The 144,179-nt window shown below is 39.4% G+C and overlaps 1 long non-coding RNA gene across 14 annotated transcripts; it reads right to left on the minus strand.

Annotated features, from left to right (window-relative positions):
* Positions 1–20,210: 20,210 nt before the first annotated feature.
* LOC119624863 (uncharacterized) lies at positions 20,211–94,057 on the minus strand. Of its 14 annotated transcripts, XR_012093756.1 has the most exons (11): positions 93,761–94,057; positions 80,311–80,460; positions 79,027–79,084; positions 78,480–78,536; positions 70,534–70,623; positions 66,737–66,816; positions 65,050–65,133; positions 64,714–64,813; positions 63,915–64,056; positions 39,052–39,455; positions 25,112–28,218 (listed from the first exon to the last, which is right to left on the minus strand). It is a non-coding gene; the product is annotated as an uncharacterized lncRNA (long non-coding RNA). The 14 variants fall into 14 exon arrangements; XR_012093765.1 differs by lacking the exon at positions 80,311–80,460; XR_012093764.1 differs by lacking the exon at positions 78,480–78,536 and having other exon boundaries at positions 93,761–94,056.
* Between the last annotated feature and the right edge of the window lie 50,122 nt (positions 94,058–144,179).

A 144,179-nucleotide genomic window follows, 5' to 3' on the forward strand; every position in this document is an offset into this window, starting at 1 on the left:
CAGTTGAAAGAGCATTGATCTGGGTCAAAAGACTCTGGTTCCTGTCTCAGCAGTGCTACAATCAACCCAAGTCAAATATCATCTCTGGGACTTAATTTTCTTAATTTAAAATATAAAGAAAAACAAAAACATAACAATTAGACTAAATCAGGATTTGGCAAACCAAAGCCTGCTTACCAAATCTGGCATACCACCTGTTTCTGTCTATACAATTGTATTGAAACTCAGCCACGCTCATTCATTTGCATATTGTCCATGAAAGCTTTTGCACTGCCACAGCAGATCTGAGTAGTGGCAATAGAGATGTTGCAGTGGACCATGTTGCAATATGGTCCAAAATACCCAAAATATTTACTTCTTGTTTTATAGAGATTGCTGACTGGCACCACAGAAATCTATGGTCTAAAATCATCTAAAACTTTAGGCACACATGTGACCACACATTTCGAAATGCTATCTAGAACACAGCACATGAATCAGTAGGTAAACCTATCCATGTCAATTCTCAAATTTGAAATAGATTCTCTTGAAAATATAGCTATTTTTCATGCTTCATATCATATCTGCGTTTGGAATAAAGAAGTGTGAGGGGAGAAAAATTCCCTGAGCATTTTAAATCTAATTTCACCTTTATTATGAGACTACTGAGGCTTTTCTTGAGCGAAGGAGAGAGTGTGAAATAGAATAAGACAAATCAATAGATTAAATTTATTGAAAGGATGAGCAATTGGAGTAATGTTACAGAATATCAAGCAGATTATTTAGATAGTAAATACGTTTCCAGTTTAAGTCAATTCACAGGCCATCAAAAGGTACACAGAAACACAGAGGGTTTAATCCGATAGCCTTCTGCATTAGAATGTAGTAATTTGCTCTCTTTAGCTATTTAATCTCTTCCGCATGTTCAGAGGGAGAAAATAAGTGATGAGAGAGAGAAGTAATAAGATCATACTGCAAATCCTTACATAGATAACAGAAGACTTTTCACACTGGCTAATATTTCATATTGTATTTACAGCTCTTGTCCATGTACAGATTTGGGGTCATTAACAGAGGTGTTGATCAGCAAAGTCTTAGAGTGAGTCTAGGGAAATGGTTGCCAAATATATCTGGGTATCAGAACCATCAATAGAGCCTGCACCCCAGACTTACTGAATCACAGTCTCTGGTGGTGGATTCCAGGTAGTCACAGCTTTAACTGAGTCATTAGGAGATTCACTGTGCAGCCAGCTCGGCAACCACCAGTGAAATCCAACCCCTTCATTGCTTAGTGTTGGAACCGTCACTTGCTGAAGATGTACCACTGTCCCAGCCACTTCACCCCTCATTCCCAGCTCATTTCTCTCAGAGAAAACTGCCAAGTCCCCACGGTGACCTTGCATGGGCCATTTGTAATGTCACCTCTCTGACCTCATCTCCTACTTTCCTTCACCTGCCTGTCTCTAGCTATCACCATGCTCTTTCTCGAACACAGCAAGCACACTCCTGCATCAGAGGCTGTGAATTTTCCATTTCCTGCTTTGTTCCTCCCCGATATTTGCATGAACCACTTTCCCACTTAATCCAATTTTCTGTTCAGAAGTCACTTTCATAGAGAAGTCTTCCTCAGCCACATGTATTTTCTTCTTAGTGCTTACTATTACCTGATATTTTATATATCTATATGTGTGTTTCTTGTTCTTGTTTGTTTCCTACTACATTCGACTGTAAGCTCTGGATGAGAACAGAAAAGCTCTGTTTATTCACTGCTGTATCCCCAGCATCTATATCTAGGACATCATTGATTCTCAACAAAAATTTGTAAATGGATGAATAAATGGCTCTGCTAGATTTTTGTCACCTGGACTGCCAGACCAGTGCAAATAATGGAAAGTGAAGTATTGTAAAGAGCTTTGAAATCAGACAGCTCTGGCTTGCATTCTTCATGCGTGATTTTGAGCAAGTTACTGATTCTTGCTGAGCATCAGTTTTCTATGTGTAAAGTGGGGGCATGGACTCTGGAGCATCATGGTGAGAATTTCATAGAGCAGGCCAATAAGAGCTCCTTAGGGAAAGAAGGCTAAAGTGGGCCTCAGGTTTAGGTTTCCCCCACTGGGAGTTCCAAGGGGCTATGGAGTTGATAGGATTTCACATTTGGGCTGTAGAGGAGCCGGAAACATGCTTTAGTTTCTTAATTCTGAAGGAGTGGGAGATTGTGTAAGCCTCATTGGTGCACTTTTGAACCACATTTCATCAAGATATTGTGAAACAGGGAGCAGCAGGCAGCCTCCTCTGGCCAACATGTATCAGGGCCTCATGCTTAGTAGGATGTGCCCAGAGTAGACAGGGAATCCCTGGCAGCCTTGCATAGTACCTCTAATGCCTTTGCTCTCATGGGGCTGGCTGGAAACAGGCCGGTAAGCCCCATGGAACTACTGGGACAAATTACCAAGCAATCTCCCACGGCCATGTAGAACAGCCATGTAGAACAGGATGCCTCCCAAGGTAAGATTTAAGGTTTGTGGTCTGCAGAAAAGAGAAGGGAGGAAATAAAAAAGCACTGACAATCACATTGAAAGCCCATATTCTAGGTAACTGGCTACTCACTTTCACAACCCAGTAACAATTTTACTTAATCCTATATATCTATAAATAGGATTACTGTCTTCATTTTCCAGATGAGGAAACAAGACTTGGCAAATGTGTAGTGTAGTGTTTGGCAGTATTATGTAGTTGTTCAGCATGCACATGAACTTGCAAGACCTTGCTCTTCCCTAATAATTCTGTCCTTTACTAATTCTGTGATCTTAGAAGCTGTGCCTTATGTATTTGTGTTCTATTTTGTAAAACCTAATGACAACAACAATAATAATACCCACTCATAGAACCATTATTGTGATAAATTAAGCTGTTGAGAGTAAGGCACTCAGCCCAACAACATGCCCATAATGTGTACTCATTAAATGCTTGCTAGTATTTTTAATAATATTGTTAATAAAGTAACCCAGCCAGAGGTAGAACCCAAGATCCTGACACTAGTTGACCTGATTCTAAGCCAACTCTTCTACGGCACCACATGAGCCCATTGATTTAGACAGCATGGAACTCATAGCCCAGGGAATTCACACTCTTAAAGAACTTAAACAGCACAGCTTAATATGGTCCCTTCCAAACATAAGACTCAGTAATTCCAGTAGGAGGGCTGAACAACCTATTCTGAGAGGTCTCCAGGAAAGCAAGCCTGGAGTCTTCCCTGGAAACATGTTCCCTTATGGCACCTCCCTTCTCTTCAGGATGCAAAGGATCTCTGGCTCCATGGACTTCATCCTCCCATACAATTGGTTCCCCTCACAATTAGTTTCTGGCACCGTCATCAAAGTGATCTCTCTCCAAGGACATGGAACAGGATGAAAAACAAATTGTAATTGTAAACTCGAAGTACGATCAGGGCAGGCACAGCAAAGGAGGAAGGTTACGTTGTGGGAATCATGGGTCAACAATAAAAGACAGCCTGCTGCCTGTCCCCACCAGGCAATTTTCAGGGATGTTCATTTCCCCACTTATGCCCCCAAACATTCCCATGACAGCAATGCCTAAGGAAAAGAACCTCTGAAGATTCAGCCTAAAATTAGAATCATTTTTCTCTCTTATTCCAATTCATAGCAGGGAAGTGGACTGGTTCCTGAAATCCAGAAAGCATCAGACTTATCCTATCAAATCATTAGGGCAACTGTGTTTTCCCTCATCTCCTGACAGCATGGATTAGGAGAATGAGCCAAAAGACACAGCCTCTCTCTTCAAATGAATACTCAACTACAAAGAAGAAAGTGACCACTGTTAAGGAGGTGAAGTCATAGCCTCGGCAAACCTTTGAAGCTGGAGGAGAAGATGTAAATTAAGCACAGACAAGCAGGGTATAAAAATAAAATCCTTGAAGGAAAAGCAAAACCGCTTTGCAATGGGTGTGAAAGTAAAGGAAGTTGGCCAAGGCCAGAGGAGGTAAACAGGGTTGCATGATGTAATCACACTAGGAAAAGGCAAACTAGTTGAGAAATATAGAGAAAATACATGGAAGTTGTAAATTGTCTATTTTATCTGAGAACTTGTAAGAATCAAAGTGGAAGCAAGGTCAATTTTCTCAATATTCAGGCCATTATAAACCCTTGTGGGGAATAGGAAACATGCTTTTATTTGCTGTTTCTGCAGTAGTGTTGTTTGGGTATATGACAGGACCATGGAACTCTTATAATCTTGTATAGGGATACATGCCAAGTGCCATTCCTGATTCCTTTGTAGTTTTTTTTTTTTTTTTCTTATGTATCCTATTAGTTGAATAATTCATTTCTGGTTGGTTTATTTATTCATTCATTCAATAAACTGCTTTTGTGCTTACAATATACCAGACACTCTACTAGATGCTGAACAAGCAAAGATGAACATGACCTTGTCCTTACCCTTAAAGAACCATAACTCTATATAAAAACACATTTTATTTGTAAATTAGAGGACAGGATAGTTAGTTTGTGATACAGAAAACCAAATGGTTCCAAAAGAAGACAAAGTATAAAGGTTTGAAAATTATCACCCCAAAATTCACATCTACCTTGAAGTGCAAAATGACAACTTGTTTGGAAATATGGTCTTTGCAGATATAATTAGTTAAGATAAGGTCATAGTAGATTAGGATGTGTTCTAAATCCAATGACTGGTATTCTTAAAAAGGAGAGAGCATGTGCTCAGACACACACAGGGAAAAAATTCATGTGATGACGGAAGCAGAGACTGAAGCCAGGGAAAGACAAGGATTGACAGGAGCCACCAGAAACTAAAAAGAGGCAAGGAAGGATTTTCCCTAGAAGGGAGCATAGCTGACACTGTAATTTCAAATTTCTAGCCTCTAGAACTATAAAACAATAAATTTCTTGGTTTTCTTAAACTGCCCAATTGGTGTTGCTTTGTCATGGCAGCCCTAGGAAGCTAACATACAGGGGAAGGACATTTAAACTACAGTAGTAAGAGATGGGATGTCGTAAGATGTTTCTTTGTTGATATCATGTGATTTTTAATATGGATTTTGCTCTGGAGAACTCTCTCTGTCACTGTCAATCAAGGTACCTTGCTCCACTCATTAAGGGGTGGCCCATATCCAAGCTGGAGCTTTTTGATTCTCTCTTTCTGCACTTTAGATCTTTATGCAGATCATAGCTCCCAGGGGAAAAAAAAAAAATTGGCCATTTTGCTTCCTTGATTCTAGAAGCTGTCCCAGCTCTTGTGCGTCCTACAACTCAGTTCTTTGGCTTTTCCTTCTTTGTTTGCTTAAGTGAACCAAAAATGGCATTTATTGCTTGCAACAAAGAAGTCTAACTGATACAGGCCCCATGATTAATGTTCTGGTTCTTCTTTTGTAGAGAACATGATAGTGTTCTCTAATTTCATCTCTTTTTCTTTTTTCTTTTCTTTTTTTTTTTTTTTTGTTCTGCTGCAAGAACATATCTGCTTGTGGCAACTTGTGGCAATAATGGAAGATTCTAAGATACATTTTTATAAACATGTTTTAGTCCTGGATAAAATAACACCTTGATTCACCATGGTCTCTTCATCTGGAATCCCCTTTCTTTTAACCAATGTCACATATCAAAAATTATTTTTTGACCTCAGAAATGCCTTAAGGAATAAATAGAAGAAATAATACAGTCACTGGAGTTTAACTAAACTGGGCTTTAACTGAGGTGCCTGCAATCAACTGTATATGGTCTAAATTCGGACTTAGCCTTCCTGAGCCACGGGCTTCCCAGGTCATATCTACCAATGGGTCATTCTTAAAATCAAAAAAGTACTATATGGCAAGTACACAGCCCAGTACCCGACATGTAGAGATGCTAAAAATATTGTTTTCCTCTCTTTCTTTCTTCTTCCAATCCTGACCCTCTAAAAGTCATCCTGACTCTTCTCAGAGCCTGTCCTTTTTTTCTGAAGTGGACCTGTAGCTACAGAAAATTGAGAATGATAATTGGATAAATGAGGACAGGTGTCTCTTTAGCCCTGTTGCTCTTTAGCTTGCTAGGGTCTCCTGACTGGATTACTCTCAGCTCAAGTAACCCCTCCCTCAACCTCACAAAGAGAAGATAAGGTTCATTTTTATACAACGTTGTTTGTCAATTCAATCGACTCTCAAAGTATGTTTTGCCTTTTGAAATCTAAATGTTCATGTTTCGTTTTCCAAGGTATCTATATTCGTTTAATGGGGAAAAAACAATACCTGGAATCATTATATGTGTATCAATGTCTTTCTAAATATGCACAATTTACTTGAATATTTCCATGTCCTGCAAGAAATTCTGAAATAGATTTTCATTTGTGTGGCTTCAGGATTCATTTCAATGGCAGCCCAAACATTCTTCCAGCAGAAACCTGCTTAATCTTGTGAATCCATTGATATTTTTACCCTTCCAAAAGCATACACTATTGATTGTGTTTCTCTCTTAATTGCACAGAGGAAAAACTGACTTCTCATGAATACAACTTGATTTCTCACTTGATATCTTCATTTTCACACCAGTGTAACCGACTTATCAATGCTTGCTTGGACCAGACTATTAAAATAGCCACTTGGATAGTATGGGGTTTAAAAAAATCTGGCAAGGGATTTGCCTCATTGTTATCATTTGGAAATTTCTAGAAATATGTCATCTGTAATATCAGTGTACTGGCCCACCAACTGGGTTAGAAGTTTCTTTTTAGTGTTCTTCCCCCAGGACTCCCATCCTATTCTATATTACCTCTAGGGTAGCAATGATCACATTGTCCCAGAACAATGACCATATAACTTTATTATTCAAACTGGGACTTTCAACAGTGCAAGGGGGCATGGTTATTAATTAAGTTAGAAAAAGGGAATAAAATCAGAATGTCCTAAGTAAAACTAGGTCACTCTGATTTTAACCATTAGTTCAGTGCTCTGTCTCTTCCTCTAGACATTAAGCCCCTGACCATATTTAGCTTGTTCTCTGCTCTATCTCTAGCATCTAACAGTACACAGGGAAGGATCTGCACTTCAGTCATGGTCCTGTGTCATGGCAAGAACAGATAAAACAATCCCCCTCAAACTTACAACTCTTTTGTTGTAGTCACTAGAATATATTATATGTTAGTATCACTCAAGGTAGCAATTGACCAATCATCTCTTCTTGTCTGGCTGTTTATCCTTCAAGACACCTGATGTCAACTGCATTGAGGTACATTCTTATATTTGTGTAGCATCCTGTCTTGATATCTTTGTGCTTGATCATGTTCTATTATAATTGTTTCTTTAATAGACAGCTGAGAACTGCTCTGAACTCCATTTTATCTCTATACCAGTATTTAACTCAGAGTCTGTCACAGAATAAGGAAATAATACATGGCAATGGAATGAATGTATGTGTAGATTCATGAATGAAAAAATGAAATATCTAGATTAGACATGAGAATATTCTATTTGCCAACTGCTGTTTGGTTTGCCTGATACTAATTATTTGCCTACTTGGTAATATCTGTATAGCTAGAATCACAGACCCACAGACTACTATAAACTAAGAGACAATTCCAGACATTAGTAAGGTAGAAAAGTATTCTAGGGTATCATAAAATATTAAATCTGATGGTAGCACCACCAATGGCATGATGTATTTGAAGGTGAACATAGGGCTAATGTTCATATACAAATCATCCTGTGATATTTGTTACTGGTTAACATTTTTTTATTCAATTTCATGGGAGAACAAAAGAGTGATTAAGAGCTAGAAAATAGAATTCATGAGAAAAGGTTAGAGGAATTGAAATTACTTAGCCCAGAGGAAATAAGTATATGTAGATATTCAGTGATTCAGTGAAACTTCATTATCCAATATCAATTTATTCAAACGATGGCATAATTTAAATTGACAGCAATGTTTCCAATGAACAAATGACCTACTGTTCCTTAAAAAATAATAAAAAAAAGATAATCAGAAACCATTTAACTTAAATATCTTTTTTTTCTGTCTGATCTAGTCTGTTTTGGATTATAAAGGATTTGTTTTACATGAACTCTTCTGGGTCACACTTTGCAAGGCAGTGGAGGTAGTAGATCAGGTCAAAGTGGGTCATGCCCCATTTTTTTTTTCTTTTGCTCTTAAGTTTTTATTTTTAAAATGCTATTGTGTTTTCATTCATTCAGCAAGTATTTATTGAGGAACTAAGCATGTCAGGGTCCATGCTAAGCACTAGGGACATAGAAGCTATGACATACAAGCTATTTGCATTATTATAAGATGTTTCAGTTAAGTTCCTCCCTTACCGAACTTAAAGGTGTTGGAAAACTCATTAAAAAGCCACACCCCTGACTTTTTAATGATCACCATTCTAACTGGTGTGAGATGATATCTCATTGTGATTTTGATTTTCATTTCTCTAATGACCAGAGACAATGAGCTTTTTTTCATATGTTTTTTGGCCACATAAATATCTTATTTTGAGAAGTGTCTGTTTGTATCACTTTCCCACTTTTTGATGGGTTGTTTTTTTCTTGTAAATTTGTTTAAGATCTTTGTAGATTCTGGATAGTAGCCCTTTATCAGATGGATAAATTGCAAGAATTTTCTCCCGTTCTGTAGGTTGCCTTTACACTCTGATGATAGTTTCTTTTGCTGTGAAGAAGCTCTTTAGTTTAATTAGATCATTAAAATGTCAGGAAACAACCAATGTTGGAAAGGATGTGGAGAAATAGGAACGCTTTTACACTGTTGGTGGGAGTGTAAATTAGTTCAACCACTGTGGAAGACAGTGTGGCAATTCCTCAAGGATCTAGAACCAGAAATACCATCTGACCCAGCAATCCCATTACTGGGTATATACCCAAAGGAATGTAAATCATTCTACTATAAAGACACATGCACATGTATGTTTCTTGCAGCACTGTTCACAATAGCAAAGACTTGGAAGCAGCCCAAATGCCCATCAGTGATAGACGGGCTGAAGAAAATGTGGCACATATATACCATGGAATACTATGCAGCCATAAAAAAGGATGAGTTCATGTCATTCATAGAGACATGGATGAAGCTGGAAACCATCATTCTCGGCAAACTAACACAGGAACAGAAAACAAAACACCACATGTTCTCACTCATAAGTGGGAGCTGAACAATGAGAACACATGGATACAGGGAGGAGAACATCACATACTGGGACATGTCGGGGGGTGGGGGGCTAGGGAAGGGATAGCATTAGGAGAAATACCTAATGTAGATGACGGATTGATGGGTGCAGCAAACCACCATGGCACATGTATACCTATGTAACAAATCTGCACATTCTGTACATGTATCCCAGAACTTAAAAGTATAATAATAATAACAGTAAAGATATCACCCCCCTCCCCCAAAAGTCATACCCCTAGGTTAAGGCATCTCTAAAGTACATATATTCTTATGTTGGGGACAGGGAAGTAGCAAATTAAGCCATTATCTGTATTGTTTATGGATTTATTTTTCAGATGGGTTCCTGTTGAAAAGAAAATGGGATATAGATCAAATGAGCTTTGAAGGATAAGAAAAAAAAAAGAAATGAGCTCTGAAGGATAAAAAAAGGGATTTTTTTTAAAAAAGACAATAATGTTGGGGAAACTGGATATCCATGTACAGAAGAATAATAATAGACTCTTATCTAACCACTTTTACAAAAATCAACTCAAAATGGATGAAAAACTTAAATGTAACACCTGAGTCTATAAAGCTACTAGAAGAAAATATAGGAGAAAAGCTTCATTATATTGGTCTTAGGTATGACTTCCAAAGCACAGGCAGCAAAAGCAAAAATAAAGAAATGGAATTGCATCAAACTAAAAAGCTTCTGCACAGCACAAGAAACAATTACAGAGTGAAGAGATCACCCACAGATTAGGAGAAAATAGTTGCAAATCATATTGCAAATCATAACTGTTAAAGAGCTAATATCCCAAATAGACAAGGAACTCAAAACTATTCAATTACAAGGAAACAACCCAATTTTAAAAATGGGCAAAGAACCTGAATAGGCATCTCTCAAAGAAGAAATACAAATGGCCAACAGCTATATGGAAAAAATGCTCAAAATTTTTAATCATAGAAATGCAAACCAAAACCACAATAAGATATCACCTGTTATATTGACTATTATCAAAACGATGAATGATAACAAGTGTTGGTGAGGGTGTGGAGAAAAGCAAACCCATACACAATGTTGGTGGCATTGTAAATTAGTACAGACATTTTGGAAAGCAGTATGGAGTTACCTCAAAAAACTAAAAATAGAATTACCCACATGATCCAGCAATCCCACAACTGGATATGTACCCAAAGAAACAGAAATCAGTATACCAAAAGAGATACCTGCACTCCCATGTTCATTGCAGCATTATTCACAATAGCCAAGATATGAAAAAAATCTGTGTTCAAAAATGAATGAATGGATTTTTTAAATGCAGTACATCTACACAATGGAATACTATTCTGCCTGAAAAAATAAAACAGGAAATTCTATCATTTACAACAGATACACTTGAAGGATATTATGTTAAGTGAAATAAGCCAGGCACACTTATATGTGGAAGCTAAAAAATGGTACTCACAAAAGTAGAGAGTAGAACTGTGGTTATCAGAGGCAGGTGGGGGCTATGAGGGTAGTTTATGGGGAGATGATGGTCAGCAGGAGATGTTGGTCAACAGGTACAAAGTTATAAGGTTAGGTTTGTGCAAAAGTAATTGCGTTTTTGCCATTAAAAGTAACGGCAAAACACATTTATCCACTTGCTTCAAATCCTAATCGTTAGGAGGAATAAGTTCTAGAGTTCTATTGCAATGCGAGATGACTGTAGTTAATAATATTGTACTGTATATTTCAAAATAGCTAAAAGATATGACTTTCAATGTTCTCATCACAAATAAATGATGAATCTTTGAGGTGATGAATATGTTAATTACCTTGATTTGATTATCTTACTATCTTGCAATGCTTACATGTGTCAAAAATCACATTGTACCTTATATAGTTATCTGTCAACTAAAATTAATGTTTAAAAATATTAAAAAGAAAGGTTAATATTAAAAATAAATATTTTATTATATAAAAGGTTTAAGAGTTTAGGATTAAATTCTTAAAATTTAAAATTTTAATTTAGGATAAAAAAAGTTAGAGCTATGAAGTTCGTAATATTAAGCTGAGTAATATAAAGTTCACAGAAGTCAATTGACAAGTTAACACAATAAGTTCATAATTACTGTGACTATAATTCTGGTCTCAGATATCTTACTATCTAGTACTCTTTTCTTCTTCCAAATTAGTAATTGCATTTATTTACTAATAGTAAGTATTTGTATATGGTTGTGAATAACAGAACCCAACTATGATGGCTTAAACACATAATATTTATCCACCTACATCAAAATCACAGCTAAGCAGTCCATAGCTGCTATAACAGTGCCACAAAGTCATCAGGGACCTAGACTCCTGTCCTTATGCTTTACCCTTTTTGTTATGTAGCTATAATCTTTTTTTCACCCAGGCTGGAGTCCTGTGGCATGATCTCGGCTCATTGCAAGATCTGCCTCCTGGGTTCAGGCCATTCTCCTGCCTCAGCCTCCCAAGCAGCTGGGACTACAGGTGCCCGCCACCACGTCTGGCTAATTGTTTGTATTTTTAATAAAGACAGGGTTTCTATGTTAGTTAGAGACCATGTTAGCCAGGATGGTCTCGATTTCGTGACCTCATGATCCACCCGCTTCGGCCTCCCAGAGTGCTGGGATTACAGGCATGAGCCACCGCACCGGCTTATGTAGCTATAATCTGTAAGGCTACAAGGAGGCTGCTTGAGCTCCAGCTACCACATTGTCTTAAATTAGGTACATTGCTGCTTGACATATATTTGGTTTTGTTGCTAAGCGAAAAAAGTATATATGTATATATTGGGTAGTCAACTTATCTTTACCACATCATTGTTAAGAGACAATTTTCTATGGGTCTCCAGAATTTCTGCACATCTTGCAGACAGAGGCCCTGCCTCTTTTTGTTCTGAAGTGATTTTCCAAGGTTGTGTATAAGCCTAGGAAGCTAGAGATCATGTGTCCCTTCAAAGCAGAGAGAAGTTTCTTTACTGTCCAATATAACAAAGGTAATGTCTCTCTCTCTGGGGCGACGATTAGGCATGTGCATTGCCAATTACAAAAGATTCAAATTTGCTAAACTCAGTATTTCTTTCCTGTAACACTATGCATCACGTGTGCGGGAATCACATGGCCCTATTCATGTCACCCTATGGGAATTGACGCCCAGAGATTGGCTTGAGAAAATGAAGTTACTGGTTATTGTTATTGTTGTAAGTACCCAGGTGTCTTTTGTCTCTGACTCCAAAATCTCATACCATGTGCCAATACCTATGACACTGCAGCAGGCTACCTTGTTAGCTTGCAAGTAAAATAAAGTTTCAGACCCTTCACAGTTCTTGACAGTCATCCCTAACTCGCTTTGTATGCTATAATATCTAAGGTGTCTAACTCCAAGGTGTCTAGAACAGAGTAGGTGACAAATACATACTTAAATAAATAAATAGAAAGTCCCAAAAGGCATTTTAATGAGTCAGACCACTTGACATAAAGTCCCAGATAATACCACTGAGGAGCCTTATTACCTTCCACAAAATCACTTACCCTCTCTAACCTCAGCTTCTTAAATGAGTAGTCTGCATTTTCTCCTTCCCCTTGCTCAACCTTTGTTTATTCCCTAACCTACTGCTAATTGGCTTTGGGCCTCATCCCTTCAGAGAAACTGTTCTTCCAGGGTCTCTAGTGACCCACTAACAGGCACAGCCTCTGCTGACCCTTTTCACTCTGTATTTCTGCTGTTCTGTTGACATTTAACTCCTTAAAACCCTTTTCTTGCCTTCAATGAAACTTTTCTCTCCTGGTTTCTCTTATATCTCCAGAAAACTATTTATCTGTCTCTTCTTCCTTAATTTATTCTTAGATAGTGATATGCCACAAATGCCCACGCTCTCTCTAGCTCTTTTCTCACTCTGTAGAATAAAGTTTATACTTTAAAAAAAAATAAATTGGTTTTACTTACCATGTTTGTGCTTATAACTTTTGAATTTCTGTCCCCAGCCCAGATTTTTCTCCTCAGCTTCAAATCTATATTTTTAGCCCCCAATTCATTACTTCTACCTGGATGTGTTATCGGAACTTCAAATGGAAACATGTTTGAAGTTACACTTATTATTTATTTTCGCACTTCCCAAACCTGGTAGAGCTGGCCTCCGTTTCTCAGTGAATGGTATCACCATTCATGAATTTTTAAAAATATTTTATAAACCTAACAACTCTAAGGGCAGCAGCATTCCCATTCAGTAGCATGGCTGTCTCATCAATACTTCTCAGAACACTTGTCTGTCTTTCCAGTGCCTCCGCATTAATTTAGGCCCTCACGGTCTATTACACTGGTCCCATGTTCAAACCGTGTCTCCAGAATCTGTCCTACTGGATCATAAAAGCCCCCAGAATAAACTTTCAGAACCAAACTCACATACTGCTGCTGCCCTGATTAAAATCTTTCTTTGGCTTTTCTCAGTCAGAAGAATGGGAGAAAGTTCCAACTCTTTAGCATGATACACACAGCCCTCCTTAATCTGAAAGCTGCCTGCCTCTTCAGCTTCACTTCCTATTTCTCTCCATCTCACAGCCTGTGCCCCAGCCGTAATAAACCACTCACAGTTTCCATAACGTGCCCTGTTAATAGAGACCTTGCACCACTAAATAGACTGATTCTTCTACCTACTATTTAACATCACCCCCAAATCCAGTCTAGGGAATCTTTTATCCTTCAAAAGCTAGCTTAACTTTTTCTAGCCCTGGGAAGTTGACCCTTAACTATCAAGCCCTCACTCTGATTACTCCCTACCTGGTGCTTCTCTCTACCTTGAAGGATCTTTTTTATCACATGTATCATTTCTGTACCATACTAACTTGTCTACATACCTGAAACCACTGATAAAATTGTCTTATTTATTGTTATATGTCCAACATAGAGCACAAATCCAGACTCAGAGTGGAGGCTCAATAAAATTATTTAAAGGGTAAGAAAGCTGGAGAATTTGAGTAATGCCGGTAAAAAGGCAGTTACTGAAGTAGAATGAAAGGAAGAAGGCACAGAATTTGCCATCTTCATAGTTTGCCTTAAGTAAACTCTGGAATGTTCTTAGGCAATGATCACCCTCCTGGGCCCCAAAATGAGAAATCAAGTTCACCAGGAAGTAGCCAATTGGGAATTGCACATACAAGGACAGTGTCCTTCACCTCCCAGTCAGTCCAAAGATAAGTCAGTGGGGAAAAGAGCAGCTACAGGGCAATGGTTTGTCTTGAACAACAAACATAAAGAACAAACTGTGACCATTGGGAAACTTTCTAGTTAAGAAGCACACGGTCTGACCCAGACTGAGTTTGTCAGATTAGGAGAGAGAGAGCACTGGGCAGGAGTAAAGGTCAGAAGGCGTGGGTGGAGGTGCCTCTGCTAACCTCACCACTCCTGGGTCCTTGGACGGTTTCTTTCACTTCTCTAAACCTCTGTGTCCCCATATGCAAAATGGAAATGCAAAATACAAATTTTACCGAATTCATGAGTTTGTTAAGTGGATTAAAAAAGAGAATGTATATGGAATGTTTTCAAAGTGCCCAGAACAGGTTAAGTGCTCAATAAACGTTAACTATTGTGTATAATGAAATATATAAAACACTCAAGTAGGACTCATCTCTGTTCCAGCTATTCTTCAAGAGGTTGTGACAACCAAAATGTGTGTAAAATTACTAATTATTTGGCTCAAACACCTTTCCTCTTCAATGTGTAGTGGAGTTCCTTTATAGATTTATTACCAAAAAAATCAGTTTAAACGACTAAACACACCCTGTGGAATGAAAATCACAAACAGTTATTCTGGTAATAAATAGTTACTGTAGGATTAATTGCTAAACAAATTACATAGAGAACAACCCACAGGCACAATGTACCCATAGCAATGCCGTTAAATTCCAGGCCCTCCTTCATGAAATTTCTGTCTGGCCTCCTTTTTAACCTTCCTGCTTTCTTCATGCACATCCTAAAAGTCCACTCCTGTCTTCTATACCCCCAACACTTTCATCTCAGATTGTTTACACTCATGTAGTTGCTTCCTTTATTAGTAGTTTTATTCTAACTGCAATGAGCTCTCAGGTTTTTTTGTAACCATTTTCTTAGAGTTTGTACTTTAGGTGAAGTTTTAATTAATTTTATTATAAATATTCACTTACCTAATTGCTATTTTCACTGGGGTATTCCACAGAAAACTTAAATTTCACAAGTCTCAATTTCAATTCATTTTCTTCTTCACGCAAATTCTTCTCCCATGACTTCTAAGAGCAGATACAAACCTCATACCCAGGATAGTACACACCAAAACCAGATTGTTGGAATTTAACTCCCAGACCTAATGGTCACTTGCTGTATGACCTGGAATAAATTATTAACCCCTCTGTGCCTCCTTTTTCTCATCTGATATTGACACTACTTAACTCATAGGGTCTTTATGAGGGTTAAATGAATTATCATGTGTAAACACTCAGAACAGCTCCAAAAACATGGCAATTCTTACATATGCAAGTAGCAACTCACCAAGAAAAACTAACCTGAAAGTCATCTCTGAACTCTTAAGTCCATTTAGTCGCTTGTTTTTGTTTTGTTTGTTTTGTTTTGTTTTGACAGAGTCTTGCTCTGTCACCCACACTGGAGTGCAGTGGTGTGATCTTGGCTCACTGCAACCTCCGCCTCCCAGGTTCAAGTGATTCTCCTGCCTCAGCCTTCCAAGTAGCTGGGGTTACAGGTGCGTGCCTCCACACCTGGATAATTTGTGTATTTTTAGTAGAGACAGGGCTTCACCATGTTGGCCAGGCTGGTCTTGAACTCCTGACTTCAAGTGATCTGCCCGGTTCAGCCTTCCAAAGTGCTGGGATTACAGGTGTGAGCCACCATGCCCAGCCACTTCTTTTCTAAATATTTTAAATAGATCCATATCAGGGTATCTCTACTTTCATTACCTTTGTTTAAACCCAATCTTCTTTAACCTAAATAGTGTAATAGGCTCTGAAATGGTTCACTCATTTATTCATCCATTATGTAACAGGTAAATATTCACTTCTTACTTTGAACCTGACAGTGGGAAGTATTAATAGATGGGATAGGCATGCTCTCCTCCTTCTGGTCTTGCTTCCCCTAATCCAGAATAATCAGTGTCATTGCCCTGTGATCCCCAGTGCCTTCGTGTCAAAGTCAAAACATTTACTGTGCCATGATCTGACCCTTATTTATTACTCCATCCTCTCTACTTTCCATTCCTTGTTTGAATCTCGACTGTAAGCACTCATCTCTTTGCTTTTCAAAGAAGGTGCCATGTTTCTACTTTCCTCTGGGACTTTGCACCTGTCATCTACTCTGATTTCCTCCCAAACCCACCCTATCCACACACTTTCGAGGAGCTAGTTCCTATTGGCCATTTCAGTAAGATGTCTTCCCTGGTCCCCAGACCTATGTTCTGATAACATGTAGAACTCAGTCCTAACGTGACACAAAATTGCATTGAGTTGCATTTTCTGGTTTATTTTTCATCTGCCCGGCATACTGTAGGTTGTATTTGTTAAGGAAATTCTAACCAAAGGAACAAATAAACTCTGAAACTTCAGTGACTTACTATAGGTCTTATGTATATGTATATATAAAATGTATAAATTATATATTTTATATATGTGTAATATATATTTTAGATATACACTATACAAAAATAGGTTATATAAGATTCTATATTAATATATTATCATATTTATACATTATATATGAGATATACATCTAGAATATGTTATATATATTTATATATAGCATATTACACAAATGGTAGAATATTTTTATCAAATAGAAAATATATATTTATATATAATACATTACATATAATATATATGTAATATATAATTATATATAATACATTATATATAAATATGTATATTTTCTAGATTGATTTATTATAATATGTACATGTGCATGTCCCTTCAGGAGAAGAGAGGTATTTCTGGAAAGGGATTGTCCAAGCAGAGAGGACTTTTCCTAGCCTCCCTGATAATCACATGGAGCCAGGGACTGTGTCTTGCTTATTGTTTATTTTCTCTGCCTAACATAGTACACAGCTCAGAGGAGGTTCTCAATAAATAAGTATGACATAAATCGATACTTTACCTCTCTGGTTGCAGCTTGCCTTTTTGCTAATTACACAGATATGGGAAGGTTGTAGGATTCAAATACATTTTACAATAAGCTGTTTCCTTTTTAAACTTAGACAGCATCTCTCAGGTCTAGGGGCATGTCAGTTTTCCATCAGCTTCCCTGCTATGAACACTTTGTGAATCACCCTAAATTATATCAAAAGAAAAGACATCATGTTCTCTTCTGCTTGGTGGTACAAGAGTGTTTTCCACTGGGAAAAATGCTAAATTTTCTGCTTCCTGTGTGTTACCAGCAAAAACTTTTTTCACAAGTTGCAGCTTTCTGGGTTAGAGTGAATAAGTAACTAACCAATTAGCTTGTTCATTTCCAATTCAAGGACATCAACAGTTCTCTCGTCTGTTGGTGGCAAATTCTTGTCCTATGTGATGTCAACACTTTGTCTATGGCAAGAGTCACTAATTATCCGTACTTACATTTTAGCCCTGTCTGTGGCTTCAGAATAATTTCCAATGCAAACATCCAAATTTTGACCCACAGCTTGTTACATTTGGCATTGGGGTGACTCAGTTCCTCATCTTTAGTGCACTCCTTCATCATTTTTGCAGATACAAAGAAGTTAAAGGAAAGAAAGGTAAAGTAACTCTACAAAGAACATGCAAGATGTTGGTAGCAGAACAAAACCCAAAATTTAGGGATTCTGATCCTCAGCCAGTATTTTTTTTTAACCACTTGGAAATAGACATCTAAAGCAGAAAGAAATGTTCCAGAAGCCTTGGTGTGTGGGGGGTGAGTGGATGTGGCTGTATGCCCTAAAGACAAATTTTAAGTCTCACAACTTGGCTGTGGGCAAGCTCTGGTGTTTAGCAAGGTCTTGTATTTTGGGTTTACAAGATGCTCATTTGTTTCTCAATGGTTCCAACTTGTCCTTTCACCTGGAATGTTGTCAGAAACCTGGGGCCTAGAAACAGTCGATTAAGCACCAGTTGAGATCAGGTTTGAGCCACTGAATGTCCTTGGGCAAGCTGGCATCCTGCTCTGAGCCTCAGTTGCCTACTCAACAAAATATGGTATTTTGAGGTATATTTAGATTAACTTGTGTGAAGCACGAATACAATATATGGTGGGTATTACATCTAGTGTCTTTATGTCCAACCTCAGGTCTCCCTACATGTTGTCAGAAAAAGACATTTGAGCATTTTAAGAGTGAAATCAAAAGTGCACTACCAAGGATTCTAATAGCCCAGTTCTATCCTGGCTTTTCTTCCTGCAATTGTTTTCAGCTTGGGTGAGTCACTTTTCTCTCTGGACCTCCATTTTCTCACCTGTAAAGTAAGGAGATTGGAAAATGATCTTAAGGCCCCTTCATCTTCGAATATCTATGATTCTATGCTCTCTCTATATCTGAGTCCCCAGAATTCTCTTTCTTGGACTATCTCCCTAAGTTGAGAGAAAATTATAAGAAGGGCTGCTTCCCCGGTTTATTTTGGGTGCAGTGGCCAGTCTTCCTTGAACTTGGCATTTGCAACTAATCTCTATAAGCAAAGTGTGCTCCAATTATGACTTCACCCTACTGGCCCAGCAGAGCTATTGGGTACTGCCAGCAGGGATAAAGGAGGGTTCCAGCCATGAGGCAACTATTTTGTTACAATTAATGGACATGGGGTTGAGAGACACGTCCCTCAGGCATTCTCTTGTGCCGCCTTGAAGAGGTCATCCTATGTAAAAGTTCTCTGAAGAGAAATATTGGCAGATACATATGGCAAAACACAGCCTCCAACTCCAGTCAAACCACCACCACAAGCACGGTGAAAAGCAGAAAAGAACTGTTGGGTGTAGTAGGGTGGAGGTGAAGACCTTGGTCCTGTCTTTATGAAGCATACATCACTTTGCACCAAGCATCACGCTTGGTGCTGGACTCAAAGAGATGATGAAGATGCAAAATGCGGTCCTTGTTTTTAAGGAGATCACAGTTTTCTAGGGCAGGCTTACAGTAACTATGGCAGTCAAGATATAAACAATAACATATATCTTGGACATTCACCTAGAGATTAAAATGATGATTCTAGCAAGATAAGTTGTCAGGTACTTTAGATTATAGGTGGGAATAATGAATCTTTCAGAATTACTAAGTGGGGCCTTCCATAGAAGAGTAGAATTCAAGACACATTGGTGTCACCAGTGGTGACCTCCCCTCAAAGGCAGATACAGGGGAGGAGACTTGATAGTGTTAGAGGAAAAGAGAGTCAAAAGCTACGGGAAAGAGCATCACAAGGGAGACAAAGAATTGAATTATTTCTGAGTTGGTAATGTGAAAGTTGCTAGAAATAATCCCTGCTCACGTGCTCTGGGACTAGTTTATGTGCCAGCTGTGTGCACAAAGTGAAAGGATTAATTGCTAGAACTGTATTACTGTTGGCTCTAGTCTGCTAGACCTTCCATCTCCCAAACTATAGCTCCCTGGAGTTTTCTGGAAGTGCTTTTGTATTCCCGGACTTACCTATAGAATACCTTTAAAGGCAAGGGAAGCTTCTTAACTCCTCTTAAATCAGCTAAGCTATGCTGGGGTAATAATAAACGCCTATGTCTCAGGGACTTAACACAGGTTTCTTACCCACATCACAGTCCAGTGAGGGCTTCTTTCCATCCTAAAACTTTCCCCCTGGAACTCAAGTCTCTCCATGTTGCCTTGGAAAGGAAGAAAGAGTTGCAGGGTCAGGTTTTTAAGGGCCATGCTTAGAGTGGCTTACATAATTTCCACCCACATTGCATTGCCCCAAATTCAGTCATATGATCCCAACTTATTGTCACCAAAATGCTACAGATTTGGTCTAGGCCGTGCTACTCACAGCACAGAATGCCAATCAAAGAGACAATGAGTATTGCCATGGAAGAAGGCTTTAATTGGATGTTGTAGCTGAGGAGTTAGGAGATCAGCCTCAAATTTGTCTTTTGAACTAGCTAAAATTAGGGGTTTATATAGCAGGGAAGAAATGTAACCATGTATAAGAAAACAGGAATTAGGGAAGAGTGAGGAAGAGAAGTTGGTTGACAGGAAGTATGTGGAAAGTTAGGCAATCCTGATGGGTGAGGGGTCTGGCATCTCTTTGTCCAGATGCAGTGATCTGGTAAGTTTCAACTCCTTGACACTATCTGGGAGGTGTGATGGTTGGTTTCTTGAGAAAGAAATTCAGATAAGACAAATGTAACTTTCTTGAGTTTTAAGACTGGGGGGATCAATTTGTATGTTTATTCAAAATAAATGATAAACATTAGTTCTGTAGAACACTTGGACCAGTTTCACTCTCCCCTTTCTATTTATCAGTTCCTCAATCATGGGGAATTTGGTCATTGATCTTTCTGGCTGCTTCATGCTGAGGAGGGGCATTACGAGCAGCTCCATACCAAGGGTAATGAATCAAGTGTTAATCTTATACGACAGTCTCCTTCTATGACACAATCTTTCTCCCTCTAGTCCCTCACATCCACCAAAGACAAATCACAGCAGGACTAACCTACCTGCAAAATTAGGTTCAGTCCCATATACTTGGCCCGATTACCCACAGAAAGTACCAAGCATCATCATCCACATAGGGTCTCCTAAATTGGCTTTCCTGGAACCATTCACAAGACCATTTCAGTCAAAGTCCTGGGAAAATAACCAGTTCCTCCAACAGTGTCTCATTATAAAAGAAAACAGGTTATTGTTGAATTTATGTAAGCAACCATATTGCCATAAATTAAGAATATTCACAAATAGTTTACAAATTCTAGTGAAATCAGGCAGAGAGAGAAACGTGCTTCAAATTCTATTTACAAGAGTATACTCTATTCCATTGTTAAAGGTTGTAAATGGCTCAAAAGAAAAAGTGTTCTCCAGACTCTGAAAAACAAAACAAAAAAAATCAGCAATGTTTCAAAGAACCAAAAAAAAAAAAAAAAACCATAAAAATTATTTCTGTCCTCCATTAGCTTAGTCCATGCAATCAGCTCCACCTTTGCTTCATATTGGGTTAGGAATCTTTAAGAACACATCAGCTTTTCAATTAGTGTCCTAGAAGTTTTCTCTCTAGTCCATTATGGCAAAAACTCCAAAGTTATCAGAAATCTGCATTCAAAGATCCTTTTCATGAATTCCCCAAAAGCAGCAAGTTCCAGACTGTAGCTGATGATAGGCCTGTTTTTAAAACAATTAAAGCAAAATAATTATGGATGAGAAAAGGCTCAACAGACACAATTGACAAGAAAATGTGGTTATTTCTGTGATATACAAAAATTTAACATAATCATAATTATTACTGACAACATATATTAAGACATCAGAATTTTAGGAATCTCATGTGTTAATGTTAAAGCTAATTTTAACAAAACCTTATAAACAAATCTAATTTGAATCAGTTTGATTATAAGGTAAGAAGTCTTTTATAACCTTTTACATTTTTTTTATTAAAGATAAAATCATTGCTCTAAGAAAACTGCATTACTCCAGCACAGTGGCCCAGATACTAGTATTGCATCAGTGTGCTTTTGCTATTAACATTTAATTTATAGAAAACCTTGAACTAATTTGTCCCTTAAAATTAGCCCTTACAATCTCACATGCCCACATCTTCCACAATAGTTCCTGGGCCTAGAGGGGTTGAACAGTTGTAATTTCTAGCCCTGTGTCTCATGCAAGTTCTTCATTTTGATTGCCACCTTCTTCTAGGTCTGAAAACAAGGCTTTGACTCTGTCAATATTCAAGATTTGGCAGAAGTCTGTGCCCTTTTTAGACCCAAGAGTCAAAGTCCTAACTTAACAATACAAGGATTAGTTAAGAGGACATTTATGTTGTAGAAAGTCCTGTCATTCTCCCTAACATGTCACAAATTAAAATACTGTGAATTGGTGTCTAGTAGTTAATGCCTGCAGCACTTTAAACCACCATATTAAAGTGGTTAGATTATTCCTTGCATATATCTAATTGCTAACATTGTAGTGACAGAACTGTGACCCAAAGCATCAAAAATGTGATAGGTCCAATGCGAAACTTATCAACATAAGACAATTATCTTTACTCTCCATCATTTAAGAACATGGTAAATGCCAAATATCGGTTTTGGAAATTCAGTATGAAGATAAATAATCTCCTTTTGCTTAAATACTATACAGTGAAACAGGGACAAAGTAAAAACAAGCACAGAATATTTTGTTCTGCTTTTTAAAAGAGCATTATCATACATTTCCAAGATTGGTTTCTAGATACAGTACTGATAACTATTAGGTAAATTTCAACTCTAGAATCTTCAAACCAGAACAACACTAGTATACATTTTGTTTTCAAGTACACACATTAAGACCTAATAGTGATAACAGGTTTGGAATACAAAAAAATCACTGGAAAGCCTGACATTTTTACTGCTACTTAATCCAAGTGAATGTCACTTAATTTTGATACCGGTAAATACAACTAACACAGTCTGAGAGAAATCCCAGTCAATATAATTTCTTTTAAGGAAAAGGCAGGCTAGTCTTTCCTGAACATTAAAACTTTGTACCCATATCACAATTTTTCCTCATTACATAAAGAAAAAGATCTGAAACCAATTCAAATTATTGATTGAATTGAATTTCCTTAGGGGAAAAAAACTCTCTAAACATTCTTTTTATTTTCTTTTTTATTATACTTTAAGTTCTAGGGTACATGTGCACAATGTGCAGGTTTGTTACATATGTATGCATGTGCCATGTTGGTGTGCTACACCCACTAACTCGTCATTTACATTAGGTATATCTCCTAATGCTATCCCTCCCCTCTCCCCCGACTCCACAACAGGCCCCGGTATGTGATGTTCCCCTTCCTGTATCCAAGTGTTCTCATTGTTCAATTTCCACCTATGAGTGAGAACATGCGGTGTTTGGTTTTTTGTCCTTGCAATAGTTTGCTCTCTCTAAACATTTCTACTCGTACCTACTTTTCCAAATAAATAAGTAATGTACTATTTCTGCTCATAACTTATTTTTAAAAACAAAGTTTTTTTGTTTTTTAGGAGTTGCTTTTTGACCCATAGCTTAAAGCTCTTGTAGCTCTCTAGATCATCAGAGGTAAGCAAAACCAATCAAATTTTTAATGGCTGATGTCCCCTATCCATTTTTGCAGGGACAAAGACAGCTTAAGAACTTTAAATAGAGCAAATGAATTGTTGGAAATGCATAGGAAACAAAATGACTATTCATAGAACAAAATACAAGCCTTCCATTAAAAACTAAAAAAAACAATGTTTTTTTACCTATGTATATACACATAAAACCCAAAGGAGAACAAATAGCAAATAATTAAAAATTAAAAGCAAAAACAAACTGGAAACCAATACCCAATTTTTCACCTACTCAGTTTATTTTGAAAGCTACAGTATAATCCAGAGCCTAAAACAAACATATGTTGGGTATTTTGTTCCTAGTATACAAATTAGTGTCTCTAAGTCCAGCAACACCACTATACCTTCTGTGCAATTCAGAAATTTACTTCAAGCACGTGACCAGTAAGTACTTTAGTGTTAGTACTATCTATGCAGAATAGCAAATACAGTATGAAACAAAGCAATGCAAGTGTGTATATAAAATTTGACTCCATGCTAAATCTGTGTTCATGCTTATGTTTAAAAAAAAAAGAGAAAAGAATTGCCAAACGGCCAATATATTTCTTTACAATATTTATTTACCTTCATCAGTACTAAGAGCTTTATGAGCAATGTTAATTAGCCAAATTTCTCCAATTTTGTATCAGATTTTAAAGAGTATTTTACTAATTTACACAAATCATCTAACATGCTTGGACTTTGTTTTTGTCCTAAATTTTCTTTCTTTCTCTGTTTTTGTTTGTCTGTTTTTTGTTTTTTTAATGACCAATTATTTTATTTTAGGACAAAAGTTTACCATAGTCCATAATTTGTATCAACCTTTACATAACTTATGAATTGACAAAATAATTTGTTTTTCTCTGTAAAAACACATCTTCTCTCACACATTTGATATACAGAATAATATATTACAATTCTTATTCTTAGTAACTTTAAATTTTAGTGAAAACCTAGGAAGCAAGACATCCTGAACTAGCTATCAGATATTAACATTTTACAGATGAGAACATTCCACAATTTTAAAAAACATGTTTCCCAACGTCATAACCCTCCTTCTTCCTTCCTTCCTTCCTTCCTCTCTCTCTCTTTTTCACTCTCTCTCTTTCCTTCCTTCCTTTTCTTTTTTTCTTTTTGATGGAGTTTTGCTCTTGTCACTCAGGCTGGAATGCAATGGCATGGTCTTGGCTCACTGCAACCTCTGCCTCCTGGGTTCAAGTGATTCTCCTGCCTCAGCCTCCCAAGTAGCTGAGATTACAGGCATCCACCACCATGCCCAGCTAATTTTTGTATTTTTAGCAGAGATGGGGTTTCACCATGTTGGCCAGGCTGAACTCCTGATCTCAGGTCTTGAACTCCTGATCTCAGGTGATCTGCCTGCCTTGGCCTCCCAAAGTGCTGGGATTATAGGCCTGAGCCACCACACCTGGCCCCATAATCCTTTCTTAATTGGAAGTGACCCAGATGGCCAAAAATAACTTCTATTATTCAATCCAAAATAACTTCACCATTTCCAATTACATTAAAAAGTGCAGCTGTGTCCAGAATTGGTGGGTTCTTGGTCTCGCTGACTTCAAGAATGAAGTCGTGAACCCTCGCGGTGAGTGTTACAGTTCTTAAAGGTGGTGTGTCTGGAGCTTCTTCCTTCTGGTGGGTTCGTGGTCTCGCAGGCCTCAGGAGTGAAGCTGCAGACCTTCGCAGTTTTATAGCTCTTAAAGGTGGGGCCTCTGGAGTTATTCATTCTTCCCAGTGGGTTTGTGGTCTCGTTGGCTTCAGGAGTGAAGCTGTAGACCTTTGTGGTGAGTGTTACAGCTCATAAAGGCAGTGTGGACCCAAAGAGTGAGCAGCCGCATGATTTATTCCAAAGAGTGAAAGAACAAAGCTTCCACAGTGTGCATCCTGACGCCAGCAAGTTGCCGCTGGCTGGCTGGGGCAACCTGCTTTTATTCCTTTATCTGACCCCACCCACATCCTGCTGACTGGTCCATTTTACAGAGAGCTGATTGGTCTGTTTTGACAGAGTGCTGATTGGTGCATTTACAATCCTCTAGCTAGACACAGAGTGCTAGACAGAAAAGTTCTCCAAGTCCCCACTAGGTTAGCTAGATGCAGAATACTGATTGGTGTATTTACAAACCCTGAGCTAGACACAGAGTGCTGATTGGTGTATTTACAATCCCTTAACTAGACATAAAGGTTCTCCAAGTCCCCACTAGACTCAAGAGCCCAGTTGGCTTCACCTAGTGGATACCCCAACCCTGGGCAGGCAGAGCTGCCTGCCAGTCCTGGGCCATGCACCCGTACTCCTCAGCCCCTGGGCGGTTGATGGGACCCAGTGCCACAGAGCAGGGGGCGACCCTCCTCGGGGAGGCTCAGGCCATGCTGGAGCCCACCGCTGGGGTGGGAGGTTCGGGCATGGTGGGCTGCAGGTCCCAAGCTCTGCCCCAAGGGAAGTGGCTGAGGCCCAGCTAGAGCTCCAGCGCAGCACCAGCAGGCTGCTGGAGAACCCGGCATACCCACTGCAGCTGCTGGCCCAGATGCTAATCCCCCACTGCTCTGGGCTGGGGCGCTGGCCCACCACTCCGAGTGTGGGGCCCGCCAAGCCCATGCCCATGCCTGTGGGAACTCGTGCTGGCCTGTGAGTGTGGCAGGCAGCCCCGGTTCCCACCTGCGCCTCTCCCTCCACACTACCTGCAGCAGAGGGAGCCAGCTCCGGCCTCGGCCAGCCCAGAGAGGGGCTCCCACAGTGCAGTGGTGGGTTGAAGGGCTCCTCAAGTGCTGCCAGAGTGGAGGCGGAGGCTGAGGAGGTGCTGAAAGTGCGGGCTGCTAGCACATTGTCACCTCTCACAGCTACAAGCATTTATCTAATTTACATGTACACGATTCTTTCATTTTTTCAAACAATTTATCTAGATTACTTCTGAAAATTGAAATATTAGACAAAGCTAGTCATCATTTCAAGTTATTTCCTCATTAACCTTTTTTATAGCCTGTGAAGATTAGATGTTCACCTAAATAAGAACCTTTTAAAAGTTAAATACATGGGTATTTTGTCAACAATTCAGAAAATTCAGCTATCTTCATTAAACTAACATTAAATTGGTCTTATCAAAAAAAGTCAAACAAAGACTATGTAGTTTTGGCTGGGTATATTGTTTTATAACCTTTTGTGCTAAACCCTGACACCTCACATATCTAGCAGAGACAAATATAAAACCCAGACAAAAATGTATGCTGGCAATTCCAAAGACGTTTCTATTTTTACCTTACCAATAATTTTAAAGCCAGTTTTTTTAAATTAACAATTTACTTAATCATATGAATTTTTAAAATTCTTGGACTTATATACTTAATTTATGAGCATTCTTTTGCTTATAAGCAAACTTGGTAGACACAACATATAGTAAATGTACATACACATAAACACATCTAAATATGTACACACACACACACACACACAAGCAAAGATCCAATAGTGTTTACCTCAGAACTTTAGCTATGAAATAGCAATACAAACTCACCAGTTTACAAACAGGTTCACATGGCTAAACTATTTTTGCCCTGATACGTAATCCAATGAAGGCTGTGAACCAAAATTGGGGGTAAAGCAGTTCTCATGGCAGTTTGCTTTTCAAAGGCCATAAATTCCCACACGCCAAAGAGCACTAGGTCCAGAGAGCACCACATAAAAACATCGTCTGTAACCTACTAATCAGGCCCAACTCTGCTTAGAACAGCAGCGTAAGAGCTTGACTACATGGAATTTCATCTTGCCTTCCCATTCAACAGCAAACTCCAGATCCCAGAGAATAATGGGACCAGGTCAAGTGCAGTGGCTAACACCTGCAGTGCCAGCACTTTGAGAGGCTGATGTAGGAGGATCACTTGAGTCCAAGAGTTTCAGACCAGCCTGGGCAACATGATGAGACTTTATCTCTCCAAAAATAAATTTAAAAAAAAAAAGCTAGGCATGATGGCCTGTGCCTATACTCCTAGCTACTTGGGAGGCTAAGCTGGGAGGATCCCTTGAGCCCAGAAGTTCCAGGCTACAGTGAGCCATGGTGACACTATTGCACTCCAACCTGGACAACAGAGTAAGATAGTGTCTTTAAAAAAAAAAAGGAATATTGAGGTCAAACAGCATTACAGAAGAATATCAGTTATATCAGTTTATCAAACTGTAAATTCCCATGACTATATCAACACACACAACCTCCAAAATATAAACCAACTGCTGTAACAACAAGCTCTAAGAGTATCCAAACTGAGAGAAGGTGCTTCCCTCTCTCAGTTGGGCTTGTTCAACCTGTAAATGGAAATTCTTTAAAAAATTTCCTGGCCGAGCACAGTGGCTCACATCTGTAATCCCAGCACTTTGGGAGGTCAAGGTGGGTGGATCATGAGGTCAGGAGATCGAGACCATCCTGGTTAACACGCTCTACTAAAAATACAAAAAAATTAGCAGGCATGGTGGCGGGCGCCTGTAGTCCCAGCTACTTGGGAGGCTGAGGCAAGAGTATGGTGTGAACCCAGGAGGTGGAGCTTGCAGTGAGCCAAGATTGCACCACGGCACTCCAGCCTGGACAACAGAGTGAGACCGTCTCAAAAAAAAAAAAAAAAGATTCTCAAATTGAGAGGAGCAGATACTGCCTAGGCCCACAAAGGACACTTACCTATCCAGATGCAGATGTCAAATTTCTAAGGCTGTTTTTCCTAGGTAATCAGTAACATGGTTGGGGCCAGCAGGGGTGGGGCTAGACAGAGAGAGAAACTGAGACTCACCTCTGGCCAAAAAAGGGTCTGGCAGCTGCTTAGGAGGGCTTCCAAAACTTTTTCAGCCTGTGGAAACAAACCCACAAGCAATGTGTTACTGGTCAGGGAACTAAAAATCTGTTACCTAAATGCCAGAGGTTTATTCTAGGTTCTGCTGCTTGCAGCACAGAAAGCCAGTCACTGAAACAGTGAATATTGCCAGAGAAGGCTTTAATTAAGTGCTACAGTCAAGGAGATGAAAGATCAGTTTCAAATCCATCTCCGCGAGCAACCAAAATTAGGGGTTTACATAGTAGGAAAGAAATGTACACATGTAGAGGAAAATAGGAACTAGGAGGGGCAAGAAACAGAAGTTGGTCAACAGGAAGCAGGTGGTTGGTTAGGCAATCCTGATGAGTGAGGGGGTCTCTCATGTTTCATTGTTGAGATGCAGTGATCTGCTAAGTTTCAGCTCCTTGATACTATCAGAAAGGCCTGATGGTTGGTTTCCTGAGAAAGGAACTCAGATAATACAACTTTCTTGAGTTTTAAGACTGGAGGGTCAATTTTTATGTTTATTGCAAAGAAACCATACACATTAGTTCCCTGAGACAACTGGGACAATTTCATAACCTGCATTAGAGGTTGGGAAATGTCTTCCTGCATTTCCAAGATGAGAAAACAGTGTGGGGGCCAAAAGGTCCATACTCCCCTGTAATGTACGCTTTTCTCAAACATTTTCCAAATTCACTGCTGCAATGCTCTGAACCCTTTCTATTTCCTGCAGATGCAACTTTAATGATGTATATTCCTGATATGATATGAAACAAACACCACCACCACATTTTCCCGGATATTGTTTTGCCAAGGCTTTGGTCTACCATGTTCTAGTAAACGTTCTCTCCACTTGGCTCCTGATCTTATTGTAATTTCTGAGTGTAGGGGCTTTTCATTCAGAGCACATTACAGTATTCCAGCATGCCCATCATCCGTCTGTCCCAGGAGTGTATCTTGAGGGCTTAAATGCTCAGTGTGGTGGAGGAAAGGTTAGCACTAGTTGCCTTCCGTAAGGGAATAATTTGCTTATCAAATATTAAACAGAAATGTTTTAGCAGGTTACTTGTTCCTCTGCAGAATGGAACACTGCATAGTATTTCATTACCAGCTAATTTCTTCTGCAAATGAATGACTACTTTCTGAATTTCATTCAACTATGTAAACATTATTGTGAGGAGTCTGCTGCAACAGACCCGTGCTCTACTAGGAGATACAAAAATGAGTAACTCATAGTCTTTGCCTTTGAGACCTCTCAATTCATTTGAGTAAAGTCAGTAAGTGAGTAGCATTCCACGGATGGGTGTTCTAATAAAGGCGTTTTTGTTCACCCTAGATGTCATTGAAGAATATTAGCAAGTCCTAAATTAGCTGATTTTTAAATAATAGAGTCTTTTACATATGTAGCTATTTTTCATGCACTGCATGTAACTTTGTTTGGTATCTATATGGAAATGCCTCAAGTTAGCTTTGATACTGGTCACAGTTCTTTCCTGAGGACAGAATGGCATATAACTATTAATAATAATGCCAGCATTTGTTGGGTATTTATTATGTGCCAGATGTTAGAGCTCTTCTAGTCGAGAGTCTTTGCCCAGTGAATGTCGTGTACTAATGTGGAGCTTTATTCTCCAAGCAACACAGATGATAAATACAGCTATTACTCCAATTTTGCAGATAAAGAAACTGAGACTCAGAAAGCTTATTAACATGCCCAAAGTCACACAAAGAGAACTGTGGATCCGTTTGACTTTTTCTAAGCTTACTTTTAAACTTTATTTAAAGACTAATCCAGAGATGTTAGTTTTGCATCCCTTTGAGTGTCTTCTTTCTGGCATCTGTAACAAAATCCTTGAACGTTCAGCAAGTTCTCTATCCTGTAGGTGGCATAAACTCAACCAATTCCCCAGGTCAGTGTGAGCCCTGCCAGTTTTTCAGCTTAGGGATTCCTGATAATTCTTCTTTCCATAAAGTTGTTCCTTGCCCAGCCTCATGGAATTTGGAGCAGTTTATCTTGTCTGGTACTTTGCTCCACAAATTTGAGCTACCTCTACTTCTGCCCCTACTGGTGTCTTCATCCTCAACTCAGATTGCCAAGCTGTTTTGATCTTTGTTGTATGCCCCACAGTTCATAGATTGTCTCTAGGCAAAAAGCCAGAATAATTGTGGGGTTTGCCTCATTTGCTTCTCTTCTTTGGGGGTCTCATTCATGCTCTGTCTGCTGTCCTGTACCAGAAAATTGTTGTCAAATATTTAATTACATTTTCTAGTCATTTGTGATAAGAAAGTATTCTGCTAGCAGCAGACATTCTCCCAAGATGTAACAATGTTCATGGTGTTTTAAGTGGAAAGAAAAATTCACACTTCAGTGGAACAGATACAGTTAATGCTTATTATGGAAAAATATATTAATATTCTATTGAATGGATCTAAAAATACATAAAATGTTTGAGGTGCATGATATCCCAATTACCATGATTTGATCACTACACATTATATATATATATTAAAATATCACATGTACTCCATAATATGTACAACTATTATTTATCAATTTAAAAATGTCAATAGCAGTTTCTGGGTGGGTAAGATTGTTGCCACTTTTTTCTTTTTGTTTCTGATAGGAAACCTACATTGCTTAGATAACACGAAAATGAAAGCTTCAGGAAAAATTAAATGAAAAAATATATAGTCCTTAAAAGCAGAATTATAGCTAAAATATAGCATCTGTATTCATCATTAGAGTTGAGTGATGTCAATCAGAATCAGAGCTATCCTCATAGAAAACTTAATGGTACTATATAAACATTCGAAGATCAATCACTGCTATTTTACTTAACTCCAATTTCTCTCTATCTCAGACTAAAAAAAAATGTATCCAAGGTGTTTCTTAATTGTTCCCAATAATTTCCCCAAATTGTAGCAATGCCTTCACTTTAAAAAGGGTTTCTGCTTAAAGTTTTTCTTAACACCTTTGCCCCTCTGAGCTGTGTTAGTAATTTGTTTAAAAATTGCTCTTTTATTTTTCTCTCACTCTGGTCTGTTTTATCCTGAGAGGAAGAAGGAAGTTGACATTTACCACTATGGATCCAGCACTGTGTTCTCATTCATATACTTGATTTTATTTTATTTTCAAAATAATCCTGCGAAGTATTTTGAATTCACTTTAGGTTGATAAGTGGGGAAATAGTCTTAAAAGACAAAAGCACTTGCCCAAGATTATAAAACTAGTAAGCAACAAATCTAGAATTGAACTCTGGAATCTAGATGTATTTTCCAATTTCTTGAAAGACTATTATTTAGGAATAAAGGGAGGAAATCACCCTTCCTTTATGTCCTCTCCTCAATTTCCATCAAAGTTTTATAATATGCAAGTTAGTTCTCAAAAAAATGTGGCTCTGTCTTCTTCCAACCATGTGCCTGGGCACAACTCTGCATAGTATATATACCAAAACAGTCTCTGAGCATATATATGCAGATTTGTGAGGTCATTTTCATTTCAATGATCATCTTCTCTCTACTTCCATAACACTCAGTTAATTCATTTATATATTCGTTCTTTTAACTGATATGCCTGGGACCCAGGTTATGTAGTAATAAGTAAGACTCGATTTCTACTTTCAAGGTGCTCAGAGTCTAACATGAACACACATGCACATAGTGTAGTAAGTATAATGTTAGAAGTAGCCATGGAGTCCTATAGATGCATAAAGAAAGGGTTTTTATTTAATTTGGAGAGGAGAGGAGATCAGTAATGGCTTCTTGGAGAATATCATAACTGAGTCAAATATTGAAAGTTATGTAAAAGACAGGTGGGTAACATAGGAAAGAGGATTCAGGTGTTGGGAATTTTACACAAAAATTACTTGTAAGCATGGAAGAGCACAGTGTAAGTGAAAACTCATGAACATTTAAAGCTAGCTGAAGAACAAGAAAGATGGTGGAATGGTGAGAAGGAGGATGGAGACTTGGACACAATTCAGATCTTAGGATGGAAAGTTTACATCTTAAACTAAAGATTGAGTCATCATTGAAGATTTTCAGGAAACATGATGTAATCAGATCTCCTCTTAGTGAAATTATGTAGGATACCAATATAAAGAGTATTCACATATTTTACTAGAAGTATTCCAAAAGATAAAGAGGGAATACTTCTTAAATCATTCTATAAAGCCAGTATCACCCTAATAACAAAACCAGGAAAGGATATAACAAAAATGGAAAACTACAGATCAGTATCTCTGATGAACATAGATGCAAAAATCCTCAACAAAGTGCTAGCTGACTGAGTCCAACAGCATATCAAAAAGCCAACACACCATGATCAAGTGGGTTTCATACCAAGAATGCAGGGATGGTCAAACATTTGCAAGTCAATAAATGCGATATATCACATAAACAGAATTAAAAGCAAAATTCATCTTAATAGATACATAAAAAGGGATTTGACAAAATTTAATATACCTTTATAATTAAAACCCTCAGCAAAATCAGCATAGAAGGGACATGCCTTAAGATAATAAAAGCCATCTATGACAAACCCACAGCCAACATTAAACTGAACAGGAAAAAGGTGAAAGCATTCCCCCTGAGAACTGGAACAAGACAAGAATACCCACTTTCACCACTTCTTTTTAACATAGTACTAGAAGTCCTAGCCAGAGAAATTAGATAAGAGAAAGAAATAAAGGGCATCCAAATCAGTAAAAAGGAAGTCAAACTGCTGCTGTTCACTGATGAAATGAATGATATGATCATATACCTAGAAAACCCTAAAGACTCATCTACAAAGCTCCTAGATTTGTTAAATGGATTCAGCAAAGTTCCAGGATACAAACATCAATGTACACATATCAGTAGCACTGCTATATGCCAACAACCAAGCTGAGAATAAAATCAAGTACTCGACCCTTTTTATAACAGCTGCAAAACAATAAAATAAAATATTTAGGAATATACTTTACCAAGGATGAGAAAGAGCTCTGCAAGGAAAACTACAAAACGCTGCTGAAATAAATTATCAGTGACACAAACAAATGGAAACACATCCCATGCTCATGGATGGGTAGAATCAAAATTGTGAAAATGACCATACTGCCAAAAACAGTCTATAAATTCAATGCAATTCCCATCAAAATACCATCATCATTCTTCACAGAACTAGAAAAAAAAATACTAAAATTCATATGGAACCAACACATAGCCAAAGCCTGACTAAGCAAAAATAACAAATCTGAAGGCATCACATTAACTGACTTCGAACTATACTACAAGGCTATTGTTACCAGAAGAGCATGGTACTAGTATAAAAATAAGCAGGTAAACCAATGGAATAGATTAGAAAACCCTGAAATAAAGCCAAATACAGACAACTGATCTTCGACAAAGCAAACAAAAACATAAAGTGAGGAAAGGACACCCTATTCAACAAATGGTGCTGGAATAATTGGCAAGCCACATGTAGAAGAATGAAGCTGGATCCTCATCTCTCACCTTATGCACAAATCAACTAAAGATGAATCAAATACTTAAATCTAAGACCTGAAACTGTAAAAATTCTATAAGATAACATTGGAAACACTCTTCTAGACATTAGCTTAGGCAAAGAGTACATGACCAAGAACCCAAAAGCAAATGCAACAAAAACAAAAACAAAAATAGATGGGACCTAATTAAACAGAAAACCTTCTGCACAGCAGAGGAAATAAACAGCAGAGTAAAAAGACAACCTGTAGAGTGGGAGAAAATATTCACAAACTATGTATCTGACAAGGGACTAATATCCAGAATCTACAAGGAACTTATACAAATCAGCAAAAAATAATAATAATAATAATAATCCCATCAAGAAGTGGGCAAAGGACATGAACAGACAGTTCTCAAAAGAAGGTATACAAATGGCCAACCAGCAGATGAAAAAATACTTAACATCACTAATTATCAGGGAAATGTAAATTAAAACCACAATGAGATACCACCTTACTCCTGCAAGAATAACCATAATTAAAAAATTGAAAAATAACAGATGACAGTATTGATATGATGAAAATGGAACACTTTTACATGGCTGAGGGGAATTTGAACTAGTACAACCACTATGGGAAACAGTACGGAGATTCAAAGTAGAACTACTATTTGATCCAGCAATCCTATATATATACAGCATTCCTGTATGTATCATGGAATACTACACAACCATAAAAATGAATGAAATAATGGCATTCACAGCAACCTGAATGGAGTTGGAGACCATTATTCTAAGTGAAATAACTCAAGAATGGAAAACCAAGCACCATATATGCTCACTTATAAGTGGGAGCTAAGCTATGAGGATGTAAAGGCATAAGAATGATATAATGGACTTTGAGGACTTGGGGGGAAGAGTGGAAGTGGTGTGAGGGATAAAAGACTACACATTGGGCACAGTGTACACTGCTCACTGCTCAGATGATAGGTGCACCAAAATCTCAGAATCACCACTAAAGAACTTTTCCATGCAACCAAACACCACCTTCTCCCCCAAAACTATTGACATGAAAACAAAAAGCCTAAACAACAACAAAATACCCTCACTTTTTTATTTTTTATTTTATTTTATTTTTTTTGAGACAGAATCTCACTCTGTCACACAGGCTGGAGTGTCACTGCGCAATCTCGGCTCACTGCAACCTCCACCTCCTGGGTTCAAGTGATTCTCCTGCCTCAGCCTCCTGAGTAGCTGGGATTACAGTTGTGCACCACCATGCCAGTCTAATTTTTGTATTTTTAGTAGAGGCAAGGTTTCACCATGTTGGTCAGGCTGGTCTCGAACTCCTGATTTTGTGATCCACCCGCCTTGGCCTCCCAAAGTGCTGGGATAACAAGCATAAGCCACCACACCCGGCCCTTCATGTATTTTTGAGGGCATAATTCAATCCACAGTAGAAGGCATCAAGAAGGAGGAACTTGTAAACAGTGTAATATTCCATTAAAAGGGCAAGTATATAAGGACTGGGAAATGTCTGTTGTGTTTGGTAACAGTGGGGCCATTAGGACTTTAAGAAAACTGATTTGAATGGAGTAGTTTACTACTGGGGCACCAAGAACACTATGACAGTCTGTACTTGGCAGAGCTCAATCTAATGAAGAAACCAAGCAAAGAGTTAGCGAAAGGCATCACACTTTGCATTTGAGAGTCATAGAAAGCTTCCTGGAAGAGGCGACAATGGAAATAGGTTTTAAAGCAAAAATAAGTCATTCAAAAGGGAGGGGGAAGCATACGAACCTAGAAGAACAGGGTAGTCAAAGGCAAAAAGGATGGAGAACCCAGGCATGGTGGCTCACACCTGTAATTCTAGCACTTTGGGAAGCCAAGGCAGGCAGATTGCTTGAATTCAAGAGTTCAAGACCAGCCAAGCCAAAATGGTAAAACCCTGTCTCTACAAAAAATACGAAAACTAGCCAGGGGTGATGGCACACACTTGTGAACCCAGGTACTCTGGAAGCTGAGGTAAGAGAATGACTTGAGCCCGGCAGGAATAGGTTGTAATGAGCCAAGATTGCACCCCTGCACTCCAGCCTGGGCAACAGAGCAAGACCCTGTCTGAAAAAAAAAAAAAAAAAAAGGAGGAGGGACAGATAAACCACAGTTTGTGAAGAGCCATAAAATAATTCAGCATGACTAAAGAGTAGAGAGAGGAGTTAGTAGAGAGCAGAAGGTAAGGTAGAAAAAGATTAATCCAGAGAAGGCATGAGCAACCAGGATTCAAATGCAGGACTTAAGAATTCTGCCTTCCCACTGCTATGCTTCTCAGCATTTCTTAGTCCTGGCCCAATTTAGGAAACCATTTTATGCGGGTCCCATTAGGTTCAGCTTTTAGTTGCTAGAAAAGCGTGGACTGACATATGCCACAAAGCCGTCAGAAAATGACTTTCTGTCAACATTCATCTCCACTCCATGCTCCCCACCCCCGCAACATTAACAAGAAAATGAGAACGCCTGCCCAGCTGTCCTGTTGGATGTCACTGGGTAAATTATCTTTTATTAAGAATCTGTAATTGTTCTTCACTGAGCTGTGACCTAAATTTAGCGGTGCTGAAGAGTGAGCCCCAGCCAACAGGATTTCCCTGAGAACACGATGAAGTTCCTGTATCAATTCGATTCATTAACTAGAAAGAGAGAACAAGCAGCCAGCTTTTTTTTTTTCTGCCCCCATTCTTTAGTGAATCATTTGTTAGTTTGACCAGAATTTTTCTGGGATCCAGTCTACGATTCTGTAAGAAAAAGAGACAGCAAAACTCATTCAAATACTTCTTGTGACATTAATTCCGAGGCAGAAACCAAATTACATTAAGTGGATCTGATTGTCTTGCTATTAAAGACCTTGGATTTACTCACTGAGTATTTTCAGCCTGAGGAGAAGAAATGCTCTCAATCTGGGTAGGGTGTTTGGTGACTTGGAATAAAATGAATAAGAGCCAACTTGACTCACAAGTGGATTTAAAAACAGGAAGAAAGTGAGAGAAAGAAAAAAAAAGAAAAAGGCAAATACAATACAAACCTAGTACAAGCTTCCAGTGAAAATTCGCAAGTTGTAGTTGTAATAAAGCTTATAAGAAGGAAGAGAACCAACATAAATGCTTCATATGTCTAAGAATGCCTTTAATTATGACAGCCCAGTTGAGGTCCAGAGAGGTCAAGTAATTTAGCTAAGGACACAGTTTCTAGAGAACTGAATCAAAATGTCAAGCTACATCTTCTGACTTAAAGTCCAATGTTCCTTTACCCTAACAGTAATTTTTGAATTTTGACAGTGTGAACTGCTGACCAGTGATCAATAATATCTTGGAATCTCATAGGCTGATACCTGCATAGGTAGAAAGCAAACAGCCCTCAACTCGAGTATCATTCCTCATTTTTTGACAGCTAATCCCCAAAAAAGAATCATTTCATGGCTCCATCTCCTGCTTCCCTGGCCGGAACCACATGATGGTTCAGGTTTTACTGTTTAGGCATTTCATGCATCCTTATGTGAGAAGTACAAAAGCACCCGGAATAGAGAGGACAGTCTACAACATACCCTCCTGAAGCTCAGTCTTTAGTCAGGAGGCTGAGACGTACACATTCTGATATTAATGTATAGTGACAGCATGCTTTCACTGATAGCATCTCAGTGGAGTCTCACAGCAAATTTGTAAGGTAGTCTGAACAGGTGATATTATCCCTATTGTGTAAGTGAAGAAACTGAGGTTTAATGGGTTGAGTCACTGGCCCAAGGTCACAAAGATAGTGAGTGGCAGAACCTAATGTGAAGCCCAAAGTATGTGGCTCTGCACTAGTATTTCTCACAGCCCACTGTAATGACTGTCAGGTTGCTTTTAAGATTATGAAAGTCCTATATTGAATTATGATTCAGATTGAGACCTTGGAGTCTGAAGATGGAACTACTTGGGAAGAAGCATCACAGTATCCTAGAAGAGTCTCCCTCCATGAAGCACATTTGGGGTCTCATTCCATTTCTGTACTTACATTACTGGACCATGTTAGACAAGTCATTTAACGCATTTGGACCCCAGCTTCCAAATCTATACAAAGGAAGGTATAATTGGAGAGAGTATAAAGCCTTTATTGCCCACTTCACTTGAGAGTTTTTCAGAGCAGTCAATGAGACTTTAGAAATAAAAGTGGATTTAAAGCATAAAGTGCTTTATAAACCCCAGCATTGCCTTAAACCCTGAGATTGCTTGATGGACCATTGGGTGTATTCACAGGCACTGCCCCAATTGACCCTTACAACAACTCTAGAAATGGCAGGCATTAAATCTTCCCAATCCATAGATGAGGCAACTACAAAGTGTTATTTTTAATCCTCATTTTTTTTTTTTTTTTTTTTGAGACGGAGTTTCGCTGTATCGCCCAGGCTGGAGTGCAGTGGCCGGATCTCAGCTCACTGCAAGCTCCGCCTCCCGGGTTTTTACGCCATTCTCCTGCCTCAGCCTCCCGAGTAGCTGGGACTACAGGCACCCGCCACCTCGCCCGGCTAGTTTTTTGTATTTTTTAGTAGAGACGGGGTTTCACCGTGTTAGCCAGGATGGTCTCGAACTCCTGACCTCGTGATCCGCCCGTCTCGGCCTCCCAAAGTGCTGGGATTACAGGCTTGAGCCACCGCGCCCGGCCTAATCCTCATTTTTTAAGGAGAAAAACTGAGCTTGAGCACATTAAAAAAATTTTGCCCAAAGTCAATATGGTATATCTGGACCTTGGAATTGGAGAAAAATCTTCTGTCACAAGAGCAGGAGCCACAAACCCAAATACTTTTAGGGTTATGTTACCAATTGTGGAACACATGTGCACGAAATGAGCTGAATAAGATGCCAAATGGCCTGGTATTGGAGAGGCAATAGGGAGTGGTGGGGCCTGTAGCAAATTGGAGGGAACATGTCTCAATTAAAAGAGAGTGGCAGCAACTCAACTCCAGCCAATTGTTACCATATAATATTAAGTCCAGGGATTTTAGAACTTCTAGCGAGAAAAATAGAGACTAGATATGTATATTCTTGTTAAAAATTGCCTCAATTAGAAGATATTGGCAAGTAATTCTTGCCAAGACATTTTTGTATTATCACTATACTGGTCCACATAACAAGGGGACAGTTTGCTTCCTGCTCTCACAAAGTGTTTCGGATTAAGTTATGACCACTTAAGTATGCAAAGACAAAACAGTGTATCAGTAATGCAGTGTTTGTGAGCGTGTACTTCAGAAACAAATGATCTGGGTTCAAATCCTAGTGTTGATATTAGGTAGCTTAATAACCTTGGACAAGTCACTTGACTTCTCTATACCTCAGTTTCCCTATCTGTAAAATGGAAGTAATAAGAGTACTTACCTCTTTCAGTGGTTGTGACTATCAAATGAATTGACGTAGGTAAAATACTTAGAACAGTTCCTGACACACAGTAAGAGTCATGTAAACACCAACACTTATGAAAGCTCTTATCCCAGGATAAGCATCTCCTAGAAAACATCTTTGTCCATGTACCAGCTTAATCATATTTATTCTGCAGTTGATGTTTATACCACATGTTCTTTCTGGGTAGAGGAGCCTGAAGTTATTCTGTTTATCCTGACCTTGGAAAACACAGAGCAGCTCATGTCCCCAGGGATCTAAAAATTTCACTGGGATTGATCACCCGTGTCCCCAAATCCTCGGCCAGCGTTTCTCTATTCACAGCTGCACTGAAGAGCTTCCTTCCTGGCTTGTGTCTCCAAAAGGGGATACGATGGCAAGGTCTGTAAGAGGAAGGAAAGGGGACCTTTTTAATTAGCTTTCTCTTTTGAATGACGCCATCACAGATCTGATTCATTTCCATGAATTGAAAAAAAAAAAAAAAAAAAAGCAGGGTAGGTGGTAAGCACTCTGTAAGGAATGAATGAAACTGTCAGGAGAGCACAGATTAGAGGAAAGCTGAAGTTGGAGAAAACAGCCATGTGAACTTGGCCATCCACCATGACCCACGTTTAGGCCAGGAGATGATGTCGAAATCTAAATTTAAAATGGAGGTGGCAAAAGGTTTGCTTCCACGGTTGGCAAGGAGAGGCCAAAAGACAGATGGAAATGTTGGTCTGATTCTCAGTGTTGTAGAACGTACCAAATGGGCTATCATGAAAGGGTCTCCTGTTTGCAGATCTATTTCTCTGATATTCCACAGGAAGATTTTCTGCCTTCATGTCACATTATGGGGGGGGGGGGGGTGTGTGTGTGCGCACATAATACATTTACATGAAAGTTCACAAGCCTGAGGCAGCCTACTAATTGAATGGCATGGTCTTTCCTGCAGACATTTACTCGATGACAAACCAATGTGCCTTTTTGGAGACTGAAGAACAGGACTCAGATCTATGGAATCTGGAGACAGCACCATTTCTCCAGTAGTTTTCGTGTTGTAGGCTCAGTATTAATGTCCTTACTACATTACCTCATCTTTCCTCATGTCAGTCCTTGGAAGTAAATATTAATTCTACATGATAGACGGAGAAACAGGCCCATAGAAGTCTACTAACTTGCCATAGCTACATAGCTAGTGAGTGGGATTTTAGTTAGTTCTGACTTCTTCAAAAGCCTATGCTCTTTTTACTGCCCCCATGCGACCTTCAAAAGAATGACTTGATAAACAAGAGGTTTTTGCAAACAAGACCATTAACCATTCTCCAAACCATTACTTCCCTCCATGCCACTGAGTTTCTTTACTTCTGCTGGGAAACTTCTACTGTCATTTTAAGACCTAATTTAAAAACCCTGTCCTCAGTGAAGGTTTCACTGACTTACCATTCCCTCAGCCAGATACCATCTTTGTCATTTCTGGAATGTCACAGCCCATAGTATAGGGCTCAGCTATGTCAGTGATTATACCAAATAATGTGTAGGAATGGCTTTCTGAAATTTGATGAACCTCATTATGTCTAGACCAAGTCATGCTCATCATCGACGTCCCGTCTAGTGCCTGACTCATGGTGTCAACAAACCTATCTTGTATGTATGTATTTGTAGAAGGAAGAAAAGAAGGAAGGAAGGAAAAATGAAAGGAAGGGAGGGAGGGAGAGAGGCAGCAGGCATACAGATATGATTTCATTTTCATAAGCAAAAGAGACTTAAGTAAGAATCATTACTCTTTTTACTGAAGTAAAAAGTCTTTTAGATTTTGATTCAACAAATTGATTCCTGGCCTAGGCTCCACTACTATATAATGGCTCATACAGAGCATGTATGTATGTATGTATGTATGTATGTATGTATGTATGGACCTCAGTTTCCCTCAACTGACCAGAGTACATTGCTTGTCTCCAAATGTTCATTAAATATCCTGCAAAGCCTTGCACTCATCAGTTCTGCTAACATTTTATTGTATTCTGGCTAAAGTTAACTCAACTCTGGCAGCAAGAAAACCAACTCAGATGGGAGCAGATGGCTTTCATATACGTTATTTGCTCTGTTGTCAGTTTGTATTTTTGCTGTTTGTATTTGTTTAGTCCTAAAGCCTTCCCCAACCCCACTTGAAAAAAAAATGTTTCTGTCTGGGCCAACAGGTGTCACTGTTGAGCAATATAAATATGCCCCCCACACCCCCAACTTTTTGGTGCTGAAAACCCTGGCTGCTTACAAGGCGCACCCTCTGCTCAGTCCTGATATTATCGAGTGAGTGATATCTATAGTCATTGTGTCAGTTGCCTGAGCAGACCTCCAAGGAGCATCAGTATATATTTTTCTTAATGATCTAATTTCTCAATGCAACTGTAGACCTTACTACCCAGAAAAGAGGCAACAAGGAAGAAGAAACTATAACTATTTCCATTTGCAAGAGGCAGCATTAGTGGAGGATCTTTGTTGCTCCGTTTAGAATGTCTAAGCTTTGGTGCTTGCACTATCCCAACCAGTTGCCACTGGTATAATTGGCTCAAGCCAGAGGAACCCCCAGAGCAAGTTGGCACAGGAGTGAGAAAGCTTGCAGATCACCAAAAAGACCAGATGATTGGTTTAGGCCACAGATCTTCCAGGACACCCAGAGTTATTCAGGAAGAATTTAAGGGGAATGTATTCACAGAAAACAGGTGGGGATGGAGCAAAAGCAATGTGTCAATTGCTACCTGTTTATTACTCTCAGGCTGATGTGGCCGGGGAGATGTGGAATTGTGTAGAATGGAATGGGATGGAATATGAAATGGTATAGAATACACTATAGGAATGCAAACAGAATGAAATCAAATGAAATGGACCAGAACAGACCAGGACATAAAACAGATTATTGTGTCAAAATGATGAAATGAAATACAGAATGCAATAGAATTAGATGGACTTTTTCATTAAATGCTTTGAGACATATAGAGATGTGTTTAATTGGCTTGAAAGTGATTAGCAAATTCAGGAAATTGTCATGATATTTCCAGGCCAGATGATTTAGCTACATAGGGACCTGAAAGACTGGTGGTTTTCTTGAGTTATTCTACTTTAAAATTAGCACAAGTGGTCACCTGTCATAGCCCACAACTGGCACTCCGTTGTCACAACCAACATTTATTGCCTCTTTGCTGGAGCCTTTGTATGTATTATTTCATTCAATTATTCTATCAGTCAAATGGCAGAGGTCCTATTTTGATCTCCATTTTATAGATGGGGAAATAGAGCCACCAAAAGGTTAAGATACTTGCCCAAGACCACATAGCTGGAAAGCAGTGGAATCAGAATTCAACATCAGGCAGTTTGGCTTGAGCTCCTACATGCTAAATCACCACACACACTGCCTCTCATCATGCCAGGGGCTCATAGCCTATGACACTTAAATGAAGAAATATTAAGATCTGCGTATTCTGTTTCAGCCACAAAATATTACCTGCAAAAAGGCTGGAAAGCTTGGCAGAAGCACTGCTCTGATACAGAAATGATAAAACAGCAGCACTTAACTCTACTGCCATACTCAACACAACCAACACCACACCGGGTCCCTTCTATTTTTAAACAAGGTTTCACTGGGGGCTTCCCTGATCCTATTAAACATTCCTAATCCTGATACTCATTTGCTCAGCAAACATCTCCTAAGGGTCTGCAGTGAGTGCAGGCAGTTCATTTACTCATGTAACATTTGAACACCTATTCTTTCTCCTTAGATTTCTTTTTTTTCCTCTTTTCTTTTTTTGAGATGGATTTTCACTCTGTCACTCAGACTGGAGTGCAATGGCGCGATCGCAGCTCATTGCACCCTCCTCCTCCTGGGTTCAAGTGATTCTCCTGCCTCAGCCTTCTGAGTAGCTGGGACTACAGCCATGCACCACCATGCCCAGCTAATTTTTGTATTTTTAGTAGAGATGGGATTTGCCATATTGACCAGGCTAGTCTTGAACTTCTGACTTCAGGTGATCCAGCTGCCTCGGCCTCCCAAAGTGCTGGGATTACAGGCGTGAGCCACTGCACCCGGCCCTCCCCTTAGGTTTCTAAGAAAGTGGATTCAGTTATTGTAAAAAGATTCTCAGCAATAATTTTTAAAAAGACAATGCGAGAAGAATATAGAATTAAAATGCCCATTTTTTAAAATGCCCCACTGAGGCTACTGATAGCTGCCTTCGTTAAGTGTTTACTACTTGAGAGAGGCTGTACAGTCTGCTCACTGAGAGAGACTGCCTGAGCTCAAACCCTGGCTCTAACACTAAATAGCCTTGTCTCCTTGTGTGAGCTACTAATGCACTCTGAACCTCAGTTTCCTCATCTATTAGATGGGGATAATAGTATAGCTTGAAAGATAAAACAAGTTAATGTAGCTGAAGCACTTTACAGCTTGATACAAATTAAGAATTTCATAATATCAGTTATTATTATTTTCCAGGCCTTGCATCATGTACTTAGCAGGCACTATCTCTCTTTTTTTTTTTTTTAACACTGAGTAACATGGAGTTTTCAAAAAATAAACTTATTTTTAGAGAATATTTAGATTCACAGCAAAAATTGATCAGAAGTTACAGTATTCGAAAATAACCCCTGCCTCCATTCATGCATAGCCTCCCCCATTCTCAACAATCCCCTACCAGAGTGGTGCATTGGTTACAGTCAATGAATCTATATTGACACATCATTATCACTCAAAAGTCCATGGTTTACGTTAAGTTTCACTCTTGTTGTACACTCTGTGGGTTTGGACAAATGTGTAACGATATGTACCCTTATTATAGTAGCATACAGAATAGTTTCACTGCCATGAAAATCCTGGTGTGCTCCACGTGTTTATCCCTCTCTCTCCCCAAGCACTAGCAATCCCTGATCTTTTTTACTGTCTCTATAGTTTTGCTTTTTTAAGATTGTAACATAGTTGGAATCATAGGGTGTGTAGCCTTTTCCTATTCAGATTGGCTACTTTCACTTAGTAATATGCATTTAAGGTTCTTCCATGCTTTTTCATGAGGCTTTATAGATCACTTCTTTTTTAGTGCTGTATAGTATTCCACTGTCCACCATACCACAGTTTATTTATCCATTCACCTACTAAAGGACATTTTGGTTGCTTTCGAGTTTTGGCAATTATGGTTAAAACTGCTATAAACATCCATGTGCAGGTTTTTGTTTGCACATACCTTTTCATCTCCTTTGGGCAAATGCCAAGGAGCATGATTGCTGGATTGTATGGCAAGTATATGTTTAGTTTAATAAGACAATGCCAAACTGCCCTCTAAAGTGGCTGTATCATTTTGCATCCCCACCAGCAACAAATGAGAGTTTCTGTTGCTCCACATCCTTGCCGGCATTGGTGTTGTCAGTGTTCTGCATTTTGACCATTCTAATAGGTGTGTAGTGGTATCTTATTTTTGTTTTAATTTGCATTTATCTGATGACATATGATATGGTGCATCATTTCACATGCTTATTTGCTATCTCGCATCATTTCACATGCTTATTTGCTATCTCATATCTTCTTTGGTGCAGTGTCTATTAAGGTTGCAGGTCCATTTATAAGTAGGATTGCTGGTTGTCTTATTGTTGAGTTCTTTGCATATTGTGAATAGTAGTTCTTTGTCAGGTGTGTCTTTTGCAAATATTTTCTTCCAGTCTGGCTTTTCTGCAAATTCCTTGACATTGCCTTTCACGGGGAAGACATTGTTAATGTTGATGAAGTCCAGTTTGTTAATTATTTATTTCACAGTTTGTACCTTTGGTGTTGCATATAAAAAATTATCACTATACCCAAGGTCATCTAAGTTTTCTTTATGTTATCTTCTAGGTGTTTTATACTTTTATATTTTAATTTAGGTTCATGTTCATTTTGAGTTAATTTTTGTGAAGGGTATAAGGTCTATGTCTAGATTGAGTTATTGCATGTGAATGTTCAGTTGTTCCAGCACCATTTGTTGAAAAGACTATCTTTGCTCCATTGTAGTGCCTTTGCTCATTTGTTGATTATCAGTTGACTATATTTATGTAGGTCTACTTCTAGGCCCTCTATTCTATTCCACCTATCTATTTGCCTATTCTTTTACTAATATCATGCAGTCTTTGTAGTAAGTTTTGAAGTTCAGTAGTAATAGTCCTGCAACTCCATTCTTCTTCAGTATGGCTATTCTGTGTATTTTGCCACTCCATATAAACTTTAGCATTAGTTTGTGGATATCTACAGAATAATTTTTTGAGATTTGGAATGGGATTGCATTGCATCTATAGATCAAGTTGAGAAGAACTGACATCTTGACAATATTGAGTCTTCTTATCCGTGAACATGGAATATCTCTCCATTTATTTAGTTCTTCTTTGATTTCATTAGAGTTTTATAGTTTTTATCATATAGATCTTATACATATTTTGTTAAGTTTATACATAAGTATTTCATTTTGGGGGTACTAATGTAAATAGTTTTGTTTTTAATTTCAAATCCCTCTTGTTCATTGCTTGTATATATGAAAATAAATGACCTTTGTATATAAATCTCACATCCTGAAATCTTGCTATAATCATTTACTAGTTTCAGGATTTTTTGTTGTTGATTATTTTGAGTTTTCTGCATAGACAATCATGCCATCTGCAAACAAAGACAGTTTCTTTTATTATTAATATAACTTTTTTTTTTTTGCTTATTGCACTAGCTAGGACTTCAAATGTGATGTTGAAAAGGAGTGGTGAGAGCATACATCTTTGCCTTCTTCTTATTCTTACTGGGAAGGCATCTAGTTTTTCACCATTAAGTATGATTTTAGTTGTAGGTTTTTAGAGATATTCTTTATCAAGTTGAGGAAGTTACCTTCTATTTCTAATTTACTGAGCATTTTCATTGTGAATGGGTGATGGATTTTGTTGAAATTTTTTTCTACATCTACTGATATGATAATGTGTTTTTTTTCTTGAGTCTGCTAATGTCATGGATCACATGAATTGATTTTTCAGATGTTCAGCGTGGCTTGTATACCTGAGATAATTCCAATTAGTCATGGCTTGTAATAATTTTCATACATTGTTGAATTCAAATTGCTAATACTTTGTTGAGACTTTTGCATCTAATTCATCAGATACTGAACTCTGATGTGTCTGTGCCTCTGGACTGTGAACTTCATGCCTGCTTCTCAGGTTTCTTCCGCTCCCCCTTTATGTGGGACAGGATAGCTGAAGTAGGTTGGAGTTGGGTATTTCTCCTCCTCCATTTGGAAGGCTAGAGCTTGCTGGAGTTGAATATTTTTTTTTCTCAGGTCAGTTAGGCTCTCATAAAACCCTAGTGGGTTAGGCTCTGGTTTGATAGTTTCCCCTGAGGGCAGACCCTGGTTTTTTTGTTTTGTTTTGTTTTTTATTTTTTTATTTTAAAGAATGCATTGCTCTATTACAAAATGCTTCCTTTTTTTCTCCTCTTGCCAAAATGTGAGGAAATTTTTCTCAGATATCCAATGTAAGAATGTATTAGAGCTCCCAGAGGTAAAACTCATAAAAGTATGGTACCCCCTATTTCTGGACCCTCTGGGAGTTTTTATATCTCAGACTTGTTGACCCTGAGCCTCCAGAAATAAATCAATGTATAGTTCAGGTTTTCCTGCCCTGGCACTGGTTTCAATAGATGTTTCAGCCCATAGGTTTCTGCTCCAGTAAGTTGTGATTATCTTTGTCTGCCTATCTGTCTCTTCAATTCTGGGGACAGTAGTTTCCCTTGTGACCTTCCTTCTCTTACGTATCTAAGAAGAGGTGTTGATTTTTTCCACTTCTTCAGATATTGGGGGGGTCCTTGGAGGACCCCCCATATCTGGGGACCTCCAAGCTCCTTCTATGTCAGACTAGAAACAAGAAGTCCCTGACATTTTTAATCATGATAACCATCCTATGAAGTAGAAGTAGATGTTTGTATAATTTCTACCAGTTTACAGGTATGAAAAATCAGGTACCAAGTAATTAAGTAATCAGCCCAAAGTCTCGAAGTTAGTAGGTAATAGAATTGAGTTTCAAATCCAAGCCAGTCCAATTCAAAAGCCAGGACTCTTAACCATTATGCAATAATATCTCCTTTTCACACTGTTGGGAGGTCTAATAAAGTATAGGGAAGAACATCCAGAAGTTGGGCAGAAATGAAGGGTTTCAAGTGGTCCTGAAAGAAGAAGGGTTATGAAAACAGGAGAGGAGTACATGGGTAGAAAGTGGTGAACTTCAGGCAGAAAAATATAAAAACCACTAGGCCATCAAAGAAATGTGCCAGCTCTTCCTGGAAATAGCTCATAGCTTCCTGAGGGCCCCACCCAGAAAACCGCATTTAACTTCCTCCTCTACTTAATCTATACCTGCTGTTGCCTCCTGTCTTTCTCCTACCACAACTCAATTTAGCCTTTTCTGATTTACCAACTACAGCCATGCCTACATGACAACTAAGTACTAAGGAAATCATAGAAATTAGTGCTTCCAGAATGGCCCTGCAATATTCAGCCTATCTAATGTGATACCACCCTGGTCCAAGCCACTGTCTTCTCATTCCTGGTCTCTATAGTTATTTCCTAGCTAGTTCTCCTTCATTTACACTACTCCTCCCCAATCTGTTATCCAACCTATAGACAAAGTAAGCTTCCAAAGCATAAATCTATTTGTCTCACTGCATTATATAATGTAATGCCTGCTTTTAATCATTCTTAGATAACATCCAAATCCTTAACAAGAAACATCTTGTGCAAGGTCTTTGTAGGGAGAGGGGACGTAGTTAGCAGGAGAGTAGAAAACAAAAGGGACAGTGGAGGATATGAAATTGGAAAGTTACAGGGTCCAGCATCTTTCAACATTAGCACTCATCCAAATGTGTAATTTTAACCTCCATTGAGAAATTCTTTGATTCATGTCAGTAAGGGACAACCTCATTCATTCTGAAGTTCATATGAAAGCCTTGGAGTCATCTTTGAATTCTCTCTTCCTCTTACACTCAGAATTTGATTTTTCTGTATATGTGACTGCTTAACCTTCAAAATATCTTAACCAGCGTTGCTGTCAGCAGCCTGGTCGAAACCACCTACTTCTTACATGGAAAATCATCACAGAGGCCTTTCTAATGATATTGCTGCTTCCCGCTGGTCTCATACAGTCTGGTCTCCATATGCTAGACAAAGCAAATCTTTTAACACCTAAGTCTGACCACATGACTCCTCTGTCCAGAACTTTCTGGTATATTATCTCACTCAGAGTAAAATCTAAAGTCTTCACCAGGGCACACAGGGCTCTATTCAAAGCTGCCCACTGCTCCCTACTCCCATACCTTGTCTGATCTCACTTCCCTTTTTCTCTCCACTCCAGCCCACTGCTCTCCTTCTTGCTTCTCAAACACTTTAACATATTCCTACCTTCAGGTTTATATCCTTGCTGTTCCTTCTCAGAATATCCTGTTCCCAGATATCCACATGACTTTCTTTCTAGTTTAGTTCAAGTCTCAGTTCAAATGTCACTTCATCAAAGAAAACATCCCTGATCATCCCATCTAAAACCATCCCACTCATTGCTCCTTTCCCCATTTTTCTGCTTTAATTTTCCCCTTATCATATCCTACCGCCTGGCACATCATTATTTTGTGTCTGTTGCATACCTCCCCAACCTACCCCAGTATGACGTAAGCTGTAGAAGTCAGGGACTGTATCTGCTCATTCTTTACTGTATCCTTCATTTTAAGAATAATCCCTGTTATAGCCAGGTGTGGTGGCTCTTGCCTGTAATCCCAGCACTTTGGGAGGCCAAGGCGGGTGGATCACGAGGTCAGGAGATTGAGACCATCCTGGCCAACATGGTGAAACCCCATCTCTACTAAAAATACAAATACTAGCTGGGTGTGGTGGTGTGTGCCTGTAATCCCAGCTGCTCAGGAGGCAGAGGCAGGAGAATCGCTTGAACCAGGGAGCCAGAGGTTGCAGTGAACCAAGATTGTGCCACTACACTCCAGCCTGGTGACAGAGCGAGACTCCATCTCAAAAAAAAGAAAAAGAAAACCAGAATAATCCCTATTACATAGAGACAACAATAAATATTTGTCGTCAATAAGTGAACATCTGTCAACTTTAAAAAGCTATAGCTTCATAGGACTAGTGTTGTTCTCCATTAGTCCCCAGTGCATGGCTCATAAAAGACACTTACAATATTAATAGAAGAGTGAATGAACAAACAATTAGGGTATCTTATTGACCATGAGATGAGGATCCTAAAACATGTAGTGAAAGGGTCTAGAAATGTGAGGCAGGGTGATCTGATCTGCCACCTCTGAAGGTCATTTGGGTAGAACAAGTCAATACCCCCTTTTCAGAGACCCAAGATTAGATTCTGGGCTGGAGGATAGACACAGGGTTGAAAGAACATCCTGGAAGTCAGAAGTGTGGCAAAGTTGGGCCTGTAGGAGTGAGCACTTGATGCTTCATCCCAGGGCATTAGAGCCTATGAGCTCTCTCTGGCCTCTGTTGAGGATTAACATGAGAAACAGGTAAGAGGAAATCTCCACTGGAGTGTCAAGGGCTTCCATGCAGCTGGAGAAGCTGAGCAGTGCAGAGGCTGGGAAGGGCAATGTCTGTGCATGAGGCATTTCAAAGGTGGATTTTTGTTTTCTCAGGGAAGTTTTTACTTGGGTGGTCAAGGGGACTGTTAGTCCATGGAGAGTTTCCTGGTTTGAACTGAATGTGGATCCAATTCTTCTAGAGAAGCACTGTGCCTTCCAACATGTTTTATTTCAGTGCAGGCACAACTGTAGTGCCACATTTTGCTGACCCACCTGAAATGCAAATAGGAAGAGCCTGCTTTGCTTCAGAGGCTGCCTCCCCTCCTACTCTGCAAGAAGCCAATCAATAATAATTTTACTGAAGACACTAGGTTCCAAGGGACTGAATCTGAAGAGATGTCTTGATATAACGAGGAAAAGTAAATGGAGGGTGGAGGAGATGCCATCAAATTTAAGAGAACATAAGCAATGAATTATCTGTGCTACGTATCTGAGAGGCAGTGTGATGGGAAGGAAAGAGTGAGCCGGGCACTCCAGATCAGGCCTTACTCCAGAAGCTACAGAATGTGGGGCTTTGAAATGACACTTAAGATTTTTCTGAGCCTTTTTGATCCAAAAATATTGTTTCCTATATACTTCTTAAAACTCAATCAAGAGGTTAATAATATTTGTATAGTATTTTTTGAAATACATGAATTTGTTAATGTAATCTTCTCATTCATTCTACAGAGTAGAAATTATTGTCATTCTCATTTTATAGAGGAGGAAAGTGAAGATTTAAAAGTTGCAGGAGCCTACCCCAGCCCTGGTGGTATTGTGACGACCCAGCCACTCAACTGTCCTCCTTTCAGAGTTTTCTACTGCGGAAACCTTGCCCCAAGGAGCATTAACTATATAGAAAATAAACTAACACCATAAATAACCAGAGAAACCCCAAATATCTCTAGATGTGGAACTCTCTAGTAAGAAACTGGGATTGCAGGAATATCTGAATCCTACCCCATTTTTCAACAACCCCTCTATGAGGCACCTGGGAAAATTCATGCATGAAGATGAAGGAGAAAAGATAAACAAAGATCAGGATTTTTCTGAGCTGGATGGATGCACCAAAGTCTTACTAAACTGAACATAAATGGCCCAACTAATAGACTAGAGGGGCTCTCCAATTCTCAATTTTCTTACCAAACCACAGAAGATAGTTACAAAAGTGTAGAAGAACACACACACACACACACACACACCGAGAACACACACACACACACACACACCCCGAGAACACATACACACCGAGAACACATACACACACACACACACACACACACACACACCGAGAACACATACACACACGGAGACACAGAGCGAGTGAGAGACTTTTAGAGGGGCTTTTGTCATAAAGAATGGAAGGATACAGGAGAGATACCCACAGGTAGTAACGTTTCAACAACTGTTTCTCCCATTTAATAGTCAAACTGAGCTCTCCACTGGGCAAGGTTAGGGTGAGGTGAGAATGGCCCTCAGGTGAAAACTTTACAGAGGCGTGGATTTTCAGATTTGTGACACCTGCAGGGTCAGCGCCTGAGAGTGTGTGCTTCTGGGAATGTGGCACCCTGCGAGCCTCACTTGCATTACCCTAGTCCCAGGTCTGCAGTCAATATCCTAAAATCAAACTAATTTATTAATTCTGCTCTTAGGGAGGATCTAGGTGCGAAGAGCTGTGGAAACCTGTATCTCCCCACAGTCCAAAGCATGGGCCTTCCTATTGCCTTGCATCTGCCGTTGCTCTAGACTCTCAGTCCTTCTCAAACTACACTGCACCTGGGGATCTTGTTAAATTATATTCTGGTTCAGTAGGTCTTGGGTAGGGCCTAAGATTCTAAATTGTAACAAGCTTTCAGGTAATGTTGATTTGTGATGGTCCACTTACCACTCTGAGCAGCAATGCCTAGAAATGATGGTTCTTCAAATCCAAGTGATAACACATAGTAATTAATTTATTAACTTAGTCCTGCCATAAAGTCAGAACAAAGCAAGGAGAAACAGAACCTCTGCAGGAAATGGGGGCATTTCTGAGGGTCACTTGAAAGCAGAAACTCAAGAGCTTGAATGAATAATAAATACATAAGCTTCTGGATATTTGCAGAAATGTAATAAAGTTGTAAGATTCAGAGGCTTATATGGGTCCACTTAAACCAAGACTATTATGCTTGTTTCATACTGCTTTCATTCCAAATGGCTTCTTTCCAGATAGATGGACCTGTCCTGAAAAATCTAGTCATCTCATAGAAAGACTCAAATGGCAAATTGAAGCTTTTAGGTACTGTCTTGGATCATTTTGTGTTGTGAGAAAAGAATATCTGAAGCTGAATAATTTATAAAGAAAAGAGGTTTCTTTGGCTCACAGTTCTACAGACTATAAGAAGCCTGGCACCAGCATCTGCTTCTGATGAAAGCCTCAGGCTGCTTCCACTCACAGTACAAGGCAAAGAAAGGCTGGTGTGAACTGATCACATGGTGAGAACTGATCACATGGTGAGAGAGGAGGCAAAAGGGAGGGGGGACAGGTACCAGGCTCTTTTTAACAACCAGTTCACTTGAAAACTAATGAGTGAGAACTCACTCACTTCTCCTCCCACTCCAGGAAAGGCATTAATCTATTCATGAAGAATCTGCCCCCACGACCTGAACACCTCCCATCAGGCCCCCATCTTCAAAATTAGGATCCAATTTCAACATGAGGTTTAGGGGGACAAACATCCAAACTATAGCAGACACCTTTGCACATGGATCAACTCTGCATAATTCCTGATATCTTACGGGTGCAAATAAAGTGACTCAACATTCATTTAGCTACCATTTTCAAAAGTGTCCATAACATTAAGCACCAAAATTTATACTATTACAGAAATATTTTATATTACCTGTATATCTTCTCATTCAAAATTCCTTATTTTCGTATGATGTTGTGCTTGGCAACCTAGAAGGACATACAAACTACACATATACCACACACACACATACACATATGTACAAACACATGCACACACACACACCACATACACACACTACATACACCCATACACACACACACACCCATACACACACACACATGCACACACATATACCACACACATACACACACCCCACACACAAAAGAATATCTACAGCCAGAGGAAATCCTTGATAAATTGCTAAGACATTTAAAGTTTTTGAAAATAATTTTATATTGACAAATAGGACACAAGAGGATTGAGCAGCTGCTACATAAGAAATATCATGCTAAACATGATAAATCATGTTAGATCAAAAGTATCATTTACTTCTATATCCCTGATTCCCAGGAAAATGTTTCATATAAAGCATGTAGTTCATTTGTATTTTAATGTATATAAATGAATGGTTGGAAAAAAACAGAAATGGAAATGCCATGGTAATGATTCCATCTTAAAGCAGTATTTTAGCCAGGATTAGGGGAGGAAAGACCAGGAACAATCTCTACCAGTGGGACCTGGAAAGAGCAGATCAGGGAACAAGTTTTCAAGTAAAGCTTGAACATTTAAGGCAAAACTTTAGTCTTGGTGAAATAAAATTTGGGCAGGAAGCAAGAGAGGAGTCCAACTATTTTGACCAGGCCAGTTTGAAGGGCATCAAGGAAAACCTTCAGAGCAGTCAACATTCCACCATTCAGTGTTGACACCAGATACAGCAGGCACTAACCATGGGCAGGAAACCATTCTTGATTCAGCCATTGCTGGCTGGGGTTCCATGCAGACAGCTTAACCTTGCCAAACAGACCTGGAGCTGCTAATTTTCTCCCTTGTGGCTCACCACTACCTATGTTTCCTATATATTTTACCTTCTTGATCCACTAGAACATGGACTCCATGAGGGCAAGAATGCCTCTTTTATTATACTAGCATCAAGAAAAGTGCCTGGCAATGGAATATTATGCAGCCATAAAAAAGAATTAACTCCTGTAATTTTCAGTAACATGGGTAAGCTTGGAGGACATTATGTTAAGTGAAATGAGCCAGGCATAGAAAGATGAATATTGCACACTCTCACTCATATATGGGAGCTAGAAAATTTGATCTCATGGAAGTAGAAAGTGGAATGGTGCTTCCCAAAGACTGGTAGGGGAGGTGATAAAGAGGTTGGTTAGTGGGTACAAAAATATCGTTAGAGAAAATAAGTTTTAGGGTTTAATAGCACACTAGGGTGATTATAGTTAGTAATAATTTATTGTATATTTCAAAATAGCTAGAAGAGAAGACTTGGAATATTTTCCATACAAAGAAATGATAAATATTTGAGATGATGGATATCCTAGTTACCCCTATTTGATCATTATATATTATATGCATGCATCAAAATATCACATGAACTTCATAAGTATGCATAGTTATGTATCAACAAAAAGAGAAGAGTGAAACAAAGTAGGTACTCAATAAATATTTGTTGCATGAATAAATAAATGAAATAGAAAAATTAATGAATACATGAATGAACTGATGGACAGAAGCTTTGTGGGAGGCTTAGAGTACTTAACTTTGAATCAGGAATGATGATGCAGAGTATCAATATATGAAGTCTGGCTTCAGAAGAGATTACAAATAACTGAGAAAACATGGCAGAAACCTAAGAAAGGTTAAATAAAGATATGAGAATTAACTAGCCAAATAATAATTTCAGAAAGTGATAAACATTTTTAGTATCTTGAATCATGTCATTTGATTGGGAAATGAATGTAGAAAAAGAAAGGACAGAGACATATGGAGTGGCCACTGCAACATTTTTAGAGATGAGGTTTGATAATACTTCTTTTAAAATTTCGTGGATTATCAAGATCTTTTCCAAAGAGTCAAAATCATGAAGATTAAAACAACAAATGTTTATTGTCTGATAATGCTATCAACCTTGATTTAAAATTTGCATGGAAATGCCATCAAAAAGGCTATCTTAAAAGACATATGTCTGGGTCAGCCTAGCTGAAGAGATTCTTGAGATTTATAGATTCTTTAAAGTCATGGCAAACTCTTCCAAGATACGAAGAAGGTCAAGATAGAAAGAGAAATGATATCTCAGCGGCACTCTCTCTCTGAGCCCAGGTCTTACTTTTGACTGCGTAGGCATCAAAAGTTTTCTAGAAAGTTGCTCAGCTTTGCTCTGTGTGAACACCTTGGGCTAAGTGACCTTCCCACATTTTTGTTTTACATTTATAAGAGAGAGGGTGTGATTAGTTTTTGTAGGCAGCAATTGGCAGAAAGTGGGTCAGTTGGTCAGAATTCTAATCAGTCACCTCAGAGGCAGTGAAAATGTCTCATGCTCAACCCAAAGATGGGGACTTCCTTTGATAACACAAAATTTAATTTGCTGTGGCCCCTCACAATGTCTCCTGGCATGTGTGATATCAACTTGGAAGATGGGGTGAATTACTGCGACTTTTTCTTTAAAAAGGCACAGGGAAGCACAAAGACATTATCAGTTTCTCTTTATGGACAACAATATGTTTTTAAAATAATTTCTTAGTGGCTTCTTACTAAATCCTTCATGTTAAAGATGATCTGTTAAAACTTAAGATGATATAGAAGTCATGTTCATCTGATAGAGGAGAACCATTGTGCGTAACTTTCAAGTCATATGTAGCTAATGATTACATCATCCTGATGTTTCCCTCTTCTATGGACAAGAGAAGATTTCATTCTTCTGATTAGGAGAAATTGGTCAGGAAGACTCAATAAACACAATAATAAAACAAAACTGTTATTACCCTCTCAGTTCTTCAATGTGAAAGAAATAAAGATAACTTATTAGGAGCTAATGTTGATAGAAATCATTTCAGTACCAAGATACGGAAAAGCAAATATATTAATAATTCCTTAATTAGAATTACACATTGCTAGAAAGTTTGAGAATCCTGTGATTGAATTTTAACCTTAAGTTGGTCTGAAATTACACAATAGTACTCAGTCTCATAAAGATAATAGTACAATAGTGCTCAATAGTACAATAATATTCAATCTCATAATTTCAGACCAACAACCATCAGGTTGGTCTGAAATCACACAATAGTACTCAACTCATAAAGATACTAAAAGCAAAATTTGGCTATAGAAGAATAGTAATAAGCATGTATGGTTTTGCTGTGACTAGTAATTAATAAGGGATAGTGAAGAAGATACATACTCTAAAACCATTCATACATGTAGACAAGTAGAGTTTCACATACATATGCAACTATTCTTGCATACCTGCATATATAATCTTTATTAAAACTATAATTAGCTATAGAAGTTCAGTTTTAACATTAAAGTTTACATTTTGAATTTTAAGAGATAACAAGTAAAAAGGCATATCAACCTTTTCAAGTTGCCATGAAAAATGAATGAATGTATGAATGAACAACTATTATTCAAAGATAGTGGCCACAAGTGAGGCCCTCATTGCCACCTGGTGGCAGCATACCCTAATTGAAGAATTCGTGTTTAAGTGGAACTGAGAAGCCTAAACACATAAAGTGACAAAAGTCACATCACATGAGGTATATGACACACATGAGATGGTAGAGGGTCACAACCCCTGGTAATTTGAATGCAATACTGCTATTTTTATTTTCTACCTCAAGTAAAGGGGAGTAACACAACTCCCTGGTCACCACGGAGCATACTTTGGTTCAGGCTGGATTCCCCATAGGCGATATCTAAGAGTGCTCATTTAATGAGCCACAAAGCGATTTTACCCATAAGGTGGCCTGAAGCCTATTCAGTTGCCATATTGACTAAAAATGTTTTTAAAAAGTTTTATTATGTCATTCTATGGGCAGAGTGTAGTGAAAATAACATTGGTTATCTGTCTAGACCAGCAGCATGTTCTAGGGATACCTATCCTTTACTTCTCGAAATTCTCTGTAGTTCAATGAATTTGTGCACAAAATTATTTACAAAAGATTATTTTATTAAATTAATCCCAACACCCAGGCCACAATTCAGACCAATTGTACTAAAATCTTTGGGAATGAAAATAGGCATTGATATTTTTATTAACGTTCCAATGACCAGTCAGTGTTGAAATCATTGAACTAGAGTAAAGGGAAGGTTGAAATACAGGCCAAGGAAAGATAATTTTCCTATTTAAAATTAAGCAAATTTGCAGCAAAGATCAATATAAAATCCAAGCATATATAAAATATACGAAACAAAAAAAATGCCATCAGCGTCTATCCTTCAGTAATGAAAAATTACTCTTTCCGTTACTGAAGAGCAATGGAAAGTAAACTAGCTTTAGCTGATAGCTTACTGTGGAGGAGCTTTCTATTTATATTTCATGTAAGCACGATGTATTTAAACTTCCCCCACATCCTTACCCATATGGTAAGCAGACTGTATTATCCCTGTGCCCCTTACCGCTTCAGAAACTGAAGCAAAAATTGATTAATTAGCACAAGATCGTGCAAGTTTTAAATAGCATAGCATGGATTTAAACTTGACTGTGTGACTCTGGATGTTCAGTGATGCCTTGCTGAATTCAAATTGTTTGAGAAACAGAATAGCAGCCATCAGACATCCAAGGATCTCCCTTGATTCATGAACTGGATTCAAGAACTGGAGTAAAGAGATACTTCACTTCTTTTCCAGCCTTACAAACCGCTAAGGCCAAGGGCCAAAGCCTTAACAGTTGCACTCTACCCTGATTCTAAGCTTGCAGTTGTAATTGATTCAGCAATAGGAATTTTCACTAGTACTTTACAGGTTTAGAGACAGAAACTCCCTTCAATGATGCATCTGACTTTCCCTGTGTGTTTTCTCCTTGTTTACCCGCTGGCCTAGTAAAAGAAACCTACTTCAAATGCAAAAAAGGTAGAAGGTCACCTGATTAGAAGTTAAATGAGTCAAAGGCAAATTTTCAGTGGAAAATCTTGGTAGAAAGAATGACTTTTTCAGCCATAAAACAGACTACCCCAGTAGTTTCAAACTGAGGTCAGTCATGGTTCACAGTGTCCTCTACTTTGGACTTCCCCCAGACACCTGAGCTGTTTCAGTTTTGCCTTCTGGGTATCTTCATGATTTAATCAGTCAAATAGTAAAATAAGATTTACTCAACTTCTACTTATATGTGCTTAATGTAGGTCCCTTCCATCATAAGTTTGCGCCTGGTGAAGAAAAAAAAAAAAAAAAAAGAATATATGCACATGTGTAAGTCTATTCATGCCACTTCTGAGCTCAAAATCTCTACAATGACTTTCTCTTGCTTTTAAAGATAAAATTGAACTCACAGCCAAGCATGCTAGCTCATACCTACAATCCAAACACTTTGGGAGGCTGAGGCAGGAGGATTGTTTGAGCCCAGAAGGTGGAGACCAGCCCGAGTAACATAGTAAGATCCTGTTTGTATAAAAAATAAAAAAAGTTGGCTGGGTATGGTCATGCACACCTGTAGTCCCAGCTAGTCAGGAGGCTGATTGCTTGAGCCCAGGAGGTCGAGCCTGAAGTGAGCTTTAATTGTGCCACTGCATGACTGCAGGCTAGGCAATGAAGAAAGATTTTGTTCCAAACAACAACAAAAAGATGAGGTTTTTGACAGATTCTAAGACACTGCCTTTTGACTTGGGCCTTGCCTAACCCTCTGAAGTCTTCTGTCTCATCATTTTTCGTTCAGTTCCCTAAAAGTTTATTCTTCCCTCCTCAGGACCTTTGCATATATCTTTCCCTCTTCCTAGAATTCAGTCCCAGCTTCCGTACTTCTATCAGGGTATCAATAACTGACTGCCATGTAACATGCCAACCCCAAACTCGATATCTTATAACCATAGCTGTCTTATTAGCTCATGGTTCTATGGCCTGCAATTTGGGCTCAGATCAGCCCAAAAAGGATGGTTCTTCTGTTATTGCCTGGAATCACTTTTACAGCTGCAGGTATTTGGCATCTGTACTGGGGCTGAATAATCTAAGATGGCCTCCCACACAGTTGCTGCAGGCTGTCAACTGGTTGGACTCAGGGGACTCAGCTGGAACAGTTTTTCTCTTTTCTACCAGCCTCTCATCCTCTAGTAGACTAGACTAGACTTTTTCAATTGGCAGTCTCAAAACGATGTTCCAAGGGAGCAAGGGCAGAAACTTCCACTTTATCTGTTGGAGACTGCAAGTCAAAGGCCAGTCTAGATTTAATGCATGGGGAAAGCCATTCTACCTCTTGTTGGATAAGGTGGTCATCTTTTATCTACTACACCTGGCTAACTAATGCTGACACTTCAGATGTCAGTTCCCACATCTCTTCTATAGGAGAACATTACTCTGAATCATCAGATATGATAAAATCCTATTACATGCTCTCAAATAACCCTGTTCATTTTCCTTGCAGCATTGATTTCATTTTTTAAGCAAATTTTTGTGTAGTTATTTAATTAAATCTGGTTTCCCTCTTGAACTGTGAGCTCCATGAAGGCAGGGACAAGGTCTGTATCTTCAGTGTCTACCACAAAGGCGGGCCCAGCATCAGGATTCCATAAGTGCTTGTTGACTGAACATAAGAATGTGAAACTAAGCCGGGAGGAAAGTGGTTTAGAAAGTTAATCTACCACTTCCTAGTTGTGGGACCTTCATTAGGTTACATAACCACTTTACTATTCAGCTTTCACATAAGCAAGCTGAGCGTATTCACACATAGTAGGTGCCAATAAATGCCATCGAAAGCAGTATGAGGTTAATCACTTAATACTGAATGAAAATTGTATATTTTATCTTCATACATTTTTGGTGCATGAAAAATCACAGAAAAACAGGAAATTGTTAACTCCTACATTGATTAACATTGGCACAATTATAAACACTGTTCTAACTACTCTTGTATCGTTGTATTAGTCCATTTTCACACTGCTGATAAAGACATGCCTGAAATGGGGCAATTTACAAAAGAAAGACATTTCATTGGACTTACAGTTTCACATGGCTGGGGAAGCCTCACAATCATGGCAGAAGGCAAGGAGGAGCAAATCATGTCTTACATGGATGGCAGCAGGCAAAGAGAGAGAATTTGTGCAGGGGAACTCCTCTTTTTACAACTATCAGATCTCATGAGACTTATTCACTATCACAAGAACAGCACGACAAAGACTTGCCCCATGATTCAATTGCCTCCCCCCAGGTTCCTCCCACAACAGGTGGGAATTCAAGATGAGATTTGGGTGGAGACACAGCCAAACTATATCAGTCATGTATGTATAAACAGGGACACAGCAAAGTAATGTATAAATTCAATGCTACTCCCATCAAGCTACCATTGACTTTTTTTTGCAGAATTAGAAAAATGTAGTGTAAATCTCATCTGGAACCAAAAAAGAGCCCATATAGCCAAGACAATCCTAAGCAAAATGAACAAAGCTGGAGGCATCATGCTACCTGACTTCAAACTATACTACAAGGATACAGTAACCAAAACAGCATGGTACTGGTACCAAAACAGATATATAGACCAATGGAACAGAACAGAGCCCTCAGAAATAACACCACACACCTACAACCATCTGACCTTTGACAAACCTGACAAAACAAGCAATGGGGAAAGGACTTTCTATTTAATAAATGGTGGTGGGAAAAGTGGCTAGTCATATGCAGTAAACAGAAACTGAACCCCTTCCTTACACCTTATACAAAAATTAACTCAAGATGGATTAAAGACTTGAATGTAAAATCCCAAACCATAAAAACCCTAGAAGAAAACCTAGGCAATATCATTCAGGACACAGTCATGGGCAAAGACTTCATGACTAAAGCATCAAAAGCAATGGCAACAAAAGCCAAAATTGACAAATGGGATCTAATTAAACTAAAGAGCTTCTGCTCAGCAAAAGAAATTATCATCATAATGAACAGGCAACCTACATAATGGGAAAAAATTTTTGTAGTCTACCCATCTGACAAAGGTTTAATATCCAGATTGCACAAGGAACTGAAAACAAATTTATGAGAAAAAAAAAAAACCATCAAAAAATGGGAAAAGGATATGAACAGATTCTTCTCAAAATAAGACATTTATGTGGCCAACAAACATGAAAAACAGCTCATCATCACTGGTCATTAGAAAAATGCAAATCAGAACCACAATGAGATACCATCTCACACCAGTTGAAATGGTGATTATTAAGAAGTTAGGAAACACAGATGTCGGTGATGCTGTGGAGAAATAGGAACACTTTTACACTGTTGGTGGGAGTGTAAATTAGTTCAACCATTGTGAAAGACAGTGTGGCAATTCCTCAAGCATCTAGAACCAGGAATACCATTTGACCCAGCAATCCCATTACTGGGTATATACCCAAAGGATTATAAATCATTCTACTATAAAGACACATGCACACGTATGCTTATTGCAACACTAATTACAATAGCAAAGACTTGGAACCAACCCAAATGCCCATTAATGATAGACTGGATAAAGAAAACATGACATATGGTGTATACCATGGAATACTATGCAGCCATAAAAAAGAATGGGTTCATGTGCTTTACAGGGACATGGATGAAACTGCAAGCCATAATTCTCAGCCAACTAACACAGGAACAGAAAACCAAGCACTGTGTGTTCTCACTCATAAGTGGGAGTTGAACAATGAGAATACAAGGACACTGGGAAGGGACGATCACACATTGGGGCCTGTCAAAGGGTGAGGCCCAAGGGCAAGGAGGACATTACAACAAATACCTAATGCATGTGGGGCTTCAAACCTAGATGATGGGTTGATAGGTGCAGCAAACCACCATGGCACATGTAACAAACTGCAGTTCTGCACATGTATCCCAGAACTTAAAATAATAATTTTTTAAAAAAGGAGCCTCAGGCCAGCCACCAACAGTCTTTGTAACCCTCAGGTGGCACATGTCTTTTTTTCTCATCGGTGGAGAAAATTTCCAGGACTAATCTATCTTACTAAAAATACCCATGATTTGTCAGTTAATCCCCTGATATTTTTTGTGCTGGAAAATCTGTCAGAATGACCAAAAAGCCTTACATTCTACAGTCTATGAGAAACAAAACCACTGGGGTAGACTGAAATGAAATACAGTCATTAGTAGTAAGTTTGAGGTTGACTGCTCTTTAAAAAAAGAAACAGTTTTTTTTTCTTCTGTTTTTCCAGTAGTGTCACTCTTCAGGGGCCCCTCTTTACTTTGTACTCTTTGACAGTCAAAAATATTTCCGATTTCCTGCTATTGTGTCTGAAATATGGACTTCACATATTTGGGGTAATCACTTCATCAGTGAAGTTGGCCCTCGTAAGTTAAAAACACTCAAATTTTAGAAACTCAATGTTCTGTGGGTTACAAATGACTGCCCACCATGCTGTTGCACTGGGGCAGACACCTTCAGTAATTTCTGAAATACGAAGTACTATTTTTTCTTTAGTGCATTCTCTCTCTTTAATTTTTCCATCCTGTGATATGTCTGTCCAAAGGACTTCCCAAAAAGCACTGTATGGCGGAAAAGGTTTTCAAAATGCATGAAAGAATTACAGCAAAGAGAAATGACTCACGCTAAAGTTTTTTAAATATCTCTGGACTATGGCTAGGAACTATTACTATGGCTTACACGTGTAATTTCAGCATTTTGGGAGGCCAAGACGGGCAGATCCCTTAAGTCTAGGAGTTTGAGACCAGCTTGGGCAATGTGGCAAAACCCCATCTCTGCAAAAAATACAAAATAATTGTCTGGGTATGGTGGTGCACACCTGTGGTCCCAGCTATTCATGGAGGCTAAGGAGGGAGGATCACCTGAGTCCAGGAGGTGGAGGCTGCAGCCAGCTAAGATTATGCCACTGCACCCCAGCCTGGGAGACAGCGAGATTCTGTCTCAAAATTAAAAATTTAAAAAAAAAAAAAAAAATCTCTGGACTATAAACTCTCATGAATCTAGCATTATTTGGATCGGAAATGTATTCGTAGGATAGACTGTGATGACAAATAGATCAAATTCGGGATGCCTCAACACAAGAAATATTTTTATGTGTCATTATGTAACAGCCCAGGGAGGCTGCAAAGACAGTGTATGTTGCAGGCAAGAAATTTTGCTCTGCAGTCATTCAGGAATTGAAGCTGATAGTGATTCTGCCATCTTGAACATGTGGCATTGCTGTCTGTCTGGAAGGTGCCATCACAGTCACCTAGAAGGGGAAAGGACACAGATAAACACATATGGAGTGGCCACATCACATCCATTCACATTCCACTGCCCAAAGCTCATGGCCACAGTTAACTGCAAGAGAAGCTAGGAAATGCCATGTCTATATATACAAAGGAAGAAGTGGAAGGTGGACTTTGGTAAACTGTATCTCACGTAAGAAAAATTAGGCCAGGCGTGGTGGCTCATGCCTGTAATCCCAGCACTTTGGGAGGCTGAGGAGAATGGAACAATTGAGGTCAGGAGTTCGAGACCAGCCTGACCAACATGGTGAAACCCTGACTCTCCTAAAACTACAAAATTAGCCGGGCATGGTGGTGCATGCCTGTAGTGCCAGCTACTGGGGAGACTGAGGCAGGAGAATTGCTTGAACCCGGGAGGCGGAGGTTGCATTGAGCCAAGATTGTTCCATTGCAATCTAGCCTGGGCAACAAGAGTGAAACTCTGTCAAGAAAGAAAGAAAGAAAGAGAGAAAGAGAGAGAGGAAGACAGGGAGAGAGAGAGAGAGAAGGAAGGAAGGAAGGAAGGAAGGAAGGAAGGAAGGAAGGAAGGAAGGAAGGAAGGAAGGAAGGAAGGAAGGAGGGAGGGAGGGAGGGAGGGAGGGAGGGAGGGAGGGAAGGAAGGAAGGAAGGAAGGAAGGAAGGAAGGAAGGAAGGAAGGAAGGAAGTCTCTCTGAATTTCTTTCTTCATCTCTAAAATGGGGATAATACTAATACCAACCTCATTGTTGATACGTATTAAATGTAGTTGACTTCATATATGTAAAGCACTTAGCATAATGAACATGTCTGAATTACTGTTCTATAACCTTACCTTCCATGATTCTATCTAATACACATCCCAACTCAGTGATACACAATGTCAGTGACAGAAACATAATCAGCAAGAATAACAATCACTTATGCAGTGCTTCCTATGTGCCAGAAACTGTGAGATTATGAATGTTTGTTGTTTTAAACCACTGAAGTTTAGGGTGGTTTGTTACATAGTAGCAGATAAGGTGGTAAGAGGTTATGTCTACTCTGTTTAACTGTTCTGGGCCTAGTTTCTTGCAGTCTCTGGTGTTTCATCAATAAAATAATGATAATTCCCTTTTTATCCATTTGTTAGAATTACATTAAAGTATTACCTTAGACTAAGACATGTGTTGCAAGGGATATGAAAGTGTTTCACTCAACGCCCAGCACATAGAAGGTATTCAGTAAATATTTCCATAATACTTCTGCTGCAACAAATCACTGCAGTTCTCTCCTCACTAGCAGCTTGGATTTCTAGCAATCAAGAGAGTTTCTTTAATGAATTCTTACACACAATTATAAGATTCTATATAGGTTGCTATCCAAGAAAATTAAGGAAAAAATAATTTCTACACTAATGCTCAGCATGCCTGAACGGCTTACAAAGGAAGCCCTTTCCGCGTCTCAGTGTCACACTCCAGGATTTTAATGTCCCATTTCTGAGAAACCATTCCAAACTGCAGTAAATGCAGTCCAAATGTATAAGGACTTGGTACATTGGTAACAAAGCAGATGTAAGAAAAATATGCAAACTCAGGAAAAATGCAAATTAGAAACAGTAAGTGATTTCACATGGTCATGAAATACCCCAGGGAGTGCACCAGGTCAGTGATTTCTTAAGAGAACTTTCAGAAGCAAGTGCACAACCCCAAGTGCTCTGTGGGTTTCTATTAAGACCCCACTTTTACAATTGGGAGAGACTAGATTCTGTGGGGCCTTTAATTATCTGTTCTTAAAAACCTAAATAATAAACATTGCAAGGACTCAGCCAGTTCATAATTATCTTCATGACAGTGACTCTCTTGGGGTTTTGCTGATTGGTCCTTACTTGGAAGGTGTAAATAGAGTAGGCAAGTAAGAAAAACAAAGCATAAAAGAGGCAGTGCATCTCTCTGCTTGAGGAAAACTCACTTTGGACAGCACCTCGAATGCTATCAGGGAAGCTAGAGTGTTCTCCTGTTCTTTGCTGTCCTTGCCAGTGTCTTCTCCTGAACTCACATCAGAAGTATGCCTTCCAGGCGAAAATGCAACAATAGTAATATTAATAATAATGAGTGAAGTGTATTAAGCACTTTTGTGCCAGCACTGTTCTCAGACAGGCAGACAGACACACACACACAAATAAATATGTATATATACACAAATACTCCTCAACTTACAATGGGGTTATGTCCCGATAAACACATCAGACACACACACACATCCATTAACTATATTTCACAAATAAGGAACAGAAAAGTTACTAACTTGACCAAAGTCTTACAGTAAGAAGGTGATACCAAGGTTCTAACCCAGGCACTCCAATTCTAAGGTCAACTCCGTTAGTGTTATCTAAAAAAGAAAAGCAATAATAAATTATCCACAAGAAAATTTTACAACCCAAGTTTTTCATACTCTTTAAAAAGGCATTTTTTTCACATGTACTCTCATATTCTATGATTAGTCCTAGTCATTCTCACTTCACAGCTAGAGAAACTAAGACCAGAAGAGCTTCCAGATCTTAACTAGTACCACTCAATGAGTGGGAGGACCAGAACGCTGTACTGATCATGCAAACTTCACCACATAACAGCTTGTGATATTGAGTGAGTTGTTTCACCTATATGACCCCTCAAAGTCAATTTATTAATCTAGAAAGTGGGAATAATAACAATTTCTATGTAACAGGTTGTTGGAGCACAAAATAAAGTTATATGTATAAAGCATTTAGCACAGTTCATGGTGCATAACAGATCTGTAGTAAATATTTGTTATAATTATCAGCAAATCATCTCCCTCATTACTGCAGTTGATTCTCCTTTTTACATTATTGGAAAGAAATTTCTCAACTGAGTTTCAGTTGAATACAGTATTAGATTATTCCTTAACTGAGTTGCAGTATTTTAAATGTATACTCCCTACTCAAAACTACCCCCGAAATCACACCTGTAATCCCAGCACTCTGGGAGGTCGAGGCAGGTGGATCATGAGGTCGGGAGATCAAGACCATCCTGGCTAACACAGTGAAACCCAGTCTCTACAAAAAATACAAAAAAATTAGCCGGGCGAGGTGGCGGGCGCCTGTAGTCCCAGCTACTCGGGAGGCTGAAGCAGGAGAATGGCGTGAACCCGGGAGGTGGAGCTTGCAGTGAGCTGAGATTATGCCACTGCACTACGGCCTGGACGACAGAGTGAGACTCCATCTCAAAAAAATAAACAAAAACAAACAAACAAATTACCTACTAAAAAGAAGTTCTTCAATGCTTAGACTTTGAACAAAGAAAAACTGTGCTCTGACAGGAAGCTGGTGACGTAGAAAGGTAAAGTTTCACTTCACAGGCACCTTTATTTCCCTCAAGGTGGACACTGAATGATTTGTGTGTGTGCACATTTTTCTATGCATTATTCAAAATTAAAATTCCTTAGAGGGAACCACTGAAAGCCAATTATTTAAAAAACTTTAAAAATGACATCTTGAAGAATTATTTGGTACTCATTCATCAAACTTAGCAATGATTTAACTGTAATTCTTTATTTAGATTCATCTCTCACAAAATAAAAATGCCATAAAGCTTTACAGCACTGTATTGTAATGAATAGAGAAAACTAAAGAAAAAGTAAGATGAGCAAGTGAGAGGAAACCCCCAAAATGAGCCCATCCTGGCATCTTTCTAAAAAGAAAGAAACAAACAAACAAGCAGCCCCTCCTCTCAGCTCTTTGGAAAGAAGTATTTAATCTTGACAATATCTGCACTTCGTAGTTGATTCATAGCATGACCTATCTCAAACAATTTAAGATTCAAATGAAGTTTGCAATTAATCTTTCTATATCACTTTGCAAAACATTCTCATAATCTCATCCAGTCCTTTTACAAATCAATCCTGTGAGATGAACGTCACTGTGTTCCCATTTTACAGAGGAAGGCACTGAGCCACAGAGAGTCCATATACTCACGATCAACAAACCGGTAAGACTAAGAACCAGGAATGATATTGTCTTCCTTCTCCAAATATCCTGTTCTTTATTATGAGTACCTAAAGAGTATTAAAAATTAATTATACCTCAACAATAGTAAGTAAATGTCCTCATGTGAAATCCACGGTTTAAAACTTAAGGTTATCTATTTATCAAATAAATTGAATCCTACTCACTAAACAATATTCATTGAGCTCATTCTGTAAACAAACATTAGGCCAGGGGCAGATATGAAATATGAGGCTCAATCTGTGATCACAGAGATGAAATATACAATTTAGAGAGAGAAAGATAAGCATGATGACAAATAAATAATGTATGAAAATTAGTCACTATTTTAGGCCAACATTTTCTAAGCTGTAAGCTGTCATCCTACTTCTGCCAGGTGTTAATAATTGTTTTAAAAAGTGGGGGAAGAAGAGTACTTCACGATGGGAACATATTCATTGAGGACATAAGCATCTTCCTCTTGGAAATTAACAATGCATAGTAGCCTATTTCAAGTTTTGAAAGCCCTGCAAACAATAAAAACCTGGTTAGTTTTTATGGAATCAGTATCTCCTAAACACTTTTTCATGAAACAAGGTTACTCATAAATCTTGTTGAGGAACTAATGTCCTAGGAAAGTGGTTTTCAAGCTTGAGCATGTACATAAGTATCATTGGAAAGGTTGCTAAAATACAAATGTGTGGGCTCCACTCCAGAAATTCTGATTCAAGTGGTCTCATTTGTCATTTGAGAACTTGCATTTTGGTCCAATTCCTAGCTGATCTGATGTTTCAGGACTGGGAACTTAGTTTGAGTAGTATCTCTACAGAACAGTTTTTAAAATGTTCTCCTGGAATAGGATGGTGAGACTTCACAAAAATATGATACACTCAGGTGATGGACACTCTTAGTGTGCTGATTGGATCACTACACGTTATATACATGTAACCCATTTTCTCAAGTACCCCATAAATTTGCACAAATAAATAAATAAAATTATACTTTTCTCAAAAAAATAAAATAAATGCTCCTCTACAATGTTAGAATCTAATTTTTTGTAATAGGCATAATACATATAAATATTCTCATCATTACATGCATATAGTTACATTCCTTTATGTGATGTACCAGAAAGAATATCCATTATAAGATAGAAAGAATGAAGAGAAGAAGGCATTGTTTAAAAGACCTATTATGAGAATAACTCAAATTCTATGTCTACCATTATTAAACTGTGTGACTTAGAGCAGGGATCAGAAGGCGTTTTTTTGTTTGTTTGTTTGTTTTTATACTTTATGTTCTAGGGTCTATGTGCACAATGCGCAGGCTTGTTACATATGTATACATGTGCCATCTTGGTGTGCTGCACCCATTAACTCGTCATTTACATTAGGTATATCTCCTAATGCTGTCCCTCCCCGATCCCCCACCCCACAACAGGCCCCAGTGTGTGATGCTCCCCTTCCTGTGTCCAAGTGATCTCATTGTTCAGTTCCCACCTATGAGTGAGAACATGTGGTATTTGGTTTTCTGTTCTTGCGATAGTTTGCTGAGAATGATGGTTTCCAGCTGCATCCATGTCCCTACAAAGGACATGAACTCAGCCTTTTTTATGGCTGCACAGTATTCCATGGTGTATATGTACCACATTCTCTTAATCCAGTCTGTCATTGATGGACATTTGGGTTGGTTCCAAGTCTTTGCTATTGTGAATAGTGCCGCAATAAACATACGTGTGTATGTGTCTTTATAGCAGCATGATTTATAATCCTTTGGGTATATACCCAGTAATGGGATGGCGGGGTCAAATGGCATTTCTAGTTCTAGATCCTTGAGGTATCACCACACTGTTTTCCACAATGGTCGAACTAGTTTACAACCCCACCAACAGTGTAAAAGTGTTCCTATTTCTCCACATCCTCTCCAGCTCCTGTTGTCTCCTAACTTTTTAATGATTGCCATTCTAACTGGTGTGAGATGGTATCTCATTGTGGTTTTGATTTGCATTTCTCTGATGGCTAGTGATGATGAGCATTTTTTCATGTGTCTGTTGGCTATATAAATGCTTTCTTTTGAGAAGTGTCTGTTCATATCCTTTGTCCACTTTTTAATGGGGTTGTTTGCTTTTTCTTGTAAATTTGTTTTCAGTTCCTTGTAAATTCTGGATATTAGCCCTTTGTCAGATGAGTAGATTGCAAAAATTTTCTCCCATTCTGTAGGTTGCCTGTTCATTCTGATGGTAGTTTCTTTTGCTGTGCAGAAGCTCTTTAGTTTAATTAAGTGTCTCATGTTATAGTAGCCAGAGGAATAGAGCTTCAAAGAGTGAGTCGTCAACCACATTAAATGCAGCTAGAAAACCAAGAAGGTAAAAAATGAAAAATTAACATTAACATACAATGAAGTTATTAAGCCCATGTTAAAATGGTTTCAGTGGAATAGCATAGATGGAAATAATTGCAATTAGTTAAAGAATTTTTTTAAAAGAGAAAATTAAATTTTTTGAAATAAAACACTAAGATGGAATTGAGTGCAAGATGTTTATCGAAAATCAACACACGTGAAAGGAAAGAGAATGAACCTAAGAAAATTGGCTCCAGAGTCTATTAATGTAAAGACTATGTTATATTGTCTCTCTATCTTTAGGGAAAAATATACCAAATTCACCTTGTGTCACCAGAATCAGATTCATTAAACCCATTTTGGACCACTGTCACCACTAGTTTCACCCTCAGAGACATAGTAAGGAAACTAAAGCAAAAGGTTACAAGAGCAAAGGACAAAAAAGGAAATGTCATTTTCTCCCTTCACTTTTGCCCTCTTTGATTTTCTCCATTATTGCTAAAAGTTACACTTAGAAAACTATGACAGAAACTTCTGCCTGTAAATGAAGCTCCATGATCATGAATTCTGAATCCTTGTAACAGAAGGACCAATAGTACTGATACATGACTTCTATTGGTGGAGACTGGGAAGGTGGGTGACTTTAGCTCACTGAACCTGATCACAGCAAAATAGAAAATGATCATAGTGTCCCCTCTTTATCCTGGGGTAACTATGAACATTCAATGGGAGCCAACTACTGTATTCAGGTCCTGGGTGCAGCTCCTGGCACATGACATGGCCCATGAGATAGTAGTTCTGAGTACCCTTGCCCATCAGTGGTGCTGAGGGGAGAAGGGAGGGCAGCCTGCTCACTGGGGAGAGCAGGAATGAGGCTAGGAAGGACAGCGACCCAGCAAAGATGTCTTCTGTTTGAGAGAGACTTCAGTTTATGTTCAGTCAACTTCCTGTGGTGCTAAGAAGTGAAAGTTGAACTTGACTATCAAGGAACAGGCAGTTTGTTAGCTGGGCCCCTGGGAGGAAGTCAACAAGCTCCACCACATCTAACACCTACTGCTTGCAGCCCTTCCCCCAGGTCAGGCAGCTGCACACCTCATGCTTCCAACTGAGGGAGAATGAATGGGTACCAAGAGTAGATGAGTTTACTTCTTTCCCAGGGATGAGAAGTGGGTGAAGAAATCAGCATGTATTGGACAGACATTTATATGTGCCAGATACCTTATATATGTAGTGCAGTATCATTATCCCCACTATGCAGAAAGGACATTGAGGCTCAGAGACTTGTTCAAGAACACATCTGGTCAATAGGGAGCAAGGGTTCAAAATCATGTCAGTCTGGTACTCAAGTCCCCTGTTCTTTCCATGACTACATTAGATGTATCCCTAGATAGTCTGGGTGTAAGAGCATGAGTCTCCCATGAAAGGAAGTGGGGGCTCTTGGAACATACCTCTTTAAGAAGTCTTCCATCATTGTGCTGCCTTCCTCCTCTGTGCACCCTCAACACTCACTGTTGAGCCCTTCTGTAGGAGTTTGCAATCTAGGGGGAGAGATGGGCACATAAGGAAACAACTTCAATGTAGTATGGCAAATATTGAGCTAGATAAACACATGAATGACTATGAAGAACAGAGGATTGGGTCACTTAACTCAACATGAGACTCATGGAAGTCTCCTGAGGAGAAACCTCTGAGTCCTAGAGAGTGAGAATTGGCCAGAAAAATTAAGAAGAGGCAGGGAATTCCAGAGAGAAGTAACAGATAAACAAAAGCAAAGAGACGTAAGATAGTCTGGAGTCTGGTCAAATTATAATCAGTTGGAAGTAGTAGAGAATAAAATACAAAGTGGAGAGAGGGGAGAAGTAAAGCTGAATAGATAAACAGAGTCAACTCACAGAGGGTCCTATGCAAGCTAAATTCCAGGTGCTGCTATAAAAATTCCACGTGCTGCTATAAAAAATTTTCTCATGAAATATTTTAAGATTTTTGCGGAATATTTTAAGACCTTTAGTGGACATCTCATGAAGCACTCCTGTATTTGGAGGCAGCACTGGTAGCAAATCAAACATAATAAAAGGTATGTACATCAAACATTGACACATTTATTCAACAAGTATATATTGAGCACCTACTGTGTGCCAGGCACTCTCTTCATCATCAAGTAGTCTGGCACTAAACAAAACACAAAACACACTGCCCTCTTTGAAGTGACAATAAAAAAAAAGCGAATTATGTATTATCTCAGCAGACATTTCATGGTATGTAGAAAGCATATCAGGGAAAGAGGTGTGAAGTATCATAAGAGGAATTACAATATTAATAGGACGTTAAGACAGTTTCTACTGAAGTCATGTTTAAACAGACACTTGGAGGAGAGGAGGGAGTTGGCCAAGCTGATATTTGGGGAAAGGCATTCCAGGAAGGAGGATCAGCCAGTTCAAAGCCCTGGGGGGTGGGGGCTGAGCTTGGCATATTTGAGGAGTGGTAAGGAGGCCAGTGTGGCTGGAACAGAATGATCAAAGAAAAAGGTGGTAGTAAATGAGGTCAGATAAACAGTAAGAGACAAGGGCTTTTTAGGCCATCCAGAACTTAGATTTTTCCTGAGAGGGCAGAGGAGCCACGAGAAAGCTTTGAGATGAGGATGAGATGATCTAATTCAGGTTTTAATTGGATAGTTCAGAGCAAGAGTGGGGTCAGGGAACCAGCAAGGAGGCTGTGGCAATAATCACGAAAAGAGGTGCAGTGGCTTGGACCAGGGAGTTAGCAGTGGAAGCAGAGAGAAGTGATGAAACTCTGGATATGGGAAAGGGTGGGCAGGAGAGAACAGTGCCCAAGATGATCCAGGATTTTGGCTTGAAAAACTGGGGAAAAAGAAAAAACAACAACAACATCAGTGGAAGGGATTTCAGGGAGGCCAGGTGTCCTGGTTACAGCTTTGTCTTGCCTTAAAAATATTTGAGTACATAACCAGTAATGGGATTGCTGGATTGAATGGTAGTTCCATTTTTAGGCCTTTGAGAAATTGCCACACTGCTTTCCTTAGCAAACTAAGGCAGGAACAGAAAACCAAATACCACAAATTCTCACTTTTAAATGAGAGCTAAATGATGAGAATTCATGAACACATAGAGGGGAACAAGAGACACTGAGGCCTACCTGAGGGTAGAGGTTGGGAGGAGGGAGAGGATCAGGAAAAATAACTAATGGGCACTAGGCTTCATACCTGGGAGATGAAAGTATCTGTACAACAAAGCCCTGTGGTGTAAGTTTCCCTATGTAATAAACCTGCACATGCACCCCTGAACTTAAAGGTGTATATATATATGAAAGAATTATACTTTTGAGTTCTAATAGCACATTGTCTATAAGGTTTTGCAATTTAAACTTTACTATATTTTTATATAAACAAGAGCTGAGTTGAGTTGACCTTGATATTCCATATTACAGATATTTTATTAACATTTATTAATTTTTAATTCTTTGATTTTTTTTCAAATTTTGGAATAATATACCTATTTTTCAGATTTCAGGCAGGCCATTGAAAAGCTCCTAGTTCTATTTACTGTTCCTGTAATGCTTTATGAATAAAACAGTACAGGCTGTCCTCTTAGAATTTGCAGACTAAGTGGAGAAATATAATAAAAACAAAAGCCTGCATTTTTAACTAATATGGTGTGGGTTCTAAAGCTCAGATAGATTATTTCATTTAGTTCTCACAACCACCCTCTGATGCAGGCACTATTATTTCCCCCATTTGAATAATGAGGAACCTGGAGCACAGAGACCTTGGTTGACTTGCCCAATATTACCAAACTCTGTGTGGCTGAGCTGGGATTTGAAGCAAGAAACCATCTTCCCATAGGCCACTGAAAAAATACGAAAGGCTAAGCCGCCTCTCTGCTTGTGTTACCCATTTCCACCATGTGAGTCAAATGTGTGGTGGCAGAGAAGGGTAGATGTTTGGCATCTGTGAATTCTGTGGATCCTATGTCATGACTCTAATTCTATCCTCTGTATCCCAAATTGCCACTAGCCTGAGCAGGCGATAAGAATAAAATTCCATTACATTGGTCTTGAGGGGATGGGCAAACACTTTGGACTCTCTTGATATTCTAGTTATTAAATATTGCTCAGTGTAAGTTAAACAACGAATAAGACCTGATGATGTTTTAATTTCAATTTGTCTTATAATGATCTGTCCTCAACGTGTAAAACTAATAGATGTAACACCTTTGGAATATTTCTGAATAAATGTGGGGCACCAAGTCAAAGAGCAAGAGGTAAAAATGCCTAGTGTGGATCAAAATCTACTCCATGATAGCTAATCTCATGGGCTCTGAAGGGTTGTGGTCACACAGGGAGTAAATAGCAGACTCTATTCAATGTCAGATGTGAGTTCACAGGCAATGTTTTGGGACTTCATCCTGTCTTTTCCCTGCTCTGGGAGTCATAAGAACTAAGTTCTAATCCTAATTCTGTTGTCTACCTGAGTGACACTAATTAGATATATAATTTCTCTGAGGCTCGACATTTACGTCTACAAATGAAGGCTAGAATACTAAAGCCTCTTCTATTTCTTCCTATCATTGATCGTATAGTCTCTTACTCTATATAAATAGTTTATTCTAGTTTAGGGAAAGTAATTATTTTGTTCTTCTGGTGTTGCTGGACCTGTTGCTTTTCATTGCTGTAACTACTTCTCTTTGTTGAAGACCTTTGCCAGACCAAATGTGATGAGTGTATAAGGCTTTGGCATTTTGCCCAGGCCCGTAGCACGTAGAATTCCACTAATGGGTCTGCTGGGCATCTGAGACCGCAGAGCCATTTGACATAACATGACACTCCAGTTGGGCAGGGATAAACATTAGCTTTAACGATTTTGGACCACAGTTTGTCTAGAGAGAGAGCAGAGTACAAAGCCAAAAGCATCATCTTTAGAGCTAAGCAGGCATGAGTTCAAATCCCAACTCAGCCACTTACTGGATATGTAGCCACAGCCAAGCCTTACTTTAAATGTCATTTTCTCAAACAGGCCTCCTAGGGTCTCCCAGGTTGGCTTAGTCCAGAATACTGGTTTATCCTTATGGTAAAATTCATTCCATCATTGCGCCCTAGTATTTAATAAATGCTTTGGGAATGTGAACAAGTATTTGTTAAATAAAAAGTTCCTTAATCTTTCCCTGTCTCAGTCCTCACTTCTGTGAAGTGGGCAAAAGGGTAGGACAAGTTTCCTGTGCAAAAAGAATCAGGTCGAAGTGCCCTATAAATAGCAAAACACTGTTACAACCCTAGATAGCATGATTACAATCTGAAATAAACTGGTTCAAAAACCAAATCTCAGACTCCAGTGGGGCTTTTTCTAGTTTAGAACCTGGAGTTAGAGGAAGAAAGAAGGGGGCTAAAGTGTACGGCGTGTCTCCATGTGCCAGGCACTGTACGTAATAGAATGTCACACATTTAATATTTGTCTAAAACTGTGAAAGTGTGAATTTCCAGAAGAGGGACACGGGGTCTTGGTAAAAGCAAGGTTTGTTCTAACTCTTCACACACTTTGGCAGACTGTTTCGCCTTTTTCTCCTAAGTTGGAACTTTTGAGGCCATTACTGCTAGAAGGGAAAAGCTAGTGATGCTTATCTATGTTCAGAACTAGAAAATATCCTCTTCTGCTCCCCAGGTTGGCCCCATTGTTATTCATGTGCTGCCTATAAAAAGACAACACCTCCAGAACGTGGAAAAGATGAATGTGCAGAATGCTACACACAGATACTCATCTAGGTGACCTGGCAAACACTGCAGATTTGGGTCTACCAATAAGATACTACTCCATTTGGGATGACGCACCTTCCTTAGAAGTGACAGTGGCAGAACATAGACAAAGGCAATAACTAAAAGTATGTGGGTTCTGCAGATTGCATCTAGAGTAAGAGTCAAATGATCTAAATTGTAGCCCAAGGCCTCTTGCTTGCTAACATCCTCTGTCTGCCTCAGTGTTCTTACCTACAAAATTAATCACTGAACATCACATGTCTCTTTATTAATGTATTCATTCACTGAAGAAGCAAGCTGTCAAAAAGCAACTGCTACATATGTCAAGAAAGATGCCAGATACTAAAATAAAATACAAAAATTTGATTACTACGAATTGCTACCATCAAGGAGTCATAGTCTGATGAAAGAGAAAATCATGAGAGTGAATAATGAAGTTAGCAAAAAGTTCAAAAACTCTTACCGAAGTATATGTAAAGTGTATTGTGACTACAGAAGAAAGGAAAAACCATCCTCTCTGTTCATGAAAGTAGTTTTCATCGAGGTAGAGATATTTGAGTGAGTCTTAAAATATATGTTGGAATTTGTGGTATAAGGTAGGTAGAGAAATGTGTACAAGACAGGAGAATGTCCTCAGACTGCAAGTCATGCAATAGCACGCTTCCTAGCCCAGAATAGTCACATTAGATATTTGATTTGTAAATGGATAAATGTATGAATGAATAAATAAGCATTTGAATAAGCATAATGGGCTGGGCATGGTGGCTCACAACTATAATTCCAGCACTTCAGGAGGCCAAGGCGGGTGGATCACTTGAGGTCAGGAGTTCGAGACCAACCTGGCCAAAATGGCGAAACTCTGTCTCTACTAAAAATACAAAAATTAGTCAGGCATGGTGTTGGGTGCCTGTAATCCCAGCTAGCCAGGAGGCTGAGGCAGGAGAATCGCTTGAGCCTGGGAGGCGAACATTGCAGTGAGTCGAGATTGCTCCACTGCCCTCAAGTCTGGGTGACATAAAAAATGAATAAATAAATAAGCATAATGAATTCATTGTTTCTAGAATGTGTAAGATGTAGAGAAAATACCAGTAAAGTTATAAACTGTGGAAAAATCTTGAGGAAACTTACACATCCAAAAAAGCAGTGTTAACGTATTTGTGTTATTCTAGGATAATATTTTTTTTTAACAACCGATGCAAGCTCTTGTTTAAATCCCAAAGTGCTTCTTATACCTTTGTGTATTCCCCCAGTGTGAATCATGAACATTAATTTCGTTGGGACAGTTGAAGATTTGAATTGATTATAATTAATTAAGCAACATTGCCATTGTAAAAGGTTACACCCTTTAATTACATATTCATTTATTAGTCATTCATTTATGTATTAAATATATATTTATCAATAACCGACTATTAATTCAGTAATTTTTTAAGTGCATGTTGTGTCCCAGGCATTGGGCTAGGACCTGGGCATAGAATGTTGAACGAAGCAAGGTGCTTTCTACAGTTATGAAGCTCATTGCTTATCTATTGGCCATTTCCTTTTTTTTTTTCTTTTTTTGAGATGGAGTCTCACTCTGTTGCCCAGGCTGGAGTGCAATGGTGTGATCTAGGTTCACTGTAACCTCTACCTCCCAGATTCAAATGATTCTCCTGCCTCAGCCTCCCAAGTAGGTGGGATTACAGGCACCTGCCATCATGCCCAGCTTATTTTTGTATTTTTGTAGAGACGGAGTTTCACCATGTTGGCCAGGCTAGTCTTGAACTCCTGACCTCAAGTGATCCACCCACCTCAGCCTCCCAAAGTGCTGGAATTACAGGTGTAAACCACCATGTCTGGCCCTCCTTGTTTTTTCATTGCTAACAGCACCCCAGTTTGGTTTGAGGTGACAATATAAATAGCTCTAGTGGACTCACCATGGCCAATCTAAGTTGACCATGGTAAATCCACGTCTCTGTGCCAGACACTCATGTTTTCCACCCTTCATATAGCTAAGGGTGACCATGTGGTAAAATTCCTACCATTGAAACATAGAGAAGGTCTTCAGGAGAACATCTAGAAATGATTTTGCATTTAGAGAAAATAGACAAATATGGAAAAAAAAAAAAAAAAAAAAAAAAAAGGCTGCCATTTCACTTCCTTCCTTCCTTGAATATTTTGGTAGGAAGTTACAATGTTTAGAACTACAGGAGCTATAATGGTCTTAAGGTAGTCAAAGCCAGCCTGGCGCAATGGCTCACGCCTGTAATCCCAGCACTTTGGGAAGCCGTGGTGGGCGGATCATGAGGTCAGGAGATCGAGACCATCCTGGCCAACATGGTGAAGTCCCGTCTCTACTAAAAATACAAAAATTAGCTGGCTGTGGTAGCGTGCACCTGTGATCCCAGCTACCTGGGAGGCTAAGGCAGGAGAATCACTTGAACCCAGTAGGCAGAGACTGCAGTGGGTCGAGATCGCGCCACTGTACTCCAGCCTGGCAACAGAGCGAGACTCAGTCTCAAAAAAAAAAAAAAAAAAAAAAAAAAAAAAAAAAAAAAAAAGATTATCAAAGCCAACAGCCTGAGGATGGTAGAGAGCACAGCAGATAGAAAATCTTGTGTCCTTAATAACATTTTGTACACTAATCCTAACATCAAAGAACTCTAGAACTCCAGTGTTATAAATAATTCCAGACCTTCAGTTATATCAAAAAATTAGATAGCTTTTTCCTTCAAATTTACAAATGAGAGTTTCTATGAGTTTCCACTGAAAATCACAAGATAATAAGCTCAGCAAAGATAGAGTTGCATCTATTTTGTTAATTTATTTCCCAGTGCCTACTAAAGTACCTAGCACCTAACAGCCATTTAATAAACAACTATCTAATGAATGAACAACAAAAATAAAGGAAGGTATTAGTGAAAATTGCTTGGGCAGTCGAGGGTTGTAGGAAAAGTGATTCTGACAGAGTCTATCAACAAGTCACTCCTTCACAGGCTGGATCATGGAGTCAAGTAAGGCACTGGAGAAAAAAAAAACCCACAAGAATAATTAACTCAGTCCTGGGTAATAGCGGTTTGTTAATACAACCACAAAATCTGCCTCACCAAAAGTGCTCTAGAGGCAGCATTCTTTCTCCTTAAGCCACATATAGGACTAGAGATATTGGATTTAGTCCTTTCAGTTTCTATATTTCATGCCATATTTTTCTCACATTCACACTATACCTATTTTACTTTTTCTTCCTATCACTATTTGTAGTCAATATTATAGAAGTCCTAGCTAGTGAAATTAGGCAAGAAAAATAAATAAAAGGCATAGATATTAAAAATGAAGAAGTAAAACTATCTTATTCAGAAAGGATATGATTATGTACAGAGAAAATCCCAAGGAATCTACAATATCAGACTCATCAGTGAATCTAGCAAGATCACTGGATACAGTTTATATATAAAAGTTATTATTAATTGTATTTCTGTGCACTGACAACAAAAATTGAAGATAACTTTTAAAACAACAATGTTTATAATGACACCAAAAAATATCGAACTAGAAGTTCACATAAATTATAGTTTCCAAGAGCTCCACACTGGAAATTGGAAGCCATTGTTGAAATAAATTAAAGAAGATTTAAGTAAATGGAGAGACTTACCATGGTTATGGTTCGAAAGACTCTACATTGCCAAGACGCAAATTACTCCAAAATTGCCTACGGATTCAATATGATTTCAGTTAAAGTCTCTGAAACTTTCATTTGTTGTTGTTGTTGTTGGAATAGACTAGCTGATTCTGAAGTTTATATACAAATGCAAAGGACCTAAAACAGCTAAAGAAAATTTGCAGAAGAAAGAAACCAAAAGAATTACACTGTCAGATTTTGAGACCTACTACAAAGCTACGGTTATTAACACAGTGCATATTGGTACTAGGATAGGCAAATAGACTAAAGAAACAGAAGTCAGAGTCCAGAAACTGAATTACACATACATGGTCATCTGATTTATGACAAAAGTGCCAAGGGAATTGAGTGGGAAGAGAATGATGTTCTATGTAAATGGCAATATTGGGTATCTGTATGGTAAAAAATAAGTCCTGGCTATATGTCGTATCATATGGACAAATTAATTACAAATGTAGTGTACACCAAATGTGAAAGGTAAAACAAAATAACATTTAAAAAAAAAAGAATAATATCTTACCTTGGGATAGCAGGTATTTCTTAAACAGGACACAAGAAGTGAAAAAGCAAGCCACAGCCTGGAATAATAATTTTATCATAATATATGCATATGTTTCTATCTGAGAAAGTACTCATACCCAGAATACATTAAGAACTCTTACAAAATAATAACAAAAGGACAAGCAACCACTTTAAATATGGCACACACCCACACAAGAAAACTTTGATCAGGCACTTCACACTGATTGCTCATCAAGAAAATGCAAATTGAACTACACTGAATTACCACTACATACTCATCAGAATGGCTAAAATTTTTAAAGGACTAATACAATCAAATATTGGTAAATATTGGGAGTTATTGGAACTTTTATATGTTGTTAGTTATTTATTGCGTGTGAACTGCCTCAACCCCTTTCAAAAACAGTTGGTTGTGTCAATTAAAGCTGAACTTCTGCCTATACTGTATGACCAGTAATCCCATTACTAAGTATATATTTAAGAGAAACAAAATACACTAAAAAGCGTGTGTAAAACTCTTCATAACCAAACTATTCATAACCATGTTGATTCATAACAAGAACATGAAAACAATTCAAATGTTTATTAACATGAAGAAGGATAAAATATGGTCCATTTGTACAATAGAACACTGTTACTTAATAAGAACAAACTGCTGATGTACACAAGAACATGAACTAAACCAACAAGTATGTTGGGTGAAAGAAATCAGACACAAAAGAGCATATACTGTATAATTACATTTATATTAAATTCAAGGACAGGTAAAACAAATCTGCTGATAGCAGTAAGGAGAGTGGGCACATCAGCAGGTATTGGTGGGAAGAGACACCGGAAACCTTTTAAGGTGATTAAAATGTTCTCCATCTTGACTTAGGTAGTAATTACACAGGTGTACACAGGTATACACGTATGTAAAAATCCCTTAAGATTTGAGTTATTTACATACCTTACTACATGTACTTTATACTTCAATTAAAAAATTGAAAAAATACTCTTTAAAAAATTATTATATGTCACATTTCCTTGGGCTCCTTCTCTTCTCTTTTTCCCCTGTTTTCTCTCTCCCCTCTCTCTGTGTTTCTCTCTTTTGGCAGAAAAGTCAAACCTCAGAGAAACAAGGGAAATTCATGTGGACAAATTTGAATTCAGGTTGTCTCTATTAACCACCAAAATGGAGACAGTAAAGTCAAGCTGGGACTTGAATTGCCTGCTTTGGAAATCTGTAACAAAGTCTTGATGGATAATTGTCCTGAATCCCACTTTACTTTGTGGCACATACCTTCCTGGTTTCTGGCTTGAGTATGAAGGAGGAGACGCAGCAGCAGAGGAGAACAGATTTCCAATCGCAATGGTCTTGATTCATTAAGTTCACAATTAGCAGAGTGGACTCCTGGACAATCGCATAGCCCTCTGGGTATCTGAACCCTCACTGAAACATGAAGGGGCTGGGCTGTGTGTTGTTCTAATGAAAATGCAGCCTTCATTCATGCAACTAATATTTCCTGAGTGCCTGCCATAAACCAGGTTTGTTACATAAGGGACTGGAACTCAGGAGTTCATTTTTACTTTATTCGAGATTAATTATAATTTTACTTTGTGTCAAAGAAAAAAGAATACAATATCACTTATGTGATCCAGGGATGACCTGTAAACCCTAGCAGTGGTGGGGCAGGGGGCAGGGGGGAGGCGCGGTGGGCAGGGGGATGGTAAGCAGGGGCACAACGGCAATGGTGACAGTAACCAGAAACGCCCTGCTTCCCTCAAAAGAGAAAAAAAACCCAGACCTATTTCCATGACGGGGTTCTTATGTGTCCATTTGGGAATCTGAATGTTTTGGTTCTTTTCATTTCCCTCCTCCCTCAAGGAGAAAAAGCTAATTCCATACGAGTGTGTGTGCATGTGTATGTATGTGTGTGTGTGTAAGGGTGTTTACATATGTAGTAAATGTGCCATAGCGATGTATTTAATTTTGTGTACATGTATATTTGTGTCTGCATGTATTTCTTAGTGTTTGTGCATAAGGATGTGGACATATGTGGTCTGTGTTTGTATTATGTATGTGTGTATGTGTGTGTGTGTGGGAGGCGGGGTGCGTATAAAGGCTGTTCTAGATTTTACCTTACTCTAAAAGCTGACTAATAACATGAAAAATGTGAGTCAGAAAGGTGAAGGGTTAACTGTTTAATGAACATAAAGTTCATTCAGAAAACCGTGGTTTGTAACTGGTGAGAGGAAGTATTGAGCAGTTTCTTGTAAAGTTACAATAGCCAGATCTGCAAAGGAAACCCCTCCCAGCCTGGAATTCCAGAGTGTTTCCTAGAGCTTGAAAGGTAGCCAAAACATGAGCAGGCATTTAAAAGGGAAGGGAACGGGAGGAAACCTGGAGTGAAGAACATGAATCCATCTGTCTTTCCCATCCACTACCCCATCCCCCTCTTTCATAAATAGTTTTAAGAGGAACTAATAGACCTATACTTAATGTCTTCTCTCCTACCTTCTCACTTTTGTCTTCCTCATGCCTTCTCTTCTAATATGGCTCAGTGCTTAGTGCAGGAGAAACCAGTAACCCTGAATTACAGCTCTTCCTTTCTCACTACATGAATTCAATTTCCTCATCTGTCAAATGAGTATACCAATTCATATCTCGAAAGCAGTTGCTGTGAGAATCAGATCAGCGTAACCTCACAGCTTATGTCTTTTAGAACAGCACTTGGCACATGGTCAACACTCCGAAGTATTTGTTAAATGAATGAATAGATTAAAAGGTGGCATGTTTTGTACTAAAATGTTCAATGATAGTATAAAACCATTTGATCATAATGCGGAAAGGGAAGTAGGCAGGAATTCCTTTAATCTGTGTTTTATGCAGGTTCCAAAGGAGCATGGTGGAGAGAAGGATGCAGATAGTCTGGGTGAGAGCTGGAGGCTGGAGTCAGGAGGAAGGATTGATATTGATTTCTTATCAATAGCCGTGGGTGCTTGAGGAGCGAGGGCTCCTTTCTGCCCCGTCCTAGGCTAAGTTCACCACCCATTCCGTCTTGAGATCTGCCTCAAACACAAATCCCTCAATTGACCACAGGGGGCGCCCCTTCTATGAACTTGGCGCTGATTGTTGTGATCTGCCACCACAGTGGGGAAAACACAAAATTTGCAGATCAGGCATGTCTGGGCTCAGATTCCTACTCCAGCACCTGGTAGCCAAGGGACCCCAACTGTTAAATAGACATGGTGATGCCTGCTTTCCAAGTCTGTTGGGAAAGAGAGAGGGGAGTGGGGAGGAGAGAGAGAGAGAGAGAGGGAGAGACTGAGCAAGCATGCCAAGACTTAATATAATTATATTTATATTAAAAGATACCCAGTAGAATCTGGAATGAATGTCCAATATCACAAAGCATTCTAGGGAGCCTTCCTATAGAAAGAACTGTGGGTAGATGGGGAGTAAGCATTAGCTACTCCGTGAGTGCACAGAATACTCAGCCTTCTTCCTGATGATGAGCTAAAGTTCAAAGATCAAGCCATGTACACACCTTCTTTCTCATCCCAGGTTCTATTCTACTTGAATTCAAACGGCCATCCACACCTTGCCTGAAATACTTGCAATAATTAAGATACGGCTTTCTCCTTGCTTAGGGGTTGGTCCACAATTCCCTTAAGTGGCCTCATTTCAATTAGGACTCACACATCCCTTCAACAGTAATTTTGTGTCAGGCTTGGTTAGCAACTCAAGGCTCAAGCATAAATGGAACAGAATTCTTTTCCTTTTGAAACTCACCAATAAATACAGTGATCGTAACAACTAGCTGCATTGTTTTTTTCCCTCAATTCTAAGCACTATGCAAAGGCTTTAAAGCAGTGGTCCCAAATCTTTTGGGCACCAGGGACCAGTTTTGTGGAAGACAATTTTGTGAAGAGACAAAATGTGGAAGACCAGGGACTGGGATGGTTTGGGGATGATTCAAGCACATTACGTTTGTTGTGCACTGTATTTCTATTATTATTACATTGTATTATATAATGAAATAATTGTACAACTCACCATAATGTAGAATCAGTGGGACCCCTGAGCTTGTTTTCCTGCAACTAGACACTCCCATCTAGGGGTGATGGGAGACGCTGACAGGTCATCAGGCATTAGATTCTCATAAGGAGTGCACAACTAGATCCCTCTCATGCGCAGTTCACTATAGGATTTATGCTCCTATGAGAATTTAATGCCACTGCTGATCTAACAAGAGGTGGAGCTCAAGCAGTAATGTGAGCAATGGGGAGCAGCTGTAAATACTGCTGACCTTACTCACCCACTGCTCACCTCCTGCTGTGTGGCCCAGTTCCTAACAGGCCACAAACTGGTACCTGTCTGTGTCCCCAGGGTTGGGGACCGCTGCCTTAAAGGACTTCATCTCATTTAGTTTTCATCAAAATTCTATGTGGTAGGTACTCTCATTAGATCCATTTTATGGGTGAGGAGCTGAGAGTAAAATTGGTTATATAACTTGCCTAAAATAAGTCAAGTCTCTGATGAGAGGGCCGGGATTCAAGTTCAAGTAGTCTGACTCCAAAATCTCAAAGCACTTCTGTGGTAGGAAGGATAAATGAATGGAATGGCATAGAGTCATCTAAATGACTGCAGTAGAAAGCGAGCATTTCCCGTGTGCAGTGTAATTTTTGCAGGGCTTTGAAGGATAAATAGGGGCATGCAGTTAAAGAAGAGAGGAGAAGGCATTCTAGGCAGAAAAGCCAGTGCTTACACAGAATCTCAGAATTGTAACAGTTCCTATTACACCCTGGCAGTTTGTTGCCAAGGCTATTGTCAAGTACCCTCCTGCCTCCCAGTGGGGTTGAGAAGGGGTGAAGGGACACTGGCAGAACTGAAGTTGGGAAATTTGCACTTGCTAGTTGGGACTTGCATAGCCATCTTCTCAATGCCAAAGAGGACCTCAGTCTCTGTGTGCGCTTTGTTTTTTGTTTGTTTGTTTGTGGCCCAGGCTAGAGTGCAGTGGTGTGATCTCTGTTCACTGCAACCTCTGCCTCCCAGGTTCAAGGAGTTCTCCTGCCTCAGCCTCCCAAGTAGCTTGGATTATAGGCACCCATCCCCACACCCGGATAATTTTTATATTTTTAGTAGAGACAGAGTTTCACCATGTTGGCCAGGCTGGTCTGTGTGTGCTTTGGATTTGAGACAATCTGATGATTTAGAGTTAAAAATGGGAGTAAATTGAGTGATTCTCTAGTTATCATGTTTAGTCAAATCAGATCTGTGCATCCAAAATCATAAAGCAAGTTTTCCTGTGTGACTCAGTAACATCCTTAAGGAAATACTTCTGAGGTCCATCCAGTGTTTTGTTCAGAAAGAGTGTCAGGGCTGACAATAGCTGTGATGCTCCAGACGGAGCTGCGGATAGCAGCATATAAGTTTCAGGGCAGTGGTTGAGTGGCTGTGGGAGGATAGGGAGGGAAGGTGGATGGCCTTTCTCAACCATCTGTCATTGGCTGGAATATTGTGTGACTTGTGAAATAGAATTAAAGATATGATCTTCTTATGGTCTTCTCACAGTTTTCAAGGGATTTTAGGAGAAAACTCTTAGCCATACAGAGGTGTGGACAAGAAAATCACCTATCAGAACATACTTATCTAGAAAGGAAAATTTAAACCGTCAAATAGAAGAGTTATTAGCTTTCTTTTTCCTTTTCTCCAAGAAGGTTATTTAGAATCAGCTTTCTTACTACATCCTGTACTTAGAAAGGAATAACCTGCACATGACACTTTCAAAAAATCACTTTTGCATACAAGGGAGCCCTTCTGAACCTAGCTGGGAAATTATGACAATGATGAAAAGATATGTGGGTGTCCTCACATTTTGTGTCTTAAAATGTCCAGCTCTCAGGGTGAAATATTTTCCCCCATGAAATCCCCATTGAAAATAGAAACCAGAACTATGATCTAAAAGAAAAATATGTATTTGAGTATTTCTACTTGTGAACTGACTTTTTTAGCTATTTTAGTACTTTTTTTGGTGACTGAAGCATAGCAAATAGAGTTTTGTTTCCTTCCCACAGATACCAGATTTCTTCGAACAGTACATAGAATGGTGCACATTACAGGGCATCTACCACCCAAAAAAACAAAGCCACTGGAGGAAATAAGGGTTGGGGAAGAGGGAGGAAATGGTAGGTACCATCTCACATGGAGATGTAGTTCTCACAGATCACCAGGTAGCATCATGTGATCTGCGTGAGTTTCCTAAGGGAGAAAGGGGCTCTCCTTTTCTTCATATTGGCTGCATTCCTGCATTTCATTAATTCTGAATGGCAAGTGAGCAAGATCCTCACTGCTGAAATCTGATCAGATGTTATTGATGAATCATGGAATTCCAGAGTTAGGAGCTGGAAAGAAGGTCAAGAGGACATCTGAGTCAGTCTCTGACTAGTAGCAGGTGATGGGTTATGATGTCAGTTTTGGAACCGGACAACTAAGGCCCAGGGGTGTTCAGGCATCCTCTTCTGGTCCAAAGGTCAGCTCCAGGGAACAGGCTGCAGGTCTCTGACAGCAGAGGATAATTCTCTTTCTATATCACACATGCCTCCTCAACTAACCAGCATGAACATAAAATCTGCATTGTAGCCAAGCCTATAGCTGTGGGAAACACAGAGTCCCTTCTTCCCATGCCCACTTTTGAAGAGGTTACTATAAATCATCACCCCTGGGGCTGAGCTTTGGGATTTCCTAAATCTCAGAGAAACGTAAGCACAACGGCCCCACTTTGCATACCTGAACTCGAAACTGAATAAAATCATACTGGGCGTTTCGTTTTCGTTTGTAGCCAGATATTTTTAAACAGCATATTCTTATGCAATATAAAAATAATACATACCCATTAAGAAAATAAAAGATAAATATAACAATGCTTTCTCAAAAATATCATTCTGCACTTACAAAATTGGCACACAGCACAGGTTAGCCAACTTTTTCTGTCAAGAGCTAGATGGCAGATATGTTGGACTTTAGAGGACCTAGGGTATCTATTGCGCATATTCAATTCTGCTGCTGTAATGCAAAAACAACCATAAACAATACATAAAGAAGGAGTGTGGCCATGTTCCAATTATTTACAAAAACAGGTGGCAGGACAGATTTGGCCTGTGGGCCATGCTTTGCCGGCACCTGGCATATAGAATTGAGAATTTTTTTCCTATGTGTATCACATTAGATATCCAACTGTGTATACTGTTATTTTCACTTCATGTTGTATCATATATACTTTCTTGGATTCTTGAATTATCTTTATATAGTATTTTGCAGAAAATGGTTGTCCATTATCCCATATTATGAATGAAGCAATATTTGCATGACCATCGACATTTAGATGTTTTCCAATTTTCTTACTATTTTGCATATTGTGATAAACATCAGTATACCTTAGATTTTTGTCTTCATTTCAGGTTATTTCCATAGGGTATATTTTGGGAAGTTGAATTAAAAGAAAAAAAATACTCTTAGAAAAAAACTGCTAATTCTTCATCTCAAAAGGCTTCCCCAATTTACTCCCAGAACTGTAGATGAAATTGCTTATTTCTCCCTAACCAGACCAACACAGAATATTAGACTTTGTAAAGCATTGCTTTTTTGATAAGAACAAGGATGTCTCAGGCAAGTGAGGAATTGAGCAAACGTGATGCTCAGGTCACTAAGCCTCCTCATTCTTTACTCAGTAGGCCAGATGACCCTCCTCACTCCACTCCCAGCCCCCAACCCCACCCATGGCCCCAGACAGAGGGCAGAGAATGGAACCTATTATCTTTCTGAACGTTCCTTCCCTCTTCCTGTCCACCTCACATCTGGATGGAATACAAATCCCCTGACTTCCTGTTTCTCTCCCTACAATAGGTCCCAAATGTCCACTTCAAATTAACCCTTTTTTTGCTTTTTGCTTCTCTCACTTCAACCCCAAACTCTCGTTTTTTGAGACAGGGTTTCACTCTGTTGCCCAGGCTGGAGTGTAGTAGTGTCATTAAGGCTCACTGCAACCTCGATCTCTCAGGCTCAAGCAATCCTCTTGCCTCAGCCTCCCAAGTATCCGGGACGAAAGGCTTGCATGACCAAGTCCTGCTAATTTTTTATGTTTTTATAGAGATGGGGTCTCACCATGTTACTCAGGCTTGTCTGGAACTCCTGGGCTCAAGCAATTCTCCCTCTTCAGCCTCCCAAAGTGCTGGGATGACAGGTGTGAGCCACCATACCCAGCACAAGCCCTTTATTATTGTATTTTCTCAAAATGAGTTTCATTGAACTTTGCCTATTTAAGAGTCTCCATTTGGCCATTCTTTGTTCATTTCTTTCACTAAGGCAGGCAGTTCACAGGAGTATGTGAAGAGGCCCTAGGAGCAATAGGGAGTAGTGAGGTGTGTGGTACAGAGAGTCAAATGCAAACACTTTCAACAATGTTCCAGGAAAAAAGATAGGTCTATTGATTAGATCAGGCCCTATAAGCTCTTTCATTTGTGATCCTGGTTCTAGATAATTAGCTTCTACCTTTTATCGTTCACTAACCAGGTACACAAAACCTTCACAACTTGCGCTGGCCAACCTTACACCGCTTCCTCCCTCCACACCGCACACCCCACCCCCCAACTGCATGGGTAACCCATAACCAGCTAAACTGAACTATTCCAACACACATTTCAGCCTGTTTGGTCTTTTGTTCATGATGATCCTTTTTTTCCTCAAATACTCATTCCTCTTCTATAGTTTTTATCAATAAAGGCTCAAAATCACTACTCTGATACTACCTGTCTTTCAAATGTCCACCCACTGGGGCATATCAGTCTTCTAACAAATATTTATTGGGCATCTAGTATATGCCACTACCTGTGCTGGGCACTGGGAACACAGCTGGAGCAAGACAGACCCTGCCATTTTCATGCAAGTTACAATGTAGCTTTTGCATATTGTCCTTTGTATTACTTGGAAGCCAGGGCCTCCCCACTCCCAGACTGGGAGCCCCCTGAGGACAAGAGCGGTGTTCTGTTAATCACTAAGCCCTATTACAGGCACAGGGTAGGTGCTAAGATAATGTTTATGAAGTGACTATATGCTGTGTTGCCAACAGGAAGCAGGGACAACCTAGAGGACAAGATAGTGTCTGATTCACTCCTGTATCCCCCACAAGCAGCTAGCACAGAACCTGGCACCGTAAATCCTAAGTCAATAAGCATGGGAGGAAATGAGTGGACTGGCTTTAGTTTACCTCTTTACTCCTTTCCCTATAATAACGCCAAAGAAAACAAAATCCTGCAAAAAAGCAACCAGCAGATGGTGGGAAAACTGGTTTCTAAACCTGAATATCACTATAAATGAGAAATACTCTTTTATTTTTGGGAAAATATGAGTTTTGCATCTTATTAAGATTGATATGTTTTATCTATAATTAATAATCATCATCATTGCTGATGGCTGATTCACAAATTCACCACTTGTTGGCCAAGGGAGCTTGGATGAAGGAGTGATCTCCTCTGAGTCTCAGTTTTCTTTTGTATAAGATGGAGATATGAAAGCATATCTGTCTGGAGTGTTGAAGGACACGTTAATTAAATGAGATAAAGTATGTTTTAGTGTGTAGTACTAACATGTACCCCTACTATGTTTTACTAGGGGTATGTTTTACTCCTAGTACAGAGTAGGTATTTAAGAAGTTGTAGATTTTTTTCCTTCTCATTATTATTCCAGTAATCTAGTGTGACAGCAAAAATCAAGCTTCTATTTTAATAAAAGTATCTCCTATTTTTTCTCCAGTCAAAATCACAGATTCTTATTTTAGGGGAGTCATGTCTATTGGTTGACCCCCAGAGAATTCTGAATTATCTCAGTGTGCAGTATGATGTCATATTAAGGAACTATAGGGCAGTGGTTGAGAGGGTTAACAAGTCAGTGTTAAGTGTGCCTGTATTGAATTCATTCATTTATTCAACACATATTTGGAGGACTGATCATGTGCTAGATACTATACTAGGTGTGGGATACAGTGGAAATCAAATCTTTGCCCCCATGAAGTTGACATTCTACTGACAGAAGACATTCAAGCAATACATGTATATAATTTATACTGAATTTATATTATATGAAGTGAGAATGAGGGTGATGGAGGAAAATCAAAAAGTGAAAGAGGCAAGGGTATGCTGTGAGGGAGATTGAATCTCTGTTTTTAAACTCATAAGATGTGTGGCCATAGGCAGGATGACCTCCACAATTTGTAAAATGCAGGGAAAAGTGAAAATGTAGCACCCACTGTTCAAAATTTTGAGTCGATGACTGCAGAAAATTGAACCAAGCACAGGTCCTTTTAAGTACATGCAGGACCTTTGCAGTCCCACAGAGCGAATACCCGTGAAGCTGATCCTGAACTTGAGCAAGTTGTTTGATTTTTCTCAGCCTCATTTGTTAATTGGGAAAGGACTTGGAAATATTGAAACACGTAATAAGATAAAATGATTCTAAAGCTTTTTCCTCTAGGTACAGTGTTAGACAGTACAAAGGGCATTTTTACCTCCAACACATCTTTCATGAAGAGTTTTTTATCTAGGCTTCATGGAGCCCTATGTTAAACAGATTTGCCCAAGTTCTAACAAGGTTCTGGAATCTCGTATGTGGGTATGTTCATGTTGGGGTGTGTGTGTGTGTATGTGGGGTGTGTGGGTGTCTGTGTTTTTCCTCTGGAAAGCACCACAGTCTCTGCCACATTTTTTAAAAGGTGCATAACCCTTTAAGCAGGAACCATTTACTTTAAATGGAATCAGAAATCTTACTATGAAAAAGCAATAATATTTATTTGTACTGTGTGTATCTCTTACTGTTTATTTCATGTTCACAATTCATCTCATTTTCATTCAAGACAACCAGCTGGGCTAGTTAGAGCCGAGATTTGAGCCCAGTTTTTCTCACTGACTCTAAAACTCATCCATGCTCCTAAACCTCCTCACCATTGGAGGGCATTGCTGTTTACCCTTTCAGTTTCAGCTGTACTATCAAAAGCAGCAAATCAAGGGCAGGGACCACAGCTTGACCTTAAACTATTCAACTGCACTTAATTACCCATTGTAGTGGAAGCACATAAATACAGGATGTCCCCTCACTCTGCCATTCTGCTTTGCATCATTATCAAAAAGACAAAGGTAATTCATGTCTAATTACTCACTCACCGCAAGGTCAGAATATTTATTTTTATCATATTTGTGATTTTTAGGATTAGTGATATCAGTATTTATTCATGGCTAACCTAAATCAAACATCCTGTTGATATCTGTAAAGAGCCATATAGTTATTGTCGCAGGTATGCTGAGTCACAAAGCAAATACAAAGTTTATGAGTTGACAGGGAAAAGGCTGTAGGGAGGTAGAGATAAGTGTGCCTGGGTAATCACAAGTGTCTTGCGAAATATACACATTGTTTATTTATATTGTCCATTTATCAAGCTCAATAGGGGCTTGGGAAACTGAAAATAACCAAAGTAGGAAAACTTATTAGTGTTATTTTCCAAATTTGCTGCTGGTGGTGACTTTTTGGTTCAATTTATTAAATACTTAATTTAGAAATTGTTCTCTGTTTCTAGTGGAATACAGCCTTGACCAGCTTGAGAAAGATAAAAGGAGAAGTAGAAGAGAAGGGGAAATAAATGAGGCTCATGTGACTGGGATTAATCTACTCGGAGATCTGGAGTAGCAATAACTTGTGTCTTTCCAAAACCCCCGCAGTCAATTAATGAGATCAATTTAAAGTGGCAGTATTGAAAGGGAAAACCCAAACACTTGGATATAGCAGTAGCCAATTGACCTATTCCTTTTTCCATTCAGATTCACTCAGTCAAATATATCTTATTGACTGTGGCTACTGTCGTCATAACTGTGTTAGCTAATTGTCTGAAGTTTTCATTCATTCTCTGTCTTTGCAGATGTCGCTGCTATTCAATCTGTATTTCCTTGCTCTGTCTAGCTCTCTGTCTGCACTAACAGGATATACACATGTGTGTGTACACATTTTTTTCCTTAATCTATCCCATTGTTCCTCTTAATGTCTTTGGACAGATCAACAGTCTGAAAATCAGGCTTCTAATAGAATCTTACTGGAAGTAACTAGCTGTGAAACTTGGGCAAGTATTTGACCTCTCACTTCCCCCATCTATGAAGGGAAGATGTGAAAACAAATGGTTGTGTGGTTCCTCTCCTACTTACTCACTCTATATTTCTATAATTTTGTATCTAGTTTCCATGGAGCACAAGGTCATTAGTAATGTGTCCCACGACTCTCCTTAGATTAATCAGACAAGCCAAAATTGGGGGAGATCTGAACAAAGTCTTAGAGTCTAGTTGATAGTAAGAATATGAAATGGATATGACTCATTGATGTGATATGGTCTTCAAAACGCTAAATCTGGTGTTTGAATGCGTAGAAATATATTAGGTTTTAGAACATAAAATTTCCATTTTGGTAGATGAAAAATGTTGAATAAAGGTAATTTCATAAGGTTCATAGTCTGTAGAGTGAGATGGAAGCAGAAAAACCTCACTTTGCTCTGTTCTGCTGTACTAAGGCTTATACTTTAAGTAATCATTCAGTTCTTGATGCCATACAAAAAAAGAGGGTAGTGGACAAAAAGAAACACATATTTTCAGTATATAATAACCAAGCTGGGAGGGTACTTTAAGGCATGTCTGGTTAATGGGGAAAAAAATAAAGAGACTCTTTAACTTGGAGGTGTTAGCAGTCTTTTAGTCTTTAAAAGATAGGTGCAAAAGACAAAATTTTTCTATGTGTGTGTATATATATATACACACACACACACATATTTAATGCAACATATGACTAAGTAGTTCATATAAGTGACAGTAGTAATAGTGACTAAGAAGTTCAGAAAAAGATTCAGATCCGTGTAAGGAGGAACTTTTTAAATGGAGCTGTCCAAAATTTAAAGGTGCCTTGTCAGCTAGTTGCAGTGTTCCATTGCCAGGGATGTTCAACTCAAGCAGCACCACTCAAGCAGTGGTAGGTCTAGGACACTGGCTGTCTACCTGGGGTGAGTTTGTCTCCCAGGGGACATTTGACAATGCTTGCAAATGTGTTTGATTGTCACAATTTTGGGGGTTGGTGGGAGGGTGCTATTGGCGTCTAATGAATAGAAGTCTGAGATGTTTCTAAACATCAAACAATGCACAGAACAGCACCCTCACTATAAGGAATTACCCAAGCCGAAATTGAGAAATCCTAGTCTAAACAGTTTGATACAGAGGTTTAATTCCTAACATCCCTGTAGCTGGGGAGAAAAAAGTGAAATTGATCTATCGGAACAATGGTTATGTAGGCAATTGTTTATAATGACATTTAAAAAAGAATGTTAATGATATGCAGACATGTAAATTTTTAAACATATAACATTAAACATAAAAAAGAATACATCTCTATTTTATAAATATATCAAAATATTGAGTGGTTAATTCTGATCAGTGAGGTTATTCATGCTTTTGTTTTCCTTTTTTCTCTATTTTCCAAGTAGCTATAACATACCAGTCCTGCTTTTAAATTCAGAAGAAGAAAAAAAGAATCTAAGTTGAATTTTTAAAACCTAATATGTCCCTGAGGACTGAAAGGCACATGGTAATAAGAATAACCATAATAGTAACTTCAATTTAGCCGGCAGCGTACGGGGAGACAGGCCCACTCATTCACTCCTGGTCAGAATGTAAATTGTTATAACCCCTTTGGAAGACAATTTGGCAATATGACTGCAGAACCTCAAAAATATTCATATCCTATGACCCAGTCATTCCAATTTTGGGAAGCTAGCCTAAGGAAATAATCAAAAATAGGCACAAAGATGTTCATTTAAGCATGATTTATAATAGTCAAAAATTGGATTTATAATGGCTACAAATAGAAAACAGTCTTAATTACTAGAAATAGGTGAATGTTTAACTAAATTATAATAAATCCATATGATGTAACACATAGCCATTGAAAACAATATTTACAGCTACTGATGGTGGGGGAAGAAACTTAAGATGCACAAATAACTGTGAAAAATAAGGGTCCAAAATAAATAAAAAGGATAACCTCCAAAATGTAAGTATACAAAGAAACCATGATGTTTGAAAGTATATGTGTTAAAGTGTTAACAGAAAGTAAAGATCTTTAGGATATGAGATATGAGTGTTTTAAAAAATTTTTTTCTTTATATATTTATGACCTTTTCTAATTGTATAAAATGAAAAACATAAATTTTATAAACAGACAAAAACTTTAATAATATTTGTCAAATGCCAAATCTGAGTCCAAAGCCATTGTCCATTTTAAGAAAATCATCTGATTCAACATCACATCTACTTTTCAAGAGAGCACCATGCCCATTTCACAGAAGAGAAAATTTGGCCCAATATTCCTCAGTCTCCATGTTTTAAGTTAGATATTGTTTCCTCCAGGAGGCCCTCATTGACCTTCCAATTCTGGTTAAATTACTCTTTCTCTGAGTTCTCATTACTTTACTGATTATGTATATATAATATATATATATATAATATGTATATTATATGTTGTGCATATATATATGCACTGTGTGTGTATGTGTGTGTGTGTGAATGTGTGTGTGTGTGTATATATATATATATGTTGTGCCTAGCAAGTCTATGACACCAAATATCCATAAATTGAATGAATTAATTAATTAATTAAGAAATGAATAACTTACCCAACCTGGTAAGTGGCAGGGCTGGCCAGGTCAGTGCAACTTCAAAGTCGGTGTTGTCACTGAATACTCCAGATGGATTGCAGAGAAGACCAAAGTTCATGTCTCGGCACCTTTTCCAATGTACAGGACTTATTGTTGGGACAGAGTAGTGCCTGGCCTAGAAGTTAAACATTCATCAAGCTAGCTATTAAGGCTTGAATGCCTTCAAAGAACAGCATGGATTTTTCTGTGAATCGTGAGTGTTTTCGCAATGCTTACCACGGCAGCTGGTAATGATTATTGCTCCTGTTTCCCTTTGAATTTCATGTTCGTTTATTTAACAGGGCATTGCTAATCTAGAAGAAGGGAGTGGGTGAAGAATCCCGTTTGTAAAGAGGATAACAGGTTAATGAAAAGAAGCAGAGGTATGTGTAGGTGATAGTGTTTCTACAAGACTCGGTTCAATTGATATGATTTAAAGGCAAGCCTTGGCTGGCTGGTCATAATAAGGGCCACATTATGGAGGGGATTTACGTGGCAATTACCATGGTCCTTGTAAGTGGGATACAATGTTTGAGGGTTCCCTGGATACTTAAGATTAATGTCTGAATCAGTAGTGTTATTGTTGCAAGATCTTAGTGTGACGGGAGCCATCTGAGGCACGAATTTTTATCCCTTATCAGAACGTAAAATACCTCATAGTCTGCAAGAACACTGATGACTATGGCCTGAAGTTGCCCTAGAAGAGTTTAAGTGTCCTGTTGATTTTTTTTTTTTTTCCTTTTCCTTGGCAACTAGAATGCATAAATGAGTCTAGAGCTACTTTTGCTCATCTAGGTAATATGACTGAAATGGGAATTATACATGTTCAATCATTTAGAGAAGAGGGACTAAAAATCATAGACCTATAGCAAATTAAATAATTATAGATAATCTACCATGTAAATGACTGCAATTAAGGACTTCTTCATGTACCCCCGGCCCGATTCACAGCCTCTGGGGCAAACTCATCATGGTTTTTCCCTTACAATATTTATTAAGAATGATGATCCTGAACCTCAAGGAGTCAAGGGGAATTTTTGGATTCCTGCCAGGTATGTACCTGGCCAAGATTAATTTGGTGAATCAACAATTCCCAGGAACCATATCATGAGTACTAAGACAACAAATTGATTTATCTAGTAGTACGTTTCTCCAACCTAGTTATCTGTGCAAAAAAAAAGTGCAGTGGACATGGCACACATTCTAAGAAGTTCTCCTCCAAGGAAGTGGTCAAAATATGTAATGCTTATTTATTATTCATTTTGAGACCCAGATTATCCAGTCAAGGGGATCAATACCTTACTCCTCTTCCCCAGAAGCCTCACAAATAAAGTCTTAACACCATCTCAACAAAAATAAGATAGGGACCTGGACATGGAGAATATGCCTGTCTCACAGATTCCAAGCAATCAGGTAGAGTGTTGAGAAATGCTATTGAAACAGGAAGTTCCTGCTAAAGGTGTTGGTGAGATTGGGATGCCAGTGCAGAGTGATACAATCTTTGGACAAGAACACATAACACGTAAGTGTGTGAATCCTGTTCTTGTCTATAATGACATCTTGCCATTAAATCCTTGAGAACAAAGAAAAATAATATATATTAGCTGAATTGTTTGCTAAAACCCCAATGTAGAACTCAGTAGAACAGACAGGACTACGTGGAAGAGTCCTTTTTCCTGGACAGGGTATTGCCAACTAGCCTCCAATTAAAGCAGGGCAGAGCCATAAAACTATTATAATCCAGGGGAAACTGGATACGGGGCCTTTTCATTTTGAAAGCGATATCCAAATCTACCCAGAAAGTCTAATTAAATCCTTATGGATCTGCTTCTAATTAGCTGCTATCCAATTAGCGTTCTGAAACCTGAATGCTCAGATTATCCCTCGTTCCCATCTTGGTGGAGGGACAGGGGGAGTAAATTAGAGGAACAAAAGAACAAAAAAGAGGCTTCGAACTTCTGCTAGAAACCAGTATCACAAATCTAGAAAGACAAGCCAAAACCAAGATATAGTTGGCCTGGGGCAACCCGTATCCTTCATTTTCTTATTCGTTCATTAATTCACTCATTTATCAGGTGGACATTCGCAGGGCACCAGTGATGCTCTCAGACACCATGTTTGGTGATGAGTCACCAGATGGTCTTAGCAGGTGAAAAGACTGGGAGCCCACTGGGAAGCATACAAAAATTATTCCGCAGCTATCAGATCAAGGGGGAGGTTAGTAAAAGCTGGTGGACCTTAAAGTTTCTTTACTTTTGTAAGTATAAAAACTGAGGTCAAGATAGAGTTTGGGATAATGGATGCAGCCATAGCCAAAGAATGAGTCTAGTGTCTATAGACAAGTTGTGATATTTGGAATTTTCCATGTGCAAACACACACGCACATGCATGTGTGCACATACCACACCACGCACTCCTCACCTTTGCCATTTTCATAGGGAAACGTGAAGAAATAAGTATATGGATTTTCGAACTGGACAGTGTTTTGTTTCAGACCCATGTTCGCTTGCTAGCTATGTGATATGTGACTTTGGCAACTTGTTTATCTTTTCTGGGAAAACATATACTTCTAGGGGTGCAGTAAGGAATAACTAGGAACAGTGGAAGGTGTGCCTGGTACAAAGCCTGGGGTGTAGATGCCATTTAATAAATGATGGTTTTCTTTCTCCTGAATCTTGAGAGTAGATCCAATCTATTGTTTATTCTTTACAATAGGCATGGTAGAGTAAAAGGAACAACAGAATAGAGGGAGGAAGGGAAGAAAAAAAAGAGAAAAACCATAAGGCCAGGTGTGGTAGCTCACGCCTGTAATCCTAACACTTTGGGAAGCTGGGGAGGGTGGACCAAGAGGTCAGGAGTTCGAGACCAGCCTGACCAATATGGTGAAACCCCATCTGTAGTAAAAATACAAAAAAAAAAAAAAAAATTAACTGGGTGTGGTGGCACATGCCTGTAATCCCAGCTACTGGGAAGGCTGAAGCAGGAGAATTGCTTGAAACTGGGAGGCAGAGGTTGCAGTGAGCCGAGATCGCACCACTGCACTCCAGTCTGGGTGACAGAGTGAGACTCCCTCTCAAAAAAAAAAAAAAAAGAAAGAAAGAAAAAGAAAAGCAACCATAAGACGAGCAAGAAGCTAAGTTTACAAATAAATGTAATCCATACTTCTCAACATCAGGACAGGCCCTTCATGCTTAGATTCCAGGTCTCTTCTTGCGAATGCGATGTCAACACTTATCCAATGGTGCATTTAAGAGCACCAAGTTTTTAAAAAAGACAAATGTCGAAAAGAAATGCCATTTATCATCAAGCGCCATTATTAAACACTAGCTTGTTGGCATATCTGTAAGTCTGGTTGTTATTTTGCTAGGTGGAGAGGGCAGAATTTTGGAAAGTATCCAGGTCACACTCCTGTTTCAGAATAGTAATTACAAAAGCCACAATGTATTGGTACTTAGACTCATCATCTATTTGTCCTTTTATTTTAAATACCCCAAGGATGGAAGTATTTCTAGCCTAATTTTCCAGCTAAGAAAATCAAGGATAAAAAAATGTTCATGTATTGTTACTTTATCCTTAGTACCCCCCTGGGAAGTAGGTATAATTAGCCTTATCTTAGAGGTGAGAATACTGAGGCTCAGAGAGGACTGTCCTATAACCAGAAAGAGGGTGTGTTAGGATCTGAACCCATCTGATGAAAGGCTATGCTCTTAATTAATAGCCTTGCAAGGACACATGTAGGTCACAGGATACCTGGGGAAGGTAAATGCTCTGTTCTGTTACAACTTAGTAACAGCCTTTGGCCCAAAATAAGACTGGACATTGACTTTCATGGATGAAAGTCCGCATTCCTAACATGGATTCATTCAGAAGCACCCAGATTTCACAAGAGGAAATGATGAGGCATTTTTCTGAAGTGTTGAAATTGTGCCCTTTGTCAGTCACAAACAAACTTAAAAAAAAAGCTTTGAAAATTCCTCAAAGGTAAAAGGTAGCCTTTCTTCTCCCGTAGTTCTGACATAGTCCCAAAAGGAAACAAAAGCTTGCATAATTCTAGCCCCAGTGATTCTTCTTTCCTTCTTATTAACTACAAATCTTCACCACATTTTTTCTTACTAATTAGTTAAATGCTTAAGCTCCTGAGTCACTGAGTTGTCTACTGGTTAGAGCTTGTTCTAGCTCTTCCACCCTGAAATGGAACTTGCAAGGAATTAGGCCCTCTGAAGATCCCACATTCAAGTCGTGAAAACAAGCCAACAATGAAATCAATCACTGCCGAGAAGGGTGGACAAGCACAAGCATTAAGACCCACTACTGCTGAGTCAGGGCCTTGAGATATGCTGCCAATGGGAAGAAGAGAGAAAAATTATGTTTATTCATTTATAAATGTGTGCATTCTTGCCTCCAAAAGTCCTGATTTCACATTGGTCCATTTGGGTTCTCTTTTTCTTTGCTGCATTCAGGAGCACACTTGTATTTCATCTACTGCTTGAGAATGCAGAGGAGCTTGTCCCCAGCAGTAACGGAGCCAAACATAAAGCCAATTACTTTTCCCTGGGTGGCTAATGGAGGCTCCAAGAAGCCAGAGGTTGGTCACAGTCATGTGATCCAAGAGAACAGACCATGCACTTCTGGAGGCTTAACCTGACTTTCACTAAAAGCATGCACAGAACGTGGAACTTGGCCTCCTGTAGAAAAGGCATGTCTTCAGCTTAGGTTATTCCTTTCTTGATGCTTACCATGATGTCAGGCTCCTAGCAGGAGAGCCATTAATAACTGTCATGTAAACCACAGGAGAAAAGCTATGAGTAGAATTCTGTATCTATACTTATTTAAAAAAAAAAAAAAACAACCCTTTAGTATGAATGTATGACGTTCTACTGATTGGCCCTAAACACTTTTCCAAAGCTTACCTTCCACTTTACTCATCAGCAGTGCAGCTGCCAGAATTCTCACTGTTCCCAAGCAGCCATTTTCTCTCAGGCTTCTGTAGTTTACATTCTCCACCCTTCCTTTGTCAGCAGGTATCATCTAAAAATCATACCTGATTATGTCACCTACATGCACATGCACATACAAGGACATACACACACCCCTCATTAGTCTGGATCTCCCTGTTTGCATGTAAAATGAAGTCCAGGCCTGTTAACATAGCATGTAAGACCCTCCTCAGTCGGCCTCCAAAACGGCCCATCCAGCCTCATTTCTACTCTCCCTCCTTCATCTTTTTCCTTACTGATGTTACCACAAAATTCTCTTATACTCATCATTTCCAAAGGAGAGCAGGCCTGGACTCAGTACCTTTGTGTACTGCTGCTTTGCTACTTGCTGTTATCCTCTCCTTTATCTCTATGAAGCAAACTCTTTCTCATCCTTCAAGAGCTAGTTCAAATATCCTCCTCTGGGAAGCCCTTTCTGAAGCCCACAGATGGGGCTAGTTATACCCTTTACTGTGGGCACACCAAGGAAAAACAGCTTTTCTCGTGTGCATGTCTCACTGTGTTATAATAGCTTACCTGCCTTCTCACCATTAGACTGTGTACTTCTAGAAGGCAGAAATCTTTTTCTAATGATGTCTTATTTCCCAGAACCTAGAACAATGCATATTAGAAAGGGTTGATTAGTATATATGTTTAGAATAAATGAGTGCCTTTGGTGACTTGGCATTTGATGGGCAATCTTGGCCATCCTAAAGGGTTCCATATACCCTGCATTGCCATGAGCTTTATTACTGGCTTTTAGAACATCATCCTCCCTCTTTGAATAAATGGTCTAGCAGACAACAAAGTCCTGAGGAACAGAAAACATAAATGTTAGCTCCAGGAATCACCAGCATCTCATACTTACTCAGGACAATAGAGGATACAATGAGGAGCTGAAATGATTATCTAGTTTCCTATACATGGTAGATCCTGAGTAACCTGCTCAGCAAATCGTATTTATCCTTTGAAGTTGAGAACTAACCCTACACATCTGAAACAGGACCAGGTACTCTCTAGATCTTGTTTCTGTTTGGAGAATCCTGGTCAAAGAATATCAAGGCCAAAAAGACTGCCAATATCAATCACTCTATTTTAGAGATGACAACATTGAGAATTGAAAAGGAAAAGAACCAGGAACATGAATAAAGGCAACCAGCTAACAAATATGCCACAGATAATGGTAGAAAACCTTTCACTGCATAGAAGAAAGAGGGTGTTTGTTGAAGGTTCTGGGTTTTCTCTATTTGCCCAATAAACAGATGCAGCTCTGAGCCACTCCACTCTGCAGTAGATCCTTGACCCTTCTGTGAGAAAGAGCAGATCTAAAAAGCTGTCTTGGGCCTTGGCAGCTCTCACTGTGCTTATAGAACATTGACATTTTTGTTAGGGGTGACTAAGAGAGAAGATTTGCATTGGTTAGAAATTAGTCAGATGGCATTTCCTTAGGCTTTGCTTTCATTTCTCAGTGAAAGGGTTGTGTAGGAAGCATTTGATTTTCCTGTTAGATTACTTTATTAATAATCTATAGATATTGGCTAGTTTCCAGAAGCCTAAGGCAAGAGAACTTGATAATGAAGGATACCCTAAAAACCAGAGATCTTTGGGCAGACACTCACTTGGGGCATTAGGAGATCTCATTACAAGTCCTGGATCTTGATTTACCTCTTTGTAAAATGAAGGACTTTAACCAGTTACTCTCTGGGTCCTGTTTCTGCTTGGAAAATTTTTAAGACCTCAGAGTCTATCTAGAACTGTATTTTACTGAGCACAGTTCTCTCATGCATCCTGTATGTGCCCGTTTCTCAGGACACAATGATAACAAGATGGGCTTCGTTCCTGCCATCATGGAGTTTCAGCCTAGTGGAGAAAACAGATAATACTATTGGAAAACCCACACTGAAGAAAGATTGTTACCAATCATTATGAACACAGTGAAAAAACAGTGAGGCTCTGAGGGTTACAACTACACAGTATAATGAATTACACAGAGGGGATGTTCAACTTAGATTGAGGGCCAGGGTGTCTTTTCTTAGGAGGAAGTTTGTAATCTGAAACTTAAAGGACAACAAAATCTAGTCATGGCCTCTATCATGGCTCATGGCCTGTAATCCCAGCACTTTGGGAGGCCAAGGTGAGAAGATCACTTGAGCACAGAAATTCTAGACAAACTTGGGCAAGATGATGAGACCCTGTCTCTACAAAAAATAATTAAAATTAGCTGGGCGTGGTGGTGCATGCCTGTGGTCCCATCAACGTGAAAGGCTGAGGAAGGAGGATTGGTTGTACCCAGGAGGTCAAGGCTGCAGTGAACCTTGATCATGCCATTGCACTCCAGCCCAGGAGACAGAGCAAGACCCTGTCTCAAAAATAAAAATAAAAAAAAAGTTAAGACTTGAGCATTTCAGGGAGAAGGAAAAGAGTGTGCAGGAGACTGAGGTCGAGAAAAGTTTGGCCTGTCTAAGAAACCAAAAGGAGGAAAGGAGAGAAATGTCAGTAGAGTTCAGTGAGCAAGGGTGCAGATGGGGGATTATAAAATATGAGGTGTGAAAGAGGGACAGGTGCAGAAAGATCAAAATTGAGGTTTCAGTATCATGTGGGGAGGTAACCTAATTTGGTTTACATCTTAACTCCATTATTCCAGTGACCATTTGGGGAATAACCTGAATTAGGACCAGCAGAGAGACAGGGAGAAAATTTAGGAGGCTTTCACAGTAGACCCAGTCAGAGATAATGGTGACCAGGTGGAGATGGAAGGAGATAGATGTGTTTGGTTGGTATTTTGGAAAAGACTTTGATAGAATTCCTTGATGGACTCATACTTGGGTAATCATTGAAGAGCAAGTCACTGTGTTAGGGGCTGGGTGAGATGAGTATACAAAAGTAAAGAGAACATGACCTCTGGCCAAGACTTTGAGAAGCTCAGAGTTCATGTAATTTTCATAAAATTCTAGTAAGTAAGGATTACAGCAGCAATGAGATGTTCTTTTGCTTTCAGAACAGATGAGGCCTCCATGAATGGGGAGTAAGAAGAAAAGGTTTCACAAAGGAGTAGGCCTGTGAGCTGGGCCATGAAGGTTGGGTTCTGATCTAACAAGCAGAGCAGGGGGAAAGCCCTCAAAGCAGCAAGAGCAAAGCTGCATGGTGTGAAGATTGCATGGGATTCAGAACCATGAGCAATGGTAGACTCGCACCAAAGCACAGTGTGTAAGGAAGACAGGGCTGGAAACATATGCTGAGGTCTGACTGTGAGTGTTTGAAGTCACACTGAGAGGTCTGCACTCATTAAGAATTTCAGAGAAACATGATAAGTTCTACAATTGGAAAAATAATTCTGGTGCTAAGAACTAGTAAGGTATAAGATAAGCCTACTCACAGAGTGATTTGAAGTTGAAAAGAGTTTATAAGTTATTCTTTAAGAAATCTCTGTTTTTGAGCTGTGAGGCAGAGCCAGTACATAACGTCTATGTTCTGAACCAACTGAACAGGGAAACAAAAGGCTAACATTAGTATCAGGCACTTGTAGAGCATTTACCTTGTGCCAGGCAACATTCTGAATGGTTTATGTACACTACCTCATTTAATCATTTCAACTCTAGCTTGATAGGTAACACAGCAGGGATTTGAATCTTAGCTGTCTGAGGTCATTGTCCATGCACTCACCTATAACATTTTTCTGTCTCTTTCTGCAAATGTAAGATAAAAATATTACCTTCATTCTAGAAAACACCCCCTTGTAGAATAGGTTTATACTTTCAGGCATGTGGACTTTCCAATCCGAACTCCAGAAGTAGACAGATACCCACCAGGACTAGGCAATGCAGGAAAATCTCAGGCTTCAGCTGGGACTGTTTCAGACAATTGCCTGCATGGCCAGAAACAAGGGTGAAGGCATGCACTCTGTGAGCAGCCCATTTGTGGACAGTGGGTCATGGGACTGAAGGAACCATGTTACACGTGCCTGAGTTTTCCTTCTAACCTCAGAAACCATATTAAACACCCCTCCCTTGGGGAGAAGTGAGTGAGCAGGTGGAGAGACGATAGTAATGTTAGTATGGTGGAACTTCTTTCCCATAGATGGAAACACTGAGGGCTAAGAAGGGCCTCTCCTTCAACACGTGTTATCTAGCAAGGCTGGTACTATTTAAGAAGGATATATAGTCTAATGTAATAGAATACAATATGCCTAGCTCTAAAATTATGTTGGAAAAAAAAATCAACGTTATGACGTGCTATATTCAGTCAATGAGTAAATATTTCTGTGCCTGCCACGTGCTCAGCATTATAATTAGAGCCACCATGAAAAATTCTTATCCATGATCCTTTATGCTATCAAAGCCTAAATTCCCCCACTTAACCAAGAATCCTGAATAATTCCCAAAAAACAAATTTATTATTTGTTTCTATGGTTGTATGTTTGTCAAAAGTTGAAGGATTAATAGAAATAAGAACAATTTAGACTAGAAAAGCCATAGGCTTATAAAAATGCTAGCATCAGCACATTCCAAAACTGCCTGACCATCCTTTGATAGTGTGTGTGATCACTGTCACAAAACTAGCAGTTAGAATCCTTTGCAACTGAGAATACAAACCCAGTTTAGAGGCCGGGCGCGGTGGCTCAAGCCTGTAATCCCAGCACTTTGGGAGGCCGAGACGGGCGGATCACGAGGTCAGGAGATCGAGACCATCCTGGCTAACATGGTGAAACCCCGTCTCTACTAAAAATACAAAAAAAAATAAGCCGGGCGAGGTGGCGGGCGCCTGTAGTCCCAGCTGCTCGGGAGGCTGAGGCAGGAGAATTGCGTGAACCCGGGAGGCGGAGCTTGCAGTGAGCAGAGAGCGGGCCACTGCACTCCAGCCTGGGTGACAGAGCGAGACTCCGTCTCAAAAAAAAAAAAAAAAAAAAAAAAAAAAAAAAAAAAAAAAAACAAACCCAGTTTAGAAATATGTCTTTACTAAAAGGTGGAAACTTAGAAACGGAAATGGATTTACCACAATGAACTAGAACTAAATGTACCAACACAGGCTCAAAACACTATAAGATAGTTTTTCAAATTTATTTAAAATTAAGAAAAGAAAACTGGGTAACATTAAATCACAGATAGTTGAGAACACTGGGGTTACATAATATTAACATACAATTACATGATCATTTGTGATAAACAGAAAATTTAAAAAAAAAGAAAAAGGATAAAAAAATAAAGAAATTAAGAAAAACAAAAATAGAAACAAAAAAAAGAACAGAAAGTGAAATGAGAAAAAAAATTAATCAATGGCACATCACCAGAGATAAATCATTTTGTACAGATTTCCCTATTGAAAAAAATAACAATAATTATAACACCAGCTAAGTCTCCTTTCTTCTTTCGATTTTTGTGAAAAACCACAATAAGATGTGTCTCTAGATCGTGTGCTTGCCAGAATCTTTGCTGTTTCTTAGGTGAAAGATCATTGATAAGAATCTGGTGTAGAGAACAGTCAAGGAAGCATTGCAGCTCAATACAAAACAGTGGCAGGGAGGATCCATGGAATTAGGAGTCAGCAGTCATTATTCTACTACCTGCTAATCTTCTATGAGCTTTGTCAAGTCATTTAAGCTTGGTACCCATCAATTTCCTCATCCGAAAACTAAGAAAAGTTGTTCCAAATTGTCTAAGTCCGTTCCAACTTGATCATACTAGTATCTTATGTGCAGCTTCTTAAAGTCCAGTTCACATCTCTGTCAACTCCCTGAATAATACGACGTCAAAAAAAAAAAAAAAAAAAACCTGTAGTTTGGTTATACAAATTATGTCCACTCATCTCATATCCACAGCTGCTATCAATATAATAAATTGGCAGTATCTGTAGTATCACTTATTAATAAAATGAAGTTTTTCTGACATATACGCAACCCAGACTATTAGGTCATTATCTCAGTAATCCCTTAGCATAGGGGAAAGGGCAGAAAACACTTTCATTTTCTGTCTTGAACATTAGTGAGCCACAGTCCATATAATTTAATTAAAACAACAAATGAATATATCTATAATTGACCTGTATCTGTTTCTCCAAGCCAAAGGGTAAGTCAGATATACGTGATTTAAAAATCTCTTGTTATTTTCAATATAAATTGTTCAGCTAAGTATCCAACAAATTGAAAGAATTAAAATGTTAATATCCAGAGCAATAATCTAAAACCTACTAGTCATCTACAATATAAAATGTTAGATTTTAAGGAAATTTCAGAGCTTATTTTACACAATGCTTTCACCTTTGTGGTTGAAATTTTAATTTTGCCACTTCTTTTTATGAAGATCAGGAAGTTACAAAGACAGAAAGGTAACCTTATAGCTCAACAGTAAAGAATTAAAGGAAGTTAAATAATGTACCAAGATAAATCAGTTTCTGGCATCATAAACTCTGTCACTTGGACTTGAAAACTGGTGGTTGTGGGATAGAGCCTAAAAATAGGTCTTTAATCCTAATATATATATAATATATATATGAAAGATATATATATGAAAGATATATCTATAAAAGATATATATATGAAAGATATATAGATATATATATATGAAAGATATATATACACACACACACAGAGAGAGAAAGAGAGGCGGAGTCTTGCTCTGTTGCCCAGGCTGGAGTGCAGTGGCATGATCTCCGTTCACTGCAACCTCCACCTCCTGGTTCAAACGATTCTCCTGGCTTAGCCTCCCGAGTAGCAGGATTACAGGTGCATGCCACCACATCCAGCTAATTTTTGTATTTTTAGTAGAGATGGGATTTCACCATGTTGGTCAAGCTGGTCTTGAATTCCTGACCTTGTGATCTGCCTGCCTCGGCCTCCCAAAGTGCTGAGATTACAGGCATGAGCCACCACGCCCAGCCAATCCTAATTAATATTGATTACAAATTATTAAAAGTCACTCAAATTGTAATTATAACATTCTTATACCAGCCATTCTCAACAACATAATATCTGCCAAAAAGTAATTAACAAATACTCCCAGTGTTCTTGTTGCTGAAGGAAGTGGGATGAGAAAAGGAGACATTTAAAGGTACCCTACAGAAAGTATAGATTCATTTTTCTATGATATAGGGTGTTTATTTTTAATGTGGACTACACATTGGAAGTAGTATTTCTTGATTTAAAAAAGAAAAGGCTGGGAATAATTGCTTACTGCCAGAAAGCAGAAAATATAAATCTAATAAAGAAACAAGTAGCCCTACAAGAAACAGCAAACGCAGACTCGATGTGTATGAGAGAGACAGGGTCTGCAATTAAGATGACCAACCATTCCGGTTTCTCCAAGACTGTCCAGACCTTCTCCCACATCTCCAGAAACCCCTCCATTGTAGGTAAACCAGGTCAGTTGGTCACCTAAGCTACAGCATCTTGCTGCCATTCTGTAACAAGCAAAGACAAGAAGGTTTTAATTGGTAACCCAAGCCTGAAGAGCTAGCCACACCTAGCCAGTATGGACAATGCAAGTCAAGAGAAGTGCTGGACCTACTGAAAATAAATAACAGGACCAAAATGAGATGGACCCCTTACCCATGCTGGTAAAGAACAGTAGCCAGTGTTTAGTAAGGGAGGACCAGTGCCTAAATTGAGTATACATTACATGTTCTCTACAATGTCCTCTGTGTCTGTATATGAAGCCAAATTGATAAATGCCTGATTCCGAAGGCATGAGTCCATCCTCCGCCCAGGCAGACACAGAACATTTACCAGGGCACATTTTCCTGCTGACTCCTGTTCCAATGGGAACACAGAATCTGCTCAAGAAATGGTTCTAGACCAGCGGTTCTCAAACTTTAACGTGTATTGGAATCACCTTGTGGAAATGCCGATTTGATATTTTGATTAGGGGAATGTTGGCAGGGAACCTGAGATTTTGCATTCCTAACAAGCTCCCAGGTGATGCCCACATACCACACTGTGAGTGGAAAGGCTGTGAGCTCCAGTAATCAACCAAGTTGGGAGGCTGATTACTGGAGATGAAAGATGAAACCTATTTGACATACCCAACCTATAGTAAACTACCTACTCATAGGGCTGCTCTGAGGGTTAACTGAAATAAGCCACACAACGCTCCTAGCACAGTGCCTAACATCTAAACCAAATATAGTTTCCATGCCCCAAATGATGGGTTCAATCACTCTTATTAGTAGTCTTGTAAATGCAATTTATATGAAAACTTCAGAAAGCCTGGTTTGTAGAAGTCAATGAGAAGAGGGGAGTTATTAACATATATACACTCAGTTCTGACTCACACAAAGAACAAGGCTTCTGCACAACAGAATTCAAAGGAGGTCTACTCTAGTGCAGGGCTTCCCAGCCCTGGTTGTACGGTGGTATCACATGGATATCTTGGAAAAGACATGAATGCCATTACCTCACCCCCGATCAATTGAATCAGAATCTCCGGTAGTCAGGTCCAGGCTTTCCAGAGTACAGAAAATTTGCAGGTTATTCTAAAGTGCAGTCAAGTTTGAGAGACACACACATAAGGAAACTAGAGCTCCCTGAGTTCTGAGGTTGACTCTCAGCTCTGCTTTGACAAACTTTCTGACCCATTTTCCTAATTTGTAAAATTAGAGTAATGGAAATAACAGTAGTGTCTATCTCAAAAGGCTAAATAAATCCATTTATGTGAAGCCCTTATTACAGTTTAATTTATGACTATGCTACATTTGGCCCTACCAGAATGGATAGGTGGTACATGACTATTACTATCCATATCTAAGACCTAGTACCTAACTAAGAATTAATTCTACAGAATTCTGTATTTAGACCTGTTTGTATTCAGATGCTATATCTTATACAAGCATTATTTTAGGCATAGTAATATGACAATTTAACATATTGTAAGCACATACTGTTTATCAGGCATAAATACATATTACATGCTAAATGCTGTACTATTAATATATGAAAGGCAAAAGAATATGATAGGAAACAGATTCAAACATGAATTGTGGTTCTACCATTTACTGTATATGTGACCTTGAGCAAGGTGCTTTTCTCATCAGCAGACTATTTCCCTATCTGTCAACAAGAATGATGGTAATACCTACCACTTAAGGATTATTTCAAAGAATGAATGGATATGATCAATGTAAAGAATCTGGTATAGCACTTGACACTGAATAGGGGCTTACTAAGTGCATTTCTCCACCCTATCCATGTGTTTTGGGGATACAGGAATGAATGAGATACCCCCAGTTTCATAGTCTACTAGAGAATGTAGGACACAGACATACAAATTTCATTGCTTCCCCTTTAAAATCCTTGTATTAGAGATATACAATGATAAAGAGCTAGAGTCTATTTATAGGAAATAGGAAGTTCATTATGTTTATGTGCTCCATTCCTTGATATGGTACATCTGGAAATTTTATTTTTTTGTATGTGCATGGTTAGCCATTGTTTTGATTTTTGGTAGGTTTTATACTTGTTACAGTTTTTAAAGCAGACATGATTTGGCAGATGTTTAGAGTAGTAGGTGTGCGTTGCTTTTGATGTCTTTGAGAACACAGAGTCCTCGAGGGCTTGGATGGCTTTCTATAGTTGTATTCTCTAACTAATAGCTATGCAGTTCATGAGCGTTAAACAATGTCACTCCAAGTTACATAAGAGGCTATTCCACAGGAAGCAGAGGGAGTTAGTGTAAGAAAAAACTGCACATTCCACATGGATCTTGTTCCACCCCACTCGACAAGGGGCGAAAGTGACTGAGAAGCTCATAGGGGATTCTGGAATGAATTTTATAATCTTCGTAGAACTTGAAGGATGTATTGACCCTACCAATTCCCTGAAAAACTGATGATGGCTAATAATAATGATTCATTCGAAACGCTAATGCCTACTCAAGACTCAGAAGATGGGTTGATCACATTTACATTCCTAACTAGATGTTTAATTGCATTTAAATACTATTTAACATTTAAGTGACACTGTAATTTACAAATAAATATTTCTACCACCATTTGAGTGGTGATTAAATCATGATTATTTGATTCACACATCATTCTGTGTACTATTACTATCCCATTTTACAGATGAGCAAGTCAAGTCAAAGAATTCATAAGTAATCAAGGCACAGGTATTCATCTATTCAACAGCAGCAGTACCTATGAGCCCCAGCCATGTCTCATGTCCACGAACTATACTTTTCCCACTAAATATTGGCCATGTTGGGCAATGTGTGTTGTTACTTGCCTGTGTGTCAATTTCTTTATCTCTTAACTCACTTCACAGTGAAAATATGATAAAACAAAGCTAATTAAGAAAGGAAATTCTGGAATAAATAAAGTTCTGTATAAGCCTAGAATATTATGATGTTTCAGGAAATGTGGACGTGGACCAGAATTAGGTGTGTGTACAAGTAAACCTACCACCCTCATTGAAGCCTACAAACCAGGCACTCTGAAATTTTCATTATTTTTTGGTTAACACTGCATTTCTAAAAGCCTCCTGGAACATTTTACTTCCAATTGCCAATTCTTTAAAATCCTCTTGGGTTGAGTCCAAGCTTGAAAAATTTCATCTGAAAATGAATGTTTTGGTTTTTTTTTTTTTTTTTTTTTTTAACATTCATAAAGTTCAGGGCATAAAGTACTCTTTCACAGAGAATGAAAACAAAGTTTACAGTGGAAATCGTGTCATAGACAGGCCATGGGGCACTTTTCTCCCTAGCCAATCAGCCAGAGCTGGGTAAGTGAAGGATGGAATCTGGCCTCAGGGAAAAGCCTTTCAGGGTAGACCCATCCCCCTCTATGAGGCTGCTCCTGCTAACTATGCTGTGAGCGTCCTGGGCTTGCAATGAACTCAGAATTCCCATCTGAAGTTTGACTTTATTTCACCATACATTGTGAAAGGGTGACTTCTCCAATCATCCAAAGGAAACATAGTCTCCTTAGCAAGACTGGGCTAAACCAGCCTAAAGCCATTAAACCTGAAATCCAGTGCTGTTAACAAGGTGGAACAAGTGAGCTCCATGCCAACTGGTTTTCAGCCCCAGGTAGACGCTATTTAAACAGGCTGTGAACTCTTTCCACCACCTCCATTCTTTAATGCTTCTTAGTGAATTTAAGACAAGTGATCCCAAGCCACAATGATGGCTTAGGAGCTGGCAATAGGAAGCGTATTGAAATGAAGTGTTCCCTTAGCTGCCTACTCTTCACCCATATTATGCTGCAACTGTAGTGAACCACCTACAGATACCCACACATGCTGTGCTCTCTGTTGTCTTCGTGCTTTTGAACCTGAGAAGCCCTTCTGTGAATTTTCTCCCTCATGGCTCCATCACCACACTCACCTCTCTTTCTGGTTCAGGACACAGGTCAGATCCTTCCTTTTCCCTTAGTCCTTGCACTATTCTGCAAGATCTCAGGTCTGCACTCACAACACACACTAGGTTTGCTTCCATTTCAGCACTTCTCTTCCCATTACTTGCCTGTATTTTTCTGCATTCAACCAGTTATGAATTCTTTAAACGTTTGGTACATTCTACTCTACAAAGTTTGAATAAAGAATGACATATGTAAAAGCCATTCACTGTTGTTTAGGTGGTAGAAAACTACTAGTTATCAAGTGCCTTCAATATGCCAGGCACTGTGCTTGGTACTTCAAGTGACTTTTCTCATTATGTTTTCTCAAATATGCCATGAAACTGATATTATTACTAACATCATAATTTTATAAGTGAAAAAGCTTGTGCTCAGAGAAGCTAAGTAATTTAGAATTGCTCCAAGACCATACCAAGAGAAACTGTATTCATTTGGGAATAAAATTCCAATTCTGGAGTATTCCAGATGGAATCCCATGTCTGTCTAACTTCTAATCTCAAGTCATTTCCATGTCATCATATTCCTTTCCTTACTTCTAGGGAATAGCACTGGTTTCATGCTTTCAGATATTTTTTGTTTGTTTGAATTAGCTAAGTGTGAAATGCGTTTTTAAATTTCCTTGAACAGAGACCTACAAATGCTCTGGTGTGTCATTCAGAACCCCCTTCAGAGCCAAGGCACTAATTTACCCAGTTGATGGGGGTGTTGGATGCTAATTGCATTGCCCTCTTTTGGAGACTGCTAGTTTGCCCACAGTTATACTCCCTTCCCGGGGTCAGTCTGATCCAATGTTAGTCAGTGTAGATGTGCTCTTTGCCCCAGTTCAGGAAAACTCTGCAGGGCCACCCTAGTCCTAGAGTTCCCTGTGGAATGGGCTAGTCAACAATTGCATCTGCCTCACAGTTCAACTTCTCCCTCTGCCCACTCCTGTTTCCCTCACTCTCTTACAAGTGTTGTTCCCGAAGACACTATCCAGTGAACTTTCTGCATGCAAGTCTCCATCTGAGACTCTGTTTCTCAAACAACTCGGCCATAGATATGACAATGAGAAATCCATGACTACAAATTACTTATCAGAGTAAAAAATTGCAAGCAACATTTTAGTGATGGTTTAAGGAAAGAATGCATGTCTCTCCAAATGCACTCTCTGGCCCAGAAAGTACCATGGATTTTATAACTGGAAACTGGACCTGCTTTGCAGTGTCAGTGGTCAGCCCTTGACCTTCATAACTCCACCTGTTCACTCTGTGACTTGGTCTAGGTCACGTAACTTTTGTAAGCCTCTGTTTTGCATGGAACTCCACCATGGCATCAGGCACATTTTTCAAGTATGCCCTATGGTTAGGGAGGCAGAGCGCTTGGGCGCTGGCCACTCCAAAAAGTCACTCATCTCTTAATTGGATTGTTTATCTAGTGGCAGCCTCCAATTTAAGAAAAAGGAAAACCACTTTTCTCAGTGGTTTTCCTTTCAAGTTTGGACTCAACCCAAGAGGATTTTAAAGAAAACAATTCCCAAATGGAATAAACCACTACTATGCATGCCAGTCAAGAGTTTTAACATACGTGTTTTAAATTAGGACTATACTCAAATAAGAGTAGTCAATGATATAAGTAGGAATCACAAATTATGCCATGTAGCCATTCAGCCATCACACATTCCTTATTAGTCCGGATACCCATAGTTTCCAATATCACACCTCATTGTCACAGTTACGGTGATATTATATTGAAAAATATAAACAATGTATATCGGCCGGGCGCGGTGGCTCACGCCTGTAATCCCAGCACTTTGGGAGGCCGAGGCGGGCGGATCACAAGGTCAGGAGATCGAGACCATGGTGAAACCCCGTCTCTACTAAAAAATAGAAAAAAATTAGCCGGGCGCAGTGGCGGGCGCCTGTAGTCCCAGCTACTTGGGAGGCTGAGGTAGGAGAATGGCGTGAACCCGGGAGGCGGAGCTTGCAGTGAGCCGAGATTGCGCCACTGCACTCCAGCCTGGGCGACAGAGCGAGACTCCGTCTCAAAAAAAAAAAAAATTAAAAAAAAAAAAACACACACACACACAAAAAAACAATGTATATCTAGAAATGGCACAGAGGTTCACCCTAGAGAAGAGAAATCTCAGGGAAGACATAAGAATTGTAGCTCCCTTTACAGAAAATCAAACACCGCATGTTCTCACTCATGGGTGGGAACTAAACAATGAGAACACTTGGACGCAGGGTGGGGAACATCACACACGGGGGCCTGTCGTGGGGTGGGGGGACAGAGGCGGGATAGCATTAGGAGATATACCTAATGTAAATGACGAGTTAACGGGTGCAGCACACCAACATGGCACATGTATACATATGTAACAAACCTGCACGTTGTGCACATGTACCCTAGAACTTAAAGTATAATTTAAAAAAAATAAAAAAATAAAAGAATTGTAGGTGCCTTTATGGGGTTGTTACTCTATGTTACTCTATGCCAGACCTGCATGGGGAGTTGTTGGTCAATCGGTATAAAGTATTAGTTACGTAAGATGGGTAAGTTCTAGTGATCTACTAGATCACTAGTAGTGCCTATAGTTAGCAATATGTATTGTGTATAAAATATGTTTAGGAGGATAGATCTTATGTTGAGTGATCTTACTACAAAACAAACACAAAGGAACAAAAGGGACTTTTTAGAGGTGATGGGTATGTTTGGCACCTTGGCCTTGGACTGTAACCATGGTCTCATAAGTGTATGCCTATGTCTAAACTTATCACATGTGTACATTAAATGTGTACAAATCATACCTCAATAAAACATTCATTTTATTTAATCTTCAATTCTGCTATTTATTTTCTTTAGATAACACCAAATTCCCTGGCCATTTACCATTCAAAAATCCAGAACCATGCAGAACAGGCACTCTTCCTCTCCATTTTATGGATGAGAAAAATAAGGCTTGCAGTGTTTTAATACCTTACTCTAGTCCACAGAGCTAGTGAATACCTGAGTCACATTTCAGATCCAGGTTTTTCAGAATTTAAAACCTTTATTTTTATTTTATTCATATTATCATGTTATCTTCTATGTTTATTTCTCACTATTTTATTGTCACTTTTTTCAACTTTAGCAATTTTTAAGTGTATAGTCACTGTTAACTACAGGTACAATGTCATAGAGCTGATATCTAGAGTTCATTCATCTTGCTTAATTGTAACTTCATACCATTGCTGAGTAACTTCTCATTTCCTCTTTCCCCTTAGCTCCTGACCATCTATAATTCCAGTATTTTATTTTATAAATTCAACTATTTTAGCTATCTCATAAAAATAGAATCATGCAGTATTTGTCTTTCTGTGACTGGCTCATTTCACCTAGCATAATGTCCTCAAGGTTCATCTATGTTATCTATATTGTAGAGTTTCCTTACGTTTTAAGGCTGCATAGTATTGTATTGTGTGTAGAGGCCGTATTTTCCTTTCTTGCTTGCTTTTTTCTCTTTCTTGCTTGGTTGCTTTCTTGTTTTCTGCTTTTCTGGCTTTCTTACAGGGTTTCACTCTGTCACCCAGCCTTTACTGAAGTGCCACAATCATGGTTCATAACCTCAGACTCAACCTCTCTTGGCTCAGGTGATCCTCCCACCTCAGCCTCCTGGGTAGCTGAAACTACAGGCACAGGCATGCACCCCCCACCCCACCTTTTTTTTTTTTTTTTTGTAGCGACAAGGGGTTTCAGCATGCTTTCCTCAGGCTAGTCTCGAACTCCTGGGCTCAAGCAATTCACCTCAGCCTCCCAAAGAGATAGGAATATTGGCATGAGCCACCACACCAAACCCCTGTATTTTCTTAATCCATTCATCTGTCAATGAACATTTAGTGTATTTCTACATCTTGGCTTTTGTGAACAGTGCTGCAATAAACATGGAAGTGCTAATATCTTTCTTCAGTATTCTCATTTCAATTGTTTTGATAAATACACAGAAGTGGGATTGCTTGATCACATGATAGTTTTATTTTTAATGTTTTCAGAAACCTCATACTGTTTTACATGGAAGATGCACATTTCACGTTCCTACCAAGAGTATACAAGGGTTCCAATTTCTCCATGTGCTCACTAACACTTGCTGTCTTTTTTTAAAAAAATAATAGCTATTCTGACAAGTGTGAGGTGCTATTTCATTACAATTCTGATTTTCATTTCCCTGATGACTAGTGATGCTGATCATTTTTTTTCATACTCCTCTTGGTCATTTGTATGTTTCTTTAGAAAAGTGTCTGTTCAGGTCTACTGCCCTCCTTCTTTTTTTTTTTTTTTTTTTTTTTTTTTTTTTTTAATCACTGCAAATGCATATACTGCCTACATCACGTAAGTCTCTTTACTTTTCTGATGGGAAAATATAGGAAAAGAGACAGGGTTTGATCTGCATGTTCCCATTGAGTAGTCCTAAGTCAAATAAGAAGAAATTACAAGTAATAGAGACTTAAATTAAGTGTATTGGGTAGGACCCAGTTCAAATTGACCAAAGTCCGGGGACAATTAGATGGATACTGATGCTCAAACAATACAGGTAGAATGTGTTTATGTTTTTTCTGTTGGCTTCTTTCTCAGGATTTGACAATGACGGCCACAAGATCATTTGAGTTCACAGCCTATCATTTTAGCAGTCCCAACAGAGACAATAGTTACCCTTTCCTAATTGCTCTAGAAAAATCTCAGGATTGCATCTGAGTAAGTTGGCTTTGATCACATACCCATTTCTGAACCAAGCACTGTATATATTATATACTTTGCAATTATTGTCCAGAACTGAGGAATGTATTGATGTTCAAGCTAGAAGTTCAGCTAAAAAGAGCTAAAAGGAGCTAAAATCACCTCCTTCTAAATTATGTGAACAGGGACAAGGTAAAGGGAGATTCTCCAAAGAAAAGGTGAACCAAAGAAGAAGGAAGGAGGTTGGGATGGCTGAAATGGCAGATGCTTTCTATGGGAAAGAGATTTTCAAACCTGCAGTGCACATTGTGGAACTCTTATCTCCTCCACTCTTACAGCGTGTGTGCACACAAGTCTGACTGCCAACTGCCAGCACTATGCTCCTTTGCCACAAGGCTGAAGTTAGCTCAGCCTGTACAAGTGGCAGATCAGCAATTCCGGCCTGCCACTTGCATGGAAGTTAACTCCTCTCAATAGAAAATTCAATCAATAATTATGCTATCTGGTGCATAAATACCCCAGCTCCCTTACCCCTTGGGTTAGCTAATTCTGAGATACATATGCTAGGAATATCATTCTTAAAGTTCTCCAACAGAATTAAGCTTCATTTATCTGAAACTGTAAATGTAATCAAAATATATCCCATATTGTGGCCGGGACTGGTGGCTCACACCTGTACCCCTAGCACTTTGCGAGGCTGAGGCAGAAGAATCACATGAGCTCAGGAGTGCAAGAACAGACTGGGCAACATAGTGAGATCTTGTTTCTAAAAAAAATAAAATAAAATTAGCAGGGCATGGTGGTGCCTGTCTGCAGTCTCAGCCACTTGGGTGGCTAAGGTGAGAGGATCACTTGAGCCTAGGAAGTTGAGGCTGTAGTGAGCTGTGATTGTGCCACTGTACTCTACCCTGGGAAGCAGAGCAAGACCCTGTCTCAAAACATATCTATGCATATCCTGTATTGATTTTCTTCCATTCTCTGTGTCACATCTCCATATCCCTATCTTATATTATGGAATAACCTCCCAAAGAAACTAATTATGCTTGAATCCTTGTCTTAACAGGTAAAAAAAACAATGAAATAGGCTGTTCCATGAAGTAGTGAGTTTCTCAGCAGTAGAAGTTTTCAATAATGAGTGGAAAAATGAATTTGGGGAGACACAAAAATAAAATAGGTAATTGGATTGCAGGACCTACATTTAGACCATGCAGTCCCTTCTAAGTCTAAGTTGAATTATTACTTGTTTGACTTGTGACAGAGTCATTCTTGCAGAAAAAGAGATTTATACTCATGCCTTGCATTCTGAAATTTGTGAAAGGAGATAATATAAAAAGTTCTCTGGGGATGGAATATTTTTTAAAGGTTATTTGAAAGTACAAGGTTTAGCCCTTCTGTTATAACGTGTTCTTGTAAAAATACCTTTTTTACTACTCTGTGCTTCCTTTGCTTGGGAAGACCTCAAGATTACAAGAGGATGTCATTTCCTTAGCTCTGACTAGTTTTAAATTTTGACACCCACCATCATCTAGGCAGAGAAATAGCCTTCCCAAGATAACCTAAAGTGAGGAACACACATGGCTGCCACATACGTCCAAAAGGAGGTGAGAGTGTGTCATCATCTAAAGTTCTTTGTGTTGGTTTGGACATGTGCCGAGGACACAGAAGTGTAAAGGAAGTGATTTCTCTCAAAATAAGCACATCAATCAAAAAAAGTTACAGAATATAACTATTTTACCTTTTTGATGTGTGAAAGAAAGCCATGTCATATGAAATCTATTCTCCAGTGATGATTTTACTTCCCCAGTGGTAATTTTCTCCAGCTCACTCATAAAAATACTAATAATGAACAAAATTCATTGAGTGTTAACTATGTATTGGGCACTATGAAAATGACTTAATATAAATTATGCATTGAATCCTCCCAAGAAATGTAATGGGTCCCATGTAAGCTGTCCACATTTGACTGATAAAGTAACCAAAGCTGAGAGGCTAAAGAGGCTTGAGGCTAAAGAGGCTTGCTGAAGTTCACAAAACAGTAAGGTGCAAGTCTCCCTGTCTCCAAAGATATATTAGTTAGTAACTGCTGTGTAACAAATCACTCCAAAATTTAATGCTTAAAATAATAAGCATTTATATTGCTCACAAGTCTATAGGTCAGCTGGGAAGTTTTTTCTGGTCTTAGCTGTATTTATTCATGCATCCGCAATCAGCCCTCAGTTGGGTAGGCAGCTGCTGCTATTTGGACTCACCTACATGTTTGGAGGTCAGCTGACAACGGGCAAATCTAGGATGTTCGCAATTGAAATAAGTGGACTTTTCTCTAGCTGGTCTCTCACCCTACGAGTGACTAGCCTAGGCTTGTTTTCATAGCAGTGGTATGGTCTGAAGAGTGTAAGAAAAGATGCATACAGTCTTTTGATGTCTAGGCCCCAAACAGACACAGAATCATTTGTATGACATTATATTGGCTGAAGTAAGTCACGTGGCCAGCCCAAATTTGAAAGGCAGGGAAAGAGATCCTGTCTCTTCATGGGAGGAGCTACAAAGTCATGCTGCAAACACACAGGGAGGCATGCAGGATTGCAGTTAATTCGCCATGGATGCTTATGTTTTGACCACTGTGTCCTTCCTTGCATCCTGGCACCTATCTGGCAAAAAACACCAGCAGGTGTTCTTCGCCTTGGTTTTGCCTGAATGAACATCTAAGAGAGAGATAGCCCATTAATCGCCAATTTTGAAAGCGACTTTCAGGTCTTGTACTTATCTCCTACCCATGTTAAATCTCCTCTTTCAAACCTCCCACAAACACGCATTCGGCACCTGCCAAGACACTTCCAGTGACGGGGAGCTCAATTTTATTACGTTAAATTGACTTTTGTTTCCTTTTATAGTAAGGGATTTGGAATAGGGCTCTCACCTCTATAGTTGTGCAATTTCTTTTTCAGGCATCCTGTTCCAATGCTCTTCCTTCTATACACTGAAATCTTCCTTCTAGCAATTCCCCATCTCTGCTCTTTTTCTTGCTCCCTGAAGCAGACTAAAACAAATCTGTGGCTTCTCTTATATGACAACTATTTTATATCCAAAGACATTTATCAATTTCTTCATCAATTCTCCAGGTCTTTCCAGATTTAATTATTCAACTGCTCTTCTAATGAGATCAATACACAGGTTGTCAATGTTCTTTCTTTATGTGGTACCCAGTCATCTACATACTCTGAATAAAACAGAACCAAATTGCTTGATTTTTCTCCTCTACCTCTTCTTCCTTTTGTAATTGCAGTTCATTCTTACTGCATTAAATTGAATCTGGTTTCTCACTCACAGTAAGTAATTTGGAACAGAGCTGAGAGCCCTATTTTTGTACAATTTGTTTTTGAACCAAAGGAGAGGTATCATCTGCCTTTCTCCTTTTATTATTTCCTCTGTGAGTTCATACTTTCCTTCTAGTCAGTTGCTGTAAACGTTGATGCTTTTATTTAGACTGCTTATTCATCACTCAATGGTCCTCTACTGAGATACTCTTCAGCACCTTTGTTTGTGATAGCTGCTTGGGACACAAAACTGGGTAAACCCCAGCACTGGTCCTTAAAGAGTTTTCAGGCTCCTGGGCGAGGCCGTGGTTTAAAGCAGTCTCTTTCAGGTAACCGCAGGCTATTTTAGAAGCATGCTTATTTTTCAGGGTTTCTCCTATACCCTTCTTCAATATCTCAAGAGGACACTTGAGAAAGAAGACTGTGTGGCCCTGTGGTGTCAGGGGAGCATTGTCTGGTTGGCACGCTGTCTTCTGCTGCGAACTTCCTCAGCATGTTGACGCTCTTGTTGGGTCCGGATGTCAAGGATGTAGATGCTCTTATTGTCATCCTCCATAATGACCTCAGATGTTTCTGTGGCCTCCAGTCTTGAGGTCCACATTCTGAATGTGCCTTCATGTTGCCTCCCGGATTCCTCCAAGTTCAGGATTTCCATGTCCCCTGAGGGCCAGTGGCAATAATGCACTGTGGCTCTCTCTCCAGTAGGCAGTCACATGTGAGAGAGAGCCTGAGCCACCCCTTGGCTTCCCTATGACTTTCTCACTACATTGGATTGTAATTCCATGCTGACTATGGAACTTCTTTGAGGGGCTTGCAGACTCCCTAGGCTTTTTCCAAGGATTCAAGGATTCCAGTTCTGTTTTACTTACTTTCTCCTAAATGAGATTAGGTTTCTATACCCTCCAGCTTGATATTTTACACCAGGGGGTGAGCTGGAACTCCAATAGTCATGTTGTGCATCTTGAATAGTCATTCTATTCTTCTATCCTTAACACTCAAGCTCCTCCCAAGCACTCTGGTGGCTTTCAGAGTCATCCTTTTCCTGCTGTGAGAACTTCCCTGCATCAATCACTTCTCACAATTTCTATAACCTGCTCTGTAAGTGCCTTCAAGTTCTGCCTCAATGAAAGTCACAAGACATTTTTTGTTTGTTTTGTTTTTTCTCTGTCAACAAAACCAGCCATCTGCACATCAAAAGCATTTGCCTTCATACCATTGTCTCACTGTATTCTTAGAACGGTGTTCCAGAAATCGAAGCAACAGAGTCCCTGTTTCCAGACTGGTTCTTCTCTTAAACAAAGGAAAAAAATGGTCATTAATTGTATAGGGGCAGAAAGAAAAGGGACAAGGACTTCGGGAACTAGAGGTTCTGTCTACACGGGGATTCATGATACTATTCTCTCAATGATAGATCTGGAGGTTTGATTTACTATGAAAAAAAAAAACCACACACACTTTTAAATGTTAATTCCTGTTAAGCTTATAAAGAAATTTGGCATGCCAAATAATAAACAAAGAATTCAGGAACCAGAGTGGTGAGAATGATGTGATTTGAGTTAAGATTTTCTAAAAGCTTAATGGGATTTCTTCACTTTCTCTTATTTTCTGTATCATCTAAAATCTAATAACCGAAGGACAGTTGACCTTCTGTTATTAGAGCTCTAATCCAGTCACAAAAAGAGAAAAAATTAGAAAGAGAAAAAGGGAAGGAAAGAAAAGAGAAAGCGAAAGGAGGGGAAGAAAGGGAAGGGAGGGGACGGGAGAGGAGGGAAGGGAGGGAGAGGAGAGGGAAGGGGAGGGGTGAGATGGTGAGGTGTGGAGGAGAAGTTAAATATTAAATTTGAACTCAATTGAACATGGACACAAACAATGGTCACCAAGTCCCAGAACAGGTTCTGTGAGCCCCTTGAGGCGTTCATCCAGCGCTGTTTCAGAGAAATCCCTATTTCAATCTATTCCTATATATTAGTTATTGAAAAACAATAGAGAATCACAAAAAACAAGTTGATCTTTTGTGTTTCTTGAGCCCAGTTGCAGAGGGCCATCGTGACTGGGCCTTACACCAAATAACTCGTTACAAAAAGAGCTAGGGTCCCAGACTGCGCCAAGGCTTCATGAGACTGCTCCTCGTCTGTGCACAGATGAGTGGCCAACTCTGGAGCCCAGGTTGTTGTTTCCCAGTCTGGTGGTGAATCCTTCATAATCTGGTGAGTATAAATATATATATCTTTCCCTTCTCCCCTTTTCATTGCAATTTGCTTATTATATTATTTGCTTATTATATCAATTTGCTCATTATATTGATTTGCTTATTATATCATTTGCTTATTATATCTGCGTTGCCATTTACGTGGGATAAAGGTTGTTTACCCCTCAAGGTATTGTATATGTGTGTATGTGTCGTTTCTTCTCCCCTTGCATGTTTCCTGCACAGAACAGGAGGAATGGAAAAAAAGAGGGGAGGGGATGGGAGGAAAGGGGAGGGGAGGGGAAAAGATAAAATCAAAATGGACCAATGACGAGTGTCGGGAACACTAAGCCCCAAATTAAGTCTTAAAATGACTGAATATTCTGAGATAAAAGTGACACAGACCCATCCCCATCCCAAAAGCATAAAGGACAAGATAAGTGACAGACAGAAAAGAAAGTAGAGACTGTGGCATGGAATTCCTTAATTTCTAAGATTGCTCATTGTTCTGTTGGAAACAGGGGGTTATGTAAGTGTTTAAGACAGAGCCAGTGCACAAGTGAGTGGTAGAGAGAGTGATGAAGCATCTCCTATTTTGAATGAGATCTTCTGTCTCTTCTCATACATATCCCAATCCACAACAGGGAAAAAGTAATATGTAGATTCATTCATTCAGTGACTCAGCAAATAGTATGTGCCATGCATTTTCCCAAACATTAAGAATACAACTGAGAGCAAAGCAGACAAATGTCCCTTGCCCTGATGGGAGAACACAGGCATTAAATAAAATAATTAGATCAAAATATAATATACTAGGTGATAAGAATTGTCATGGAAATAAGTAAAGCAGGTAAAAAGGAATGAAGGCCCTCTGTGAAGGAGGATGCTGTTTAAAATAAGGTGAAGGCAGGCATCTCAAGACAGTTGCATTTCAACAATGGCCAGAAGGAAGTGAAGGGCACCTGAGGGAAACATGTTCCAAGCAGGGGAATCATCAAGCATAAAGCTCCTGAGGCAAGGCTTGTGGACTTGTTTCAAGGATAGCAAAAAAGGCCAATATGGATGGACCACAACAGGGAGGAGAGACTGCAGGTAAAATTGGAGCCATAATGGGAGCTGGCCATTTTAAGAATTTAGACTTTTATCATGAGTAAAAGGAAAAGAACTGAAGGAGCTGGGTGTGGCATTTATAGAATGTACACTTATAAAGTCATCACTTAGCTGCTGTGTTAGAAGTAAACTATAAGTGAGCCAAAGGCACAAGCAGAGAGTTCAGGTATCACGCTGCCTTAGAAACAAGCAAACAAACAACAACAAAAACAACAACAACAAAAAAACAGAGATGATGTTGGCATGGACCAGGGTGGCATTCTAGATGGTGAGTGATAGATGGATCCTAGACAGATTTTGAATACAGAACCAGTAGGATTTGGGAATGAATTAGATGTGAAATGTGAGCAAAAGGAGGAATTAGGCACTTTTGTTTTAATTGAAGGATGGAGTTGCTATTTTTTGAGGTCAAGACTGCAGAAGGAGCAAGTTGGGGAGGAAGAAATTTGGGAGTTTGTTTTGGGTAAACTTTTTAAGACATTCAAGTGTAGACGTCAAATGAGTAGTGTATGCGGTTCTGCTGCATTCACAGGGGAGACACAGATTTGGCAATGAATTTGGGAGTCATCAGTGTATAGATGGTATCAAGGCTGTAAGACTATATGGGAGTGAGTATAGACAGAGAAAAGTGATGTTTAAGAACTGAATCCTAGAGTACACCAAAGTGTATTGTTTGGGAAGTTGAGAAGCAAACAGGAGAGGTGATTGAGATGGAGCAGCCTGTAGGGAATATGAGAATGGTATCCTGGAAGAAATGAGAAAATATTTTCAATGCAGAAGGAGCTGTCACTAGGTCCAATGTTGCCAGTAGGTCAATTAAAAATAGGAATGAGATTGGCAATATGCAGGCCTTTGGAACATTAGCAAGAGACATTTTTATAAAGAGGGAAGAATATAAGGCTAAATAGAGTAAGTTTCAGAGAGAAAGGGAAACAGATTTAAGAGATAATGAGAAAGAGCATCTCTTTGGAGAAATTTTGCTAAGAAGGGGAGCAGGAAAATGTGGTATCAAGGAAAGGAGTTTTAAAGATGGGAGGAGTTACACACAGGCTTCATTTGCAAATAAAAACACTGGTATGGGAGATAAAGGGTGCTTTCTGAAGCACCATCCTTGAGTTGGTAAGAGGGAATAGGTTCTGGTACAAAAATGCAGAGACTGGCCTTGCACACAAACATGGATTGTTAATTCACACTAACTGAGAGAGAGGTGAGTATACAGGGCAGATACAGGCAAGGTAGACGTGGAGGGAGTATTGGGAGAAAATTGCCTTCTGCTGCCTTCTCTTCTCCCAGTGAAATAGGAAACAAGATCCAGACACTATAGGTCACTGTGCAGTCACATTTTTTGGATTCAAGGTCCTAGAATGAGTGAGTTGGAAAGATTGGTGGTTAAGAAAGTGAAATACTTGAAACCAAGATTACAGGGAGTGGCAGTGATTTTAATGCCCAGACCTAGAAAGAAGAGAGAAGAGGTAAAAGAGTTAAGGTCAAGTTACTGGAAAGATTATCTTGACTGCTAGTGAAGTCATCAGTTTATGATATGAACAGTGTGATTATGACTATGAGAACAGGTCAGAAGTTAAAAACTTCAAAGAATAAGGGAGAATTCTCTGAATCAGGGGTTTGTAGATGCCTGCAATAAAGAGGGGCAACTGATGGTATAGATGGATGACATAAACTTCAAAGCGAGTTTTCAGAGAGCGGGCAGGGAGAAGCATCTGGAGGCTGGAATGAGGAAATAAGAGGACACCTAGTCAACCTCCAGGCTAGTTACAGAAGGAAACAGAAAAAAAAAAAGTGACAAATTAGAAGGACTTTATGAGGAGGCAGGGATCCCAGGAGTATCTGAGTTTCCATTAGAGCAAAAAGGCAAAACGGGATTTATAAATAAACTGCACAGGTTATAAGGGATTTTGCTGATGACTGATCTGGAATTGTACAAGGGAGGGTGTGGGAATTAGAAAGAGGTGAAGATGGGGTCAGATTAGGTGGTACACAGAGCGGTACTGGGGAAGTATATGGGAGCTAAAGGATGAGCTGCGTGTCTTGGGCTTTCATAGTATTTTATGGATGTGGAGATCAAGGGAGGATCTTCTGCAAGACACCAGTGGTGAGATTGTGAATGTCAGGGGAGGTAGGGTGTGGGGTCTCTCTTGGAGCACCCAGGGCTCTGAGGCACTCTTCTCCCTCCTGCCAATGGCAGTATGGAAAGCAAGGAAGAAATAGTGTTACTATAAATAATTAAGCCTGAGCCCCCTCCTCATTCTAACCAATGTTTTTGCTTTCTTCATTCATTAAACAAATACCTTTTCAGGGCCTCATAAACCTGAATACTAGAATATAATAGGAAAATGTCAGTTTCTTCTCTCATGTAGCCTTCAGAGTATTGGGGAAAAACTCCATTCCAAAGCCCAAGACTTATTCATTATTCTATACCACCTCTTCAGGGGATGCTTAATTATCTAAATCTGAGTATCTATGACCTCAGAGAAGGGATCTGGACTGGAAATACAAACTTGAGCCATAATCAAGTACAATATGGCCTAAGGAAAGAGTCTATACTCAGAAGAGAAGGACTTTCAAGAGTCTGAAAAATTAGGAGTAATTGGAGTGGTTCCAGAAATTTAAATATTGAGAAATGTTTGTGTTTTTTTGTTTGTTTGTTTTTTTGAGAAGGAGTCTCACTCTCTTGCCAAGCTGGAGTGCAGTGGCCCAATCTCGGCTCACTACAACCTCCACCTCCCGGGTTCAAGTGATTCTCCTGCCTCAGCCTCCTGAATAGCTGGGTTTACAGGCCACCGTGCTCAGTTAATTTTTTTTTTTTTTTTGTATTTTTAGTAGAGATGGGGTTTCACCATGTTGAGAAATGTTTGCTTTTTAAAAAGGGAGTGTGTTAATTTTCCAGAGGTGGCATAACAAAGGACCACAAACTGGTGGCTTATCCCATTCATCCTCTCACAGTTCAGGAGGCTCGAAGTCTGAAATCAAGATGTCAGCAGAATCGGTTCCTTTAGAGAGCTCTCAGGCAGAGTCTGTTCCCTGTTTCTCTCCTAGCTTCGGGAGGTGCCCGCAATCCTTTGATTTCCTTGGCTTATAGATACGTCACTCCAATCTCTGCCGCTATCTTCACATGACATTCTTCCCTATGTCTCTGCATCTTCAAATTTTCCTCCCTTTATAAGGACGCCAGGCATTGGATTTAGGGCCCAACCTATCCCAATATAACCTCATCTTAAACTGATTACAACTGCAAAGACCATATTTCTTTTTTTGGATGACATCTGGCTCTGTCACCCAGGCTGGAGTGCAGTGGTGCAATCTCAGCTCACTGCAACCTCCATCTCCTGAGTTCAAGTGATTCTCCTGCCTCAGCCTCCCGAGTAGCTGGGATGACAGGCATGTGCCAACGCACCCAGCTAATTTTGTATTTTTAGTAGAGACAGGGTTTTGCCATGTTGTTCAGGTGGGTCTCAAACTCCTGACCTCAGGTGATCTGCCTGCCTCAGCTTCCCAAAATGCTGGGATTACAGGTGTGAGCCATCGCACCCAGCCTGCAAAGACCATATTTCTGAATAAGGTCACATTCCCAGGCTCTGGGTGGACATGAATTTTGAGGTGGCACTATAGGAACCACTACAGGAGAAAGAGATAAAATGATAACAAAACCATGTGTCATTCCATGTTGATCATGTGCCAGTAACTTCCAGGATTTTCTTTTTTTCTTTTTTTTGTTTTTAATCATTTAATTTGAGCTCATTAGAAAAAGTTCATTTTCTTCCTGTTGGGAATGTTTTTGATCTACACGTAAAGTCACTTGGTCATGTCTCTTGCCAGGTGATCGTTTTCTCTAGGTCAGTGGTCATCATGATTAAAACGGATGTTGACTCCAACCCTCAGGGTTTCTGATTTAGTGGTTCAAGGATGCAGCCCCAAAATTTGCAGTTTTAAAAAAGTTCCCAGATGATATTGGTGTTGATGTTGTTCATCCCAGACAACACTTTTGACTCCCAGAAATCTAATTTCTCTGACTCTGTACTTAGAGAAAAGAGTTCCTAGTTATGTCAGTCATTGATGTCTCTATTTCCTGTGTGTGGCTGATGAATAGGTATGTGGAAAGAACCCTATATGCAGGACTGTTGTGCTGAGGTCTTTATCATAATACTGATAATTATTCTTTGTATCCCATTACAAGTTGCAAGGTATCTTCCCATACTCTATTTAATCTAACTTTTGAACCAGTGATAAGTTGGTTACTGTTGCTCCATTTTACCCAGGAAACTAGTTCGGAGGTGTACTGTACCTTGAGATATATCACTGGGAGCTGATGGTAGAAGCTGTGTGGCAAATTTTCACCTTTTTATTCTAGAGCCAGTGTAATCTGCCACCCAGCAGCTATTTTATAGCTTTTGAACCTAAATTTTGATGAGAACTATCTGGGTGGTACTCTGAAAATCACTGCAAATTAAAACAACACACAGGTTTGTTTCATATTGTATTTGTGCTACCAACTGCATCATCGAGGTGGTGATGGTGCTGTTTTCCCTCGCTCTTGCTTTCTAATCTTAGTAAAGGGCTTGTCAGCCCAGTTCATCAGAGTTCTTTGCTCCCTGTTCCCTCTGATTGTCCAAATGGCAAGTTTTGTATATGCTAAGGTTCACTTCCTAACATGAATTCTCTGACGTTCATTGGTAAATGACCCTTTCTTCTCAGGAGCCAGAGAAATAAACATGATGTGGGTTGTGTTCTGTGCAGGTTGCTTCAACCTTTCTGCTCCATACTTTCTCTCTGCAGCATCACACATCTGATGAGTGGGAAAGCTGAGATTTGAACCTGTGCTGTCTGTTTCAGAGCCTGCCTCTAACCACTTCACACGGCCCTGCTCACTGCCCTCAACAGCACTTCCTGTTCTATCAGAATCTTGCTGAACTCCAATCTGACATTACGGCTGCTGAAGCAATTCACCCCATACATTTGCATCTTCACTGTGTTCCACCCAGGCTGACTGTTCCTGGCGGAGAAGTTTCCAGCTCGTCTCCCACACGTGCTGTGCTCACCTATGGTTCCTGTCCTCATGCAGGTGACAGGTGTCTGAGTAGCTAAAAACACAAGCTTTGGACCCACGCAACTCCAAATATGACGCACCACTTTTTCTTCTTACTGTATAACCTTGAGTAAGTCACTGATTTTCAGAACCACTGTTTCTTTATCTGTAAAATGGGTACAAGAATATCAAGTTTGCATAGTCGCTGTGAGAATTAAATGGATAATTTATGCAGCAAGTAGCAGTTCAATAACTGGAGCTTTTATTATTTGTGTCATGTTATTGCCTCTGCCTGGAGCCCCTAATCTACTCTTTTCTGCCTAAGTGTTCTTCAGTGTTCCTCTTACTCTTCTCACATATGAAAATACCCTGACCAGTCCTGCCATGATCGCAATGATGTGTTTAATTCTCTGGGAGCCTTAGTGTATTGTACAGCAAGTGGCCTCCTAATGTCATTTCCAGCCTAATGTGCCTCTTTCACACAATAAATGACTATTTGAAGCCCCTAATTCCTCATTTAACAACAATAATAGCCACCATTTACAGCCCTTAAAATTTGCCCAAAAAATTGCACATAAAGTTGTGATAAACACCATTGCCCTGTGTGGAAGGAACTACTATAATTTCCCTTTAGAGAAGAGAAAACTGAAGCTCAGTGAGTTTTAGTAGAATCCTAGTAGATCAAAGTTGAAAGAAATCCTAAAATCTATTCTGTTTCATTAGGCCCACACTTGAAATTCTCCTGCAACTCCAGTTCTTCTGTGACAAGCGCTCACTATCTCTGAGACTAATCTCACTTTCTCTCTCTCCTTCTCTCCCTCTCTTTTGACCAGGCTGGTCTTGAACTCTTGAACTCTTGCCCTCAAGCAATCCTCCATTCTCAGTTTTGCAAAGCATTGGGATTACAGGCATGAGCCACTGCAACCAGCCCAAGCTTGATATTTTTATACCTGTTTTACAGATGAAAAAAATGGTGGTTCAGAGAAGTCAGTGTCTTGCTCAAGATTACACAGGAAGGAAAGAATGGGGAGTCATACCTAGAGTTGCCTGGATCCAAAGCTTGTGTTATTAACTACACACACACACACACACACACTCACTCATCATCATCATCATCATCATCAACCTGCTTATGGAGGCTGCAACTTTCTTAGCCACTTTTAGTTCTCATCAGTCCCAAGCCCTTCAACCAGAACAGAAAGCTGAAAGGCCCTGATTCCTCCCTTCTTTTCTATCTGCCAGCAGCACCAAACAAACCCTGCAGGTAGGTATGCATAGTCGTCCCTCGGTATCTGTGGGGGATTGGTGGCAGAACTCCCCCATGAATACCAAAATTCACGGATGCTTAAGTCTCTTATATAACATGGTGCAGTGTTTGCATATGCACATCCTTCTGTATACTTCAAATCATCTCTTGATTATTTATAATACCTAACACAATGTAAATGCTATGTTAATAGTTGTTATACTGTATTGTTTAGAGAATAATGACAAGAAAAGGAAGTCTGTGCATATTCAGTACAAACGCAACCACCATTTTTCCCTCAAATATTTTGACTGTGGCTGGTTGAATTCGTGAATGTGGAACCCACAGATAAGGAGGACCCACTGTATTTTGCTCACCTAGCTTTCCTTCTCCTCCCTCCTTGCTGCTTAGAGGTAGTCTTTCTTCTCTCTTTATCCTCTAGGGCTAGGTGAGGGGCTCACACACTGAGTCATCATGCTGGGGTGCAACTCTCTTTGCATATCTATCTTTTTCCCCCAAATTAGGAGCCTCTTGAGAACAGGACCTGGGGCTTTGCTCTTTAGCTTATCTGCATGGATCCAGTATAGTCCCTGCATACAGCTGGCCCTCAGGATTTATTGAATAAGTGATTGCTTTCTGAATTAGTATAAGAATGCCAGCCAGGCATGGTGGCTTATGCCTGTAATCCCAGCACTTTGGGAGGCCAAGGAGGGTGGATCACGAGGTCAAGAGTTCGAGACCAGCCTGGCCAACATGGTGAAACCCCATCTCTGCTAAGAATACAAAAATGAGCCAGGCGTGGTGGCATGCACCTATAGTCTCAGCTACTAGGGAGGCTGAGGCAGGAGAATTGCTTGAACCCAGGAGGCAGAGGTTGCAGTGAGCCGAGATTGTGCCACTGCACTCCAGCCAGGGCAACAGAGCAAGACCCCGTCTCGAAAACAAGCAAACAAAATAAAAAGAATGCCAAGCACCATGGTGAGCACCCGGGTGACACTGCATCACTGCTTGCTGACTTGGTCTTAGTAAATATGGCACTTCTGGGGCTCCTGGTGAATGTCCTGACAGAGGTGGCTTGGCTTGAATTGAAATCTGGGAGTGCTACATGAAGGCACTGTGAAGCAACTTATGCTAACCCTGACTCTCTTAATGGCATCTCACTGATGCCACGTTTCTTGCTTTCATTCACAATCTTGAGCTTCTCTGGGGCCAGGGGGAAAATTGCCTTCAGGATTGAAATGAATAGGGTGCTGGCAAACCTCACCTCTGGATTGTTGTGGTTGTGAAGTCCCTACAAGTCAAGCTATTTTGCCAGGAAGTTTTCGTTAATTTACATGGCTTTCCAGTAAGGTGCAAACAAATATCTGAGGCTTATCACTTCCAGACATCACCCTTCTCTTCCAATCATCCTTTGGAACATCCTATCTTGAGCATCTTCTTCCTTTCCATCCCTGCTGCTCTCCTCCACCCCCGCTGGGAGTTGCCTCTGTGATGCCTTAATAAGTTCACATCTTGCAACACATCAGACCAGATCTACCCTGCTTCCAGCCAGCCTCACTAGCTATAGTCTTCGCTGGACTTCAAAACTCCTTCTTACCCATGTTCACGTTGGTAAACCTGGTGCAGTTCTCTCATGCTTCAGAATGAGGAAAATAACACTTGCTTTATTTTCATTTCCATCCCAGTCACTGGGGCAGCCATGCTTGGTGACAAGCCTCTGATTATGAGGCTGCGGGATGGCACAGTCAGCAATGACTAATCCTAACACAGTAGTCAACGTTAGTTAAGCTGCAGGGGAAAACGCAAAAAGGAAACAGGAGCATCAGCAATTGCATGGTTGGAACTAAAATGCTATCCGGGACAATAAAATAAACCAAAAGATGTTAATTCACTAGTACTCAATAAAGAGGACCTGAGGGAAATATAAACAGTGAAGAAGACAGGAAGTCCGCTCTTGCTGTGCTTATGGGCTGGTTGGGCACTGGACTCACCCAGTGTGAGCCTTAAGAAGGAACTTACCTCCCCAGGCTTGCTGTTAAAATAGGAGTCTGATGGCAGTACTGGTATACGGCCTTTTTAGTACGAGGAATGTCTCTTTTGTTGCTTTTGCCCAAGGATCCAATGTTTGGAAAGAATCTGATTCAAAAATAAATGATAACCGCTTTCATGAGTCCTTAATTCCTTGTCTCAGTTTTCTATTGATCAAAGCTATGTAAGTCACGAATAAAAACTTCTGATCAACAGGAATCAAAAAGTAAATCCAACTTGAAGCACAGTTTATTTAACACTTTTGATAGTTTATAAAGTATTAACAAATTAAACTGGGTGTGGTGGCTCACCCCTGTAATCCCAGCACTTTGGGAGGACGAGGTGGGTGGATCATTTGGGGTCAGGAGTTCGAGACCAGTCTGGCCAACATGGTGAAACCGCATCTCTATTAAAAATATAAAAATTAGCAGGGTGTGGTGGCGCAGGCCTGTAATGCCAGCTTCTTGGGAGGCTGAGGCAGGAGAACCGCTTGAACCTGGAACGTGGAGGCTGCAGGGAGTGGGGATGGTACCACTATACTCCAGTCTAGTTGACAAAGCCAGACTCTGTCTCAAAACAAAAACAAAAACAAACACAAACACAAACCATTATTAACAAATTAATGTGTTATTTCCTTGGGCTTTAAAAAATACTGGGAACTGCTCATGACCTTACTTCTCCCAACTCCACAGTACCTTTGCTTTAGTTCTCAAAGTGTGATATGAAGGAGGAGTGATGGTCTGTGCATTTGTTCAGATATTCAAGCTATCCCTTTGCTTCTTATGTGCAAGTGAGTTTCAGTTCCATGGACTTGAGTTTTTGCACTACTTTATGTTAACCTATTATGAGAATTCTTTGAGGGTTACTAAAATTGGGTTATTTATAAAAATAAATCCTGTCTGTTACCAGCAATTACTAAGGTCTCTAATTCAGGACTGTCCTGAGTGTTGGATGTCACATATGTTAAAATATTGCAAAGCTCCTACTGCAAATGGCTCATGTAACCAACATTATTAAAGAGTATTTCCTGTTTAGAAATTTATTTTAAAATTTTAAATTTAAATTTAAAAGTTAAAATTATTTTACCACTTTAAAAAGTCTTTCTAGCATAGATTATACCCTTAAACAGAAGATGTGAACCTATTTACCTTTACTAATGGCCATTATTAAATTCACTTTTACTCTGTTTCTTGCACAGAGAGAGACAGAGGTTCTGAAAGCCTGGTGTACTGGGATCCAGCATATCTTTAATTGGCAATTATATTTCCCCTTTTCCCCAAAACCTGTTTGAAATAGGCTTCTGTCATTTACTACCTGAAAAAGTTACTGATGCTATTCTCACGGGGTATCAGTGCAGTACAAATTACACCTGAAGGTATTAGGTTAAATAAAACAGCATCGGAAATCTCTTAACACAAAGTTCATCCTCAGTAAATTAGTTGGTAGACACATTCTTCCGGACAGATAGTGAATTCAATTTTCTACACATGCCTCTATTTGGCCTGAAGAAAATAAAATCTTGCTTTACTTTTCTTACTCTTTTCTTTTTTGTGTGAGATAGGGTCTTGCTTGCTCTGCTGCCCAGACTGGAGTGCAGTAGTACAATCACAGCTCACTGTAGCTTCAAACCCTTGGGTTTTAAGTGTTTCTCCCTCCACATTCCTCCTGAGTTCTAGGACTACTGGCACACACCACCATCTCTGGCTAACTTTAAAAATTTTTTTTTTTTTTTTTTTTTTTGTAGAGATGGGAGTCTCACTACATTGCCAAGGCTGGCCTTGAACACCTGGGCTCAAGCAGTGCTCTCATCTTGACCTCTCAAAGTGCTGGGATTACAGATGTGAGCTACCATGCCCCACCTACGCTATATTTTTAAAGAGCACTTCAGAGTCTTCTAAATACTCACCCAGCTAATATTTTACCTCATCCACAGACACCTCTCTACCTCTTTCAGCTATGTCATAGACTGTTGACCATGTAGCCAAGCAGAGTGGATGGAGTTTGGGAAGAGATGTATTCATAAGGAGAGGGATTTCATTCCAAAGGCAAAAAGATCTATTAAAAAATATTTCTTGAACACCTTCTATGATAGACCCTCGGACTACAGTAGTGAATGAGACAGGCAAAACCACTGGCTTCACAGACAGGAAAATGCACAGAGCAAGCAAGGCAGGTTTATTCCACTCAGGGCTAGAGAGAGTGGCAGGCAATTGCCTTTAATCTCCTTTGTCTATCTCAAATGAAAACATCAAAATCTGATGAAAGTAAAAGAGATAAATTTGGGACAAAAACCTTAAAGTCACTACTTAGCCTGCATTAGACTTGGGTCATATAGTTTACTCAACCTTTCTAAGCCTCTTACCTTCCAGGGTTGCTGGGAAGATCCAGGAAGATGACGTGTATTATGCAATGTACCTGGTACTCCCAAGTGCTCAGTGAGGGAAAGGATTCTAAATAAAGGAGGACTGAAGGAGTTCACTGGCTTTTCTCAGAAATGTCTATTTCATACCACACAAGCAGTGCCAAGGAGCTATATAGAAATATATATATATATATATGTGTATAACTCATTCATAATTTCAACACCTCCTAAAAATACGGCTTCCATCTGCCTATGTCCTTTCTCCCTGTGACCACAAACACACATGACATTTGAGCTTTAATCAGGGTAGAGTTACTATTTCTAAATTTATCGTTTTCTTCTCTGAATATAGCATGAAAACAGTCCATGTTTATGCACCACATTTGTTATAGCTATAACACGTTATTTAGACACTATTTTTAAGAGCACACTTATATGCATCCAGTTTTCAGCAGTATGAATAGCGTGGCCGAGTACATCCTTATGCAGAAAAGGTGACACTTCTTTCCCTGTAAATCCTTAGAATAGGCCCTTGGGATTGTAGACTTAAATTTTATTAACGTCTCTCCACGATGTGATTATAAAGTACTTTTTCGATTATCAAAGTCCTTTGGAGAATTTAGGGAAATTGAAGGAATGGGGCTTCTCTGGCGTGTGAAGTGGTTATGTGGAGAGAGAACAAGGATTTCGTGTGGAATGAGATGTTTATAGGAAGGGAGCATTGGGAATCACTGCGTGAAGCGGTTGTAGGGGAGATTACTGGGGATTAGGAAGGAGTAAGAAGTGACTGTTGGTCGGAGGATTGGAGTTCATCACGGCGTGTGAAGGATGTGTCGTATTTGAGGATGGGTGTTACTCTGGCATGTGACTGGGCTGTGGGCACGAGAGGATTAGGGTTTGCTGTGGAGTGTAGTCATTTAGGGAGCATGGATAGGGGTTTATTGTGGAGTGGCTTGTAGGGGTGGAAGAACTGCAAATAACTAATGGCTTAAAAGTGGATGCTGGCTTACAGAATGAGGATTTATTCTGGAATGAGAAAGGGACTATGAAGGTGAGTGGGGTGGGGTTTACCTGGGAATGTGAATTGTTTGTAGAGAGGAAGGATTGGGGGTTCACGTGAACTGCAAAAGGGCTGGGAGAGGGGAGAATTGGCGTCGGCTGTGGAGTCTGAAGCATTTGGGGGAGGAAGGACTGAAAATGACTGGGGAGTGTGAAGCGGCTTGAGGATGGGGGTCCTGCAGAGTAAGACGCGGGTGTGAGGGTAGGGGAACTGCAGTTTATCAAGGCGCATGAAGCCGTGTGGGAGAGGAGGTGTGAGGTTTCCTGCGGAGCGTGCAGCATGTGTAGAGTAGAAAGACTGGTGATTAACGCGAAGGTAAAAGAGCCGCGGCTGTCCTGTGGAGTCTAAGGGATCTGAGGCTTGGTGAACTGGGGTGTATTGTGGCATGTGAGGTGGTTGTTGAGAGGGATGAGTAGTACTTGATTTCGAAATAACCTGGTTTTGTGGAGAGATGACTGAAGCTTTCTATGGGCGTGAAGCAGGTGGCTGTGGGGGAAGAACTGGTACCTTCCATGGAGTGTGAAGTGCAGTGGAGGTGGGAGGGCTTTCCTGCTGGGGCGTGAGGTGGTTATTGGATGGGGGATTGGAGATTGCCGTAGAGCAGTAAGGGGCTCTGTGGTGGGAGGGCTGGGTTTACTCTAGAAGGTCAGGGTTTCTGGTGAGGAAGGATTTGGGTTTAGTGTGACGTGTGAAGCAGTTGTTGGAGGGAGGACCGGGTACTTCTTGGAACACGAGTTGGTGTGGGCAGGGATCACTGCAGATGGCTAGCAAGTGTGAAGGGCTGTAGGCGTGAGAATTTTATTATGGGGTGTGAAGCGGTTATGGGGGAGGGAAGCGTTGGGCCTCTTGTGGAAAGGTGAATTACTGTGGAGTAGGAGGTTAGGGCTTCCCCCAGGACGTGAGGAGGTCAGAGAAGGTAAGAATGAAGTTTGCTGTGGACTGTAAAATGGCTGTTGGGTTGGACAATTGGATTTACTGCAGAATATGTAGTGATTGTGAGGAGGGACAATTTTTGCTTGATGTGGAATGTGAATTGGTTGTATCAGAGGAGGATTTGTATTTATGATGAAGTGTGAAATTGGTGGGGAGAGGGATTGAGGCTGACTGTGGAGTGTAAAGTAGATATGGCAGTGGGAGGTTTATGGCTGATTTTGGAGTGAGACATGGTATCCTGACTTATATTTTGCTCCCTATCTTTCCATAAACTATCTCCTAAATCTGACTAAACACGTCCTTCCCAGGGAAGCCACTTAGAATCATGGGAACCCTTCCACCACCCATACATCCCTCTTCTCCTCCACTTAGTCAGAAGAAATTGATTTGAGCACTTTAGTGCCCCTGGCCCAGTCTTAGGAGCTGGAAATACAGAAAACACAAGTTTTTCCTTCATGGAGCTCTCAGTTTAAAAGCAAATGAGAAGCTCAAGAGCAGAGAAAACAAGTTACTGAGTTTTTGGGTCCACTCTATGCTTCAGAGAGAGTGGGCAAGGGCATCTTCAGGTTTCCACCTCAGGAATCCATTTCAGTTCTTCAGGAAGAAACGGTTCCTGGCATTTGGGTGTGACATGCCCTTCTAGATAATGAGCATGGGTCTAGAAGCAGCTATCCCTTTGGAATCATGAATGTCGCATGTGAGGTACCGTCTATACAGCGATCCTAACCCTGGTGAGCCCTGGGTCCTCAAGGAGAAAGGACTTAGAAGGCAGCATTGAATAGAGCAGGGACGCTGGAGTTGGCTAGATCTGGGCTCAAATTTCAGTTCTGCAACTGTGATGGGCATCTGCCATTTAGCCTGTGTGAACACCCTCTCCACATTGTGGTAGTTCTCTACAGTGTAAATCTCTCCATTCCAACATAGAATCCATCAGGGCCGACAGGTGGCACAGGCCCTGCTCATCAGACAAGTTCTGGGACATACATTTTGAGGGGTCAATGATATTCATGGAAAGTGAGGCAGGATGCAAAGAATTTATTCAGCTGTTGCAGACTAATGCAGCTGTAGCCTGGTTCTATAGTCCCCAGTTGGGGTGGAAGCTCCTGACTCAGGGCACCCTGATTGTGGTAGGGGCAGCTGCCCTCTGGGCGTGTTAGTTCCAAGGTGTGGCTCTGGGAATCTTTCCTGAAATTTTAGTCTGTATTTCATAAAAGTCATTTTATCGCTGTGATAGCTATTTACCACCTTTAATAGAACTCTTTCTGCTGAAAATAGCTGCATTGAGTTATGTTGTCTACGTTAAAGAAACATGACCATAAAAACTACTAATAAGCTTTGAAACCACGAATAAATCAACCTGCACATGTCCCTTGGCTCATAGGGGCAAGCCAACTTAATAGTTACAGGTATAGACTTGCAAGCAAGACCATTTAGGTTTTAATCCTGGCGCTGACACAAGTTGTGTAAGCTTGAATAAGTTATTTTTTCTCCTCCATGAAGTGAGAATAATGTTGCTTACATCATGGGGTTGTTGTGAGAATTAAATGGACTAATTCATATTAGCTGCTTAGAAAAGCACCTATGATATACAAAACACTGAATAAAGATTAGTCATAATGATCACTCTTTCTGAGCCTCAGTTTCCATTTATAGACTTGAAGTGAAAACATTTACCTCATAAGTTTGCAGTGACAATCAGATTTTAATAATGCATTTGATAATTCCTTCCTTCCTTCCTTCCTTCCTTCCTTCCTTCCTTCCTTCCTTCCTTCCTTCCTTCTCTCCTTTCTTTCTCCCAAAATGAGGAAAGAAGGAAATGGTATTGACAGGAATCTGAGGACCATCTAAGGCAAACTTGACCTACTTACCAATTTTGAAGTGTTGCAGCTCCTTTGGGACAGCTAGAATTAGAAGTACACCCCAAGAAAAATGCATTGCTCAGGGAGAGACAGAAAACAGCTATGCATGTTAACTAAACTAAGTTTACTTAAAGAGACAAGCAGTTATAATTTATATAAGTTTCTACTGAGTAAAGAACTTTCAACTAGATTTTTATTGCTGTTTTTTAATTGTAAATTGACAATTTATATAAATGTATGAAGTAAAAAGTGATGTTTGCCAGGCTTAGTGGTTTATGCCTGTAATCCCAGCACTTTAGGAGGCCGAGGTGGGCAGATCACTTGAGCTCAGGAGTTCAAGACCAGCCTGGGCAACATGGCAAAACCTTGTCTCTACTAAAAATACTGGGCCTGGTGGTGCACACCTATGATCCCAGCTACTCAGGAGGCTGAGGTGGGAGGATCACTTGAACCCCAGGAGGTGGCGGTTGCAGTGACCTGAGATTTTGCCACTGTACTCCAGCCTGGATGACAGAGAGAGGACCCTGTCTCAAGAAATAAATAAATAAATAAATAAATAAATAAATAAATAAATAGTTTATAAAGTAATGTTATAGTTTATAAATACAATCAAGCTAGTTAACATATTCATCACCTCAAATACTTTTCTATGGTGAGAACATTTGAAATTTACTCTCTTGGCCATCTTTAACTGTACAATGCTTTATTATTAATTATGTTTACCATAATATGCAATAGAATTTAAAAACAGGAAAGAACATATTCTTCCTGCCATTTTATACCATTTGATCATCTCCCCATTCCCCTCACCTTAGCCTCTGTAACTACCATTCTATTCTCTATTTCTCTGAGTTTGATTGTTGTAAATTCCACATTGTGTGTGAGAACGTGTGGTATTTCTTCCCGTGCCTGACTTATTTTACTCAGCATAATGTTCTCCAAATCTATCTATGTTATTGCAAGTAACCAAATTTCCTTCTTTTTAAAGACTGAATAGTATATCATTGTGTGTTTATATCACATCTTCTTTATCCATTTATCTGTTGAGGAGTCCTTAGGAGGATTCTGTACCTTGTCTATTGTGAATAGTGCTGCAGTGAACATTGGAGGGCAGACACCTCCATAACGAACATTTCAAATCTTTTGGGTACAGACCTAGAAGAGGCATTGCTGGATCATGTGGTAATTCCATTTTTTTGTTTTGTTGGGAAACCTCCATACGTGTTTTTATAGTGGCTATACTAATTGGCATTCCTATCAAAAGCGTGCAAAGGTTTCCTTTTAATCCACATCTTTGTCAACACTTGTTATCTTCTGCCTTTTTGATAAAAGCCTTTCTGACATATGATATCTCATTGTGGTTTTAATTTGCATTTCCCTAATAATTAGTCATGCAGAGCATTCTTTCATATGTCTGTTCACCATTTGTATGTTTTTTGTTGAGAAATGTCTATTCACACCCTTTACCCACTTACAATTTTTTTCTTGCTATTGAGTTTTTTGAACTCCTTATAATATATTTTGTATATATTAATCTCTTATCAGATGTATGGCTTGCAAATATTTTCTCCCAGTCCATAGGTTGTCTCTATACACTGGTAATTGCTTTGTTTTTTGTTTTGTTTTGTTTTTATGCAGAAGATTTTTAATTTTATATAATCCCATTTGTCCATTTTTGTTGTTGTTGCCTGCACTTTTGGAGCCTATTCCAAATATATTATTGCCCAGATTAAAGTCATAAAGCTTTTCTTCCAGCAGTTTTAGAGTTTCTGGTATTACATTAAAATCTGTATGCTTATGAGTTGATTTTTGGACATGTTATAGGATAGGGATCCAATTTTATTCTTCTGAATGTGGAAATCCAGTTTTCCCAATACCATTTCCCAACAACATTGATTAAAGAGATTTTTCTCTTTCCATTGCATATTTTTGGTACCTTTGTTTAAAATTGGTTAGCCATATGTGCATGGGGCCATTTATGGGCTCTCTACTCTGTTCTGTTGGTTGATATGTCCATTTTTTTTATTTTTTAATTTTTTTTGCCAGTACCATGCTGTTTAATTACTACAGTTTTGTAGCATAATTTGAAGTCAGGTAGTGTGATATCTCCAGCTTTTTACTTTTTGCTCAATATTGCCTTGGCTATTCAGAGTATTTTGAGGTTCCATATGAATTTTAGAATTGTTTTTTATATTTCCATGAAAAAAGATGTTGGGATTTTGATACGGATTGCATTGATACTGTAGACCATTTGGGTAATATGGGCATTTTAATAATATTAAATTCCATAAACTTGAACTGTATTTTCATTTACTTTTTCTTCTTTAATTGTTTTCATCAACATCTATAGTTTTGGGGGTACAGGTCTTTCACCACCTTGGTTACATTTATTTCTAAATATTTCTGTATTTTTGTAGCTAATGTAAATAAGATTGTTCATTTCTTTTTCAGATAATTCATTGTTAGTGTATAGAAATGCTATCAATTTTTGGCGGGGCATGGTGGCTCACGACTGTAATCCAGTACTTTGGGAGCCCGAGGGGGGCAGATCCTGAAGTCAGGAGTTCAAGACAGCCTGGCTAACATAGTGAATCCCCATCCCTACTAAAAATACAACAATTAACTGGGCATGGTGGTGCGCGCCTGTAGTCCCAGCTTCTCAGGAGGCTGAGGCAGGAGAATCGCTTGAACCCAGGAGGTGGAGGTTGTGGTGAGCCAAGATCGCGCCACTGCCCTCCAGCCTGGGCAACAGAGCAAGACTCCATCTCAAAAAAAAGAAGAAAAAAAGAAAAAGAAAAAGAAATGCTATCGCTATCAATTTTTTATGTGAGATTTTTTGTATCCTGCAGCTTTACTGTATTCATTGATTAGTTCTAACAGTTTTTTTGGTAAAGTCTGTAGGGCTTTTTATATGTATGAGATTATGTCATCAGCAAACTTTGACAATTTTACTTTTTCCTTTACTATTTGGATGCCTTTTATTTTTGTTTATTTGTTCATGTATTTATTTTTGCCTAATTGCTCTGGCAACGCCTTCCCATATTACACTAATTAGAAGTGGCAAGAGTGGGCATCCTTGTCTGGTTCCAGGTCTTAGGGAAAAGGGTTTCAATTTTTCACCATTGAGTATGTTAGCTGTTGACTTTTAATATATGAACTTTATTGTGTTATGGTACATTTCTTCTATACCTAATTTGGTGAGAATTTTTATCATGAAAGAATGTAGAATTTTGTCAAATGCTTTTTCTACATCTAATGAGATGATCAAATGCTTTTTATTCTTCATTCTGTTAATATAATTATGGCTTTTTATACTGCCTGGTTTTAAATGATTTTTATGTTCCTTTTTTGCGATGTTACAGTTTTTCCCATTTTGTATCTTGAGTAAAATGTTTTGATTAAATAGAGGCAGTTTCCCTGTATTCTCAATAAATGTTTTCCTCTAAGGAAGGTAAAATGATTTAAACGTGAGCTTTTTCGTCAGGCAATTTTTAGAACCACTGTAAACAACCCAGATTTTTGGAGAAAACAGTGAAGAGCCTTTAGATCAGCAAAATAGTCGACACGTGGTCCTTTGGTATCTTTCTTTTTTTAAAATGTGAATTTTAGCCTCTATATCAATTACATTTCATTATAAGCCATGAAAATCCCAACTCAAATTGTTTGGGGGCCAAGAGAAAGTTGGTGAGAGTGGCAATGTCAGCTGCAGTGCAAGGATGAAAGCTCATGGCTACCCGCTAAGATCTGGAACCAGACAAGGGTACTCTACTTCCTCCCTTTTCTTTTTGTTTCCTTTCTTTCTTTTTCTTTTCTTTTTTTTTTTTTTTGAGACAGAGTCTCCCTCTGTTGCCCAGGCTGGAGTGCAGTGGCGCCATCTCGGCTCACTGCAAACTCCGCCTCCCGGGTTGACGCCATTCTCCTGCCTCAGTCTCCTGAATAGCTGGGACTACAGGCGCCCACCACCGCACCTGGCCAATTTTCTGTATTTTTTTTTTTTCAGTAGAGATGGAGTTTCACCATGTTAGCTAGGATGGTCTGGATCTCCTGACCTCGTGATCCACCCGCCTCGGCCTCCCAAAATGCTGGGATTACAGGCGTGAGCCATCGTGCCGGGCCCATTCTCCCTTTTCTTACAGTCATGCCATCTAGAACATTTGGCCTCCAGGGTCACCAAGGCAGAGACTAACAGGGACAGAAGAGGGCTGTAATTAATCAGCTCACATGCATTACTTCCACTCAAGTCCACTAGCCTGCTTTAGTCACGTGGCTTCAGTCTAACAATAGGGAGGGTGAGAAGTATAGGTAAGCAATGGCTGTTGGGAGAGTCTCTACTGGCTATATATACCACAACAGTCATCCCTATCTTTTCTGGTTTTCAAAAGAAGGTATATTAGTCCATTCTTGAATTGCTATAAAGAACTATCTGAGATCAGGAATTTTATAAAGAAAAGACGTTTAATTGGTTCACAGTCCTGCAGGCTATACAGGAAGCATGGCTGGGGAGGCCTCAGGAAACTTACAATCATGGCAGTAGGCAAAGGGGAAGCAAAGCGTGTCCTACATGGCTGAAGCAGGAGGAAGAGGGCAAAGGGGGAGGTTCTACACATTTTTATTTTATTTTATTTTATTTTATTTTTTCTTTTATATTATACTTTAAGTTCTAGGGTACATGTGCACAATGTGCAGGTTTGTTACATATGTATACATGTGCCATATTGGTGTGCTGCACCCAAAAATTCGTCGTTTACATTAGGTATATCTCCTAATGCTATTCCACCCCGCTCCCCGCTTCCCACAACAGGCCCTGGTGTGTGATGTTCCCCTTCCTGTGTCAAAGTGTTCTCATTGTTCAATTCCCACCTATGAGTGAGAACACACGGTGTTTGGTTTTCTGTTCTGTGACAGTTTGCTGAGGATGGTTTCCAGCTGCATCCATGTCCCTACAAAGGACATGAACTCAGCCTTTTTTATGGCTGCATAGTATTCCATGGTGGATATGTGCCACATTATCTTAATCCAGTCTGTCATTGACAGACATTTGGGTTGGTTCCCAGTCTTTGCTATTGTGAATAGTGCCACAATAAACATACGTGTGCATGTGTCTTTATAGCAGCATGATTTATAATCCTTTGGGTATATACCCAGTAATGGGATGGCTGGGTCAAATGGCATTTCTAATTCTAGATCCTTGAGGAATCGCCACACTGTCTTCCACAATGATTGAACTAGTTTACAGTTCCACCAAACGTGTAAAAGTGTTCCCATTTCTCCACATCCTCTCCAGCACCTGTTGTTTCCTGACTTTTTAATTATCGCCATTCTATCTGGTGTGAGATGGTATCTCATTATGGTTTTGATTTACATTTCTCTGATGGCCAGTGATGATGAGCATTTTTTCATGTGTCTGTTGGCTGTATGAATGTCTTCTTTTGAGAAGTGTCTGTTCATATCCTTTGCCCAGTTTTGAGGGGGTTGTTTGTTTTTGTCTTGTAAATTTGATAGAGTACTTTGTAGGTTCTGGATATTAGCCCTTTGTCAGATGAGTAGATTGCAAAAATTTTCTCCCATTCTGTAGGTTGCCTGTTCACTCTCATGGTAGTTTCTTTTTCCGTGCAGAAGCTCTTTGGTTTAATTATATCCCATTTGTCAATTTTGGCTTTTGTTGCCATTGCTTTTGGTGTTTTAGACATGAAGTTCTTGCCCATGCCTATGTCCTGAATGGTATTGCCTAGGTTTTCTTCTAGGGTTTTTATGGTTTTAGGTCTAACATTTAAGTCTCTAATCCATCTTTAATTAATTTTTGTATGAAGTGTAAGGAAGGGATCCAGTTTCAGCTTTCTACTTATGGCTAGCCAGTTTTCCTAGCACCATGTATTAAATAGGGAATCCTTTCCCCATTTCTTGTTTTTGTCAGGTTTGTCAAAGATCAGATGGTTGTAAATGTGTGGTATTATTTCTGAGGACTCTGTTCTGTTCCATTGGTCTATATCTCTGTTTTGGTACCAGTACCATGCTGTTTTGGTTACTGTAGCCTTGTAGTATAGTTTGAAGTCAGGTAGCGTGATGCCTCCAGCTTTGTTCTTTTGGCTTAGGACTATCTTGGCAATGCAGCTCTTTTCTCATTCCATATGAACTTTAAAGTAGTTATTTCCAATTCTGTGAAGAAAGTCATTGGTAGCTTATAGGGATGGCATTGAATCTATAAATTACCTTGGGCAGTATGGCCATTTTCATGATATTGATTCTTCCTATCCATGAGCATGGAATGTTCTTCCATTTGTTTGTGTCCTCTTTTATTTCATTGAGCAGTGGTTTGTAGTTCTCCTTGAAGAGGTCCTTCGCCTCCCTTGTAAGTTGGATTCCTTGGTATTTTATTCTCTTTGAAGCAATTGTAAATGGGAGTTCACTCATGATTTGGCTGTCTGTTATTGGTGTGTAAGAATGCTAATGACTTTTGCACATTGATTTTGTATCTTGAGACTTTGCTGAAGTTGCTTGTCAGCTTACGGAGATTTTGGGCTGAAACAATGCGGTTTTCTAAATATACAATCATGTCATCTGCAAACAGGGACAATTTGACTTCCTCTTTTCCTTATTGAATACCCTTTCTTTCTCTTGCCTGATTGCCTGGGCCAGAATTTCCAACACTATGTTGAATAGGAGTGGTGAGAGAGGGCATCCCTGCCTTGTGCCAGTTTTCAAGGGGAATGCTTCCAGTGTTTGCCCATTCAGTATGATATTGGCTGTGGGTTTGTCATAAATAGCTCTTATTATTTTGAGGTACGTTCCATCAATACCAAATTTATTGAGAGCTTTTAGCATGAAGGGCTGTTGAATTTTGTCAAAGGCCTTTTCTGCATCTATTGAGATAATCATGTGGTTTTTGTCTTTGGTTCTGTTTATATGCTGGATTACTTTTATTGATTTGTGTGTGTTGAACCAGCCTTGCATCCCAGGGATGAAGCCCACTTGATCATGGTGGATAAGCTTTTTGACGTGCTGCTGGATTCGGTTTGCCAGTATTTTATTGAGGATTTTTGCATCGATGTTCATTAGGGATATTGGTCTAAAATTCTCTTTTTTTGTTGTGTCTCTGCCAGGCTTTGGTATCAGGATGATGTTGGCCTCATAAAATGAGTTAGGGAGGATTCCCTGTTTTTCTATTAATTGGAATAATTTCAGAAGGAATGGTACCAACTCCTCCTTGTACCTCTGGTAGAATTTGGCTGTGAATCTGTCTGGTCCTGGACTTTTTTTGGTTGGTAGGCTATTAATTATTGCCTCAATTTCAGAACCTGTTATTGGTCTATTCAGGGATTCAACTTCTTTCTGGTTTAGTCTTGGGAGAGTGTATGTGTCCAGGAATTTATCCATTTCTTCTAGGTTTCTAGTTTATTTGCATAGAGGTGTTTATAGTATTCTCTGATGGTAGTTTGTATTTCTGTGGGGTCGGTGGTGATATCCCCTTCATCATTTTTTATTGCATCTATTTGATTCTTCTCTCTTTTGTTCTTTATTAGTCTTGCTAGTGGTCTATCAATTTTGTTGATCTTTTCGAAAAACCAGCTCCTGGATTCATTGATTATTTTGAAGGGTTTTTTGTGTCTCTATCTCCTTCAGTTCTGCTCTGATCTTTGTTATTTCTTGCCTTCTGCTAGCTTTCGAATGTGTTTGCTCTTGCTTCTCTAGTTCTTTTAATTGTGATGTTAGGGTGTCAATTTTAGATCTTTCCTGCTTTCTCTTGTGGGCATTTAGTGCTATAAATTTCCCTCTACACACTGCTTTAAATGTGTCCCAGAGGTTCTGGTATGTTGTATCTTTGTTCTCATTGGTTTCAAAGAACATCTTTATTTCTGCCTTCATTTCATTATGGGCCTGGTAGTTATTCAGGAGCAGGTTGTTCAGTTTCCATGTAGTTGAGCGGTTTTGATTGAGTTTCTTAATCCTGAGTTCTAGTTTGATTGCACTGTGGTCTGAGAGACAGTTTGTTATCATTTCTGTTCTTTTACATTTGCTGAGAAGTGGTTTACTTCCAACTATGTGGTCAAGTTTGGAATAAGTGTGATGTGGTGCTGAGAAGAATGTATACTCTGTTGATTTGGGGTGGAGAGTTCTGTAGATGTCTATTAGGTCCACTTGGTGCAGAGTTGAGTTCAATTCCTGGATATCCTTATTAACTTTCTGTGTCGTTGATCTGTCTAATGTTGACAGTGGTGTGTTAAAGTCTCCCATTATTATTGTGTGGGAGTCTA

Source organism: Chlorocebus sabaeus, chromosome 8 (genome assembly GCF_047675955.1).
Source record: "Chlorocebus sabaeus isolate Y175 chromosome 8, mChlSab1.0.hap1, whole genome shotgun sequence".
Taxonomy (NCBI): domain Eukaryota; kingdom Metazoa; phylum Chordata; class Mammalia; order Primates; family Cercopithecidae; genus Chlorocebus; species Chlorocebus sabaeus.